The sequence below is a fragment of the Hemiscyllium ocellatum genome, chromosome 36 (genome assembly GCF_020745735.1).
Source record: "Hemiscyllium ocellatum isolate sHemOce1 chromosome 36, sHemOce1.pat.X.cur, whole genome shotgun sequence".
Taxonomy (NCBI): domain Eukaryota; kingdom Metazoa; phylum Chordata; class Chondrichthyes; order Orectolobiformes; family Hemiscylliidae; genus Hemiscyllium; species Hemiscyllium ocellatum.
The window spans coordinates 47,715,385-47,825,257 of NC_083436.1; the positions used below are offsets into that span (position 1 = coordinate 47,715,385).

General features: G+C 42.7%; 2 protein-coding genes across 2 annotated transcripts; one reads left to right on the top strand and one right to left on the bottom strand.

Moving 5' to 3' along the window:
- Positions 1 to 12,483: 12,483 nt before the first annotated feature.
- LOC132833308 (basic proline-rich protein-like) lies at positions 12,484 to 14,502 on the bottom strand. The gene has a single exon (XM_060851473.1). The coding sequence runs from the start codon at positions 14,500 to 14,502 to the stop codon at positions 12,484 to 12,486; it is 2,019 nt and encodes a 672-aa protein (XP_060707456.1).
- Positions 14,503 to 14,616: 114 nt separating this feature from the next.
- Positions 14,617 to 102,411, top strand: srp72 (signal recognition particle 72). Its single transcript, XM_060851524.1, has 19 exons — positions 14,617 to 14,790; positions 15,040 to 15,160; positions 16,589 to 16,712; positions 22,234 to 22,377; positions 29,921 to 30,032; positions 40,967 to 40,998; positions 45,461 to 45,585; positions 45,679 to 45,736; positions 47,350 to 47,481; positions 51,763 to 51,891; positions 54,679 to 54,751; positions 54,933 to 54,997; positions 64,548 to 64,643; positions 64,929 to 65,032; positions 74,319 to 74,396; positions 75,116 to 75,253; positions 93,226 to 93,263; positions 95,476 to 95,635; positions 102,135 to 102,411. The coding sequence occupies exons 1-19, from the start codon at positions 14,694 to 14,696 to the stop codon at positions 102,301 to 102,303; spliced, it is 1,995 nt and encodes a 664-aa protein (XP_060707507.1). The 5' UTR covers positions 14,617 to 14,693; the 3' UTR covers positions 102,304 to 102,411.
- Positions 102,412 to 109,873: the final 7,462 nt, after the last annotated feature.

Below are 109,873 nucleotides of genomic sequence, written 5' to 3' on the forward strand. Positions count from 1 at the left end.
CCTCTATAATCTGCAGTGACTTTGGATCAGTGTAAGGGGTTAAAGGTTGCAGTTTAGAATCAAGGAATCCCAAAGGCTGTCCCCGTCCGACGCCAATTCAAAAATAGCAGCCCACAAAACGCTTCCCATACACTGTCATCTCTATCTTTAAATCTTTACTAAGGAGTTGGGACCCATTTTTATGGGGAAATGAGTCTTCAGAGGAAGCATTTTTAATGGTGAGATATATATAGGATGACACTTCCTGTCAAAACAGTTTAGGGCTGGGCTAAAGGGTGTTCTATGGATAGTGATGCTAGGCGGTGGCTTTTGCGGTTCAGTAGGGTGTGAAGAAATATCTTGGAGGAAAGATATTCCCTTTGAAACTCTACATCTGGGCATTCTACTTTGGCTGCAAGCATCAATTTTTATAACTTGTGGAAATTCCGAAACAGAAATCATTAACACAACATCTGAAAAAGATATATGAGCAAAACTCAGAAGTAACAGGAATAGCAGCATAATTCTGACTAGTGCTAAGAACTTAAACAATATATCAAAGCACAAAACAAGATTAACATACAATTCTGAAGAAACAGTCCCCGCACTCACGTCGCCATAGTATAGTCAGTTAATCAAAGTCTGTTCAGTCTGAGTTATAGTGGGTCATGTGTTGATTCGGCTGTCCAGACTTCTTTCTTAACTGGAGAGGTGACTGGCCATTTGCCAGCTTTTCTCCACCGTTCAATGGTGAGGAGTACTAGGAACGGGCCGTCCCACACAAGTTCGAGAGTTAACTGTTGTCAGTGTTTGATCAAAACCCCTTCACCGGGTTCAATAGTGTGCACAGCGAAATGCAGAGGTGGTGTCTGAGTCAGGAGTCCCTGGTGAAGTAAACGAGAAACAGCGAAGCCCAGGGTCTTAACATATTTACAGATACACATATCTCGTGACTCAAGCTCTAGGTGATAAACACTCAAACATTCGTGCACTAACGAACAGATGACTTTCAGCCAGAAACACAACAAAATGTAATAGATTCCGTTCTCTCTCTGTAGGTCCTCACACACAGCCAGTCTCTCTCTCTCTCTCTCTCTCATACGGTGTTGGTCTCTCTGTCTATGTCTGCCTGTCACTGTCTCCTGTGTCTGCGCATCGGAGCTCATAGCGACCTCCCCTCGACCACCAGATCTTCAAGTGCTAATTCTTTTCCCCAACTATCTCCACTCGCAGTCTCCAGTACTGCTGGGCAGTCCCCATGTGGCAGATCTTCCCCCCCTTTTTCCCGGAGGTCACTGCTCTACATATGGAACTGTTCAGGGTTGGTTGTCAGTAACATTTTAATTCTTTCAAGCACATCGCAGTTGTCAAATGTAATGTTTTTCCTGTGTCTGGGCGCATCCGCCCCCGGAGCTCCCGCTCCCAACCTACCGTTTTTCAATGCAGCCCTACGCGCCGTATAGCCCCCACGAACAATCTCAGCGCAATACAGTCTACTTACTGTCTCAACGTCCTGAAACTCACTCTCAAGTTACCCATATTAATTCGCATCTACCCTCAGAGTTTCTGTTCCCCCCTGCCTTATCAGCAGCCTATTTCTTTGTACATCTGTTCCGGAGCCACTGCTCCCCTGCCTCACTGGCAGCCTATTTTTCCTTCTGGGTCCCACTTAACCCTGTCCGGAGCCTCCTCTGTTAGCTGCAGGTATAGTCTTTTTGTAAGAGTAGCATAATTATATATCCAGAATCTGCAATAACCTAGCAAACCCAGGAACTTTCGGAGTTCCCTCTTAATTCGGGGTAGTCCTAATTCTACAATTCCCTTTACTCTTTCAGGGCTTATTCTCTTCTGCCCTTGACTGATCAAATGCTCTAAATATCTTACTTCCCGTTCCACATACTGTAGTTTGTTCTGACTAACTCGCAATCCCTTCACTGCAAGGTAGTTTAATAAATCATTGGTTCCCTGCTGTGTGTCAGTTTGGGTGGGACCGGATAACAGGAGGTCGTCCACATACTGAATTAACTTTAAAGTTGGTCTTAAAGTCAAGTCCTCAAGAACTTGTTCTAGGATCTGTCCAAACAAGTTTGGTGACTCGGTAAAACCTTCAGCTAAGACAGTCCACCTATACTGCTGTTTTCTCCCAGTATCAGGGTCCTCCTTAAGTTCTAATAAAATCATATCATGAGAAAAAAAATAACGTTGAGCATTCATAAAATTACAATCAAAAATAGCGCACTGAATCAAATGACAAACAACAAGTTTCACACATAAAACCATTAACAAACAGATGAATTCAAGCCAGAGCACAAAGTGTTAAACTGCTTGTTAGCTGAGAAGCCTTTTTTTAAAAAAAAATCCATACACAAACACAAATTCTCACATCCACAGAGACTTTTTTACAATCAAATTTACACACACAAAGACACACATAAATCTTCACCAACACAAAATTCCTATCGGGGGCCGGCCCACAAAGACATAAATATTCAGATTTAGATAACCACCTTATTTATCCGACTCCTTTTGTCTTTCATACAGTCCTCCCTTACTACTGCTACCATTATCTTAGCCTTCCGTTCCTCCGCCATTATGTCTCTCTATACAAATACTTTCTGAACCTTCTGTAACAACTCCGACTCATTTCTACTGTTCCCGTCCTCTATCTTCTGTAACTTCTTCTGGATATCAGGCCATGCCTTTGTCACGAAGTGAACCTTTACCATCCGTCATCCTATTTCCCCATCTGGGTCTATACCCGAACATTTCCTAACCGACTCCCTTAATCTGTGTAAGAATGCACAGGGAGACTTGTCCTTTCCCTGCCTCAGGTCGAAAACCTTGGCTAAATTTTGTTGTTTGGGGATGCAAGTTTGTATCCCTTGGATTATCAAATTTTGCATGTCTAACATATTATTCCACCCTTCTATATTGTGGTGGTCCCAGTTAGGGTTCTGAAGGGGATATTTGTCTTCACCCCTAACCATCCCCCTCTCATGCCAAATTGTCCGGCAAGCTTAATACCGGCACTGCTACTAGTTTTTTTTTAATCTCAATTAACACTTTCCCTATCCAGTATCCCCATATAAGTCTCCTTTCGCCCCCAGTAAATAGTATATTCAAAAATAGACATTAACTCAGCCCACATATACAGACTGGGCCTCAAAAATTAATTTGTTCTGACAATCCTATCGGATTCTCATCCAGGACCGTCATTTCCTTTTAAATGTTCCAACCTCCCCACTGGTGAGGGGGTCACACACAAACCCAATCTCCTTGTCCCCTATCAGCACTTTAGTCGATACGTTCTTCCTTTTTTTTAAGAAATATTGCAATGTTCCTAGGTTCTCATATCCTCAAACACCAATTTATTAATTCATGCTTGACTAACTTTAAAGCCTGTTCCTAACTTGTAAACATATTTATATATTTACGTCCATTTATTCAGTATTTAATATTTAAAATGTAAAATGCATACAGTTCCCAATTTTGAAATCCACTGTAATCACCCAGATTTAGTACTCTAATTTAGATCCAAAATTAGTTTTCTTATGTACTCCTGACCAATTATTTCTCAATTACAATACTTTAGGTCGTAAAATAATCAGAGCTGTCTTACAATAATTTGTCAATTCAAGTTTAAAAAAAATTCTAATGGCCGAATCCAAGGTCTCAGATAATAACCATGGAAGTTATCGTCTTTTTTTTCCCGACAGTCTACTGTTGAACTGAAACTACAACTGTCCTTCACATATTGAAAATAAATCATGTTAAGTTTACATAAAGATCACATTTAAAACAATCCTGGAACTCAAGCTCCAGTGAATAAAACTTCCTCATTCAATCACCAACAAACCAATGTGCATTCAAACCGAATCACAGAGGGTTAAATGTTTTGCGAGCAGTTCTCGCACTCTCTCTCTCTCTGTCGGTCTTACTGCAAGCTGCTGGTAAAAAATAAACTTCAGTTGTCTTATATAATTTGAGTTTAATGGGGCTACAACAAATCCTGTGGTCCGTTCCCCAAACGGGACCTCCCGTAGGGGACACAGTCTCACTACTTCTTTATCACCTTTTCCCCTCATCTCTCTCTCCTTTAGTCGTGCAGATCTCCTTACCCCCTCAGCCCCTGCTGCTGTGGCTTCCACGTCCCCTTCGCCAGATCCCCTGGATCCCGCTCCCGATTCTCCAACGGCCGCTGCCATTGTTCCTCCTGAAGAGCATATGGCGGGGGTGCCACAGGCGGGGGTAAGTTCTCTAACACTTCCCACTTACTCTCATTCAGTGGGGTTAAAGGATATAAGGGTACTGGGGTTGGAGCAGTTGCTGTCAGGTTCCCTACCCAACATGCAGCATACTCGCTCTCCTTTAAACCTGGATACTGTTTATTCTTTACATAATCATTTAAAATTTGACAAACCCAATCCTCGTCCGATCCAAATTTTGGCCAGATCACTGATGGCGGACGGATGGGTTCTTTTACCCAAACAAAACAACAGTATTTTATCATTTCCTTTTTCTTTAAGCCCCGACTTTCGTAGGGACTCCAATTCCCCAATTTTCGTCCCAGCGGACTATTAAGGGGAATCTGTGGGGTTTCGTTTTCCCGTTCCTTTTTAGACCTGGAACCTCGGCCACCCATGGTTGGTCTTCAGGCTAACCTACACTCTGGTTACTCAATTAACCCTTGTATCCCGGTTACCTGTCACAACCACCGAGTCGACAAGGCAGTGTACCCTTCTCAATTCCGCGAAAACCCCAAAATACCAGAGAAGGTTCTTACCTTGATCCTGTGCACGGAGTTGTCCGACTCAAAGTAAAAAATCACCTTTTTACTTTTTCGAAGCTTCAACCTTTTTACTTTATTGCGAGCGCCACCTATTCACATCGTTTGCTCAAACATCTGTGTGTGTCACAGTGTCCCAGAATCATTCAGAGCCTCCCGTGGGAGTTCTGTTTAGGATCCCGGACACGAGCCCCCAAATTTGTTATAAGTGAATTCTGTCTAGGCTTTCTGAATCTCCGGAGAATAGTTCCTGACACTTGGCTAACTATTCTAACTCTAGGGATCTGATTCAGAACAACCGGGTCCTGCCTCCGAACTCTGCCAACCGCGGACTGTCCTTTAACCCTTGTATCAAGGGAGATTGTCCGCAAGGTTAAGTTCAAAAAGGCGAACTCCAAGTTGACTGGTATCAGCCCTTATCCCCACCGGCTATCACTTCTCCCGTGGCAAATCGAAATACTGCGAGACACACACAAACGGAGCAACAGATGTTTATTCAATCTTCGAAGATTGGGCGAGTTCCAAAAAGGACTTCGGAAGTCGCAATGGAAGATTTTACAGCACTAATACTTATACATTATTTTTCCATTCAAATACATTGGTGATAATTTCATTGGTTTAAACATCTCACGCTATGGATTTTCTTACATTAAAAATCATTAATGACAATTCCATTGGTTAAAGCATTTCACGCTTTTCTCTGCCAATTTCTTTAATTAAAATGTTATATTATTTTACAATTTCTGCTGTTTGGTATCTTCATGTTCTACTAGTTATAACATTTATTGATTTTTGTGTATGTCATGAAAAGAGCTTTCATTGTATTTTGCCCTCTGTGTCTAATTGAAGCATTCCTTGGTTTCTTGCCCAAGGTTACCATGTTCCTGGCTTTACAGAGGTAACTTCTAGTTCATGCTTCATTATGGCCTAGTCAATCATTAGTTTCATAATTTAGCTTCTATTCATTAAACCTCAGTTTTAGTACAGTGAGTGTGTGTGTAGGTGTGTGTAAGTGTGTGAGTGAGTGTGTGTGTGTGTATGTATGTGTGTGAGAGTGTGTGTGTGTGTGTAGGTGTGTGTGTAGGTGTGTGTGTGTGAGTGAGTGTATGTGTATGTGTGTGTGTGTGTGTGTAGGTGTGTGTATGTGTGTGAGTGAGTGTGTGTGTAGTGTGTGTATGTGTGTGGGTTATGTGTGAGGTGTGTGTGTGTGTGTATGTATGTGTGTGAGAGTGTGTGTGTGTGTGTAGGTGTGTGTGTAGGTGTGTGTGTGTGAGTGAGTGTATGTGTATGTGTGTGTGTGTGTGTGTAGGTGTGTGTATGTGTGTGAGTGAGTGTGTGTGTAGGTGTGTGTATGTGTGTGGGTTATGTGTGAGGTGTGTGTGTGTGTGTTGTGTGTATGCATGAAACTGCAGAAATTACATTAACCATATCAATTATAACAAGTGTTGTCACAAGTCTTGTGCAATTATGAATAAGAAAGAATGGCAAGAACTGCAGCACCAATCCAAATTATTGCAATACCGGCTCAACCTCAGTACAAAGAACAAAGAAAATTTACAGCCCAAGAACAGGCCCTTTGGCCCTCCAAGCCTGAGCCAATCCAAAAGTACTATCTAAATTTGTTGGTCAATTCCTAAGCATCTGTATCCCTCTGCTCCCCACTTACTCATGCATCTGTCTAGACGCATCTTAAATGAATCTCCCGTGCCTACCTCTACCACCTCTGCTGGCAACACGTTCCAAACGCCCACCACCCTCTGTGTGAAGTACTTGCCGCATGCATCCTCATTAAACTTTCCACCTCTCACCTTGAAAGCATGACCTCTCGTTATTGAATCCTTTCTCTGGGAAAAAGCTTGTCTCTATCCACCCTGTCTATACCCTTTGTGATTTGGAGATGCCGGTGTTGGACTGGGGTGTACAAAGTTAAAAATCACACACAACACCAGGTTATAGTCCAACACGTTTAATTGGAAGCACTAGCTTTTGGTGCGCCTGATGAAGGAGGGGCACTCCAAAAGCTAGTGCTTCCAATTAAACCTGTTGGACTATAACCTGGCGTTGTGTGATTTTTAACTTTATACCCTTTGTGATTTTGTAAACCTCAATCAGGTCCCCCCTCGATCTCCATTTTTCGAGTGAAAAGAAACCTAATCTACTCAACCTCTCTTCATAGCTAGCACCTTCCATACCAGGCAACATCCTCGTAAACCTTCTCTGCACCCTCTCCCAAGTGTCCACATCCTTTTGGTAATGTCACGACCAGAACGGTACACAGTATTCTAAATGCGGCCGCACCAATGTATTGTACAATTTTAACATGACTTGCCAGCTCTTATACTCAATAACCCGTCCAATGAAGGTAAGCATACTCTATACCTTCTTGACCACTCTATCGACCTGTGCAGCAACCTTCAGGGTACAATGGACCTGCACTCCCAGATCTCTCTGCCCATCAACTTTTCCCAAGGCTCTTCTGTTGTAAAAATCTCTCTAGAATTAGTCTTGCCTAAATGCATCACCTCACATTTGTTTGGATTGAAATCTATCTACTCAATCCCCCTTGTTATGAAGGCCAGCATGCTATTAGCCTTCTTCACTACCTGCTGTACCTGCATGCTTACCTTCATTGACTGGTGTACAAGAACACACAGATCTCTTTGTACTACCCCTTTACCTAAATTGATTCCATTTAGGTAGTAATCTGCCTTCTTGTTCTTGCCACCTAAGTGGATAACCATACATTTATCCACATTAAACTGCATCTGCCATGCATCTGACCACTCACCTAACCTGTCCAGGTCACCCTGTAATCTCCTAACATCCTCCTCACATTTCACCCTGCCACCCAGCTTAGTATCATCAGCAAATTTGCTAATGTTATTACTAATACCATCTTCTATATCATTAATATATATTGTAAAAAGCTGTGGTCCCAGCACTGATCCCTGCGCTACCCCACTGGTCACTGCCTGCCATTCCTAAATGGAGCCATTTATTGCTACTCTTTGTTTCCTGTCAGCCAACCAACTTTCAATCCAAGTTAGTACTTTGCCCCCAATACCATGCACCCTAATTTTGCTCACTAATGTAATATACATGAACTTTACTAAGGCATTTGATAAGGTTCCCCATGGTGGACTAATGGAGAAAGTGAAGTCACAAGGTGTGCAGGATGTTATAGCTAGGTGGATAAAGAACTGGTTGAGCAACAGGAGACAGAGAGTAGTAGTTGAAGGGAGTTTCTCGAAATGGAGAAAGGTGACCAGTTGAGTTCCACAGGGGTCAGTGTTGGGGCCACTGTTGTTTGTAATATACATAAATGATCTGGAAGAGGGCACTGTTGGTATGATCAGCAAGTTTGCAGATGACACTAAGATTGGTGGAGTAACAGAAAGCATAAGAGACTGTCAGAGAATACAGGAGAATATAGATAGACTGGAGAGTTGGGTGGAAAGATTAGATTACTTACAGTGTGGAAACAGGCCCTTCGGCCCAACAAGTCCACACCGACCCGCCGAAGCGCAACCCACCCATACCCCTACATTTACCCCTTACCTAACACTACGGGCAATTTAACATGGCCAATTCACCTGACCCGCACATCTTTGGAATGTGAGAGGAAACCGGAGCACCCGGAGGAAACCCACGCAGACACAGGGAGAATGTGCAAACTCCACACAGAGTTGCCTGAGGCAGGAATTGAACCCAGGTCTCTGGCGCTGTGAGGCAGCAGTGCTAACCACTGTGCCACCATGCCGCTCTAGTTACCCGCTTGCTTCTTTTTTAAGAATAAAATGCTTTGGGATTTTCCTTAATTCTGCTCGCTAAAGCTATTTCATGACCCCTTTTAGCCCACTTGATTCTTTGTTTAAGACTTGTCCTACTCTTCCGATATTCCTCCAGGGCCCATTCTGTTCTTAGCTGCCTAGACCTTATGTACGCTTCCCTTTTCCTCTTGGCTGGTCGTACAATTTCTCCTGTCATCCATGGTTCACAAATCTTGACCTTCCTATCCTTTGCCTTCAACGGGACATGCCTATCCTGCACTGCCATTAACCTATCTTTGAAAGCCTCCCACATCTCAAATGTGGACTTCCCTTCAAATAGCTGTGTCCAATCCACATTTCCCAGCTCCTGTCTAATTTTGATATAATTGGCCTTGGCCCAGTTTAATATTCTTCCCTGAGGGCCACTCTCTTCTTTATTTATGAGTATTCTAAAACTTACAGAATTGTGGTCACTGTTCCCAAAGAAATCCCCTACCGCAACTTCTACCACCTGGCCTGGCTCGTTCCCCAGTACCTGGTCCAATATGGCCCCTTCACTCGTTGGACTATTGATACACTGCTGTAGAAAACTCTCCTGGACGCTTCTTACAAATTCTTTTCCATCCAGACCGCTGACACTAAGTGTATCCCAGTCAATGTTGGGAAAATTAAAATCTCCCATCACCACTACATATTGCCTCTACATCTATTCATAATCTGTTTACCTATTTGTTCTTCTACCTCAAGCTCACTGTTGGGAGGTCTGTAATATAGCCCCAATAATGTAACTGCACCCTTCTTATTTCTCTGCTCCACCCATAATGCCTCACTACCCACGACCTCCACAGTGTCCTCCTTTAGCACAGCCGTGATATCGTCTCTGACCAGCAATGCAACTCCACCCCCTCTTTTACTTCTCTCCCTGTCCTGTCTGAAGCATCTCTATCCTGGAACATTTAGTTGCCAATCATCATACCCTTCCTTCAACCAAGTCTCTCTGATAGCAATAATGCCTTACTTCTAGGCACCAATCCCTAGAAGTTCATCCCTAGAATCCAAGCCCTAAGTTCATCTGCCTTGCACAATATACTCCTTGCATTAAAGCAGATGCATTTCAGGCCACCAATTCTTTTGCACTCACCTGCTGTCTGCCTATTCTTCCCTTTATTAATGCTATCTTCATGATTCTTACAGTCTCCAGTTTCCACCTCGCTGCTTACTTGTTTTCTCTTCTGGTTCCCAGCCCCCTGCCACATTAGTTTAAAACCTCCCCAACAGCAGGAGCAAAATCTCCCCCAGGGACATTGGTTTGGTCTGGTTCAGATGTAGACCATCCATTTTGTAATAGTCCCACCTTCCCCAGAACCAGTCCCAATGTCCAACAAATCTGAACCCCTCCATCTTACACCATCTCTCAAGCCACATGTTCATCCTGCCTATTTTTTCATTTCTACACTGGCTAGCACATGGCACTGGTCGTAATCCTGAGATCACTACTTTTGAGGTCCTCCCCTTTAACTTCTTTCCCAGCTCCCTGAATCCTTCTTTCAGGACCCCATCTCATTTTCTACTTATATCATTGGTGCCTATATGCCTGTTTTGGAGGGAGATGACCGCAGGGGACACCTGCACTGCCTTCCTACTCTTTTTCTGTCTTTTTGTCACCCATTCACTGTCTCCCTCAGCAATCAGTACTTTATTAGTTTCCTAATATGGAAAACTCAGTAATTTTGAATGTGATTTCTGATCCTGTATTTCCCTGTTCAGTAATCTCCATACAGGATGTCCAGTGTCCAGTCAACGATTTGGATAAAAGCAGCAATTACTGTTTCAGGTTTCCAGCATCCGCAGAATCCTGATTGCTCCCCACTCTTGGAGAAAGTGAGGACCGCAAATGCTGGGGATCAGAGTCAAGAGTGTGGTGCTGGAAAAGCACAGAATATTAAGCAGCATCCAGGAGCAGGACAATCGACGTTTCGGGCAAGTGCGTGAATGTCCTGATGAAGGGGCTTATGACTGAAATGTCGATTCTCCTGCTCCTCGGATGCTGCCTGACCGGCTGTGCTTTTCCAGCACCACACTCTTGATTTCACTGTCTTCCAGATTTTCCTTTACTTTTGGGTTCAGAATAGAATACCATAGAAATGCCGACCTCTCCCACCACTGGATGTGGAGCCATGAAGACACCACCTGTTGTTTGGAGATATCATTCCATGACATCAAATTGAAGCAAGTCATAGAGATAGAGAGATATACAGCACAGAAACAGATCCTTTGCTCTAACTCGTCCATGCCAACCAGATATCCTAATCTAGTTCCATTTTGCCAGCACTTGGCCCAAATTCCTCTAAACCCTTCCTATTCATATACCCATCCAGATGCCTTTTAAGTGTTGCAATTGTACCAGCCTCCACCACTTCCTCTGGCAGCTCATTCCATTTACACACCACCCTCTGCGTGAAAATTTTCCCCTTAGGCCCCTTATATATCTTTCCTCTCTCACCCTAAACCTATGCCCTCTAGTTCTGGACTCCCCCAGGGAAAAGACTTTGTCTATTTACCCTATTCATGTTTCTAATGATTTTATAAACCTCAGCCTCCGAAGCTCCAGGGAAAACAGCCCCAGCCGGTTCAGCCTCTCCCTGTAGCTCAAATCCTCCAACCCTGGCAACATCCTTGTAAATCTTTTCTGAACCCTTTCAAGTTTCACAACATCTTTCTGAAAGGAAGGAGACCAGAATTGCATGCAATGTTCGTGAAATAGACATTTTATAATAACTAAGATCTTTATAGCTAATAGTAAAAAAAATCAGTTTTTTAAATGCCTAATTTTTCTTCGAATTTTCATTATAAATTTGAAAAGATGAAATTCAACTTTTACAGCTCTCCGAAAGGTACTGCTTCCAACTAAACCTGTTGGAGTATAACCTGGTGTGTGTGACTTTTAACTTTTACACCCCAGTCCAACACCAACATCTCCGAGTCTTTACAACTCAGGTCATTGAAACAGGAAGGTTGCAAGTTTAAAACCAGTCGATAGGCGGCGGCTCGAGATTCCATGGGACGGGCGGTGGATCCGGGTCCTGCCGGTAGATGGCGCTGGCGGCGGCGGCTCGATATTCCATGGGAGGGAGCGGCGGATCCGGGTCCTGCCGGTAGGTGGCGCTGGCGGCGGCGGCTCGAGATTCCATGGGACGGGCCGCGGATCCGGGTCCTGCCGGTAGATGGCGCTGGCGGCGGCGGCGGCTCGAGATTCCATGGGAGGGAGCGGCGGATCCGGGTCCTGCCGGTAGGTGGCGCTGGCGGCGGCGGCTCGAGATTCCATGGGAGGGAGCGGCGGATCCGGGTCCTGCCGGTAGGTGGCGCTGGCGGCGGCGGCTCGAGATTCCATGGGACGGGCCGCGGATCCGGGTCCTGCCGGTAGATGGCGCTGGCGGCGGCGGCTCGAGATTCCATGGGAGGGAGCGGCGGATCCGGGTCCTGCCGGTAGATGGCGCTGGCGGCGGCGGCTCGAGATTCCATGGGAGGGAGCGGCGGATCCGGGTCCTGCCGGTAGGTGGCGCTGGCGGCGGCGGCCCGAGATTCCATGGGACGGGCGGCGGATCCGGGTCCTGCCGGTAGATGGCGCTGGCGGCGGCGGCGGCTCGAGATTCCATGGGAGGGAGCGGCGGATCCGGGTCCTGCCGGTAGAAGGCGCTGGCGGCGGCGGCCCGAGATTCCATGGGACGGGCGGCGGATCCGGGTCCTGCCGGTAGATGGCGCTGGCGGCGGCGGCTCGAGATTCCATGGGAGGGAGCGGCGGATCCGGGTCCTGCCGGTAGATGGCGCTGGCGGCGGCGGCCCGAGATTCCATGGGAGGGAGCGGCGGATCCGGGTCCTGCCGGTAGGTGGCGCTGGCGGCGGCGGCTCGAGATTCCATGGGACGGGCGGCGGATCCGGGTCCTGCCGTTAGATGGCGCTGGCGGCGGCGGCTCGAGATTCCATGGGAGGGAGCGGCGGATCCGGGTCCTGCCGGTAGGTGGCGCTGGCGGCGGCGGCCCGAGATTCCATGGGACGGGCGGCGGATCCGGGTCCTGCCGGTAGATGGCGCTGGCGGCGGCGGCTCGAGATTCCATGGGAGGGAGCGGCGGATCCGGGTCCTGCCGGTAGATGGCGCTGGCGGCGGCGGCCCGAGATTCCATGGGAGGGAGCGGCGGATCCGGGTCCTGCCGGTAGATGGCGCTGGCGGCGGCGGCGGCTCGAGATTCCATGGGAGGGAGCGGCGGATCCGGGTCCTGCCGGTAGAAGGCGCTGGCGGCGGCGGCCCGAGATTCCATGGGACGGGCGGCGGATCCGGGTCCTGCCGTTAGATGGCGCTGGCGGCGGCGGCTCGAGATTCCATGGGAGGGAGCGGCGGATCCGGGTCCTGCCGGTAGATGGCGCTGGCGGCGGCGGCTCGAGATTCCATGGGAGGGAGCGGCGGATCCGGGTCCTGCCGGTAGGTGGCGCTGGCGGCGGCGGCCCGAGATTCCATGGGACGGGCGGCGGATCCGGGTCCTGCCGGTAGATGGCGCTGGCGGCGGCGGCTCGAGATTCCATGGGAGGGAGCGGCGGATCCGGGTCCTGCCGGTAGATGGCGCTGGCGGCGGCGGCCCGAGATTCCATGGGAGGGAGCGGCGGATCCGGGTCCTGCCGGTAGATGGCGCTGGCGGCGGCGGCTCGAGATTCCATGGGAGGGAGCGGCGGATCCGGGTCCTGCCGGTAGAAGGCGCTGGCGGCGGCGGCCCGAGATTCCATGGGACGGGCGGCGGATCCGGGTCCTGCCGTTAGATGGCGCTGGCGGCGGCGGCTCGAGATTCCATGGGAGGGAGCGGCGGATCCGGGTCCTGCCGGTAGATGGCGCTGGCGGCGGCGGCTCGAGATTCCATGGGAGGGAGCGGCGGATCCGGGTCCTGCCGGTAGATGGCGCTGGCGGCGGCGGCTCGAGATTCCATGGGAGGGAGCGGCGGATCCGGGTCCTGCCGGTAGGTGGCGCTGGCGGCGGCGGCCCGAGATTCCATGGGACGGGCGGCGGATCCGGGTCCTGCCGGTAGATGGCGCTGGCGGCGGCGGCGGCTCGAGATTCCATGGGAGGGAGCGGCGGATCCGGGTCCTGCCGGTAGAAGGCGCTGGCGGCGGCGGCCCGAGATTCCATGGGACGGGCGGCGGATCCGGGTCCTGCCGGTAGATGGCGCTGGCGGCGGCGGCTCGAGATTCCATGGGAGGGAGCGGCGGATCCGGGTCCTGCCGGTAGATGGCGCTGGCGGCGGCGGCCCGAGATTCCATGGGAGGGAGCGGCGGATCCGGGTCCTGCCGGTAGGTGGCGCTGGCGGCGGCGGCTCGAGATTCCATGGGACGGGCGGCGGATCCGGGTCCTGCCGTTAGATGGCGCTGGCGGCGGCGGCTCGAGATTCCATGGGAGGGAGCGGCGGATCCGGGTCCTGCCGGTAGATGGCGCTGGCGGCGGCGGCTCGAGATTCCATGGGAGGGAGCGGCGGATCCGGGTCCTGCCGGTAGGTGGCGCTGGCGGCGGCGGCCCGAGATTCCATGGGACGGGCGGCGGATCCGGGTCCTGCCGGTAGATGGCGCTGGCGGCGGCGGCGGCTCGAGATTCCATGGGAGGGAGCGGCGGATCCGGGTCCTGCCGGTAGAAGGCGCTGGCGGCGGCGGCCCGAGATTCCATGGGACGGGCGGCGGATCCGGGTCCTGCCGGTAGATGGCGCTGGCGGCGGCGGCTCGAGATTCCATGGGAGGGAGCGGCGGATCCGGGTCCTGCCGGTAGATGGCGCTGGCGGCGGCGGCCCGAGATTCCATGGGAGGGAGCGGCGGATCCGGGTCCTGCCGGTAGATGGCGCTGGCGGCGGCGGCGGCTCGAGATTCCATGGGAGGGAGCGGCGGATCCGGGTCCTGCCGGTAGAAGGCGCTGGCGGCGGCGGCCCGAGATTCCATGGGACGGGCGGCGGATCCGGGTCCTGCCGGTAGATGGCGCTGGCGGCGGCGGCCCGAGATTCCATGGGAGGGAGCGGCGGATCCGGGTCCTGCCGGTAGATGGCGCTGGCGGCGGCGGCCTCGAATCCTGGTCCCGTGAGGTGTCCTTCGGGGTTGAAACTGCGGCCTTGGTGAAACGGGCTTGTTCCGTGATGGCGAGTGGCGGCTCAATAACGGCACTGTGGACGGAAGTGAATCGTTGCGGCCAAACTGCGGATTACAGCAGGGCTCTGAAGTCACTCAATAAAAGTAAGAAGCGGGTCCGGGAGAGGCCGAGGTTTGTGGCCTTAGGCCCGAGCTCTGGCCTGGGGCCCCGGGATTGAGGGTAAAGAGGCGGATGTGAATGTGGGACAGTGAGAGCGTGGGCTCCAGGGGGAGGAACTGGATGGAGAGACACGGTTTGGGGGGTAAAGGGATTGGATGGGGAAGTGTGTTTTGTGTTCCTGAATTCATTCCGAGTGTGAATGTAAACATCGATTCCTTGGATTCTCTCCGCAGTCCTACACGATGATAAGGATGATGCCACTGCTCTACATTGTAAAGTGGTCTGTTTGGTCCATAATGGAAATTTTAAAGAAGCTCTTAATATAATCCACACTCATACGAAGGTGCTCACCAGGTAAGATTTAAATGACAAACATGAAACACGGGGTGAAAATCTGTTCAGAATGTGGATTTCATTGTTATATTTGAAAAATATACTAAACTTCCAGGCTCTGTGTTTACGTTAAATTTTTAAAGTTGTGCATTTTGATAAAACAAACCAGAGCAGCGTTTACACAGTTAATGGTAGCAATGTCACTTCTTATGACACCACCATCGATCTCTCACCCCCCGTCTCTTTCCCCCCTCCCCCCCGTCTCTTTCCCCCCTCCCCCCCGTCTCTTTCCCCCCTCCCCCCCGTCTCTTTCCCCCCTCCCCCCCCGTCTCTTTCCCCCCTCCCCCCCGTCTCTTTCCCCCCTCCCCCCCGTCTCTTTCCCCCCTCCCCCCCGTCTCTTTCCCCCCTCCCCCCCGTCTCTTTCCCCCCTCCCCCCCGTCTCTTTCCCCCCTCGCCCCCGTCTCTTTCCCCCCTCGCCCCCGTCTCTTTCCCCCCTCGCCCCCGTCTCTTTCCCCCCTCGCCCCCGTCTCTTTCCCCCCTCGCCCCCGTCTCTTTCCCCCCTCGCCCCCGTCTCTTTCCCCCCTCGCCCCCGTCTCTTTCCCCCCTCGCCCCCGTCTCTTTCCCCCCTCGCCCCCGTCTCTTTCCCCCCTCGCCCCCGTCTCTTTCCCCCCTCGCCCCCGTCTCTTTCCCCCCTCGCCCCCGTCTCTTTCCCCCCTCGCCCCCGTCTCTTTCCCCCCTCGCCCCCGTCTCTTTCCCCCCTCGCCCCCGTCTCTTTCCCCCCTCGCCCCCGTCTCTTTCCCCCCTCGCCCCCGTCTCTTTCCCCCCTCGCCCCCGTCTCTTTCCCCCCTCGCCCCCGTCTCTTTCCCCCCTCGCCCCCGTCTCTTTCCCCCCTCGCCCCCGTCTCTTTCCCCCCTCGCCCCCGTCTCTTTCCCCCCTCGCCCCCGTCTCTTTCCCCCCTCGCCCCCGTCTCTTTCCCCCCTCGCCCCCGTCTCTTTCCCCCCTCGCCCCCGTCTCTTTCCCCCCTCGCCCCCGTCTCTTTCCCCCCTCGCCCCCGTCTCTTTCCCCCCTCGCCCCCGTCTCTTTCCCCCCTCGCCCCCGTCTCTTTCCCCCCTCGCCCCCGTCTCTTTCCCCCCTCGCCCCCGTCTCTTTCCCCCCTCGCCCCCGTCTCTTTCCCCCCTCGCCCCCGTCTCTTTCCCCCCTCGCCCCCGTCTCTTTCCCCCCTCGCCCCCGTCTCTTTCCCCCCTCGCCCCCGTCTCTTTCCCCCCTCGCCCCCGTCTCTTTCCCCCCTCGCCCCCGTCTCTTTCCCCCCTCGCCCCCGTCTCTTTCCCCCCTCGCCCCCGTCTTTTTTCCCCCACTCTCTCCCTCCCCCTTTCCCATTGAGTACACCAGTTCAATAATAATTCTAAATGTGTCCTTCATAGTTAACTTCATTTTTTTCTCTTTATTCAGTGATGTGATTGCCTTTGAGAAGGCTTACTGTGAATATAGACTGAACCGAATAGAAACAGCATTGAAGACTATTGAAAATATAGACCAACAAACTGACAAGTTAAAGGAGCTTTATGGACAAGTGGTATGCAATTTTCTTTCTCACATGGTAAATGACAGCTGAAGTGAATGTATTACTTCACCTGTAGCAATTACAGTTGGCAATATTGCTAAAATCACTGAACTTCAAGTCAAATGTCAAAATAAGGTAAGCTGCATATATTGAAAATAAAGCATAAGTTTAATGAGGTAGACCAATGCACAATGATGGTCAGATCTGTTATGGTTCTGGTTGTCTGGTAATATATCTATCATCATCATGTCCAGGTGATTCAGTAAAAACCACTGCGATATAAAGGACTTGTTTTACATAGTGAGTGGTTAAGATCTGGAATGTACTGTTAGGGAATGTGGTAGATGCAAATTGTTCTGGGTAACTCACCACACGTTACTTTTAATTCAGCTACTTACTAAGAAATTTTCTCTCAATCAATTAAGTACTGAAACAATGATTTAAACTTTATTACACGTAGCAACCAAAATAAGACTTCAAGTGAGCAAGTTAAGCCACTCAATTCAATTTGGTTATTATCTGATGAATGGTGGAAGTTAGCTACAATTCCAACCAATCATGCTTGTCTTTGGATGTCCAGTGTAGGCATAAATTACCTGTCATTTCCCCCTATTCTCCATTTTCAGTTCCCCAGCTATGTTCTCCAAAGGTTTTCTGTTCACTTCAGCTAATTACTTTTTATATACTAACAGAGAAGCTTTTGTAGTTTGTTTTTATATTGCCACCGAATTTTGAAATAAATTAGCTGTCATTTACCTATTCTCCATAATCAGTTCCCTAGCTGCATTCTCCAAGGATCTCCCATTCACTGTTGCTAATTAATTTTTTTCAACTAGTAGAAGCATTTGTTTGTTTTTATATTGCCAATTTACTTACACCATCAATTTGCTCACTTCTTATTTGCTTTTTAGTCACTTGGTTCGAGTATGGGTTTTTGTATGGGTGCTCTCCTTGACCATATTTGGTAACCATGAGTGCTTCACCTTTCTCACCAAGTCCTCCTTTTTGACTGGAATGATTTTTTTTAAAACTGCGCGTTGACTTACCTGCTTAAAAGTCTGCTGCTGAGCTCATCTACTCACCTTTCCCTTGGTATATTTTATAAGTGTCTCTCGACAACACTTTCTTCATACCTCCTTAACTATTTATTTATGTTGAGAACACTGATGTAAGACCCAAGTTGCTGTCCCTCAAACTCAATTTGAAATTCTACCATGATGTAAACATTATTCCCCAGAGAATTGTTAACTACGTGACCTCTTATTTATCCTACCCCATTACACATTTACTTGGTCTAGAATTTCCTAGAATAATGTAAGGTTAGAAAGGTTCTATAATGCATTGCTCTAAGAAAACATTCACTTAAACACTTTACTAATTTGACTCCCATGTTATACTTGCCCATCTGATTTGTCCAGTGCATATGCAGATTAAAATCACCCATGACAATTATAGTGCCCTTGCATGTTTCCCTTATTTCCTGATTTATACTTCTGCTAGAGTGAAGCGACTCTTAAGGGGAGTTTCTGTAGATGTCATCTTTGTCTTGCTGGTCCTTATTTCCACTGAAACTAATTCCACCTTGCAGTCTTTTGTGCTATATTACTACTCACTCCAACATTAACGCCTTCCTTTATTAACAGCATTCCATCACCTTAATTTTCTATTTGCCTATTACCTTGCAAGTCCAATATCCTTGAATATTAAGTTCTTAGTCTTGGTCACCCTGCAACCATATCTCTAAAAGTTAGCAAGTCATATTTATTTGTGCATTGACTCATCTATCTTGTTACAAATGAGGCATGCATTCAACTTAAGAGCTTTAGGTATTGACATTTTGCCATTATTACTTACTCTGGTTCTAATTTCTCCTCCTCTCTTCTGCCCCTTCCACGCACACTTTTAATTAACATTGCTTCTTGACTACCGAGCCCCTATGCTCTATTTTTGACTTCTTATTAAAAAAATCCTTTCAATTAACCAGTCAGTATAATTAGCTTAAGGCTCTGTCTGCAACTCGAACACTGGTTCTAACATGGTTGAAATGAAATCTGACCCAGCAGAACAGCTCGCTATTTCCCCAGTACTGGTGTCCCATAAATGAGAACCTGTTTCCCTCAATCACTTTTTGTGCCATATATTTATCCCTGTAATCTTGTGTATCCATTGTCAATTTCCACACATCTTGGGTAGTATTCCTGAGATTGTTACCTTTTGTGATTCTGATTTTTTTGCTTAGGCCCAAACTGCTCGCAATAGAATATTTTTTCCAATGTTGTCTGTTATTGGAAGTTACATGGACCACAACAACTGGATCCTTGCCTTCCTCTCATATTACACTGTAGTGCAGAGGGGATGTCCTTAACCTTGGCATCAGGTAGACTTTATGATTCTGCAGCAAAGTCAGAGAAAAATGTGTTTTCCTAACTTACTGTACCATATTACAGCCACATTTCTTTAATGTCTTCCCTCCTGCAAAAACAATTAAAAAGCTCTCTGTACCACAGCAATTTTGGTCGGTTTGTTCATTCTTTCTGCTATGTGCCCTCATGAATAAGACCACTGTATATAGTGTACAAGGTTGAGACTCCTCCAGAGCTAAATTCTGGATCCCAGTAACTGCTTCATTTACAGTCACACCCTCCTGTTCCTGACCACAGACTAAATTTGATGTAATTAATCTAAGGGGTGTGACATCTCCTGATGTCCCTCTGTGATGTGTCACAGGGTCTGCTTCTGTGGTAATGGATTCCATAGGTTGACTACCCTCTGAGTGAAGAAACGTTCTCACTTGAGTTCTAAATGGCCTACTCATATCTTGAGACTTTGACCCCTAGTTCTAAACTTCCATCCAGGGAAACATAATGCACAAATGTAAATTTTCGAAATTAGTAAAAGCATGCCTGAAAATAATGTAATTCTGCAGTTCATATACCTAACTCAGGTTTGTGACAGTGACAGTTGACCTTGTCCGAAACCTGTCAAATCTAGATGCCTAAGCTATTTTTTTGCCAAAATCTTGTGCTTACTGCATGAAAAGATTAGATTTATCTATGTCTATGGTGAGATGTCTGATGTCTGTGAAGTGACCAGCAATGCAAAGCAAGGATGATGTTTGGTTCCCTGATTCTTCAATTTTTTTTTGCAATGCCAACAGAAATCACCAGAAACATACATATAGGCATCAATCTTGGATTCTGTTCAGGAACTACTGAAATTGCCCGTGATTCGGGGTAATCTTGGAATGTAACGATTCTCACAGGTCTTTCCTTACTGCAGACCGTCAACTTAAACCTTTTTGCCCTCTACCCTCACTTCAAGCAATGACTTGAGGGGTTCATGGACTTTTTGTCATTAAGTTTGAAATGATCTGATCAACTGCCTCTGCTGTGTTCTATCCTTCTGTTAATACATCTTGTTCATCTTCCTTAATGTTCCCCCTTGTTCATTACCAGAATTTGCATCTTCCTCTAGTTTCTCTTCTATCTCCCTTCATGCCCTCATTGAGTTCATTTTGACCATGTGACCCAACTGCTGCTCCCTTGATCCTATTGCTACTAATATTTCCACTGAACTTCTCCTGACCTCATGTTACTCATTACTTTGTAATTGGTTTTCTCTCTCGAGGTGTGAAACTGCCTAATTAGTGGCTATATCTATGTCACTGGCAAGAACTGAAATAAACTTGAAGGAGAGAGATCAGAGAAATGGGTGTAGCTTGGATTACTTAGTGTGGAAACAGGCCCTTCGGCCCAACAAGTCCACACCAACCCGCCGAAGCGCAACCCATCCAGACCCATTCCCCTACATTTACCCCTTCACGTAACACTATGGGCAATTTAGTGTGGCCAATCCATCTAACCTGCACATTTTTGGATTGTGGGTGGAAACCCAAGCAGTCACGGGAGAAAGTGCAAACTCCACACACAGAGCCGCCTGAGGTGGGAATTGAACCCGGGTCTCTGGCGCTGTGAGGCAGCAGTGCTAACCACTGCCACCGTGCCGTGCTGTGAACAAAAACATTTTATCAAAGCTTGTGGATTGATGCTATTGAAGTGTGATGTTTTTGTGTATATGGAGATTTTAGTGGGTTAGAGTTTCAACAGTAGTTGTATGTTAATAATTTATTGTTGTTTACTTGTAGTTATACTTATTTCTTACAAATAAATATCAGTTCTTGCTAAGTACAGAAACCTGGTTAGTGTTTTTGTTAACCAGAGTTACATGGATGAATAAATTGGGGACATTTGTGCGATTGAATTAAATAATCTTTTTGAGATGACTGGGGGAGTAGTGGGGCTCGTGTATCAGCACACTTTCCCAATAGGCTACTTGTGACATTCCACATGATTTCTACATGCCTGAAGCTTTTGACACAGTTGACCAAGCTGTCCTCCTCAATGCCTCTCCGTTAATATCCAATTGGATGTGATTGTTCTCAGATGGTTCCACTCCTATCTATATAATCCTAGACAGGAAACCATTGAGACTTCGCTTCCTGCTCGTGTATTGTCACCTCTGTTGGCCCCAAGCATCAGTCTTTGGCTGCTCCTATTTCTCATTTGCATGCTGTTCCTTTGTAATATCATACAAAGTCACACCATTAATTTTTCATAACATTGATGACATCGGTTCTCCTTTACCAATAGCTTTCTTGACCGTTTCAAAATCACCCAGAATGTTTATCCAACATTGAGAATCAAATGTATAGACATTTCCTCCAATTAAATATTGAGAAGTTGGAAGTTTTCTTTTCATGATTTCAAATTTCCTTCCATAACTACCACTTCCATTTCTGTTCTCGGCAACAGTCTGAAGTTAAGCCAGTCTATTTGCATCTTTGGTGTCACATTCGATCTGAAAATGAGCTTTTAATTTCATCTTTATGCCATCTCTATGCTTGCATTTTATTATCTTTCTAAGATTGCTCGCTTTGACCACTATCACAGTCCACTGGCTGCTGAAACCCTCATCTATGCCTTCATTACCTCTCAACCCAATGATTAGAATGCATTCCTGACTGCCCATAAGTTTGAAATTATCCAAAACTCTGCTGGCCATGTCTTAACTCACAGCCAGTCCCAATCCCTTTTTACCCACGTGCTAGCTAATGGGCAGTGGCTCAAGTAGTGTCTTGATTGTAAACTCCTCTTTTTGTTTTTAAAATCACTCCATTATTTTGCCTCTCTTTATCTGTGTGAATACCTCCATTTGCAGAATCTTATAATTTATCAACATTCCTATAATGCTGTCATTTTTGTTTATTCTCAATCATAATTCTACACCATTGGTGGCCATGCCTTCAGTTACATCAGCCCCAAACTCTGGAATTCCTACATCGCTACACCCTTCCAACTTAATTTCCTTTAAGATATATTTAAAATCTACCTCTTTTTCACCTAACCTAATATCTCCTTAAGTGGCTCAGTGTCATATTTATTTTACTGCTCCCAAGAAAAGGGTTGCAATAATTCCATTAAAGGTACTATGTATATCTAAGTTGTCAGTGAATTTACTGGTTTTATTATTTCAGTTGTATAGATTGGAACGCTATGAAGACTGTTTATCAGTTTATCGTGATTTAATTCGGAACTCTCAAGATGAATACGAAGAGGAAAGGAAGACCAACCTTTCTGCTGTTGTGGCAGCTTTAAGTATCTGGGAAAATTCATTTCCTGTAAGTGTCAATCTTCTATTGACTAAGCTATTAGACATTTTATGTTGGTATCTGCTATTGCTTTATGTGTTATTTCCTTTGAACCCAAATCTGCTTGGAGCTTTTGTCATTCAGGAGTAGTTCAGGATGGTTGTGGAATTGTTAGGGTTCACTTCCTGTCCACCTGTGCAGCAGTCCAAATGTTGCTTTATTGCAACTCCTGCTCCTCATATCCTCCCAAGCCTGCTCAGAAATCTTATCTACTAGAGTCCCTTAGGAGGCGAGAAAGAGAGGGGTCCGGGAAAGCAAGTGCATGACCATGAGCAGACACAGCCTACATCACCCAGAATGCACTAGGGCTATGCAAACAGAAATGAAACTTCTCACTTATGCATAGCATGCTGTTTCTCTAATTGCAGAGTCTTTCACTCCCGCTTTGCAGTTGCGAGGCTCAATAAGCAAATGTGGGAAAAAAGCTGCTTGTGGTTGGAGAAGCAGCTTATTTGCAGAATCTGTTGCTTCCATTTAGCTGTATTTCAATGACTTGATTTTAAGTTTGGATGGAAACCTTTCATGGGCTACATCGTGAAAGATAACCCTGCTCGATACTGAGCATTCACATGTCTCTTTGAGAGGGAATTTGAGAAAACCTTATCCTTTTAGTGATGAAATATTTCTTAATCTCAGTAACAGATGGTCAACTTCTTAATCTAAGACTAAGACTGAGTCTGTGTTTATGATACTACAGCCAGGGGGAACACTTTTTTTCGAGCATCGATTCTGGCAAGCCTTTACAAATTTTTTTATTTCAATTCAATCAGCTCTACTGTAGATTTGGTCTCACCAATGTTCTCTACAGCTAGCAATTATGTACCCTACTTAGACTAGTTGTAAAGAGTCCATAGTATTGGGAGTAATATATTAGTGTAGATAGAGGAATGACTAACGAATAGAAGTCAGAGATTTAGGATAATGGGAGCATTTTTGGGTTGGAAACCAGTAACTCGTGAAATGTCACGGGTTACTGCTGGGCAAAAGTGCATTTATTTCAATGCAAGGGGCCTAACATGGAAGGCAGATGAACTCGGGACATGGTTAAGAGCATGGGACTGGGATATCATAACAATTACAGAAACATGGCTCAGGGATGGGCAGGATTGGCAGCTTAATGTTCCAGGATACAAATGCTCCAGGAAGGATAGAAAGGGAGGTAAGAGAGGAGGGGGAGTGGCATTTCTGATAAGGGATAGCATTACAGCTGTGCTGAGGGAGGATATTCCTGGAAATACATCCAGGGAAGTTATTTGGGTGGAACTGAGAAATAAGAAAGGGATGATCACCTTATTGGGATTGTATTATAGACCACCAAATAGTCAGAGGGAAATTGAGAAACAAACTTGTAAGGAGATCTCCGCTATCTGTAAGAATAATAGGGTGGTTATGGTAGGGGATTTTAACTTTTGAAGCATAGACTGGGACTGCCATAGTGTTAAGGGTTTAGATGGAGAGGAATTTGTTAAGTGTGTACAAGACAATTTTCTGATTCAGTATGTGGATGTACCTACTAGAGAAGGTGCAAAACTTGACCTACTCTTAGGAAATAAGGCAGGGCAGGTGACTGAGGTGTCAGTGGGGGAAAACTTTGGGGCCAGTGACCATAATTTTATTAGATCTAAAAGTTGAAGTTCTAAATTGGAGAATGGCCAATTTTGACGGTATTAGGCAAGAACTTTCGAAAGCTGATTGGAGGCAGATGTTTGAAGGTAAAGGTACGGCTGGAAAATGGGAAGCCTTCAGAAATGAGATAACGAGAATCCCGACAAAGTATATTCCTGTTAGGGTGAAAGGAAAGGCTGGTAGGTATAGGGAATGCTGGATGACTAATGAAATTGAGGGTTTGGTTAAGAAAAAGAAGGAAGTATATGTAAGGTATAGACAGGATAGATCAAGTGAATCCTTAGAGTGTAAAGGAAGTCGGAGTATACTTAAGAGGGAAATCAACAGGGCAAATATGGGACATGAGATAGCTTTGGCAAATGGAATTAAGGAGAATCCGAAGGGTTTTCATAAATACATTAAGGACAAAAGGGTAATTCGGGAGAGAATAAGGCCCCTCAAAGATCAGCAAGGCGGCCTTTGTGTGGAGCTGCAGAAAATGTGGGAGATACTAAATGAGTACTTTGCATCAGTATTTGCAGTGGGAAAGGATATGGAAGATATAGACTGTAGGGAAATAGATGGTGACACCTTGCAAAATGTCCATATTACAGAGGAGGAAGTGCTGGATGTCTTGAAATGCATAAAGGTGGATAAATCCCCAGGACCTGATCAGGTGTAACCGAGAACTCTGCAGGAAGCTAGAGAAGGGATTGCTGGGCCTCTTGTTGAGATATTTGTGTCATCAATAGTTGCAGGTGAGGTGCTGGAAGACTGGAGGTTGTCTAACGTGGTACCACTGTGTAAGAACAGTGATAAGGACAGGTCAGGAACTATAGACCAATGAGCCTGACGTCAGTGGTAGGCAAGTTGTTTAAGGGAATCCTGAGGGACAGGATGTACATGTATTTAGAAAGGCAAGGACTGATTAGGGATGGTCAGCATGGCTTTGTGCGTGGGAAATCATGTCTCTCAAACTTGATTGAGTTTTTTGAGGAAGTAACAAAGAGGATTGATGAGGGCAGAGTGGTAGATGTGATCTATATGGACTTCAGTAAGGCATTCGACAAGGTTCCCCATGGGAGACTGATTAGCAAGGTTATATCTCACGGAATACAAGGAGAACTAGCCATTTGGATACAGAACTGGTTCAAAGGTAGAAGACAGAAGGTATTGGAGGGTTGTTTTTCAGAGTGGAGGCCTGTGACCAGTGGAGTGCCACAAGGATCGGTGCTGGGTCCTCCACTTTTTGTCATTTACATAAATGATTTGGATGTGAGCATAAGAGGTACAGTTGGTAAGTTTGCAGATGTCACCAAAATTGGAGGTGTAATGGACAGCGAAGAGGATTACCTCAGATTAGAACAGGATCTTGACCAGATGGGTTGAGAAGTGATAGATGGAGTATAATTCACATCAATGCGAGTGCTGCATTTTGGGAAAGCAAATCTTAGCAGGACTTATACACTTAATGGTAAGGTCCTAGGGAGTGTTGCTGAACAAAGAGACCTTGGAGTGCAGGTTCATAGCTCCTTGAAAGTGGAGTCGCAGGTAGGTAGGATAGTGAAGGAGATGTTTGGTATGCTTTCCTTTATTGGTCAGAGTATTGAGAACAGGAGTTGGGAGGTCATGTTGCAACCGTACAAGACCTTGGTTAGGCCACTGTTGGAATATTGTGTGCAATTCTGGTCTCCTTCCTATCGGAAAGATGTTCTGAAACTTGCAAGGGTTCAGAAAAGATTTACAAGGATGTTGCCAGGGTTGGAGGATTTGAGCTATAGGAAGAGGCTGAACAGGCTGGGGCTGTTTTCCCTGGAGGGTTGGAGGCTAAGGGGTGACCTTATAGTGGTTTACAAAATTGAGGGTCATGGATAGGGTAAATAGACAAAGTCTTTTCCCTGGGGTGGGGGAGTCTAGAACTCGAGGACATGGTTTAAGGTGAGAGGGGAAAGATATAAAAGAGAGCTAAGGGGCAACATTTTCACACTCAGGGTGATATGAGTATGGAATGAGCTGCCAGAGGAAGTGGTGGAGGCTGATACAATTGCAACATGTAAAAGGCATCTGGATGGGTATATGAATAGGAAGGGTTTGGAGGGAAATGGGCCAGGTGCTGGCAGGTGGGACTTAGATTGGGTTGGGATATCTGGTGGCGTGGACGGGTTGGGCTGAAGAGTCTGATTCCATAGTGATAATCTCGATGACTCTATTACTATATATTAATGACTTGGATGACAGAAGTGATTGTACTGGTGTGACGATGCTGCTTCCTTTAACAAGGTTAAATTGTTCTTGGATTTATTTTCAAAGGGGTCGTAAAGACAGAGGCTCCATTTTGTGTCTGTTTATCGATTTGAAGAAGCTATTATGTTTTAATAAAGACACATATACAGTGAAAGAGGAGTGGTTGGTTCTCTCTGGTTTGGTTTGCTTTTAGCAATCTGGCTGTTCAAAGTAAGCAGTCAGTTTTTGAGGCTGCTGGTCGAAGAAACAGCTGCATAGAAGAAGGTGCATGTGAATCTCTGCCATCCCCCTCTCCTGTAAGAGCCTGTTTGATTTTAGCTTTTTTGCCAAGGGGTATTCATGGGGATTGTTGCAGGAATTTGGAACAGCATCATTAAGTTGGGATAATATGTTGGGTTTTCAGATAAATTATTATTCTGCATTCTGTTCTCTTGTTTATGTTTCATTCAGTAATATTAGAAATAAGTTCTGTTTTGTTTAAAACTAAGTAGTTAGGCCAGCTGCATCACTCCTGAAATATCCACCCCAAACTTGCTTACAACAATTGGCAAATTTAGGGTCCAGGCTACTTTCTTCAAATGTTTTGAGGGGGTTACTGAGAATCAGGGGAAATCCCTTCAGCGGTTAGAGTTATACCTGGCATAAAGGAAGATGGGTGTGGATATTGGTGGGCAGTCATCTCAGCTCTGGGACAGCACTGCAGGACTACCTCAGGATGGTGTTTGAAACTGAACCATCTTCAGCTGCTCAATGAAGGACACCCATCATAATGTCAGAGTGGGAATGTTCACATGTTCAGTATTCATTGCATAATGATCAGCAGCATTCATGACTCCTCAGACACCGAAACCATTTACGTCCAAATGCAGCAAAACCTGGACAAAATTCTTGGGTTGACAACTGGCAGGTAACTTTTGCACCACACTTAAGGCACAATGTCTGTTTCCAATAAAGTGGAAACAAACTTTGATTCCGTGACATTAAATGGCATCACAATCACAGAATCTCCCACTATTAACATCACAAGACTACAAGAGCTCCTCAGAGGCTAGGAATTCCACAGTGAGTAACTCCCCACTTGATACCCCGAAGCCTAATGTAGTCCACAAGGCACAAGTTAGCACTATGTGAGAATACTCTACGCTTAATTGAATACATGCAGCTCCAACAACCCTCGAAGCCTAACACTGCCCAGAACAAAACGGCCCACTTGATTGACATCCTCTACTATCTACAAGATTCACTTGTAGAATTCACTAAGGTTCCTTTGATAGCACCTATCAAAGGCATTTCCACTGCCATCTGGAAGGACAAGGAGAACAGATTAATGAGTACACTGCCAGCTGCACATTTCCCTCCAGGTCACTTGCTATCCTGACTTGGAAATATTTTCCTGAGGCTTGGTGTCAATGGATCCAAACTTCTGGAATATCCTTCCTAATGGTGATGGTGTGTGTCCACCATCCTTGTAATGGTTCAAGAAGGCACTTAATTATTCACCGTCAAGGGCAATTAGAAATGGGAATAGATGCTGACCCAGTCAGCAGTCAATTTTTGGATACTTTCATTCCTGATGAGTTTTTGTTGGAATGTAAAGAATTTTGAAAAATCAAAACTGATGCATCGACTGACTCTGCAACGATCTTAGGAACCCATCAGGATCTGAGAACTTGTCAGCTATTTGTTCTAATATGTTTCTTGACTACTTTTCCTTGCTAGTTGTAATTAAGTTCAAGGTTAGATCACATGGAATAGAGGGAGAACAAGCAATTTGAAGGCAGATCTGGCTCAAAGGTAGAAGATAAGAGGTGGTGATGGAGGGTTTTTTTCAGACTGGAGGCCTGTGACCAGCAGTGTGCCTGCAGGATTAATGCTGGGTCTGCTGCTTTTCATCATTTATGTAAATTATTTGGATGTGAACCCAGGAGGTAAGGTTAGTAAGTTTGCAGATGACACCAAAATTGGAGCTGTAGTAAACAGCGAAGATTACCTCAGTACCTCATGGGTGGCACAGTGCTCAGTGGAGCACTGTTGCCTCACAGCACCAGGTTCGATTCCAACCTCAGGTGACTGTCTGTGTGGAGTTTGCACATTCTCTCCGTGTCTGCGTGGGTTTCCTCCCACAATCCAAAGATGTACAGATCAGGTGAATTGGCCATGCTAAATTGCCCATAGTGTTAGGTGCATCACTCAGAGGGAAATAGGTCTGGAAGGGTTACTCTTTGGAGGGTTGGTGTGGAGGACTGGTTGGGCTGAAGGGCCTGTTTCCACACTCTAGGAAATCTAATCTAATTCTTGGAAGCAGAGTAATTGGTGACATTTAAGCGATTGTTGGACATGCACATGGATAGCAGTGAGTTGAGGGGTGTGTAGGTTAAGTTACTATATTTTACATTAGGATTAAACCTCGGCCCAACATCGTGGGCCAAAGGGCCTGTTCTGTGCTGTACCTTTCTGTGTAGTATGGTGGAATCTTGATCAGATGTGCCAATGGGCTGAGGAGTGGCAGATGGAGTTTAATTTACATTTATGTGAGTTGCTTCATTTTGGGAAGGCAAATTAGGGCAGGACATATACAGTTAAGAGAGTGTATGAGAGACTTATACACGAGACAGTGTTGTTGAACAAAGAGACCTTGGAGTGCAGGTTCATAGTTCCTTGGAAGTGGAGTCCCAGGTAGATAGGATAGTGAAGAAGGCATTTGGTATGCTTTCCTTTATTGGTCAGAGTATTGAGTACAGGAATTGGGAGGTCATGTTGCGGCTGTACAGGACATTGGTTAGGCCATTTTTGAATACTGCATGCAAACTGGTCTCGCTGCTATAGGAAGGATGTTGTGAAACTTGAAAGGGTTCAGAAAAGATTTAAAAGGATGTCGCCAGGGTTGGAGGATTTGAGCTATAGGGAGAGGCTGAATAGGCTGGGGCTACTTTCACTGGAGCATTGGAGGCTGAGTGGTGACCTTATTAAGTTGTATAAAATCCTGAGGGCATGGATAAGGTAAATAGACAACGTCTTTTTCCTGGGGTCGGGGAATCCAAAACTAGAGGCCTGAAATGAAGGTGAGAGGGGAAAGATTTAAAAGGGATCTGAGGAGCGATTTTTTTTCCTCAGAGGGTGGTGTGTGTATGGAAGGAGCTGCTAGAGGAACTGGTGGAAGCTGTTAGAATTACAGCATTTAAAAGGCATCTGATTGGGTATATGAATAGGAAGGGTTTAGAGGGATTTGGGCCAAATGCTGACAAATGGGACTAGGTTTATCTTGGATACCTGGTCAGCATGGACAAATTGGACCGACTGGTCTGTTTGCATGCTGTATTTCTCTATGACTAAGTTCCTCTCTCTCTATCTCCTCTTATTTTACAAGTATTCAGAGAAAAGCACATCAGAATCACTGAATAAACTTAGAAATGTTAAGTGATACACTGGGCATCAACAATATGGGGCAGGTAAAAACTGATGTTTTGTGGCAGTATACCTCTGAAGTCTCAATTTTAGTTCCGCAAATATTGAAACTCTGCTAATTCTTAGTAATTGTATATGGGATTTTAAATTCTGTACTTGATTTGTCAATTTTTTAAGTGAACTCAATATTTATCTGTAATAAATGGTTATAACTTATCATTTATCAAAAAGTGTAGCATATTTTTGTTCTACTACACAGGACGATTTGGGTTTACCTGAAACTTCATATGAACTGTGTTACAATGTGGCCTGCACCTTGATTGGTGAGGGCAAGCTGCCTCAGGCCATGATTAAGCTTCAGAAAGCTGAAGGTAAGGATGTTGTTTTAATTCTTGAAGGAAGTTTTTTTAATTCTCGATGTGGGGTTCACTGGAAGACCAGAATTTGTTACCCCTCTCTCATTGGTTTGATTGTCTTAATGGGTCATTCCAGAGGGCAGTGAAGAGTTAACCACATTGCTGTAGTTCTGGAGTCAAATGAAAATGAGACCAAATAAGAATAGCAGATGTCATTCCCTAACTGACATTCGTGAATCAGATGGGATTGTATGATAATCAACAGTTGTCAAGGTAACCATTGCTAAGACAAGTCTTACATTTCAGATTTATTAACTGAATTTGAATGTGGGGAGGCAGTGCCACGTATTCCTGCTGGACTATTAATCCAGAAACTCAGCTAATTTTCTGGATGGAGGTTTGCTCACTGAGCAGGAAGGTTTTTTAGACGTTTTGTCACCATTCTAGGTAACATCTTCAGTGAGCATCCGGATGAAGCATGGATGGTGTAGCCGGCTTTCTAGTTACATATTTGGGTTTCCTTTGGGTTGGTGATACCATTTCCTGTGGTTTTACTCGGGGAATGTTGGATGGGATCCAAGTCAATCTGTTTGTTGATTGAGTTCTAGTTGGAATGCCATGCTTCTTGGAACTCTTTTGCCTATCTCGGTTTGGCTTGTCCTCTGATAGATGTGTTGTCCCAGTCAAAGTGGTGTCCTTTCTCATCCATATGTAAGGATACGAGTGAGAGTGGGTCATGTCGTTTTGTGGCTACTTGATGTTCATGTATCTTGGTGGCTAGTTTTCTGTCTTTGTTTGTCCAATGTAATGTTTGTTACAGTTCTTGTATGGTATTTTATAAATGACATTAGTTTTGCTTGTCTGTAAGGGGTCTCTCAAGTTCATTAGCTGCTGTTTTAGTGTGTTGGGTTTGTGGGCTACAGTGATGCCAAGGGGTCTGAGTAGTCTAGCAGTCATTTTCGAGATGTCTTTGATGTAGGGGAGAGTGGCTAGGGTTTCTGGATGTGTTTTGTCTGCTTGTTTGGATTTGCTCAGAAATCAGTGGACTGTCATTGGGTACCCGTTCTTTTTGAATAGCCGGTATAGGTGATTTGCCTCTGCTCTTCGTAGTTCCTCTGTGCTGCAGTGTGTGTGGTTCGTTGAAATAATGTTCCAATGCAACTTCATTTGTGGATGTTGGGATGATTGCTTCTGTAGTTCAATATTTGGTCCGTATGTGTTGCTTTTCTGTGGACGCTGATTTGAAGTTCCCCATTGGCTATTTGCTCTACTGCGACTTCTTCTAAAAATGGCAGTTTGTTGTTGTTTTCCTCCTCTTTAGTGAATTTTATGTCAATAAGGGTATTATTAATGGTCTTGAAAGTTTCTTCTAATTTGTTTCATTTCGTGATGACCAAAGTGTCATCCAAGTAGCGGACCCAAAGTATGGGTTGGATGGCTGGCAGAGCTGTTTGTTTGAATCTCTGCATTACTGTTTCTGCAAAGAACCTTATCGGAGATCCCATGGGTGTTCTGTTAGTTTGTCTGTAGGTTTTGTTGTTGAAGGTGAAGTGGGTGGTAAAGCTAAGATCCACTAGCTTGACAATATTGTCCTTGCTGATGAAGTTGGTGGTGTTTGGTGTACGTGTCGTGGGTCTTCTAGCAGTGTAGTCAGTGTTTCCTTGGTCGGGTTGATGTTGATGGATGTCAGCGCTGAAAAATGTGTTGCTGGAAAAGTGCAGCAGGTCAGGCAGCATCAAAAGAGCAGACGAATAGATGTTTCGGGCATAAGCCCTTCTTCAAGAATGAGGAAGGTGTGCCATGCAGACTAAGATAAGAGGTAGAGAGGAGCGACTTGGGGGAGGGGCGTTGGGAATGCGATACGTGGAAGGAGGTTAAGGTGAGGGTGATAGGCCGGAGAGGTAAGGAAGAAGATTGCAGGTCAAGAAGGTGGTGCTGAGTCCGAGGGTTGGGACTGAGAAAAGGTGGGGGGAGGGGAAATGAAGAAGCTGGAGAAATCTACATTCATCCCTTGTGGTTGGAGGGTTCCTAGGCGGAAGGTGAGGTGCTCTTCCTCCAGGCGTCGTGTTGCCATGGTCTGGCGATGGAGAAGGCCAAGGACCTGCATGACCTTGGCAGAGTGGGAGGGGGAGTTGGTGTTCAGCCACGGGGCATTTGGGTTGGTTGGTGCGGGTGTCCCAGAGGTGTTTTCTGAAATGTTCCGCAAGTTGGCGGCCTGTCTCCCCAATGTAGAGGAGGCCACATCGGGTGCAGCCGATGCAGTAAATGATGTGTGTGGAGGTGCAGGAGAATTTGTGTCGAATATGGAAGGATCCCTGGGACCTTGGGGGGAGGTGTGGGCGTAAGTTTTGCATTTCTTGCAGTTGCAGGGGTAGGTGCCGCGAGTGGAGGTTGAGTTGGTGGGGGGTGTGGACCTGACGAGGGAGTCGCGGAGGGAGTGGTCTTTCCAGAACGCTGATAGAGGAGGGGAGAGAAATATATCCTTGGTGGTGGGGTCTGTTTGGAGGTGGCGGAAATGACGAAGGATGATACGATGTATCTGGAAGTTAGTTGGGTGGTAGGTGAGGACCAGTGGGGTTCTGTCCTGGTGGTGATTGGAGGGGTGGGGTTCAAGAGTGGAGGAGCGGGAAGTGGAGGAGATGCGGTGGAGAGCATCATCAACCATGTCAGAGGGGAAATTGCAGTCTTTGAAGAAGGAGGCCATCTGGGTTGTATGGTATTGGAATTGATACTCGTGAGAGCAGATACGGCGGAGGTGAAGGAATTAGGAATATGGGATGGCGTTTTTACAGGGGGCAGGGTGGGAGGAGGTGTAATCTAGGTAGCTGTGGGCGTCGGTTGGTTTACAGAAAACGTCCGTGTTGAGTTCTCCTAGTTGATGGATGTCAACAAGGCTGTTTTGACAAAGGAGTCCATTATTTCACCTTCTTCTATCTTGGTTTCTTTGGTCTTGAGGAATTCTTGGGTAGAGTGGATGGAGTGGCGTGAGTCTTCTACGTGTTTTAGTCTTTGGTGTCGTTCCTTGGCCAATCTGTAAGTTGGTGTTCCAGGTAGCAAGAGTATCGATCTGAGGGGGGTTCCTGATTTGTGAACTTTGAGTAATCCGTAGAAGTGCGGTGTGTTGGATCCATCTGGTTTCATTTTTTTGGAAGCTGATCCTATTTATTTCTCCAGATTTCTGAAGTTTTTTTGAGTAGGGCTGTGATTTGATTCTCTAGTTGTGGGGTCGGGTCTATCACCACTTGTTGGTAACTGCTGATATTTGCAAGTAGTGCGTTTGCTTTCTCTTCGATTTCCAATCGCCATTCCATCAACCAATATATTGACTTGGATCCCATTTACCATCCACTGAGAAAAAGAACAGGAGATGACATTACCAGAGGAAATGGCATCGCCGACTCAAGGAAACCCAAACACGTAACTAGAAAACGGCTATACCCCTAGTACTTCATTTGGAGGCTCACTGAAGTTGCTACCTAGTGTGGTGACTAAATGTCTGAAACCGAACCTTCCAGCTTAGTGAGCAAGCCTACATCTGGAACCACAACCTGAGCTACAAGTCTTCTCAAAACTCACTAACTCAGCTAATGTTTTGGGATCCCAAGTTCAAATCCTGCCATGGCAGGTGGTGGAATTTGAAGGCAACCGACAATCTGGAATTAAGACTGTACTGATGACCACAAAACCGTTGTTACTTGGTGGAAAAATCCATCTGACTCACTAACATTCTTCAAGGAAGGAAATCTGCCGTCCTCACCTGGTCTGACCTGCATGCGATTTTAGACCCACAGCAATGCAGTTGACTCTCAACTCCCCTCTGAAGTGGCCGAGCAAACCATTCTAGTGTGTCACTTGCTGCAAAGACGCAACAAAGAAATGAAACTGGACAAACCACCTGCCATCAACTTAGGCACCAGACAAGACAAAAACAGAAACAACTCTGTTAACTCTGCAAAGTCCCCTAACGAACATTTTAGCTAGTGCTAAAGGTAAAAGAGCTGTCTCAGACACAAGTCGAACAACAGTCTGATAAAATCATATCATGGAATTATACTTTAGCGACAATGTCCCAGACACTGCCAACACCATCTCTAAATATGTCCTATCTCACTGGTTGGACAAACCTGGCAGAGGCGGTGGCATGGTAATATGCATTCAGGTGGGAATTGCCTTGAGTGCTCAACGTTGACTGCAGACCCTATGAAATCTCATGGCTTCAGGTTAAACAAGGGCAATGAATTCCTGTTGATTAGTGCATATTGGCTGATGAATTGGTATTCAACCGTGTGGAACGCACTTGGAGGCAACACTAACAGTGGCGAGGATGAGTTATGGTGGAAGATTTCAAAGTCCTTTGTCAAGAGTGGCTCGGCTGCAGTACCACTGTTCAAGCTGGTGGGTCCTGAAGGACATAACTGCTAGACAGTGTGTGTAGCAGATAGGGAGGGAACAAACGAGAGAAAAATATTCTTGACCTCAACCATAGCAATCTGTTGATGCAGATGCTCTGTCCATGCAACTATCAGTATAGTGACCGCTGTGGAGACGAAGTTCCGCTTTCACGTTGAGAATAACCTCCATTGTTTTGTGTGGCACTATCACTGTGCTAAATGGGGCAGACCTCAAACAGATCTAGTAACTCTAGACTGGGCATCCATGAAGTGCTGTGGGCCACTAAGAGCAGCAGAATTGTACTCCAGCACAATCGGTGACCACATGTCTCAGCATATACCCCACTCAGCCATTACCATCAAGCCAGAGGATCAACCCTGATTCAATGAACAGTAAGATAGTCATGTCATGAGCAGCATCAGGCATATCTATAAATGAGGTATCCATGTAATGAAGCTACCAAAAGGCATAAGCAGCAAGTGGTAGACACCATTGAGTGATTCACGACCAACAGATTAGATCCACCTCTGCAGTAATAGAGTCATAGAGATGTGCAGCATGGAAATAGACCTTTTGGTCCAACATATCCATACCAACCAGATATCCCAAACCAATCTAGTCTCACCTGCCAGCACCTGGCCCATATCCCTCCAAACCCTTCCTATTCATATACCCATCCAAATGCCTTTAAATGTTGCAATTGTACTAGCCTCCACCACTTCCTCTGGCAGTTCATTACATGGACGTATCTTACTCTGCGTGAAAATATTGCCCCTTAGGTCTCTCTTCTATCTTTCCCCTCTCACCCTCAACCTATGTCCTCTAGTCCTGGACTCTCCCACTTTGTCTATTTATCCTATCTATGCTCCTCATGATTTTATAAACCTCTATAAGGTCACCCCTCAGCCTCCGACGCTTCAGGGTCAGCCTACTCAACCACCCTCTATAGCTCATCTCCTCCAACCCTGGCGACATCCTTGTAAATCTTTTCTGAACCCTTTTAAATTCCACAGCATTCTTCTGATAGGAGGGAGACTAAAATTGCGTGCACTGTTCCAAAAGTGGCAGAACCAATTTCCTGTACAGCCACAACATGACCTCCCAACTCCTGTACTCAATATTCTGAGCAATAAAAGAAAGCATACCAAACGCCTTCTTTACTATCCTACCTACCTGCGACTCTACTTTCAAGGAGCTATGAACCTGCACTCCCAGGTCTCTTTGTTCAGCATCACTCCCTAGGACCTTATCATTAAGTGTATAAGTCCTGCTGAGATTTGCTTTCCCAAAATGCAGCACCTCATTTACCTAAATTGAACTCCACCTGCCACTTCAGTCCATTGGCCCATCTGATCAAGATCTGAGGTAACCTACATTGCTGTCACTGCACCTCCAATTTTGGTGTCATCAGCAAACTTATTAACTATATCTGTTATGCTCACATCCAAAGCATTTATATAAATGATGAAAACTAGAGGACCCAGCACCGATCCTTGTGGCACTCCACTCGTCACAGGCCTCCAGTCTGAAAAACAACCCTCCACCATCACCCTCTGTCTTCTACCTTTTGAGCCAGGTCTATATCCAAATGGTTGGTTCTCTCTGTATTTCGTGAGATCTAAGTTTGCTAATGAATGCCTTACTGAAGTCCACATAGATCACATCTACCGCTCTGCCCTCATAAATACTCTGTTACTTCTTCAAAAAACTCAATCAAGTTTGTGAGACATGATTTCCCATGCACCAAACCAAGTTGATTATCCCTACTCAGCCCTTGCCTTTCCAAATGCATATAATTCCTGTCCCTCAGGATTCCCTCCAACAACTTGCCCACCACCAATGTCAGGCTCTCTGGTCTAAAGTTCCCTGGCTTGTCCTTATCACCGTTCTTAAATAGTGGCACCATGTCAGCCAGGTTCCTGTCATCTAGCACCTCACTTATGACTATCGAAGATACAAATATCTCAGAAAGGGGCCCAGCAATCACTTCTCTAGCTTCTCACCAAGTTCTAGGGTACACCTGATCAGGAACTGGGGATTTATTCACTTTTATGGTTTCAAGATATCCAGCACCTCCCCCTCTATTATGGGCATTTTTCAAGATGTTACCATCTATCTCCCTACTTTCTATATCTCCCATATCCTTTTCCATATTAAGTACTGATGCAAAATACTTCTGCCACATCCAGTTGTGAATGGTAGTGGACAATTGAACAACTACAAGATTCCACAGATATCACCATCGTCACTGAAGACACACCCTAACACATCACTGCAAAAAATAAGACTGAATTATTTGCAACAATCTCCAGCCAGAAGTGCCAAGAGAATGATGCATCGCAGCTTCCACCGATGGTCCCTAGATTGCAACTAAATTGGAGGGGCAGTGATATCCTTTCAAGGAGGTTTGCTGAGGGTTTAACCCAGCGTGGTTGGGGGGTGGAAAACAGAACAGTGGGTGACTGAGGAGAAGGTCAATGTTAAGTCTAACAGGAAGAGCAGTCAGAGCCAGGTGAATAAACACAGCAGCCTGGTGGTCTGGTATATTTATTTTAATTCAAGGAGTATAACAGTTGAGGCAGAAGAGCATAGAATCTGGATCAGTACATGGAACAGTGTTGTAGCCATTACAGAAATTTGGTTGAGGAAACAGTAAGACTGGCAGCTCAATTTTCCAGGGTTTGGAAGTTTCAGTCAAGATAGAGAGGGATGTAAAATAGGTGGAGGACTTACTGATTAAGGAGAATGTTATAGCTGTACTAAGAGGGAATCTTGGACAGCTCATCCAGATAAGACAGAACTTAGGAAATAGAAAGGTGCAATTACTATGATGGGGTTATACTATCAGCCTCCCAATTGCTCCCCTCCTCAAGATGCACTGCAGTAATTCACCCAAGAGCCTTTGACATAGCCTTCCAAATCCAGATCAGTTTCCATCTCGGACAAAAGCAACAGATACGTGGGAATGCCACCACCTGCAAGTTCCTCTCTGAGACACTAACTGTCCTGATTTGGGATTATATCATTTTTCTTTCACTATCAGTGGATTAAAATCCTATAATTCCCACCTTAAACACAGAACATTATAGTACAGGCCCTTCGCCCCTCGATGTTGCACCAACCTGTTAAACCAATGTGAAATCCATCTAATGTATACTATTCAGTTTTTATCCATATGTTTATCCAAAGACCATTTACATACCCTTACTGTTGCAGAGAGGGCGTACCATGCCCCTACTACTCTTTGAATAAAGAACCTCTGACATCTCTCCTATATCTATCACCCCTCAATTTGTGTGACCTCGTACTTGTCATCACCATCTGAGGAAAAAGGCTCTCACTGTCCATCCTATCTAACCCTCTGATTATCTTATGTCTCAATTAAATCACCTCTCAACCACCTTCTCTGTAAAGAAAACAGCCTCAAGTCCCTCAGCCTTTCCGCAGAAGACCTTCCCTCCATACCAGGCAACATCTTAGTAAATTTCTAAACCCCTTCCAACGCTTTCACATCCTTCCTATAATGCATTAACCAGAACTGTATGCAATACCCAGGTTTCACCGCACCAGAGTTTTGTACAGCTGCAGCATGATCTCATGGCTCTGAAACGTAATCCCTGTACTAATAAAAGCTCACACACCGTATGCCTTCTTAACAACCCTATCAACCTGATGGCAACTTTCAGGCATCTATGTACCTGATCTTTCTGCTCATCTACCTTACCAAGAATCTTACCATTGTATCAATACTCTTTAATCCTGTTGCTCCGACCACACTTTTCCACATTAAACTCCATTTATCACCTTTCAGTCCAGCTCTGCAGCTTATCTATGTCCCTATGTCACCTGCAACATCCTTCTGCACTATCCATAATTCTACCTATCTTAATGCCTTTCTACCAACCTTAATGTCATCGCAAATTTACTAACCCATCCTTCTACACCCTCATCCAGGTTCATTTATTAAAATGGTAAACATCATGGCCCCAAAACAGATCCTTGCGGTACACCATGAGTAACTGAATGCCAGGATGAACATTTCCCATCAACCACCACCCTCTGTCTTCTTTCAGCTAGCCAATTTCTGATCCAACCCTCAATCCCATGCGTCCGTATTTTGTGCAATAGCCTATCGTGGGGAACCAGGGGCATTACCTAAATCCATATACACCACACCAACCGCTTTACCCTCATCCACCTGTCTGGTCACCTTCTCAAAGCACTCAATAAGGTTTGTGAGGCACAACCTACCCTTCACAAAACCTTGTTGACTATCCCTAATCAACTTATTCCTTTCTAGATGATCATAAAATCCTATCCATTATAACCTTTTCTAACACTTTACCCACAACTGAAGTAAGGCTCACCAGTCTATAATTACTAGGGTTGTCTCTACTCCCCTTCCTGAACAAGGGGTCAACATTTGCTATCCTCCAGTGTTCTGGCACAATACCTGTAAAATGATGTAAAGATTAAAGCTAAAGGCTCTGCATCTCCTCCCTGGCTTCCCAAATAATCCTATGATAAATTCTATCCAGACCAGGGGACTTATCTATTTTTCACACTAACCTGAATGGCTAAAACCTCCTCCTTGTGAACTTCAATCCCATCTAGTCTAATAGCTTGTATCTCGGTATTCTCCTTGACAACGTTGTCATTTTCCACTGTGAATGCTGACGAAAAATCTTCATGCAGCGCTTTCCCTATCCCTTCGGACTCCACATTCAACTTTCCACTAGTGTCCTTGATTGGTCCTAATCTTACTCTAGTCATTCTTTTCTGCCTGATATACCTATAGAAAGCTTTAGGGTTGTCCTTGATCCTATCTGCCAACGACTTCTCATGTCCCCTCCTGGCTCCTCTTAGTTCTCTCTTTAGGTCTTTCCTGGCTGACTCGTAACTTTCAAGTGCCCTAACTGAACCTTCACATGTCATTCTAACATAAGACTAATTATTCCGCTTGACAAGAAATTCAAATTCTTTCGTAAACCATGGCTACCTCGCTCGACCACTTCCTCCCTGCTTGACAGGGACATACTTATCAAGGTTCCCTGACGTTGAAGTAGACACACTTCAAATCACCTTCCTGCTTGCCAGTGCACTCTCACAACCTTGAAACCTTACTTCTGACCTCACTACCCTCAACCTCCTAGACACTGGAACTAAAATTTAGGTTTCCATCCCCCTGCTAAATTAGTTTAAATCCTCCCAAAGAGCATTAGCAAGTTTCCACCGCAGGATATTGGTGCCCCTCTGATTCAGGTGTAGCCCATCCTATTGTTAGAGGGCCCATCTACCCCAAAATAAGTCCCAATTATCCAGGTATCCGAAATCCTCCCTCCTGCACCATTCCTATGGCCATATGTTCCACTCCCCCCTCTTCCTATTCCTCACCTGGCTAGCACGTGACACGGTTAACAAACCAGAGATGATAACCTTGTTCTAGCTCTAAGCTTTCACCCGAGCTCCCTGAATTTCTGCCTTCAATCCCCATTCCTTTTCCAACCTATGTTACTAGTGCCTATGTGGGCCACGACTTGGAGCTACTCCCCCTCCCCCTCAAGGATCTAGAAAATAAGATCAGAGACATCATGAACCCTGGCATTTGGGAGGCAAATGCCAACCATGAGTCTGTCTTGTTCCCACAGAACCTCCAAAATTAAAGGTTTGTGAGAAGATTTGTAGCTCGGGTGCTCGTTGTGGTTCTGTTCGCCAAGCTGGGAGTTTTTGTTGCAAACGTTTCGTCCCCTTTCTAGGTGACATCTTCAGTGTTTGGGAGCCTCCTGTGAAGCGCTTCTGTGCTGATTCCTCTGGCATTTACACTGGTTTGAATCGGCCGCTTCCGGTTGTCAGTTGCTGTCCACTGCAGTGGTCGGTATATAGGGTCTAGGTCGATGTGTCTGTTGATAGAGTTCATGGATGAGTGCCATGCTTCTAGGAATTCCCTGGCTGTTCTCTGTTTGGCCTGCCCTATAATAGTGGTGTTGTCCCAAACGAATTCATGTTGTTTGTCATCTGAGTGTATGGCTACTAGGGATAGCTGGTCGTGTCGTTTCGTGGCTAGTTGGTGTTCGTGGATGCGGGTTGTTAGCTGTCTTTCTGTTTGTCCTATGTAGTGTTTTGTGCAGTCTTTGCATGGGATTTTGTACACCTACGTTGGTTTTGCTCCTGCTGGGTATTGGGTCCTTTGTCCTGGTGAGTTGCTGCTATATGGATTATAGCAGTTCAAGAAGCCAGTTCACTGTTACTTTTGTCAGGGCAACTACAGACAGGCAATAAATGTTGGCCAGCTATTGAAGCCCACATCCCTTGGGCTAATTTAAAAAGAAATTCCACCAGCTGCAGTGGTGGGATTTGAACCCAAGTTCCCAGATCATTAGCCTGGATTATTAGTCTCATGGCATTAATGCTGTCACTAATTTGTTACAAATTGATAAATGAATCATGTATGTTATAACATTTAAAAATAACAATCAAATCCAACAAAGTACTGAGTACAAGTAGTAGTCAATAAAAAAAATTGAATCTTGTATTCATCATATGCTTTTTTGTTTCAGAACTCTGTCGACAGTCTTATTCAGAGGATACTGTGAGTATTTTAAAGTAGATCTTAGACCGACTAAAATATATTGATTTTAGTGTAGATTGATTTAGGTTCTCTCCATAATTGTGGCACAGAAGGCAACTTGGGTGTCAAATTCTTTGAGCTCAGATATAAACAAGATGGTTTCGATATTTTTCCAAGAGGAATGCAGTGTTGTACTTTTGTGTCAATTTTATGAAGGTCCCTTAAGAATGAAATAACTTTCTATTCAATGTATTGCTCATGCCATGGCATTGATAGGAAGGTTCATGGTTTCATTCCTTTTCCTGGAGAATTGGTGTATCTTGATAAGGTGCAATAATTGTTCTTACCTCCCAGCCTAATCCAACAGTGCTATCTCTGAAGGATACCTGTTTTATTCTGTGGTGCTCCCAGCAAGTGGTGCCCGTTGAGGTGCTGCCGGCATTCATGAGACCACATACCAACATAGAGGATCACCCTTTAAGAAAGGATGATCAAAAAGTTACAAATTAGAAGTTTGTTTGATAGAAAACTTTAAACACAATATGCTTCAATACTTTTTTTTGTGCAGGTTTTTCAATTTAGATGCAAGGCAAATATTTTTAGATTGTAAATTATGTTTACGAAAAACAGCCTTAATTTTGACATTTTTGAGTGCTCTAAAGTGTTTCTAATTTATAATTGACAAATTGTTATTTTGTTTGCCTACAGTAGTATGAATTGTTTTCCAAATATTCCAGTATTAGTATTTCATTTAACCCTTTCCATGTTTTTTTGACTTTGACTTGTGTGCACAACTGTTTCCACACGCTGTCTTCGCAGCAGGATCTCCTGTTGCTGCTCCTTTTGTAACCTCCCTAACTGCAGGCAATCCCTTGGAATTTTTTAATTTTAGAAAGATATTGTGCTTCCATCTGGTGTCATTTGGGGTAGATTGGAAATTCCCCTTCAACTTACCCTTTGTTACTTCATTATATGATCCTTATCGCTTTCTTTTCTAATTCTAAAATATGCTAGAGATATAGACAATAGGTGCAGGAGTAGGCCATTCAGCCCTTTGAGCCTGCACCGCCATTCAATATGATCATGGCTGATCATTCCTAATCAGTATCCTCTTCCTGCCTTATCTCCATAACCCTTGATTCCACTATCTTTGAGAACTCTATCCAACTCTTTCTTAAATGAATCCAGAGACTGGGCCTCCACTGCCCTCTGGGGCAGAGCATTCCACACAGCCACCACTCTCTGGATGAAGAAGTTTCTCCTCATATCTGTCCTAAATGGTCTACCCCGTATTTTTAAGCTGTGTCCTCTGGTTCGGCACTCACCCATCAGCGGAAACATGTTTCCTGCCTCCAGAGTGTCCAATCCTTTCATAATCTTATATGTCTCAATCAGAACCCCTCTCAGTCTTCTAAACTCAAGGGTATACAAGCCCAGTCGCTTCAGTCTTTCAGTGTAAGGTAATCCCTCCATTCCAGGAATTGACTTCGTGAACCTACGCTGCACTCCCTCAATAGCCAGAATGTCTTTCCTCAAATTTGGAGACCAGAACTGCACACAATATTCAAGGTGTGGTCTCACCAGGGCCCTGTACAGCTGCAGAAGAACCTCATTGCTTTTATACTCAATCCCTCTTGTTATGAAGGCCAGCTTGCTATTAGCCTTCTTCACTACCTGCTGTACCTGCATACTTGCCTTCACTGACTGGTGTACAAGAACACCCAGATCTCTCTGTACTGCCCCTTTACCTAAATTAATTCCATTGAGGTAGTAATCTGCCTTCCTGTTCTTGCCACTAAAGTGAATAACCATTCATTTATCCACATTAAACTGCATCTGCTCAATCACCCTGTAATCTCCTAACATCCTCATCACATTTCACCCTGTCACCCAGCTTTGTATCATCAGCAAATTTGCTAATGTTATTGCTGATACCATCTTCTATATCATTAACATATATTGTAAAAAGCTGCGGTCCCAGCATGGATCCCTGCGGTACCCCACTGGCCACTGCCTGCCATTCCGAAATGGAGCCGTTTATCACTACCCTTTGTTTCCTATCAGCCAATCAATTTTCAATCCAATCTAGTACTTTGCCCCCAGTGCCATGCGCTCTAATTTTACTCACTAACCTCCTGTGTGGGACTTTATCAAAAGCTTTCTGAAAGTCCAGGTACACTACATCTACTGGATCTCCCTCATCCATCTTCACAGTTACATGCTCAAAAAATTCAAGAAGATTAGTCAAGCATGATTTCCCCTTCATAAATCCATGCTGACTCTGTCCTATCCTGTTACTACTATCCAGATGTGCTGTAATTCCATCCTTTATAATAGACTCCAGCATCTTTCCCACCACTGAGGTCAGACTAACTGGTCTATAATTTCCTGCTTTCTCTCTCCCACCTTTCTTAAAAAGTGGTATAACATTAGCCACCCTCCAATCCTCCGGAACCGACCCTGAATGTATCGAACTCTGGAAAATAATCACCAACGCATCCACGATTTCCCGAGCCTCCTCCTTCAGTAACCTGGGATGTAGACCATCAGGCCCCGGAGACTTATCAACTTTCAGACCTAACTCTCCAACACCAAATCCTGGCAAATATAGATTCCCTTCAGTTCAGGTCCTTCAGCCACTGTTATCTCAGGGAGATTGCTTGTGTCTTCCCCAGTGAACACAGATCTGAAGTACCCATTTAATTCTTCTGCCATTTCTTTGTTCCCCATAATATATTACTTTGGAACAAGGGCCATAATAATCACAGCTTGCAGGTGCACCGGTTGCATTGGAAATTGTGGGAGTGTTGGTACCAGTGACAATGTGAATAATATTTGATAGTCTACCTGAACTTTTACTGAATGTTACATGCAGGATTGGTTTACTGGTTGAAACTTTGAAAGCTTTTGTGCAACAATATGGCATATCCTGATTCATTGTGTGATGACATTTTCTTTTTGCATTAATTCTTGCACTGTGCAAGGCAGCCATCTGAATTTTGTAACATTTAGAAGTTAAGACAGATTGCTGTATTTACATATTGGTTTTGTTGTTACATTCAATATTTCTCAGTAATAACAGTGGGGCTTGTTCTCCAGCACCACTCTAATCCAGGCAAAGTTTTCAACAGGCCACTCAACAATTCCAGGATTACTGAACAGTCAGTTTTAGATATTTGGATGGAAGCAGTCAAAATATAAGGTCATTAGTATTGAGCTGTAGGTTAGGTGCTGAGGCACAGGAAGAAGAGGCTGCATCCCAATAAAGTGCTGCTCCAAGCTTGTTAGGACTCGAAAGATGTATGGGAATTTGGGAAGCATACTGGATTTTGCTGTTAGGGTTCAGGAAAAGCCCTGGCAGCTGTGGGAGCTGTAAAAGGCTATAGGTCATTAATAGCTCAGTTTGGCTGAGATCAAAAGTGAAGGGGGTCAACAAGCCATAATGGCATTGTGCAGCTGAGCAAGTTTCGAGCTCAGAGAAAAGTCAGAGGAAGTACCAGCTTAGTGAGGTTAGCTGTCTACAGATAAATTGATGTGCCTTTGAATTGGCACTGGGGTGCAGTTTCCAGAATAGAGGGAAGTGCAGCCCTGATTGGAGAGTGAACTATCAGAATGTGATCTTTGAAGGGACTTCCCAGGCTGGGTCATTGAAAGTGAAGGCACTTTCAATGAAGATCCTGAGTGTCATTAACATCTGGATGACTGATGAGAAATCTGGTGAGGATTTGTCTTGATCACAGTTGCCATTTGATGTGCTCTGTGGGTGATCAACTACAGTGTGTCTGTGAGCCATTGTTTACATTGGGTTGGTTCTAACTGGAAGTTAGAATGCAAGTTGTGTGTGTTTGTATTACTGTTATAACTTTATTACTGTTTCGTAACAGTATTGCTGGTTGTTCAAAATGATGGAATATTGTTGGTTTATTTTCTCATTAAATGCCTTGCAACACTCATTTCTCTGGATAACTGGTCCCAGGCTGGATTGTGACATAAAATCTGGTATCCTAACAGTTTTGTGATACTTGGGGTGGCATGGCGGCACAGTGGTAGCACTGCTGCCTCACAGCGCCAAAAACCCGGGTTCAGTTCCCATCTTGGGCAACTGTGTGAGGAATTTGCACATTCTCCCCGTGTCTGCGTGGGTTTCCTCCGGGTGCTCTGGTTTCCTCCCACAGTGCAAAGATGTGCAGGTTAGGTGAATTGGCCATGCTAAATTGCCCGTAGTGTTAGGTGAAGGGATAAATGTAGGGGAATGGGTCTGGGTGGGTTGCTTTTCAGAGGGTCAGTGTGGACTTGTTGGGCCGAAGGGCCTGTTTCCACACTGTAAGTAATCTAATCTAAACAGTAATCTAATCTACTCTTTGTTGAGAATGTACATTCTCAACAAAAGTTTCCAAATGTTGATTTTAATTTCAAAAGGTGAATATATTTTCCTCCTGAACACACACAATTCTAATGTACTGATAATCCATTTAATTTATAGGATATAAGCGATGAAGAGATTGATGCTGAACTGGCAATAATTCATGCTCAGATGGCTTATGTTATGCAACTCCAAGGGTGGAATGATGGCGCTTTGCAACTTTACAATCAAGTGATAAAGTTGAAGTAAGCAGTAAAAAGTTGAGATCATATATTTAGAATGTTTAAATATATGTTCCTGAGTTGGAGTCATGTCTAAGTTTCCTTCCTCTTTTGAAGGCCCTCTGATGTTGGACTGCTTGCTGTAACTGCCAATAATATCATCACCCTCAACAAGGTACTTTATCCATGAGACCATGTTCGGGCTCAACTTATTTTAAGGAATGTCTGTTGATATTTAATTATCAACATAATACCAGATCTTAACCAGGCTTTTTCCAGAATTTCAATGATTTGCCTACTATAGGGTTCAAAGTGGCATGATCGGACAATCAGCATGTATTTGCAAAGAGGGAATCGTGCTTGACAAATTACTAGAAATCTTCCAGAATTTAACTGGTAATGTTGATGAAGTGGAGCCAGTTGATGTAGTTTATTTAGACTTTCAGAATGTTTTCGACAAGATCCAACATAAGTGACTAATGTAAAAAGTGAACGTTCATGGGATTGGATTAAAAAAAACTGGTTGGCAAACAGGAAACAAAAAGTGGAATAAAAGGATCTTTTTCCAAATGGCAGGGAGTAACTATTGGAGTACAGGGATCAATCCTAACACCCCAGCTTTTCACAACATATGTTAATGATTTGGATGAGGAAACTAAATGTAATACCTCCAAATTTGGAGATGACACAAAGCTGAGTGGGCAGGTGAGCTTATGAGAAGAATGCAGAGATGTGATTTGGACAAGCTGAGCGAATGCATATCAGGTGAAGTATAATTTGATTAAATATGAGGTTTTCCATTTAGGAAATATCATCTGACTGAGAATGGAGAACACTCATATCTTCAGCGATTGGTATAAGCATGCAGGTGCAGCAGGTTGTAGAGAAGGTAAATGAAATGTTGGCCTTCATAGCAATCGGATTTGCGGACAGGAGAAGGGATGTCATGCTGCAATTATATAGGACTTTGATGATAGCACACCTGAAATATTGTGTGCAGTTTTGATCTCTCTATCTGAGGAGGGATGTTCTTTCTGTGTAGAGGAATACAGCAAAGGTGTACCAGCCTGAATCCTGGAATGGAAGGACTGATGGTTGAGAATTTGAATTGGTTAGGATCATTTTTGCTGGAGTTTCGAAGAATGAGGAAGGATCATAACAACCTTGTAAAATTCTAACAGGAGTGGACAAGGTAGGTGTAGGAAGGATGTTTCTGATAGTGGGCAAAGTGCAGAACCAGAAGTCACGCTTTGAGGATATGAGGTAAATATTTAGGACTGAGATGAAGAGCAACTTCTTCACTCAGAGTGTGACAAGCTTGTAGAACTTGCTACCACAGAAAGCAGTTAAAAACAAAAAATTATACAATTCCAATAAAGAATTGGATATAGTACATGAGCTAAAGGGACCAAAGGGTTGTGTGGTGGCGGGGGGGTGGGGAGCGGGAATAGGATATGAGTTAGATGGTCAGCCATAATAATGAATAACAGAGCAAGCGTGAAGGGCTGAGCAACTTGCCTTTTTTCTGTGTTTCTATGCTCTGGTTCAACTTCTGGAAAGCATATGGAGTGAAGTATAAAGAAAACAGTTGTTTCATAGTGAATAAAAACTATACATAATGAATTGATGTGGTTACTGTCAAGATTGAATGGGCATTGTGATATACTTTTCTATTGTTTCTAACCTTCAGTTGCATCGCATCAAAAGTGAAATTAATAGTGTTCCTGTTTGTAGCTTCATGCCTTTTAAGCTGAAAGCTTCAATCCAAACTGAAAATGTCTTTTGTAGGACCAGAATGTGTTTGATTCCAAGAAGAAAGTAAAATTGACCAACACAGAAGGTGTGGAACATAAACTCACTCAGAAACAGCTACAAATTGTTGAATTCAACAAGGCTTTGTTGGCTATGCATACAAATCAGGTAATTGAACATGTTCTGTTTCCCAAATAAGCACTCCATCACCACAACTACCTGATAACTCAACTCAAAAAGTTTCTTTTTTCCCCAAAGATTTGTCCATTTTACTAGTGACAAATTTGTGCAGACTGAATGTTTGCTAAACTGTTGACACGACTGTGATTGTTGCATAATGTTGGTAGCAAATCCAGATAAATATACAAGTTGAACATTTCAGGTCACTTTTCTTTGGTGAGAAAAGCAAAAAGTAGAAAATGTAGAAGATTTAAGCTAGTACAAGTTTTGTTTTGATCCATCCTCCTGTTATCCTGCTTTAAACCTATTGCACATCTAAACTTTCCCAAAGTTGACTGAAAAAGACATTGACCTTGGAGGTGGGAAAGCATTTAGAAATTGTAGAGTAAAAAGTGAGGTCTGCAGATGCTGCAGATCAGAGCTGAAAATGTGTTGCTGGTTAAAGCACAGCAGGTTAGGCAGCATCCAAGGAACAGGAAATTCGACGTTTCGGGCCAGAGCCCTTCATCAGGAATCCTGATGAAGGGCTCTGGCCCGAAACGTCGAATTTCCTGTTCCTTGGATGCTGCCTAACCTGCTGTGCTTTAACCAGCAACACAGTTTAGAAATTGTAGCTCAGGATAAAATTAAAAGCCCCCCATGGACAATTTGGATCAACTTTTATTATGTCTCAGATTTGTGCGGGGAAATCATGTTTAACTTTTTTTTAAATGAGGAGAGAGTTGACAATAATGTGATTGGTGTTTATTTGGACTTAAAAAGTAATTTGGTGAAGTGTTGAGGAACAAACATATAAGCAAAGTTAGAGCTCTTGGAGTAAAAGAAACTGTCAGGTTTCAGCAATGGCCAGGAGACCGAAATGTTTTAATAACAGCAGGAGCTTTATTGAAGAGGTGTTCACTATGTAGGAGCAAGTTTAGATTAATTTGTTTAGTGATCAGATCTTAAAGTGTCAGCCCACCATACTTAGCAAATCAACAACAGGAACAGAGGGAAAATGAAGGTAAAATTTGGTTGAGCACCAGGAGGCATTGGTGTGTACAGATTATAAAATGTGTTTTGTTAAAATTTCACAGGATGTGGGTATTTCTGTCTTGGCCAGCATCTGTTTTGTATCCCTAATCGCTTTAAAAGGTGACCTGCTACAGTCCTTGTGGAAAACCCTAAGTTCGGTTAAGAAGGGAATTCCAGGGTTTTGACCCAGCAACAATGAAGGAACAGTGATATAGTTCCAAGTCAGGATGGTGCATGATCTGGAGGAAAAGTTGCAGGTCATGTACTGTTCATCTTATTGCATTTCTCTTCTATGGTGTAAAGGTCATGGGTCTAAAAGATGTTAGTAAAGGTACATATGTATTTCTTATTTGAAACATTTCTTAAATTGAAGCAGGAAGAGAGCAATTTGGGATTAATTATGCACAAGTCCACAAATCATAAGTGGCAGGGTAGATTGACAAAATGTTTGAAACATTTGGGATCCAACGCTTTAAAATGTGGAGCATTGAGCCCAAATTAGGAAGTTGTGGCCTAGTAATTCTGAGATCCAAGTAATGCTGTAGGGGCAGACGTATGAATCCTACAGCGGTGAAATTTGGATTGAAATACATCTGGAATAAAAAGTTACCAAATGGCAACTTTGAATCCATTGTTGTTAATTCTAAAATGGAATCATGTTCATTAGTGTCCTTACAATCAGAAACAGGGTAAGTTATAATGGGGAACAAGGAGATGGCAGACCCATTTTAAATACATTTTGGTTCTGTCTTCGTAAAGGAGGGGACAAGTAACATCCCAAAAATGTTGGCGAACACCGTCTTGAGAGGGAGGAGATAAAAATGAACTTAACCCTTTCGAGAATAAGGATAGGGAAATAGTATTGGCGAACGAGGGAATGGCAGAGGAGTTGAATAAATATTTTGTATCAGTCTGGACAGTAGAAATTCTATGTGCTGCCTTTATCAAATTCAGTTAGGCCTCTTATATTTCCCACCATCTTAATTATATGTGAAAATACATAAGACAGTAGTTTTAGCTAATTGCTAAAAGATTTGTAATATTCATTTTTGTTAAAGTTAGTTGTGGGCTGTTCAGGGCGTTAAAAAAAGTCATTTCCCTAAAGCTGGTTAACTTTGCATCTAGGTCTAAATGCTTTTCCTTTAATACCTTTATTAATCATTGGTTATGTGTATCTATTTTTCATCTTGAAAACTGCCCCAATGATTCTGAAGAACCTTTAACTAGAACCTATTGCTTAATAATATCGGTAATTAATTTCAAAGGAACATTTACTGCAAAATAGCTTGAGATGTTGTTCTGTTAGCTGTTTAAGGAGCTGGTAGATAATATTTTGCACCTGGTGTTTGTTTATTTACTGGGAAAATTACCCTTTCATTTAATGTTGCTGGAATTAATCATTTATCAAACCTCAGATCTTAGCAGAACTGTTTCAAATGGGGAAAGGCTGGTTCCATTTTACTGTCCTTGGGAGTATTTTGTTCAATGTTGGTTTTGTTTTACTGTGTCTGAGCAGGTTGTTTTGCTTAGTATCTGTCTGCTATTTTGTTTTAAATCCTGCTGATTGATTCTACTTTCCACCTATCAGTAATTTTGTGTTAACAGACATGGGTAAAAAGTGAGGTCTGCAGATGCTGGAGATCAGAGCTGAAAATGTGTTGCTGGTTATGGGCCAATCTATTTATCCCTGTAGTCTTAATGAGAGCACATCTGGTGTATTGTGTGTAGTTTGTCTCCTTATCTGAGAAAGGACATTGTGTCTGTGGATAGAGTGTAACAAAGGTTTACCAGAATCATGCGGGGGTAGCAAACCATAAGGAGGAATAGGGAAAGTAGGCCATTCAGCCCATCTGGTCTGCTCTGCCATTCAGTGAGATAATCACTGATCTGATAATCTTCAGCTGCACTTTCTTGCCTTTTCCCTTGATTCCTTTACTGATTAAAAATCTGTCTAACTCCACTTTGAACATAGAACAATACAGCGCACTACAGGCCCTTCGGCCCTTGATGTTGTGCCAACCTGTGAAATTGATCTGAAACCCATCTAATCTACACTATTCAATTAACATCCATATATTTATCCAATGACCATTTAAATGCCCTTAAATTTGGTGAGGCTACTCCTGTTGTAGGATATTCCACGCCCTTACTACTCTCAGTGAAGAACCTACCTATGACATCTGTCCTGTATCTATCATTCCTCAATTTAAAGCTATGTCCCCTCATGCTAGCCATCACCATTCGAGCAAAGCGGCTCTCACTGTCCACCTATCTGTACACTGTCCACCCTATCTAATCCTCTGATCATATTGTAAGTCTCTGTTAAGTCACCCCTTAATTGTCTCTTCTCCATCAAAAACAGCCTCAAGTCCCTCGGTCTTTCTTCATGAGACCTACCTACCCTCCATACCTGGCAACATCCTGGTAAATCTCTTCTGCACCCTTTCCAATGCTTCCACATCCTTTCTATAAAGCGGTGACCAGAACTGTACGCAATACTCCAAGTGCAGCCACACTAGAGGTTTGTACAACTGTGACATGAACATATTTAATGACCCTGTCTAAACAGTTCTCTACAGAATTCCACAGATTCAGTACCTTTGAGAGAAGAAAGTCCTCCTTATCTCTGTCCTTAACGGGTGATCATTTATTCTTGGATTATGACGCCTGGTCCAGACTCTCCCAAAGGGGAAACAACTTTTCTGCGTCTATCCCGAACAATTTGTATGTTTCAGTAAGATACCCTTTCATTCTTCTACATTTCAATGAGCACAGGTCCAATCTGCTCAACCTCTCCTCATTAGACAGTCTTTCTTAAAGAAAGACAGAACATTAGCCACCCTCAAGTGTCCAGCGCCTTATCCATGGCTATAAATAAAAGTATCTCTGACATTTCTTATTCATGCTATTGTTAGCACGAATGGGAAAAATTCAGAGATTACTCCATTTGAGGTTCTGCATTTCATCATCCTACCTAACTCTCTATATTCATTCTGCAAAGCCTTAACCCTTTCCCTAACAAGACATTCTTATCAATGTGTATAGCAACTTTTGGCATCTCACTCTCCTTTTTGACAATATGCAGTTGCTAATTATGACTTTCACGAAAAATGTATCACTACATTTGACGCTATTGGTTAAATAAAATGACTTGGGGGATAAAATGTCCTTAAAGTGTTGTATCTGTGTTTTTCTAATAAGTGGCAATGTGGTTTTAAATCTTGGAAATAAAAAGTGTGCATTGTTTGTGTTCAGGCTGACCAGTGTCGAAAACTAACCTTAGGTTTGCAGAAGCAGAATCCACAGACTCCACTGCCAGTATTAATTCAAGCAGCACAATATTGCCGTGAGAAACAACATACCAAAGCTATTCAGCTTCTGGAGGTAAGTCAGTTTGGAGACGTAGAACCATAGGGTATAATTAATATTGATTTAGTGTGGTTTCAATCACAATAGTGATGTTGCTTTTATGGATTGAGCTTCTTTGACTTAGTGATTATTCTTACATCCGATACATATTTTACTAGAGGATGTGACTGAAAGCAGGTTGTGCGTATTTATCTTTTTGCTGTTTGTGGATTATTAGAGTGATAGAGTCATAGATGTATAGCACGGAACCAGACCCTTCGGTCCAACTCGTCCATGCTGGCCAGATATCCCAACCCAATCTAGTCCAACTTGCCAGCACCTGGCCCATATCCCTCCAAATTCTCCTTTCTTTTACCCATTCAAATGCCTTTTAAATGTCGCAATTGTACTAGCCTCCACCACTTCCTCTGGCAGCTCATTCCATGCACGTACCACCCTCTTTGTGAAAAAGTTGCTCCTTAGGTCTATTTTGTATCTTTTCCCCTCACCCTAAACCTATGCCCTTCCCACCCCAGGGAAGAGACTTTGTCTATTTGTTCTATCTGTGCCCCTCATGATTTTTATAAACCTCTATAAGGCCACCACTCAGCCTCTGATGCTCCAGGGTAAACAGCCCTAGCCTATTCAACCTGTCCCTATAGCTCAAATCCCCACAAACCTGGCAAAATCCTTGTAAATTGTTTTCTGAACCCTTTCAAGTTTCACAACATCTTTCTGATAGAAAGGAGACCAGAATTGCATGCAATATTCCAACAGTGGCCTAACCAATGTCCTGTACAGCTGCAACATGAACCTTCTAACTCCTGTACTCAACACTCTGACCAATAAAGGAAAGCATACCAAAAGCTTTTTTCACTATCCTATCTACCTGCGACTCCACTTTCAAGGAGCTCTGAACCTGCACTACAAAGTCTCTCTGTTCAGCAACACTACCTAGGACCTTACCATTAAGTGTATAAGTCCTGCTAAGATTTGCTTTTCCAAAATACAGAATCTTGCATTTACCTAAATTAAATTCCACCTGCCACTCTTCAGCCCATTGGCCCATCTGATCAAGATCCTGTTGTAATCTGAGGTAACCTTCTTCGCTGTCCACTACACTTCCAATTTTGGTGTCATCTGCAAACTTCCTAACTGTACCTCTTATGCTCCCATCCAAATCATTTATATAAATGACAAAAAGTAGTGGACCCAGCACCGATCCTTGTGGCACTCCAGTGATCACAGGCCTCCAGTCTAAAAAAACAACCCTCCACCATCACCCTCTGTCTTCTACATTTGAGCCAGTTCTGTATCCAAATGGCTAGCTCTCTCTCTCTTCCATGAGATCTAACCTTGCTAATCAGTCTCCCATGGGGAACCTTGTCGCACGCCTTACTAAGTCCAAATAGATCACATTTACCACTCTGCCCTCATCAATCCTCTTTGTTACTTCAAAAACAGTTGTTAAAAATGCTGAATTGTATATAAAATGCCTTTAGTCTGTTTTATGAAAGGTGTAATAAGCTCTTATAAAGTGGCTTTTTCATGGGATCTGAGCTACCAAAGATATGATGAGTGAAACTATGAGAAACATTAACGGTGGTGGCATGGTGGCTCGGTGGTTAGCATTGCTGCCTCAGAGCCAGGTACCCAGCTTCAATTCCACCTCAGACACATGTCTGTGTGATATTTGCACATTTTCCCAATGTCTGTTTGGTGCACCAGTTTCCTAACAGATGTACTGGCTAGGTGGGTTGGCCACATTAAATGCAGGATTGAAGGGATACAGTAGGAAGGTGGGTCTGGGTGCGATACTTTTCGGAAGGTCAATATGGACTCGATGGACTGAATTGCCTGCTTACACACTGTAGGGATTCTATCATAAAAGCCAAATTATAAAATCTAGCAGTTCATGATTATTATTATGGAGATTTCTCAAGCTCAAGTAGAAAAAACCTTGCATGGTGATTATTGCTCAGGGACTTCAACAATGCATGCATTGCAAAGTCAAAATATGGGATTTTGACTTGATAGAGAAATCAAAGGTTTTTATTATTTCATATTGCATCACTGCATAGAACCACTAAATAGTCAGTTTCAATGGAACTCAAGCCTCTTACCGCTAATCTGGATAGTTCGCTATCACTTTAATTGTTGTATCTTCACACCAAGCCTTGGTGTCTATCTATTGTTAGTGCACATACCTAAAGATAAAAAATGTGACAGTGAACTCCAAGAATAAACAAAGGCCATGCACAAAACAAGATAAAAGTGTTTAACTGATAAGTCTTTGTGTCCTTAATTTATCCATAACATTACTTCAGGCACATTTTTCAAAGTTCAAGACCAGACCTGACTGGTGTAATGTCTCATTTTTACTTGATCCACGCTTAAAAGTTACTTGCCATCCCTATTTGCTCTTGTGCATGTGTTGATGAGCGCAAGTCTTGAACCTCGTAGCCCATGTGACAACGTTGCAACATGTTATTAGATACTGTCCCAGGTTTTGAGCCAGTCACACTGATGGAATTTTTGCATCATTGTTATGGTTGGTCATACCTTTGTCCTGTGTCCAAGTCCAGATCAATGCAGTGTGGTTGATTTTGTGTGAGCTGTTTATTGTGAAGTGTACCTGTGCGGGAGGTGGGAATAGGGAACTGTGTTTGTGTATGAGCTGAGCGCACAGATCGGTTTATACATGCAGCATATTGTTTCTAAACCTAAACTTTCCTTGTTACTAAGTTTGTTTAGTAGGTGGGTTAGTAATGAGTTGTTAGATAAATTATTAATCGGTGATTTAATTTTTATTTTAACTTTAAGGAAGTTTTGGAGCAGCATCCAGAAAGTGCAGTTGAAATTAAGATGACAATAGCACAATTATATTTGGTCCAAGGTTGGTATCCTTCCTTATAGATATTGGTACTGTGGCATATTGATATTATAAAAGTTCATTTCTTGATATTTGGTTAAGTATTTTTTTGGAGGTTGTCCTGGAATGTAAGTCTAAGTTCTGTGGTTTTCTTAATATTGAACTATTTCTTAAGTATCTTTGTGTTTTTGCTTTTTCTCTAAAGGTCACATTACAAAAGCTTGCAACATATTAAGATCAATTGATGAAAAGTTAAATAAACCAGGAATGGTAAGTTATAAAATCAGTAATTTTAAAACTATTCTCCCATGGGATATGGGCATTATTAGCAAGGCCAGCATTTGTTGTCAGTCCCAAGTTGTCTTTGAGATGAGTGGCTTGCTAGGCCAGTTCAGAAGGTAAATAAGAATCAATCACGTATCTGCAGGTCTAAAGTTACCTGTAATCCAGATCAGGTAAGGATAGCGGATTTCGTTTCTTGAATGACATGAGTGAACTAGATGTGTTTTTACAACAATTGATATTACTTTTAATCACTGCCATTGCTGAGATTAGAAATTTAGTCATTGAATTTAAATTTTAACGGCTGCCATGGTGGATTTGAATGCATGTCCTCAGAGCATTAGCCTGGGCCCCTGGATTACTTGTGCAAGTGACATCACAGTTTCTGAATGTCCGAACTGATGTGATTGAGATATGTTGTGCTTTAAGATGTATAATCAGTGTATTTAGTGATCCACAGGAGCAGAGGTAGACAATGAAATCACTTGTGCAACCTAATGCTGTATGTTCTTCTTGGCCTCATATTCTTTAATATCTTAGGTTAGCAAAAATCGAGCAACCTCAGGTTTAAATTTCTATTGGTTGAGCATTAATTGTCGTTTATGGATGTGTGTTCCAAATTTCTACCGCTCAATATATTTCTTATTCTTACTAATTTGTAAATACTGCCTCGCAATCCTCAACCAATGGAAATAGCTTTCCTCTCTACTCAGCTGGTTTCCCTTAATATCTTGAAACCATTGATCAAACCACCTTTAACTTCTAAATTTCAGGGAATGCTTGGTGTAATCTGTCTTTGGAATCCAGAAATCATTTTCAAAAATCTATATTGTACTCCCTGTAAGGCCATATATTTCCTAAGATTTGGTGCTAAAAAACATTCATCATGTTCCATGTGTCGTCTAACCAGAACTTTGTATATCTTAAGTTGTCAGTTGTTATAAAACCCGATCTGATTCATAAAGCTTTCTTTTTATCTCTCTGGGACATGGCCATCGCTGCTGGCTAGCATTTATTGCCTATCTCTAGTTACCCTTTAGACGGTGGTAGTGAGCTGACTTCTTAAACCGCTGTAGTTCCATGTTATGTATGTAGACTTAAAATACTGAGAGGAAATTTCAATACTTTGACCCAGCACCTATAAAAGAACGGTAATTTAGTTCCAAGTCAAGATGATGAGAGGCTTGCAAGGGAACTTACAGGCAAGATTTCTGTTGTCTTTATCTAGTCTGACCCGAATACTATACCAGACCAATACCCTCTGACATCATCTTAAATGACCTCTGATATGGCTTGACAAGCCAAAAGTGAATAGATTGACCGACATTAATCTAGTTACCAGAAACTAAATTAGCACACCAAGTCGATTGAGGGAATTCTTGAAATTATTGTATAAAATATGTTGGACTGCTGAGGAAGTGAGAAGAAATAGTGCAACTTTTTCTTTTGTAGATCATAAGAAAAGGAATAGGAGCCTACTCTGCCATCCAAAGGGATCATGGCTGATCCGACATTCCTCGTATCCACTTTCCTGCATTTTCCCCATAACCCTTGATTTCATTACTGATCAAGAATTTTAGAAAGACTCTGCCCTTTCTCTGCTCTGTGGCAAGGAATTCCAAAAGTCCAAAAGCAGTCATGCTGTAAGAGGAGAATTCCTCCTCATCTCTGTCTTAAACTGACACCTCTTTATCCCTGAACTGCAGATACTTTCTAAGATCATCCTGGAGCTGCACAATTCTGACCAATAGATAGTTTAGGAGCAGGAATAGGCCATTCGGCTCCTTGAGGCTGCTCCATCATTCGATTAAAAATGATAGCTTTGATCATTCCACATTTCCCCCCCCCCACCCCACTGTAACCTTTCATCCCTGTTACTTATCATCAATCTCTTGCCTTGTCTTGCAAATATTCAAAGAATTTTCGTCTAGTAGCCTTTTCAGGAAGAATGTTCCAAACGTTTTGAGAAAATATTTGCTCCTCATAAATTGGTAACTCTTGCTGTTTAAGCAGTGACCCCTGGATTTCGGCTTTTGTATTAGATTTCCTGATTACCTGCTGTAGCTGCGTTTGAACCTTCTCTGATTCATGCACTAGGACGCTCTGATCCTTCTGCATCCCAGAGCTCTGCAACCTGTCACCATTTTGATAATATGTTGCTAGGATTGGAGAGTTTGAATTATAAGGATGGTGATAGAGTCATATAGCATGGAAACAGACCCTTACGTCTAACCAGTTTGTGCTGAACATACTAAACTAGTCCCAACTCCCTCCAAATATTTCTTTTTCATGTACTTATCTAAATGTCTTTGAATGTTGTTACTGTACCCACATTCACCACTTCCTCTGGAAGTTCATTTCACACGTGAACCACTCTGTTTAAAAAAAACTGTCACATGTCTTTTTTTAAATCTTGCTCTTCTCACTCTAACAATATATCCCTTGAACTTGAAATCCTGCACTCTAGGGGAAACGCACTTGCCATTAATCTTATTTATACCCCTTTTGACTTTTATTAACCTCTATAGGATCACCTCTCGACCCCCTACGCTCCACTGGAAAAAAAAATCCCATCTGATTCAGCCTCTTCTTATAACTCAAACCCTCCATTCCCGGACAACATCCTGGTAAATTTCTTCTGTACTGTCTTCAGGTTAATAATATCTTTCCTATAAAGGGTTACCAAAACTGGGCACAGTACTTCGGAAGAGGCCTCAGCAACATCATGTATGACCTCAACATATCGTACCAACTTTGATACTCAAAAGGTCTGAGCAATGAAGGCAAGTGTGCTAAATGCCTTTGTAATCACCTGACCTACATGTGATACACACTTCGAAGAATTATGTCCCTGAGCCCTTAGGTGTGTCTGTTCTATAACACTACATTAGAGGCTGGGACTTTATATCAATGGACCATAGAAAGTTGAAGGGTAACCTTATAAATGTTTATAAAATCATGGGGTCATAGATAAGGTGAAGAATAAATGTCTTTTCCCTATGATGGAGGAGTTCGAAACTGGGGGCCATATTTTTAAGCTAAGAGAAGGATTTAAAAGGGACTTGAGGGGCAGCTTTTCACACAGATGATGATTCTTACAAGGAACGAACATCCAGAGGAAATGATAGCTGCATGTACAGTTACAACATTCAGAAGGTATCTGAACAGGTACATGAATAAGATAGGATATGAGCAAAGTGGGCAGGCAAGTGGAACTAGTTTAGTTTGGGATATTTGATCGGCATGGATGAGTTGGACTGAAAGATCAGTTCGCATGCTGTATGACTATTCTGAGAGTAAACCTTCTATTTCAGGGCTCGCGCATGTGGAAAAACATCCTTTCAGCATTTACCCTGTCAAGCCCCTTAAGAATCCCATATCTTGCAATGGTATCATCTCTCATTCTTCTTAATTCCAATCAGTAGAATTCCAACATGTTTTGCCTTTTTTTGTAAGGCAGTCTGTCCATACCAGGGATCGTCCCAGTGAACCTTCTCTGAACTGTCTCCAGTAAAATGATATCTTTCCTTAAATGAGGGTGGCACGCTCACAGCGCCAGAGACCCAGGTTCAATTCCCACCTCAGGCAACTGTCTGTGTGGAGTTTGCACATTCTCCCCGTGTCTGCTGGGTTTCCTCTGGGTGCTCCAGTTTCCTCCCACAATCCAAAAATATGCAGCTTAGGTAAATTGGCCATGCTAAATTGCCCGTAGTGTTAGGTGAAGGGGTAAATGTAGGGGAATGGGTCTGGGTAGGTTGCTCTTCGGAGGGTCGTTGTGGACTTGTTGGGCCGAAGGGCCTGTTTCCACACTATAAGTAATCTAATAAACAGGCCATTCAGCCCATCGAGTCTGCTCCGGCATTCAGTCACAGCTGATAACTTTCTCAACCCCATTTTCCTGCCTGTAACCTGTGATCCTCCTGATGGTTTAAAAGCCTGTCTATCTCACTCTGAAACATACTTCATGACCTGGCCTCCACAGCCTTCTGTGGAATGAATTTCATAGATTCACAACTCGGTTGAAGAAGTTTCTCCTTATTTCTGTTCTAAAAGATCTTCCCTTTTACTCTAAACTGTGTCCTAAGGTCCTAGTCCCTCCTACCAATGGAAACATCTTGCCAACACCCCCTCCAGAACATTTAGTATTCTGTATATTCCATTTAGATCTTCCCCCCGCCACCTTCTAAACTCTATCAAATATAGACCCAGAGTCCTCAAATATTCCTTTTCATTTCTGGAACCGTTTCTCATTAACCTCCTCTGAACATGCTCACTACATCCTTCCTGAGAAAAGGGGCCCAAAACTGCGCGCACTACTCCAAATGTGGTCTGACCAGAGCCTAATGGAGCCTCAAAAATACATCGCTGCTTTCATGTTCCAGTCTTCTTAAAATAAATGCCATCATTGTATTTGCCTTCTTAACGACTGACTGACTCAATCTGCAAGTTTACCTTGAGAGAATCCTGGACTAGAACTTCCAAGTCTCTTTACACTTCAGACTTCTGAATTTTCTCCCCATTTAGAAAGTAGTCCATGCCTCTATTCTTCCTGCCAAAGTGCATGACCTCACACTTTCCCATGTTATATTCCATTTGCCACTTCTTTGCACACTGTCCTAACTGGTCCAAATCCTCCTGCAGCCTGTCCACTTCCTCATTGCCACCTATCCCTCAACCTGTCTTTGTATCATCTGCAAACTTAATCAGAAGGCTGTCAGTTCCTTCATCTAGATCATTAATGTATAAAGTGAAAAGTTGTTGTTCCAACACTGAGCCTTGTGGAACACCACCTAAGACTGGCTGCCATCCTGAAAAGGACCCTTTTATCCCCACGCTCCGCTTTCTGCCAGACAGCCAGGTTTCTATCCATGCTAGCACCTTGCTTCCAACGCCATGGGCCCTTATCTTAGTCGGTAGCCTCTGTGCAGCACCTTGTCAAAGGCCTTCTTGAAGTCCATTTAGATAACATCCATTGTTTCTCCTTCGTCTAAACTGCACATTAGTTCCTCAAATAATTCCAGCAGACTTGCCAGGCATGACCCCACCTTGATGAAACCATGCTGACTTTGCCCTATTTTACAATACATTTTTCAGTATTCAGCAATCTTATCCTTCCTAATGAATTGTAGGATCTTACCCAAAACCAATCTGTAATTTTCTGTCTTTTGCCTTACTCCCTTTTTAAATAGGGGTGTCATGTTAGTGATTTTCCAGCCCTCTGGGACCCTCCCTGACTTTAGCGATTCCTTAAAGATCACCACTAACACCTCCACTACTCTTCAGCTATCTCCCTTAGATCCCTCGGGTATTGTCCATGTGGTCCAGGTGATTTATCCAACTTCAAGCCATTTGTTTTTTTTTGTAGCACCCTCTTCTTGGTGATGGTAACCATACTCAGCTCTGCCTCCTCACTGTCTTGAAGTTTTGGGATATGACTCCACCATGAGGACTGATGCAAAGTAATTGTTTGGTACTTCAGCCATTTCCTTGTTCTCCACCACTACCAGCATCATTTTCAGTGGCCCCAATGTCCACTTTTGCCTCTCTTTTGTCCTTTATGTTTCGAAAGAAACTCTTAGTCTTCCTTTGTATTACTGACTAGCTTACCCTCTAACTTAATTTTCTCCCCCCTCACTTCTTTTATTGTTGTCCTCTGCTGGTCTTTGTAAGCATCCCAATCCTATGGTTCCCCCTTGCCTTTTGCCACGTTATGCGCTTTCTCTTTTGTGCTCTCCCTGACTTCGCTAGTCAACCATGGTTGCCTCATCCTCCTTGTTCCGTGCTTTTTTTCCCTTGCGATGAATCTCTGCTGTGTCTCCTGAATTACTCCCTCAAACTCCTGTATTTCCTACTGGGCTCCTCTACTTGTCAGTTCTACCTAGCTCTTCCCTCATGTCTCTGTAGCTGCCTTTATTCAGCTGTAACACCATTACCTCTGATTCTATTTTCTCTCTCTCAAATTGCAGTATAAATTCAATCATATTATAATCACTGCCTCCTAAGCGTTCTTTCACTTTAAGCTCCCTAATCAAGCCTGCCTCATTGCACCACACTAAATCCAGTATTGCCTGTTCCCTAGTGGGCTCCACACAAGCTATTCCAAAAAGCGTCTAATGGCGATTAACCAAATTCGTTTTGTTGCAATCCACTATCAACCTGATTTTCTCAGTCCATCTGCATATTGAAATCCCCCATGATCACTGTAACTTTGCCTTTCCTACATATCTTTTCTATTTCCTGGTGTGTCTTGTGCCTCAGCTCCTGACTACTGGATGCCTGTCCATAGCTCCAACTACGGTTTATTTTTTTAAACCTTTTATGGTTCCTTATTTGTACACCATTTGACCCTACTTTGTTTCTTACTATTGATTTAATTTAATTTCTTACAAATAAAGCAATCCCACCTGCCTATCTTTTCAGTAGGATGTATATCCTTGTGTATTCAGCTCCCAATTCTGATTCCCTTGAGGCCACGTCTCCGTACTGCTCACCACTTCATACCTGCCAATTTTGACCTGCGCCACAAGGTCATTTGCCTTATTCCTTCTATTGCGTGCATTCAGATATAAAACCTTTAGTCCTGTATTAACTATCCCTCTTCTCATTGTCATTCATTTGCCTAACGTGCTTGAAGTTTGATTGATAACCCTTTCCGTACACTCTGTCCTATTTGTGTCTGTGCTTGAGATTTTAATAACCAGTCCTGAGTTCTGCACTCTTATCTCCTTTAATTCTGGTTTTCTAATTTCCCCTATACCTGTCTATCTGTGTGTGTCTCTCTCTCCCCCCCCCCCCCTTCCGTCTCCCCAATGTTGTACATCCCTGTCTACAGCCCTATTTTTACAATTCGCAAGAGCCCTGGTCCCAACACACTATGGGTTAAGACTTTCCCATCAGAATAGGTCCCTTCTTCCTCAATATTGGTGCCAATGTCCAGTGAATTCAAACCCATTTCTCTCACTGTTCTTTGAGCCAAGCATATACCTCTTTAATCTTATTCACCCTGTGCCAATTAGTTTATGGCTCATGTAGTAATCTGGAGGTTATTTTTTTTTTGCTTCTTCTTAATTTAGCTCCCAGCTGTTCATACTCCCTTAGCAGCACCTCGCTCGAGGCTTTACCTATGCTGTTGTTACCTACATGGACCACGACCACTGGATCTTTACCCTCCCACTCGGAGTTCCTCTGCAGCCCAAGTGAAATATCCCTAACCAGAACACTAGACAGGTAACACAACCTTCAAGACTCTCAATCCTGCTCACAGAGAGCAGTGTCTATGCCTCTAATTGTATTATCTCCAATTACAACAGCATATTTCTTCTTTTTCACCCCCCCCCCCCCACTTGAATGGCTCCCTGCACCGGGTGCTGCAATCAGTCAGCTCACCCTCCTGGCAGTCCCCATTCCCATCCACACAAGGAGCAAAACTCTTGAACCTGTTGGACAGGGACAGGGGGTGAGACTCCTGCAAGTCTACCTTCTGGATCCCTCTACCTGCCTCATTCACAGCTTCATTCCTGTCCCTGACCACTGGCTGATTTCGAGTTGGTTAGTCTTAGGGGTGTAACAGTCTCCTGAAATACAGCGTCCACATGACTCTTCCCCCTCCCTAATGTGTCACAATGTTTGAAGCTCAGACTCCAGCTCATCGACTCTGAGCCAGAGGTATTTCAACGTTTTCTGCAGACGTGGTCACTGGGAACCACAGTGGGGTCCATCAGCTCCCACTTCATGCAGAAACAACGCATCATCTGACCCTCCATCCTTATTTAATTTGTTTTAAATTTTTTTCATTTTTAACTTTTTATATTGCTGCGTATTTTGTTGATCTGAATCCAAGTTGCAACCAATAACTTAAGATTGAAAGGGGGGGGGGGGGGGGGGGGGGGGGGGGGGGGGGCGGGGGTTGGGGTTGAGGTGTGAGGGTGGATCTTGTTGATCTCAGTTTACACCGCATCATTTTCCTCCACCTACAAACTGGCCCCACCATCAGATATATACTTCCCTCCCCACCCCTATCCAGAGAGACCATTCCTTCCACGACTCCCTCATCAATCCATGTTCTGTGTAACACTGGGCAACACCTTTAAAAAAAATTTCTGCAGTTATGCCGAGCTGCTTCTTGCCAGAGTTGTGTTTTTAGTGACCTCTGGTTCTCAGTAATGTAACAGTTCTAATGTTCTTCAAGCACCTCTGACTGTCTGAATCGAGTAAAATCCTTTTGTTGAATCATAAAATCTTAAAAGGAGGCCATCCTATGCGTCAAGTTTGTGTTGGCTCTTTGTGACAGCCACTCGACTCGTCTACTCCCCTACCTTTACCCCACAGTCTTGCATATTTGTTCTCTTCAGATAATTACCATTTTCTTTTCGAAAGCCATAATTGATTCTGCCTCTACTAAACGTCCATGTTTTTCCCATGTTATCTATAGTTTTTCTGCTAATCATATTTAATCAGTTCCTCTGTTGCTTGACCCTTTTACCAATAGGGAGGGTATCTCCACCTCTACTTGGTCCAGGTCCCACATGATGAACCAAACACTACTATCAAAATGGAATTGCTTGTGCAGGATTGTGTTTCATAAGAAAATTTGACACACCTTCCTTTGTTGGAATCTTTCTAGTTTACTGTGTTCATAAGCAGATGGAGAACAAAGAGCTCAGCAATGCCTAGGGTGTGAGATGACTTTAATTATCTAGACCAGCTTGCAAATTGTTCAATGCTTAAACTGATGTTTTCTGTACAGCCTAACAACTTAATCACCATTCATGTAGCTGCCTATTTCTAACGCTGAGAACGTTGTGTTACTTAAATCCAAATATTAAAAATAATTTGCAATTCCTACTGCATTCTGTGGCAAAATAGTCAGCCATTCTGCAAAATGCCACTGAAATTGAGCAACGTAGAAAGCTCCTTCAATCTAGCTTTTCTCAGTTCTGAATGCTGTTGGTTCAGATGCTGGTGCTGTGCCTTGTGATCTCCAACGCCTGGATCTTGCACAGATTGTATACGCTCAGTCCAGAAGTTCATTTTATATATTAGTTCCACAGAGTCAGCAGCATTGCGATAGTTGTATGAAGTAAACAATAATTTGTTTTATGGTGAGTAGGCAGGGGAAACTGATTTCAAATACTTGGTGCGTGTGTGGACATCCTAGAAAGAATATGGAACTGAAGATAAGCCTATGGTTCCTGGAAGAAACCAATTGGAGCATAAGATTCTGTCATGGATTCAGTGGTACTTCCGTGGCAGGGTTTGTTTTCATTTTTGAGAGTTTTTCATGTGTACAGTATAAATATTTGTGTTTTTGTGTAATTATGTCTAAGAAGGTTTAATTATTATGGCATTGATATAATTTACATCTTGTGAACACACTTCCATGCTGTGTGAACAGTTGTGCACCAAAATAATTATTTTGAAGATGTTCTTGGAGACTTTCCTGGTCTGAAATTAGTAGTTTCATTTAGTAGGATGAGCAGATATTCTGAAAATACAGTTAAATTCTGAGCAATGGAATTGCAATATTATGTGTTCACAGGTTTCTGCGTTGGTTACCATGTACAGCCATGAGGAAGATATTGATAGTGCAATAGAGATTTTTTGCCAGGCTATCCAGTGGTACCAAGAACACCAGGTAAATATCTTTGTGTACTTAAATGTGAATATGACAGCAAAATGTTAATTACAAGATAAAGAAATAGCTCGCATCACTACCAGAATGGTATTAATTCAAGCTAAAATATATCAGGTGTACAAAATACGATTGCTAATACACAGAAAAGAGCCAGATTATTTTAAAAAAAGTTAATGCAAATTTCCCAAAACTGCCTCGTATTTTCCTTACATTCAAAGAGTAAATACTGTATCAAAAGTAGATCTTCTAACATGGCACTTTGAATTATTTTCTTTTTAAATTTAGCCAAACACTCCAGCTCATTTGTCACTAGTCAGAGAAGCAGCCAATTTTAAGTTGAAGTACGGGCGGCAGAAGGAAGCAATCAGTGATTTGGAGCAACTTTGGAGGTATGGTTTTATTATTTTCATGTTTTAGCAATTTAGATTGCAATAAAATGAGTTATTCAGGTATGAATTTTGAGTATTGATTTCAAAGCTTTTTTGTCTTATATTCATCAGAACAAACACAAAAAAGCACTTTTCACCTGCATGAGAAAAAGCTGCTGATAGGCTTTCAAGTCAGCTCTGATTGGTTGAGGCATTACCCCAGCAATCTGTTGTCCCAGGGGCAATAGATGTGAAGCTGGAAAAGCATAGCAAATCATACAGCTCCTATGTCTTATGGCCATTTAGCCTAACGAGTCTGCTTTGCCATTCGTAGATGATCTTATCTTGCTCAGCTCCACTTTCATGCCTTATCTTCATAATCCTTGATGCTCTTGCCAATTTAAAAATCTGTCTTGAAAATTCACTACACTGAGATAAAAATCCTCCTCGTCTCAGTCTTAAATAGGCAACACTTTGCTCTGAGGTTGTACTGAAACAATCAGTCTGCATCTGTGAAGTCCTGTAAGAATCTTGTATGTTTCAATAAGGTCTCTTCTCAACTCCAGTGAATACAAAGTCGAAAAGTAAGGTGCTGGAAAAGTGCAGCAAGTCGGGCAGTATCTGAGGAGCAGGAGAATCAATGTTTTGGGTATAAGCTCATCACAGGAAATGTCTGAAACATCAATTCTCTTGCTTGGATGCTGCCTGACCTGCTGCGTTTTTCCAGCGCCACATTTTTCGACTCTGATCTCCAGCATCTGCAGTCCTCACTTTCTCAATGAGTACAAACCCAACTTAGTCGGCATGTCATTGAGAAAAACCCTCCATATCGGGAATCAATGTAATGAATTTCTCTTAACTGCCTCCAATGCCAGTATATCTTTTCTCTGATGGGGGGGTGGTACTAAAACTGTTCACAGTTCTGATTTGTATGTTGTATAGTTTTAGCAAAACCGTCCGTTTTTATACTCTATCCACTTTGAAATAAAGGCCAACAGTCCATTTGCCTTCCCTATTATCAGTTAAACTTGAGGGGGGGGGGGGGGGGGGGGGGGGGATGCAGAGGAGGTTCACTGGGTAATTCCTGAGTTGAGAAGGTTGGCTTATGAGGAGACACCGAATACACTGAGACTATACTCATTGGAAATGAGAAGGATGGAGGGGTAGGGGTGGAGAAATCTTATAGAAATGTAATATTATGAAGGGAATAGACAAGATACAAGCAGATAGGCTGTTTCCACTGCTGGGTGAAAGTAGAACCAGGGGGCATTGTCTCAAAATAAGGGGGAGCAGATTTAGGATTGATTTGAGGAGGAAATTCTTCACCCAAAGGGCTATGAATCTGAGGAATTCCCTGCCCAGGGAAGCAGTTGAGGCTACCTCGTTGAATGTTCTGTTTTTCGAACAGTAAAGGAATTAAAGGTGAACAGGCAGGTCAGTGGAGCTGAGTCCATGAAATGATCAGCCAAATGATCAGGGAGGTAGTTGTCGAGAGAGGGATCCATGGTTTACTAAGGAAGTTGAGCTCTTGTCAAGAGAAAGAAGAAGGCTTAAGTGAGGATGAGGCGTGAAGGCTCAGTTAGGGGTTTGAGAGTTAAGTTAGCCAGAAAAGATCTAAAGGGTTTGATCCTTGAATGTTGGATTCTTATACAATTTTCTCTCTTTCAAGTTTGTGGTGTGACATTATCGATAACCTGAAGATTGTTTCCTCCCAATATTGATTACATTTTTGTGGACCTCAAGTCTGTGGCATGATTTCATATCAGAAATAACTCTCCTTTTCCATGTTGCATTCAGTATTAGTTGTCTGTTTAAAACAGTCCGTCCTGCAAATAACCCCTTTGTTTCAGTATATTCCTTCTGCAGGCAGTCTTAATTACCCATTTTTCATGAGGCAGCAAATTATAAAGCCATGTTATCTCTTTCCTCCCATGAAACAGCTTGTTTATGTTCTTTTGATTCCTTCTTTCCAGAGATAGTTAATCAGCATGTTACTTTTAATTCCTTTTTCACAACTTCTTATTGTCCCTTTCATTTTCAGGAAAACTATTTATTCAAGGAAGAGTTATTACTGATTCATTCAATCCATGAAGTTATTGAAGTTCTAAAGTCTGTAGTTTCACAGTATCAGTGTGAAATGGCAAGCCTTACCTGTTGCTCAAATATTTGTTGACGCTTTGCACTCCAGGGTAATTTTAGATAGATTAAACACCACTTAAGGTTGATCTTATTTGGTTCTGCAGCTTCAGAATCTTTATGAATACTGACCTGGACCGAGAGTGGAACTAGTTCTGAGCATATGTTCCACATTCACAGTAAGTGGAGCAGACTAATGATCTCCCTTTCCTTGACATGCCAGTTGAGAACTTATTTTTATTCTGAGTCACTGGGGTAGTGGGCTGACAATTACACCTGCAATTCCCAGAATCATCAGAAAAGTTAAAAGATTTTATGAAGTATGCAAAGTTTCCAATTTCAGACCCAGATGGAAAGCATGGACCAAGTTTTTGTACTTGGAGGGGAATTACAATTAATTACAAGGAATTAGACGCTAGCTATGTAGAACAAAGAGAACAAGGAAAAGAACAAAGAAAATTTACAGCTCAGGAATTATAGAATTATAAATTATCAATGTGTAACACTACTAACTAAAACTGTAATCTAATATGTGAGAGAGTTGTTTTGAATGCAGAGTTTGAAAGGGTGGGTGCTTTTTAACAAGCAAGTTATCGGACTGCCAACCAGTTTGAGATGATCTGAGAATCTTCTGCCAGGACTTTGCTTCAACTGTCTCTCTCCAGATGCTTTCACCAGTTGATTAGAGACACAAGGTGGCTGGTTCATTGATAACAGGGCTGAGTTATCACCGCTGCAGGGAAAAAAATGTTGAATGTGATTTATCAGTTGCCCAGGGTATGAGGCTAGATGCATAAGGATGTATTCCAATAACTGGAAGACTGTGTCAAACAGCATGCCCATTCACCTCTTCACAGTCACAGAATGCTGACCTTGTTCAAGTAGCCCATGCTTCCAACCATGAGGTCCAAAGTTAAATATCATTCTGTGCTTCAGTAGCAATTACTGAATAATTACGAATGTTGCTAAGAATAACTCTGAAAACCCAATTCAATATTAGAAAGTTGACACGCGCTTTCTAGAAGCTGCAAATGTTCACACACAGGAACACTAATATCTGTGGAAAACAGGAATCCATTTAGCATGACACGTGTTAAAAATATAAAAAACATTGAAAGCAGTAACTCCCTGATGCATATCATTTGGCAACATGACAGCCAATCAGATGACTTGACAACCAGTTGATGCCTTTTCTCATGTGGTGTAAATTGTAGCTAACTTTGAAATTCTGAAGTTCTTATGTTTGTTATTAATGACAGCAAGGCAAAAAGGTTCAGCGTCATGTTCTGTTTAAGCAATATTTGACTATGAATTTGTGACTTGATGTTCTTATTTTCAAATAGATGGCAAAGATCACTTTGCTGTTTTTAAATTACTGGTTGGGCTATCTTCTGAAAGTACACAAAGTAATGTGCTAACATTAAGATTCCACATAAAACAGAATATGATTTTAGAAAATGTTAAATGCTGAATTACACATGTAACAATTAGTCTACTGCACCCATTCAATTAGATCATGGACTCACCTCCATTTACTCGACTGTCCCCATAACCTTTAATTCCTTTACTGTTCAAAATCTATCTTTGCCTTAAAACATGCAACGAGGTAGATTCAGCTGTTTCACTGGGCATGGGATTCCACAGTTTCACAATCCTTTGGGAGAAGTTCCCCCTCAACTCAGTCCTGAATCTTCTCTGCCTTACAGCCATACTTTAGAATTACTGGCTTCTAGTCAATTGGGCAATGCTGCTGGAGCATATTGTCCCTTCCAGATGTAGGTTTGCTCGCTGAGCTAGAAGGTTCATTTCCAGATGTTTCATCTCCCTACTAGGTAACATCTTCAGTGGGCCTCAGGCGAAGCAGTGTACATGATTCCTGCTTTCTTTTTATATGTTTGGATTTCTTTCGGTTGGTGATGTTATTTCCTATAGTGATGTAATTTTCCTGCCCTTTTTCTCAGGGGGTGGTAGATGGGGTCTAACTCAATGTGTTTGTTGCTAGAGTTCCGGCTGGAATGCCATGCTTCTAGGAATTGTTGTGCATGTCTCTGTTTGGCTTGTCCTAAGGTGGATGTGTTGTCCCAGTCGAAGTGGTGTTCTTCCTTATCTGTATGTAAGCACACTAGTGAGAGAGGGTCATGTCGTTTTGTGGCTAGTTGATGTTCATGTATCCTGGTGGCTAGTTTTCTGCCTGTTTGTCCAATGTAGTGTTTGTTACAGTTCTTGCGTGGTAATTTGTAAATGACATTAGTTTTGCTTGTTTGTATAGCGTCTTTCAAGTTCATTAGCTGCTGTTTTAGTGTGTTGGTGGGTTTGTGGGCTAACTTGATGCCAAGGGGTCTGAGTAGTCTGGCAGTCATTTCCAAGGCGTATTTGTTGTAGGAGAGAGTGGCTTCTGGATGTGTTTTGTCTGTTTGTTTGGATTTGTTGCTCAGAAATCAGCGGACTGTGTTCATTGGGTATCCATTCTTTTTGAATAGCCGGTATAGGTGATTTTCCTCTGCTCTGCGTAGTTCCTCTGAGCTGCAGTGTGTGATGGTTTGTTGAAATAATGGTTCAATGCAGCTTCGTTTGTGGATGTTAGGATGATTGCTTCTGTAGTTCAATATTTGGTCTGTATGTGTTGTTTTCCTGTGGACGCTGGTTTGAAGTTCCCCATTGGCTATTCGCTTTACTGTGACGTCTAGGAATGGCAGTTTGTTGTTGTTTTCCCCATCTTTAGTGAATCTTAAGCCAATAAGGGTATTATTGATGGTCTTGAAGGTTTCCTCGAATTTGTTTCGTTTAGTGATGACAAAAGTATTGCCCTTTTTCGCGGACCCAAAGCTTGCATTGGATGGTTTGCAGAGCTGTTTGTTTGAGTCTCTGCATTACTGTCTCTGCTAAGAACCCTGATATCGGAGATCCCATGGGTGTTCTGTTGGTTTGTCTGTAGGTTTTGTTGTTGAAGGTGAAGTGGGTGGTAAAGCATAGGTCCAATAGCTTGATTGGACAACTGGGACAACTCATCCATCTTAAGACAAGCACGAGAATTCCTAGAAGCATGGCATTCCAACCGGAACTCTATCAACAAACACATTGAGTTAGACCCCATCTACCACTCTCTGAGAGAAAGACCAGGAAATGGCATCACAGTAGGAAATGGCATCACCAACCCAAAGAAACCTAAACATATAAATAGAAAGCAGGAATCGTGTACACTGTTTCACCTGAGGTCCATTGAAGATGTTACCTAGTAGGGTACAACATCTGGAAATGAACCTTCCAGCTCAATGAGCAAACCTACATCCTGAACCTCAACCTGAGCTACAAATCTTCTCAAAGCTCGCCATATTGTCCCTTTTTAAAGACTAGAATGACTTCTGAACAGAAACTTCATGCTTGGCCCAGAGGAGTACTTTATAAACTTGATTGAAGCTGTTGGTTTTAAAGGGATCTTCAGTTCACTGTTCATACTGTGCTGGTAGGAGGTGCATTAACTGTGAACCTTCGTTGGAAATAATGCTCAAAAATGTGTTTAATTTAAAGTATACAGTACCTTAATAGGATGCACTGCTTTCTTATATACTTCTGAACAATTTGAACACTTTTTTGCAATCCAAGTAGTTCTGCTATAACACTGTAGTTATGTTTCAGCGAAACCTTGCTTAATAGAAATAATAGGACCCATGGGGAAAATGAGGTTGGGGCAGAGCAGCAGAAAATAACACTCAGAATCGCTCAAAACTCACCCTAAAAACCTAACACAATGTATAGCACAGCCTGAATGTAGGTTTAAATTCTTTTTATCAACAAACAAAGGTAAATTTAGCACATTACATTGAAAAGATATTGTTAATGCAGGGTCAGAGGGCCATCGTCATCATCACCGTCAGGAGCAGTTGTGGTTGCAGAAGTGAATGGCTGTGGTTGGTTGGTTTAGATTGTGAGATACGCAGGTACAAAAACTAATTAGAAAGGCAAATGGTACTTTTAAGAGTTGTGTAGTCCCGCAGGAATTATGCAGGACTTATTCAGGAACTTTGCAAGAATATTCTCGACTGAGGGAGAGCAATGAGCATTCATTGACAAGGAAGTGGTCTTTCCGGAACGCTGATAGGGGAGGGGAGGGGAGGGAAATATATCCTTGGTGGTGGGATGCGCCCACACCTCGTCCCTCCAAGGCCCCAAGGGATCCTTCCATATCCGTCACAAATTCACCTGCACCTCCACACATATCATTTACTGCATCCGCTGCACTCGGTCTGGCCTCATTTATATTGGGGAGACAGACTTGCGGAATGTTTCAGGGAACACCTCTGGGACACCTGCACCAACTGCCCTGTGGCTGAACACTTTCACTCCCCCTCCCACCCCACCATGGATGTGCAGGACCTTGGCCGCTTCCATCGCCAGACCATGACAGAACACCTCATCTTCTGCCTAGGAGCCCTCCAATCACAAGGGATGAATACAGATTTGTCCAGCTTCCTCATTTCCCTCTCTTCTCCCCCCCCCCCCCCCAATCTTATCTCAGTCCCAACCCTCGGACTCAGCATCGCCTTTTTAACCTGCAATCATCTTCCTGACCTCTCTGCCCCCCCCACCCCCTCTTTGGCCTATTGCCCTCACCTTAACCTCCTTCCACCTATCGCATTCCCAACGCCCCTCCCCCAAGTCCCTCCTCGCTACCTTTTATCTTAGCCTGCTTGGCACACCCTCCTCATTCCTGAAGAAGGGCTTATGCCCAAAACGTGTCATAAATGATCTCTCATGCAAAGAGAACAAGAACATTTCAGGATTCTATGCTAATTAGAAATAAATCAGAAAAACCTCCAGAATCAATTGAGACTGAAGAGTTTGCATTAATTTGTCTAACAGGAAGTGCAGGAAATAGTAAGTTGGGTGCATTCTTGGAGAGGGGCAAAAGTTGATATTTCAGGTCTTTGAGCATTTTGTTAGACATGAAAATTCTCAGGTGTAAATGATTTTTTTGTATAGAATCAGGGGAAGAGGGGAGAACACAGAAGATATGAGATAGATGGGAGGATGGATTCAGTGAATAGCAGCATGTTTATCACTGGAAAATGGATTGTTACTGTTATTTGTGAATATATATATATATAGTTATTTGTGGTATGTATATATGTAATACAGTTATGTGAAATGTGGTAAGCTGCTTGTGTGGATACCGATTTTCTCCCGTGAAAAGCAGTCCCATTTTCCCAGGGTGAAGGATTCAATAACGAGGGGTCACGCTTTCAAGGTGAGAGGTGGAAAGTTTAAGGGGAATACATGCAACAAGTACTTCACACAGAAGGTGGTGGGTGTCTGTATCACGTTGCCAGCAGAGGTGGTAGAGGCAGGCACGGTAGATTCATTTAAGATGCATGAGTAGGTGGGGAGCAGAGGGACACAGATGCTTAGGAATTGGGCAACAGGTTTAGATAGTAGATTTGGATCGGCTCAGGTTTGGAGGGCTGAAGGACCTGTTCCTGGGCTGTAAATTTTCTTTGTTATTTAATTTCTGTGAGGAGCTGGAAAGAAGTTTTTCATATTTGGACAGTCACTCCTGAACCATGTTACATGTGAGAAAAGATTTTTGTTATTCTGTTAACTTGGTATAAAACTGCAGAGTCTGAGCCACCCACAAAGTAGCAGGCTGACATTTAAGTTCACTGGTGCCAAATGTGTTGTGCAGCAGCGACTATTTATTGATCTCTATGATACTGACCGAATAAAAAATAAACTCTTCTTTAATGGAAAGACAGGGAAAATCAGTAGGTCGATAACCAAAGACATTATTGCGTTGTTTGTAAGGGCTCCATCATTTTGTGTTCAGCCATTCATTTTTGAATATTGACTATTTAAAGTGTATAGAATTGGGGGTAATATATTGACATGAATGGAAAACTTGCTGGCAACCAAGAAATCAAGATTAGGAATAAATGGGACTTTTGAGTGGTGGGCAGTGGCGAGTTGGATACTGCAGATATCTGTGCTTAGAAACCAGTGATACATAATGCAAATTGATGATTTAGACAAGGGAACTTTACGTAAAAGCTCAAAGTTTGCAAACAGTACAAAGCTGGGTGGTAGGTTGTGCTGTGAGGACGACGCAGTGATGCTTAAATGTGATTTGGATATGTTGCAGTGTGTACAAATGTATGTTGCAGTGTTTGGCAGATAAAGTATATTGTGGGTAATTGAGAGGTTTTTCACTTTGGTAGCAAAAACAGGAAAGCAAATTATTATCTCAATGGCAATTAGGAAAGGGTGACGTGCAGTGAGACCTGGGATACCTTGTATACCAGTCACTGAAAGTAAGCAGTTGGGTGCAACAAGTGGTGAAGAAGGCAAATAGTATGTTGGTACTCATAGCTAGAAGTTTTGAGTACTTGAGCTTAGATAGATGCTGTAATAGTAGAGGGCCTTAGTGAGACCACACCTGGGACATTGTGCGGATTTGGCCTCCTTAACTGAGGAACAATGTACTGGCTATGGAGAGAGTGCAACAAAGAATTACCAGATAGAGTCCTGGGATGGTAGGACTGAGATATGAAGTGATACTGGATCGGTTAGGACAATATTCACTGGGGTTTGGAAGAATGAGAGAGGATCTCATGGAAATCTATAAAATTCTAACAGGAGTAGACAGAGTGAATGTTTCCAATATTTGGGGAATCCAGAACCACAGTCTAAGGGGTAGGCCATTTAGCTCAGATGAGAAATTTCTTCACCCAGAGAAAGTTGAGCCTGTAGAATTGTCTGCCACAGAAAATGGTTGAGGCCAAAATATTGAGTGGTTTCAAGAAGGGGTAGTTATGTTTGTTGGCGCAAAGGAATCCAAGTGTGTGGGGAGAAAAGCAGGATCAGGGTGTTGAGTTGGATGATGAGCCATGATTATACTGAATGGCAGAGCAAATTTGAAGGACTGAATGGCCTACTTATGCTCATATTTTTGATGTTTCTATTTCTGCTATTTGCAAACATACTGTGAATTATACTGTTGTGAATATTTGCATATTCATTTACAATGTGTAGAAAATGGTCCTGTGCCCTTGTTTGCAAAGTCCATTTTAAGAGATGAAGTCAAAATGTTTGGTGTTTGCATTCATGAAAATAAAAAAGTGAAGTAAAAGTGAAATGCTTTGGGATAATCACGAGAACACTGCCAATTTTGTCTTTGCAGGCAAAATCCTGAGGATGTTCGGACTTTGGCACAGCTCATCTCTGCTTATTCATTGGTGAACCCAGAAAAAGCCAAGAAGTATCCTTTTTTATGAAACAAGCATTCGCGCTTGTAGGTAGCACATGTGTGGCAGATGGCGGAATTAAGAGTCTTATTATGACCATGAAGCCATTGTCAATTGTTGGGAAAATTGTTGAACTTTGACAAAGGGTCAGTTTGACTTGACACATCAGCTCTTTTCTCTCCTTAGAGATGCTGCCAAACATGCTGAGATTTTCCAGCATTTTCTCTTTGTTGGGAAAACTCACCTGGTTCACTAATGTCCTTTAGAGAAGGAAACTGCCTACCTTATGTGTTCTGGACTACATGTAACTCTCGACTCATAGGCGATAGTAAAGACTGCAGATGCAAGAGAGCCGACATTTTGGGATAAAGGGTTTATGTCTGCAACATCAACACGCCTGCTCCTCAGATGCTGCCTGACCTGCTATGCTTTTTCCAGCGCCACACTTTATTGATTCCAGACTCGTAACAACGGGTTGACTTTTAACTGTTCTTTAGACAATTGGGGAAGGGCAGTAAATATTGGCCTAGATGGCCTCATTTTGTGAATGAATTAATCAAAAACATAGCATTCAGAGTGAGGGAAACAAGTGCCAACACAAATGAGAGTTTAGACTGAGTGATTGAGGGTGAAAAGCCATTTAAAAGGATTCCCAAATGAATAGAGACAGAGGGTCGCTGTTGATAGATGAAATAACTTAATGAACAACCTAAATCCTAAACAGTGTGTCCAGATTGAGCAAGCACTTGCCATCACCTGATACTATGTCTTTCAAAGTTGATATCGATGCCTTAGAAAATTCACATGGTGCCACATACATAAGGAAAAAGGCTGCAAAGGTGGCAGGTGAAAACCAACTCAAAGAACGCGGGTATGTAGAAAAGAATTGAAATGACACTTTTATTTAATATAAACATTTTGATTTTGAGCGAGAGCCATCTTGAAATCTATACAAAATGCTGGTGCAGCCTCACTTGGAATATTACAGTTCTGCTTGCCATATTTCGGGAAGGATGTGGAAGCATTGGAAAAGGTGCAGAGGAGATTTACCAGAATGTTGCCTGGTCTGGAGGGAAGGTCTTATGAGGAAAGGCTGAGAAACTTAAACCTGTTCTCGTTGGCAAGAGGAAGGCTAAGGGAATTTGATAGAGACATACAAGATCAGAGGATTAGATAGGGTAGACAATGGAAGTCTTTTTCCTCGAATGATGACGTCAGCCTTGTATGAGGGGGGCATAACTACAAATTGAGGAGTGATAGATTTCTGACTGATGTCAGAGGCAGGTTCTTTAGGCCGAGGGTGGTAAGGGCATGGAATGCCCTACCTGCTAATGTAGTCGACTCAGCCGCATTAGGGAGAGTTAAACAATCCTTAGTTAAGTACATGAATGATTTTGGGATAGTGTAGGGGGATGAGCTGAGAATAGTTCACAGGCCGGTGCAACATTGAGGGCCGAAGGGTCTGTTCTGCGCTGTATTTTTCTATGTTCTATGAAATCAAAAGCAGCAGAAGATGGGTACTGGGCTAATGGTCGGATACTTGGTAGTATGGATGAGCAGAGGGATCTTGATGAAGGGCTTTTGCCCGAAACGTTGATTTCGCTGCTCGTTGGATGCTGCCTGAACTGCTGTGCTCTTCCAGCACCACTGATCCAGAATCTGATTTCCAGCATCTGCGGTCATTGTTTTTACCTAGAGGGATCTTGGTATCCATGTACACAGATTTCTGAAAGTTGCCACCCAGGTAAATAGTGCTGTGAAGAAGGCATATGGCGTACTGACTTTTATTGGTAGAGGAATTGAGTTCCGGAATCCTGAGGTCATGTTGCAGTTGTATAAGACTCTGGTGCGGCCGCATCTGGAGTATTGTGTGCAGTTTTGGTCGCCATACTATAGGAAGGATGTGGAGGCACTGGAACGGGTGCAGAGGAGGTTTACCAGGATGTTGCCTGGTCTGGTAGGAAGATCGTATGAGGAAAGGCTGAGGCACTTGGGGCTGTTTTCATTGGAGAAAAGGAGATTTAGGGGTGACTTGATAGAGGTGTACAAGATGATTAGGGGTTTAGATAGGGTTGACCATGAAAACCTTTTTCCACATATGGAGTCAGCTATTACGAGGGGCCATAGCTTTAAATTAAGGGGTGGTAGGCATAGGACCGATGTTAGGGGTAGATTCTTTACTCAGCAAGTCGTGAGTTCATGGAATGCCCTGCCAGTAACAGTGGTGGATTCTCCCTCTTTATGGGCATTTAAACGGGCATTGGATAGACACATGGAGGATAGTGGGCTAGTGTAGGTTAGGTGGGCTTTGATCGGTGCAACATCGAGGGCCAAAATACTGTGCTGTATTTTTCTGTTTTATGTTTCTATGTTCAGCAGGTCTGATTCTGTATTAGAGTGCCATTCATAGCAACCTCTGATGAACTTATCTAATCATTTTAGTGTTGGATTATTATATGCAATAAGCCCAGTTTCCCCAAGGACTTTGTTGTTGATATTACAAACGAGTAATGCACAGAGAGCTTTCCTTGCCAATCTTTTACCTCACTCGTCTGTACTGGATTTCTAGACTCTGCGGACATATCATTTGTCATTGATCCTCTATGCATCTAACCCTAATCTCCAGAATATACTTTCATTTGTGAATAAAATCTTTACCAATTAGCTTATTGTGGATGATTATGTCAACATCAAGCTTTACTGACTCCTGGTTCAGGTGTGATAAGATCTTCCCCTGATTGAAACCTGTATTCCCTTATTTCCCCTCCAAGGCGATCATGGTGGCAGTGTGGTACTTTTCACTAGATCACACCTTATAGCGTGAACCCTTACCGCTGCATCTGAATCCACTCCTCACCTCTTTCAAAATCTTTTTTTTAAACCATCCTCCCAACTAAAAGGTGATGTTGTAGCTATTACAGGAACTTGGCTGAGAGATGGACAGGACTGGCAGCTCGGTGTTCTGGGTTTTAGATGGTATAAGAAGGATAGGAAATGAGGCATGAGAGGAGAGGGAGTGGTGTTTTTGATTAAATTATATATTACTGCTGTAATTAGAGGAGATACTCTACCTGTGATAATATACAGGTAGAATTTAGAAATAAGAAAGAAGATCAACTTGATGGGATTGTACTGTAGATGCCCTCAATAGTCAGAGAAATTGAGAAACAAATATGTAGGGAGATCTCGGACATACGTAATCATAATAAGGTTGGAAAATAGGGAATTTTAATTTTCCAAACATTGATTCTGGTTACCATAATATTAAAGGTTGGATGGTGAAGAATATGTTAAATGTATTCAAGAAAGTTTTCTTTATCAATATGTGGATGCTCCTACTAGAGAAGGAGCAAACCTTAATTTCATTTTGGGCAATAAAGCAAGGCAGGTGACTGAAGTAAGAGTAGGGGAACACTTTGGATCTAGTGATCATAATTTTATGAGTTTCAAAGTATTTATGGAAAAGGATAAGCCTTCCATAAAAGCTAGTTTTTAATTGGAGTAAGGTAAATTTTAGTGGGATGAGACAAGGACTTTCAAAAGATGATTGGAGTAGACTGGTAGGTAAAACGATGTCTGACAAGTGGGAGGCTTTGAAGAGTGTGATGAGAGCTCAGAGGTATTATGTTCCTGTTAGAAGGAAGAGTAAGATAGGTAAGAATAAGGAACATTGGAGGAATAAAGATATTGAGGTTTTGGTCAAGAATAAAAGAGAATCTTATTAGCGAGTTTTGAGAAGATTTATAGCTCAGGTTGAGGTTCTGGATATAGGTTTGCTTGCTGAGCTGGAAGGCTTGTTTTCAGATGTTTCATCACCATATTTAGTAACATCTTCAGCGAGCCTCTGAATGAAGCACTGGTGGTGTAGCCCACTTTCTATTTACGGAGGAACCTCCTTTCCCACCTCAGGCGACTGACTGTGGAGTTTGCACGTTTTCTCCATGTCTGTGTGGATTTCCTCTGGCTGCTCCGGTTTCCTCCCACAGTCCAAAGATGTGTGGGTCAGGTGAATTGGCCATGCTAAATTGCCCGTAGTGTTAGGTAGGGGGTAAATGTAGGGATATGGGTGGGTTGCGCTTCAACGGGTCGGTGTGGACTTGTTGGGTCGAAGGCCTGTTTCCACACTAAGTAATCTAATCCAGTCTTTATCTGAACAAGATGGGTGGGCACTATTTCACTCAGACAATTGATTTGCTCTGGGGCTCGGAGTTTTCTGTGAAGTCTGCTCCTCATTCAGGAGACTAAGCAGCACACCGCACATGAGGCCCCATCCTCTGCCCGCCCCCAAACCCGTCCACCTTCACATTGCCCTGAACCTAATGGTGTCATGTCCTGTGGTGAAGACATTTCCTATGGTGATGTCATTTCCTTCCTTTTTTCTTAGGGGGTGATAAATAGGACCCAAGTCAATGTTTTGTCGATAGAATTCTAGTTGGAATGTCATGCTTCTAGGAATTTTCATGCGTGTATCTGTTTGTCTTGTCCGTGGATGCATATGTTGTCCCAGTTGAAGTGGTATCCTTCCACCTGTATGTAAGGATACTAGTGAGAGTGGATCGTGTCATTTTGTGGCTAGTTGATGTTCATGTATCCTGGTGGCTAGTGTTCTGCCTGTGTGTTCAATGTAGCGTTTGTTACAATTCTTGCAAGATATTTTGTAAATGACATTAGTTTTGTTTGTTGTCTGTATAGAATCTTTCAAGTTCATTAACTGCTGTTTGTGGGCTGCCATGATGCCAAGAGGTCTAAGTAGTTCAAAGTTTGGGAGAAGATTTGTAACTCGGGTGCTCGTTGTTGTGGTTCTGTTCGCTGAGCTGGGAATTAGTCCTGGACCCAATATACCGACCACTGCAGTGGACAGCTGAAACTGACAACCGGAAGCGGCAGATTCAAACCACAACAAATGCCAGAGGAAAGATCACAGAAGCGCTTCACAGGCGGATCCCAAGCATTGAGGATGTCACCTAGACAGGGGACGAAACGTCTGCAACACAAATTCCCAGCTTGGCGAACAGAGCTACAACAGGTCTAAGTAGTCTGGCAGTCATTTCTGAGATGTCTTTGATGTGGGGAGAGTGGCTAGGGTTTCAGGATGTGTTTTGTCTGTTTGTTTGGGTTTGTTGCTGAGAATTCGGCGGACTCTGTTTGTTGGGTACCTGTTCCTTTTGAATGCACTATATAAGTGATTTTCTCTGCTATGTGTAGTTCCTCTGTGCTGCACCGTGTGGTGACTCTTTAAAATAATGTTCTGATGTAGCTTCGTTTGTGGATGCTGGGATGATTGCTTCTGTAGTTCAATATTTGGTCCGTATATGTTGATTTCAAACATTGGTTTGAAGTTCCCCATTGGCTATTGGTTCTACTGCGACATCTAGGAATGGCAATTTGTTGTTTTCCTCCTCTTAGTTTTCCTGTTTTCTACAGGAAAACAACACACATGGACCAAATATTTAACCACCGAAGCAGTCATCCCAACAACCGCAAACAAAGCTGCATTAGGATGTTATTTCAATGAACCACCACGTACTGCAGCACCGAGGAATTACAAAGAGCAGAAGAGAAATACCTAAACACTGCATTAAAGAAGAACAGATACTCAATATTTAACACAGTTTGGCGATTTCTCAGCAACAAACCCAAACACGCAGACACAACGCCCCCATAAACCCTAGCAACTTTACCTTACATCAAAGGCAGAAAACTAGCCACCAGGATACATGAATATCAGCGAGTCACAAAAAGGCATGACCCACCTTAATTAGTATCCTTACATACAGACGAAGAAGGACACCACTGTGACTGGGACAGCACATCCATGCTAGGACAAGCCAAATAGAGACACGCACAAGAATTCCTTGAAGCATGGCATTCCAACTGAAATTCTATCAATAAACACATCAATTTGGACCCTATCTACCATCATCTAAGAAAAAGAACTAAAAATGATATCACCCACCCAAAGAAACCTAAACACATAAATAGAAAGTGGGATATACCACCAGTGCTACACCAGAGGCTCATTGATGATGTTACTTAGTATGGTGGTGAAACGTGTGAAAACAAACCTTCCAGCTCAGCGAGCAAGCTTACATGCAGAACCTCATCCTGAGCTATAAGTCTTCTCAAAAATCGCTAGCTGTCTAAAATTGTTCGTCTGTTTTGGAATTCTAAAGTTGAATCCTTCCAGTTAGATTTCCTCCCTGCCAAAGATTCGTAAAAACTCTCATCAAAGTCACACATCTTATGTGACTGTATCAAATGTAAACTTTACCTCCTTGTCTGTTAGATTTCAAGAATGACTAGGGACCCCAGCATTCAGAAGAATAAGAGCTTTTATTAAGGAGTTGTTCACTGTAGAAGGCAGTGAGCTTAACTAAAGTGTTTCTCTTCATTATGATCCATGGCATCATGTGATTTGACTCTTAAAATCAAATGCATTTTTATGTTCCAGGGGTTTGGTTAGCTCAGTTTGCTGGATGGCTGGTTTCCAATACAGCATGAAGTTCAATTCCCACACAGGCTGAGGTTACCATGAAAGACTTTGCTTCTCAACCTCTCTGCACTCATGAGGTGTGGTGGAATTGCCACCAAATATCTCTCTCAAGTAAGAGAGCACCCCATATTCTGGCAGGGCTGTGGTGAATTTTACGTACATGTATACACAGTATCTATTTCCCATCACACCGGAGGTTCCTGTGATGAAAACCTTTATGATAATTACAATTATATTATACATTTCACAGAAATGGAAAGAATTCATCATTTCATAAACATTTTGGATTTGGTGTTTCCTTACCAATATTTCTTGATGTGCAGTGGCTTGATGCATCTAGGTATAGCAGGTCAGCATCGCTACTTCCCTTCTTTAATCCATATTTTAATCATTCTGTATGAAGGCAAAGACATATTGCACAATGATTCGAGCAAATGGGACAGACACTGAGTGACATTGCCTGCAAGTATGGCAGGGTTGAAATGATTGTTGTAGTATAAGTTTTACAAAACAAAATTGTAGAATTGAAAACTTGAGTTGTTTTGCCTTAGACCAATTTTGTTTACAAAATTGAAAGATAGGAACACTCATAACGAGGTTTAAGCACTTTTAGTTATGTAGTAAGTAATTAAGCTGTGACACATGTACAGTTTAATCACCATCATGATAATTTGTCATTGTCATGATACAACCGCTTGTTAAGGGGTTTCTTTGCGCTGTTACTTCGCCTTCAGCGCAATGACCAGCAGCATCCCTATCATATATCTCCTTCAATTGAAAAGCTTTGCTAATTCACTTCATGGATTCCATAGTTCACCAATCGATAAGCCAAGACACTCCGTTTTGATTAATGGTCAATATTCTTAGCAAAAAAAAGGAGAATCCAGAAGGAGGCCTTTTTGGCATTTTGGGATCCTCCCCCTCTTCCTATCTTTTGGTTAGCACGTAACTTTTCATTTTTTGGTCATAACGCATATTATCTAGCTTACGTATTTGTGTAAAAGTCGAATTTTTTAGACTTTTTTTTAAGGTTAAATTTATAGGGTGAACTATTACATGGATACGACTTCTGATGGGCTAAAACTCAAACTAGAGTCCAAAATACTGTATTGTTAGCAGAAGCCCAATTTATCTCTAAATGAATAAAAAAAAGAGTTACGGTAATTACTGGATAAAGATAACAAACAAAAATGAATTAGCTTTTATTTATACATACAAAAGGTGAAGTAGAAATATAATATGCCTTTAAGTTACAGTTACATGGTACATCTTAAATATGTCAAATGCAAAAGTTCATCGTTCTCCAGTTTTAGAAGTTTCTACTAGTTCTGCAGAGAAACTGAGCTCATCTGGGCTGCGCACAAAAGGAAGTTGCCATCTGACTCTGACCTAAATTGTCTTAAACTTTCACGCCAAGTTGGTGTGAATTATTTATCAAAGCACATAGCACAAAAAAGGAATTAAATTCCTTATCGTAACATGTATGTATAGGATAATACCTTGACTCTCAAATGTTGATCTCTTATCTGTGAAGACCTAGGATTGACTTTTACACAAGATAAAATGAAAATTCCAGACATTTTGACCCAAAACAGTGGGTTGACTTTTACATCAGATCAACTTTTACGCAAGTACAACCAGTTCTTCAAATTTAGCCTTCTGGTTGCTAGACATTGTCTTCCGACTTTCACAGTAACTTTTAGAGAATTCTGAGAAATTAATAGGAGTATCAGGGTTTTTCTTGTCTTATTCATGGCAGCTCTGAACAAATAATCATCAGAAGACTTTGATAAAGGTTCACTCGATCCAAATGTTAATTCTGATTTCTGTCCACAGATGCTGCTGAGGCTTCCAGCAATTTGTTTCTGTTTGGGTTCATAAATAGCACCTTGCCTCTTGGCTTCTTAGAATCATTTTTTTTGTTGGTGCTGTTGCTGGTTTCCTCAGTTATGGCTTTTACTTTTGAAAGTGACTTGTGTAGTGCCTTCGCATCAATGACATAACCTAAATGATGGAGAATATTAAAAAATTCACATTTGTCATTCCTCATTCTTAGGCTATAATCTTCACATCTCTGCAGAGTAACATCTAAATTGTGGAGATGGTATTTTTCATTTCGCTTTGCTACCTACATGATATTTTAATCACACTGGAGTACCAACTAGCAGATTAATAATGATCTTACAGTTGTTGCAGGTGCATACAATTAATCTTTCATCATCACTGGTACGATAGGTGTGGCCTTCAGGTTCAAGGATTCCTGTCTTGACCAACCATTAAGTTAAATACATTATATTGTGAGGAAAGATGTGTAATACATATTTGTATCATCTTTTAAGAGGTCTGAAATTCATTTTGAAATAGTGACCTAAATATGTCCATTTCAAGAAGTCTGACAACTACAGTTGGAGTGTTAATAGAAATTATGGTTCATACATTGGGATGTATGATGGACAGCATCATCACGAAAAACTATATAGTTTTGTATTGACTTCATTGCAAAAGAAAATAAGAGTGTACTTCAATAAGGAAAAGGTTTTCTCTTATCAGGAGCCAGTTAAGTTCAAGGAGGTGAGTCATTTCAAGAGTGATTTCTACTTTGTGAAGCTTCAAAGCCAAGAGAGTTTGGAAAAGAAATTTTAATAGTCCTACAGCACCTTTTGGCCCAAACTGATCAGTGCTGACCAAAATGTCTGATTATGCTAATCTCATTTCCCTGCACTTGGCTCATATCCTTCTAAACATTTCCTATCCATGTATTTGTTCAAATGCCTTTTAAAATGTTGTTAATGTACCCACCTCAACAACTTCCGCCAGCCACTCATTCCACATGTGTACCACCCTCTGTAAAAAAAAAGTAGCTCCTCAGATTCCCTTTTATCCTTTCCCCTCTAACCTTTAAACTGGTGTCATCGAGTCCTTGATTCACCAACCCTGGGAAAAAGACTGAGTGCATTCACCCTGTCCATGCCTGTCTTGATCTTACATAATTGTATAAAGTTTCTTTCTCCGCCCCCCCCCCCCCCCCCCCCCCCCCCAAACGTAAGACATAGGAGTGGAAGTAAGGCCATTCGGCCCATCAAGTGCACTCCGCCATTCAATCATGGCTGATGGGCATTTCAACTCCACTTACCAGCATTCTCCCCGTAGCCCTTAATTCCTTGTGACATCAAGAATTTATCAATATCTGCCTTGAAGACATTGTGTCCCGGCCTCCACTGCACTCTGCGGCAATGAATTCCACAAGCCCACCACCCTCTGGCTGAAGAAATGTCTCCACATCTCTGTTCTGAATTTACCCCCTCTAATTCTAAGGCTGTGTCCACGGGTCCTAGTCTCCTCGCCTAACGGAAACAATTTCCTAGCGTCCACCCTTTCCAGGCCATGTATTATCTTGTAAGTTTCTATTAATCTCCCCTTAATCTTCTGAACTCCAGTGAATACAATCCCAGGATCCGTGGCCTTTCCTCGTATGTTAGACCAATCATTCCAGGGATCATCTGTGTGAATCTCCGCTGGACATGCTCCAGTGCCAGTATGTCCTTCCTGAGGTGTGGGAACCAAAATTGGACAAAGTACTCCAAATGGGGCCTAACCAGAGCTTTATAAAGTCCTACTCTTCTTTATAAAGTCTCCTACACTCTAAAGAAAGAAGTCTCAGATTTTCCCACCTCTCCCTATAACTCAGACCTTTGAGTCCTCACAATATCCTTGTAGATTTCTTCTGCACTTTTTGCAGATGCATACTAATTCATCTTTCATCGTCACTGGCCATCATCACCTTCCTATAACAAGGTGACCAAAACTGAAGAGCATCTGCACCAGCATTACTCCAAGTGTGGCCTCACCAACATTTTGTATAACTGCAGCATAACTTTCCAACTTCGGTACTCAGTGCCCCAACTGATGAAGGTCAGTGTGCTAACAGCCTTCTCCACTGCCCTCTCTTCCTGTGACTCCACTTTCAGAGAACTGTGAATTTGAGCACCAAGTTCCTCTACACCCCATAACGCTTTATCATTCACCATGAAACACCTACCTTGATTTAACTTTGCAAAATGGAAGACCTCTCACTTGTCTGTATTAAACTCCATTTATCACTTCTTGGCCCACTTCCCCAGCTGATCAAGTCGCTGTCTGTGATTGCGCCTATTTTAGTATTACCTGCAAACTTATTAATCATGCCTTGTACATTCTCATTCACATCATTTGATATAAATAAAGGACAGCAATGGGTCCTGCACCAATCCCTGAGACACTTCACTAGTCACAGGCCTCCAGTCCAACACGCATCCTTCCACTATTACCCTCTGCTTATTACCATCAAGCCAGCTGTTTATCCAATCTGCGAGATCCCCCTGGATTCCAAGCGATCTAACCTTCCAGAGCAGCCTATCATGTGGAACCTTATCAAAGGCCTTACCGAAATCTATATAGACTACATCTGCCAACCTACCCTTGTCAACATTCCTGGTCACTTCATCAAAGAACTCTTTAAAAAAACATTTGAAGCATGATCTCCCATGCACAAAGCCATGCCGACTGCTTCTAATCAAACCCTGTCTTTCCAAATGCATGTATATCTTCTAAAGTTGTTAGAATTGAGAAAGCTTAGGCCATCAGACTCAGAAAGGAATTGTAATATTGTCTCCATTGTTTAAGCACGTAACCTGAAGTTGAGATAGCAGTGTAATTTTCTGTCTCCAATGGATGGTGTTGGGCAACAGGTTGAAACTTCCATTTGATGTTTGAGTTAGCTTTGTTTACTTTGGTATAATTTGTGTTCTGCTATTTTTTAAAAAAGGCATTTACAGTCTTGTACAAATATTTTAATGACTAACCACCAAAAGTAATTTTTACTTAAAGTTAGTTACTTATAATCTAGCAAGCCAGGTTTCATTCTAGGATCTGACTTGACGAATGTTAATATCAGCTGAAGTGATAACAATATAAAGTGAAGTTTTTGTTTTGGAGGCAGCATGCCAGTAGTTTTATAATTAAGTTGCATTCACACTAAAATTGGACACTGGTGTGAAAAGATTTTCATCCTCTGATGATTGTATCACTCTGATGAGAATATAATGTATATGCAATCCAAATCCAAAGTCAAAGCCAGATCATACAATACCCAGAATGAAGTAGAATGGATCTCTGTGAAAACAGGAGTCGACTGTTGCATCAGTTTGGAGTTAGCTTGGACCTTAGTAAATGTTTCATGTTCCTATGTTTAGCATAGTACGACAAAAACACTATATATATAATATTGCTTGGCGAGCTTAAGTTTTGTAGGTTTGTGGAAGAAAGAATTTACATTAGTAAGTTTTGTGTATATACCTGGAGTGTTTTGTTTAAAATATATCATTGAAAGTTCATGTGGATATGAGATTTTCTTTAAACAAGACTTCCCTAGAAATTACAGGACTGATAATAAGCTGCTTACTCTGCTTTAGATCCTGCTTGGTCTGTTCTGAACAGTGACTTGGAAGGCTTTTATTTTAGTTAGTGAGAAGCCTGCTTTGAACGAACTGAGTTGAAGGGAACAAATCCAGAATGCTGAAGAAGTTCAGCATGTCTGGCAGCATCTGTGGGGAGATAAGCAGAGTTAATGTTTTGAGTCTAGTGTGACTTAGAATCAGAACAAGAAAGGTTCGAGAGACCCCACAAAAGTGCACACTTGGCTGCACCTTTGACCTGGGCGGCACGGTGGCTCAGTGCTTAGCACTGCTGCCTCACAGCGCCAGAGACCTGGGATCAGTTCCTACCTCTGGCAACTATCTGTGTGGAGTTTGCACGTTCTCCCCATGTCTGCATGGGTTTCCTCCGGGTGCTCCGGTTTCCTCCCACAGTCCAAAGATGTGCAGGTTAGGTGAATTGACCATGCTAAATTGCCTGTAGTGTTAGTGTCAGGGGTTAATGTAGTGGAATTAGTCAGGGATTAATGTAGTGGAATGGGTCTGGGTGGTTTGCTCTTCAGAGGGTCGGTGTGGACTTGTTGGGCCGAAGGGCCTGTTTCCACACTGTAAGTAATCTAATCTAATCTAAAGGGGAATCTGTTCAAAGTGAGAACAAGCTCAGCCAGGTGGAGGAGCTTGATGGGGGGTGGCCTGTTTTCAAGGATGAAGCAAAGAGCCCTCAGGCTGCCTTTTTGGGGAATGAATGTATCAAGGGATTGTGGCCAGGACCAGAAAAATTGAAATTATACAAGTTACCTAAAACATCAAAGAATCATGAATGTATGTGGAAGAGCTCGAACAAGGTGGGGAAAGCACAGAGTGAAAATAGGCAGAGATAAGTTCAGTGGGGAAAGAACAGACTGAAAAATTGGGTTGGCCAGGGTAATCCTATTTGTGGATTTTGGGAAGGAGATAGAAGTGGGCTGTGCAGGGTTGGGAGACTATGATGTGGGAAACTATGGGAGGTGAGATCTCCAAACGAGATGAGGTTCAACTGAGTCATGGAAACTACAGCCAACTAAACCCAGTGGGGTCAGGATCCAGGATGAGATGTGAACAAGCGTCTGAGAGTAGGTGCTCAGCCTTTGCTAGGTAGAGGTTAGCATGGCAGATGACAACAGCACTAGCCTTATTGGCAGGTTTGACAAGCTAGTGAGGGCAGGAATAGGAGGATAGAGCAGATGAATGCATGGCTGAGGAGCTGGTGTATGGGAGAAGGATTCACATTTTTGGATCATTGGAATCTCTTTTGGGGTAGAAATGACCTGTACAAGAAGGACGGATTGCACCTGAATTGGAAGGGGACTAATATACTGGCAGGGGAATTTGCTAGAACTGCTTGGGAGGATTTAAACTAGTACGGTTGGGGGGTTGGGACCCAGGGAGATAGTGAGGAAAGAGATCAATCTGAGACTGGAACAGTTGAGAACAGAAATGAATCAAACAGTCAGGGCAGGAAGGGACAAGGTAGGACTAATAAATTACACTGCATATATTTCAATGCAAGGGGCCTAACAGGGAAGGCAGATGAACTCAGGGTATGATTAGGAGCATGGCACTGGGATATCATAGCAATTACAGAAACATGGCTCAGGGATGAGCAGGACTGGCAGCTTAATGTTCCAGGATACAAATGCTACAGGAAGGATAGAAAGGGAGGCAAGAGAGGAGGGGGAGTGGTGTTTTTGATAAGGGATAGCATTACTGCTGTGCTGAGGGAGGATATTCCCGGAAATACATCCAAAGAAGTTATTTGGGTGGAACTGAGAAATAAGAAAGGGATGATCATCTTGTTGGAATTGTATTATACACCCCCTAATAGTCAGAGGGAAATTGAGAAACAAACTTGTAAGGAGATCTCTGCTATCTGCAAGAATAATAGGGTGGTTATGGTAGGGGATTTTAACTTTTGAAGCATAGACTGGAACTGCCATGGTGTTAAAGGTTTAGATGGAGAGCAATTTGTTAATTGTGTACAAGACAATTTTCTGATTCAGTATGTGGATGTACCTACTAGAGAAGGTGCAAAGTTTGTCCTACTCTTGGGAAATAAGGCAGGGCAGGTGACTGAGGTGTCAGTAGGGGAGCACTTTGGGGACAGCGACCATAATTCTATTTGTTTTAAAATTTGTGATGGAAAAGGATAGACCAGATCTAGAAGTTGAAGTTTTAAATTGAAGAAAGGCCAATTTTGATGGTATTTGGGGCAAGAACTTTCGAAAGCTGATTGGAGGCAGATGTTCGCAGGTAAAGGTACGGCTGGAAAATGGGAAGCCTTCAGAAATGAGATAACAAGAATCCAGAAAAAGTATATTCCTTTCAAGGTGAACGGGAAGGCTGGTAGGTATCGGGAATGCTGGATGACTAAAGAAATTGAGGGTTTGGTTAAGAAAAAGAAGGAAACATATGTCAGGTATAGAGAGGATAGATGGAGTGAATTCTTAGAGTATAAAGGAAGTAGGAGTATTCTTAAGAGGGAAATCAGGAGGGCAAAAAGGGGACATGAGATAGCTTTGGCAAATAGAATTAAGGAGAATCCAAAGGGTTTTTACAAATTATATTAAGGATAAAAGGGTAACTAGGGAGAGAATAGGGCCCCTCAAAGATCAGCAAGGCGAACTTTGTGTAGAGCTGCAGAAAATGTGGGAGATACTAAATGAATATTTTGCATCAGTATTTACTGTGGAAAAGGATATGGAAGATATAGACTGAAGGGAAATAGATGGTGACATCTTGCAAAATGTCCAGATTACAGAGAGGAAGTGCTGAATGTCTTGAAACACATCAAAGTGGATAACTCCCCAAGACCTGATCAGGTGTACTCTGTATGAAGCTAGAGAAGTGATTGCTGGGCCTCTTGCTGAGATATTTGTATCATTTGATAGTCACAGGTGAAGTGCCTGAAGACTGGAGGTTGGCAAAAGTGGTGCCAATGTTTATGAAGGGTGGTAAAGACCAGCCAGGGAACTATAGACCAGTGAGCCTGACCTCAGTGATGGGCAAGTTGTTGGAGGGAATCCTGGGGGACAGGATGTACTTGTATTTGAAAGGCAAGGACTGATTAGGGATAGTCAGCATGGCTTTGTATGGGAAATCATGTCTCACAAACTTGATTGAGTTTTTTGAAGTAGTAACAAAGAAGATTGATGAGGGCAGAGCAGTAGATGTGATCTATATGGACTTCAGTAAGGCGTTTGACAAGGTTCCCCTTGGGAGACTGATTGATTAACAAGGTTAGATCTCACAGAATACAGGGAGAACTAGCCATTTGGATACAGAACTGGCTCAAAGGTAGAAGACAGAGGGTGGTGGTGGAGGGTTGTTTTTCAGACTGGAGGCCTGTGATCAGTGGAGTGCCACAAGGATCAGTGCTGGGTCCTCTACATTTTGTCATTTACATAAATGATTTGGATGCGAACACAAGAGATACAGTTAGTAAGTTTGCAGATGACACCAAAATTGGAGTGGACAGCAAAGAGGGTTGCCTCAGATTACAACAGGATCTGGACCAGATGGGCCAATGGGCTGAGAAGTGACAGAAGTGTGTTGGGAGTTTAATTCAGATAAATGCGAGGTGCTGCATTTTGGGAAAGCAAATCTTAGCAGGTCATATACACTTAATGGTAGGTCCTAGGGAGTGTTGCTGAATAAAGAGACCTTGGAGAGCATGTTCATAGCTCCTTGAAAGTGGAGTCGCAGGTAGATAGGGTAGTGAAGATGATGTTTGGTATGCTTTCCTTTATTGGTCAGAGTATTGAGTTCAGGAGTTGGGAGATCATGTTGCGGCTGTACAGGACATTGGTTAGGCCACTGTTGGAATATTGTGTGCAGTTCTGGTCTCCTTCCTATCGGAAGGATGTTGTGAAATTTGAAAGGGTTCAGAAAAGATTTACAAGGATTGTTGCCAGGGTTGGAGGATTTGAGCTATAGGGAGAGGCTGTACAGGCTGGGGCTGTCTTCCCTGGAGCATCGGAGGCTGAGGGGTGACCTTATCAAGATTTATAAAATCATGAAGGACATGGATAGGATAAATAGGCAAAGTCTTTTCCCTGGGGTCGGGGAGTCCAGAACTCGAGGGCATAGGTTTAGGGTGAGAGGGGAATGATATAAAAGAGACCTACAGGGCAACGTTTTCACGCAGAGGGTGGTACGTGTATGGAATGGGCTGCCAGAGGATGCGATGGAGGCTGGTACAATTGCAACATTTAAGAGGCATTTGGATGTGTATATGAATCGGAAGAGTTTGGAGGGATATGGGCCAGGTGTTGGCAGATGGGACTTGATTTGGTTCGAATATCTGGTCGTCGTGGACAGGTTGGACCAAAGGGTCTGTTTCCATGCTGCCCACCTCTGACTCTATAACTCTAAGATCGGTATGGCCCTGAGTAAATGGAGTTTTGCAAGTTCAGAGGGAGACAGATTAGAGTGGGCGAGGGGAGAGGAGAAATTAAGGTGGCCACTGTCACATCGGCAGTTCTCAATGAAGAAGTCAAATACCAGTGAAGGGCCAGAGAGAAGGGTCCAGGTGGAGGAGAGGTATTGGAGTTGCGTGAATGGGTCAGCGTCGTGGGAAAAGGGTTCCTGTTCAAAGAAGTGCATACAGAGGTGAAGATGACAGAAGAAGAGCTTAATGTCAGGTCATTGGGAGTTGGAGGGAACCCTGCTAAGGACAAGCTGAACTGGAATGAAACTTGCTATGAATGAGCTTCCAGCTGACCTCTCCCAGTTTTGAAAAGATAACCCTCTAAATCAGTTCAATGGGAAACCACTCTGTTTTTTGAAAGTGTGATTGAAAGCACGCCTCAAGATTTTATTGCCTAAGGGAGCTGTGACCACAAAGATTTGGAGGGCATTGTGCATGATGGGTGACTTGATCATATATAAAAGAACATCAGAACAACAAACTCTAGAACATTCTACACTTATCCTTTTACCATCAAGAATTATCCATTGGCTAAAGTCTTTGTTCAGAAAGCCCACTTCCACAGAGAAATTTGTCGTCTTCTATTTCCCTGGAAAGTGTTTTTACATGTATGTTTGAAATTTTGGAGAGGATTTGTAGCTCAGGTTGTGGATCTGGTTGTAAGTTAGCTCGCTGAGCTGGTGGGTGTGTTCTCAGATATTCTGTCACCATGCTAGGTTAAGTCATCAGTGAGCCTTCAGTGAAGTATTGGTGCTCTGTTCTACTTAATATTTGTGTGCCCTGGTTTGTTGTGGTAGGTGATATCATTTCTGCTTCTGTTTCTGAGGGGATGATAAATTGAGTCTAAAACTGTATGTTCCAGTTTGAATGTCAGGTGTTTAGGAATTCCTGCATGTGTCTTTGTTTGGCCCGTCCTAAGGTGGATGTATTGTTCCAGTCAAACTGGTGTCCCTCTTCGTCCGTGAGCCATTATGGTCACGAAATGTCTGAGGAAAAAACCCACCAGCTCAGCGAGCAAACATACAACCTTACTTATATATTTTGGGAATATTTACAGGGATAGCCATTTATACTTGAAAATACTGAATCTGTATGTTACTCAATTATTGCATCTTGATTGAATATATTTTGCTATGATAATAAGCCCATAATTGTGTTTATTTAAAAAAATGTTGATTGGTGTTTGTTTAAAATGTGATACAGATAAGGTATTTAATCGGGGTCATCTTGGTAACAGAAAAGTATTTTGATTTTTGTATTGTGACTGGTGGAGTCAAGAGACTTGAAAGAATGTGCATACCTCTAACCTGGATCATAACAATTGGTGCCAAAGCAGGAATTTGAATGCAGGGTTAAAGGCAGGATTCTTTGGGTCTGTGTCCATAGATCCCTCAAAGTTGCTACCCAGGTTGATAGGGTTGTTAAGAAAGCATATGGTGTATTGGCTTTCATTAGCAAGAGGAATGAGTTTAAGAGCTGCAAGGTTATGTTGCAGCTGTGTAGTGTCCTAGTTAGACCACATTTGGAGTATAGCAAAGATGTGGAAGCTTTAGAGAGGGTGCAGAGGAGATTTACCAGGTCGCTGCCTGGATTGAAGGGCATGTTTTATGAAGAAAGGTTGAGGGAACTAGAGGTTTTCTCAGAGCAAAGAAAGTTGAAAGGTGACTTGATCGAGGTGTACAAGATGATGAGAGACACAAATAGCGTGGATAGCCAGAGACTTTTTCCCAGGGCAGAAATGTCCATCATGAGGGGGCATAATTTTAAGGTAATTGGAGGAAAATTTAGGAGAGATGTCAGAGGTAGTTTCTTTATTCAAAGTGGTGGTGCGTGGAATGCACTGCCAGCAGTGGTCGTAGAGTCAGTTGTATTAGGGACGTTTAAGCGACTCTTGGATAGGCACATGGAAATTAGTACAATGAATAGTATGTAGGTTAGTCTGATCGAAGAGTAGGATAAAAGGCCAGCACAATATCGAGGGCCGAAGGGTCTGTACTGTGCTGTACTGTTCTATGAATGTTGAATTTGTGGCAGTGCTGAAAAATGCAAACATATTATTAGTTATATGCAAAAAGTGTTTGTTTTGACAGGTATTTTATAGATGATTTCATTTGCGAAATGTATTTGCATGGCATGCGTATCAATGTTTTATTGTGACCTGTTTTTTAACCATTAATTTTAATTCATGAGCAGAAAGTCCTTCAGTTTCCTGAGCTGCATTTCTTGCGAATGCTGTGCTCTGTTGGTAACATTTGTGACTGCTAAGTAATGGTTGGACTTCTGTTATATCTGAATTTGATTTGACGTCGCATGGTTTTGAGAATGATGGATATAGAAACTTCATTTCTTTGAAATTTCCATAGTAATGCATTTTTATGCTGCTCCTTTAATGCAAACATGGAAAGCCAAGAAACTTAATCCATTCTGTTTGGCATGCTGTATTCTCAGTATCACTATTTTCCTTTCTTTTCCAGACAAGGAGACATAAAGAAAAAAAAGAAGAAAAAGAAAGGTTTTAATTTTATTATGCCTGCTACTCTCTCCCAGTAATCATCTTGAAATAGCCTCTCTGTGTGCTTTATGACAAACCATGTTAAACACTTTATTCATTCCCTGACTAATTCCAGACTTGGTCATTTTCAATGCACACCTGGCTGGTCTCCCAGTTCTACTCCTTGAATTTGTGAGGTGATCTTAAATTTAACTTATCATGTCTTAACTAATAACTCTCATTCAGGCAACATTTTGACTTAAACATTCTCAGCTTTGATTTTAAATGCATGTATGGCTTTGCCCCTTCTCAACTACAAGTTGCAGCAACCTAAACAATTTCCAAGGCATCCACTTTATAATTCTCCCCTTTTGTGTGTCACAAATTATATTTGCTTCATCATCGATGGTCATGCCCTAAGTTGCTGATGTCACAAATTGTGAAGTTCTCTCCCCCTCTACTTCAGTTTCCTCCTTTAAAACGGTGTTTAATACCTGCCTCTTTGGCCAGGATTTTCTGACCTAATTTTTCCTTTTGTGTCTCAGTATCATACTTGGTTTTAAAATAGTCCTCGTGACATTTTATCAGTTGAAAGCACTATCCGTTTCTTCTTGTAGGAACACAGGAATTAGTAGTAGGAGTAGGCAATTCAGTCCTTCAAGCCTGTTCCGCCATTTAACATGATCGTAGCTGATCTTATCCTGGTCTCAACTCCGTTTGCTGCCTCTTCCCCCATAGTCCTTTATCCTGCATTTCATCAGAATCCTATCTATTTCTTTCTTGAATCTGTTCATTGATTTTGTCACCACTGAACTCCGGGGCAGAGTTCCACAGATGCACAACCCTCTAGGAGAGGTAGTTTCTCCTTATCTCAGTTTTGAACTGACCCCCTCTCACTATATAGCTATGACCTTTCAAGTACCTGTTCCGCAAAGGACAGCACCTGTTTGACATCCACCTTATCAATCCCTTTTAGCATTTTAATACCTCAATCAAATGCCTCTTAATCCTTCTGAACTTCAGCAAGTACTAACCTAAGTTTTTCAACCACTCCTTGGATGATAGCCCTTTCATCCCTGGAATAAACCTGGTGAATTTCATCTGAACTGCCTCCAGTGCTACCATAACCTTCCTCAAATAAGGAGACCAAAACTGGACACACTATTATAACTGTAACAAAACTTCTTTACTTTTATCATCCAGTCCTTTTGCAATAAATATGAGAATTCCATTTGCCTTTCTTAGTATATGCTGTACCTACATACCCACTTACTGTGATTCATGCACAAATACCCAGATCCTTTTTTAGATAATTTGAGAACTATCAAACCAGCAGTGATTTAATTGAATGGCGAAGCAGACTTAGTGGACGGAATGGCTGACTTCTGACCCCATTTCTTATGGTCTACAATTTAGGATATGTTACTTTGGATAGAGTAGCTCTCGCATCAACCACAAAATGCTCTTACTCTATCTATCAGCACTGCTCAGACAGCACTTTTGCAAAATCATTTGATGCTGAAAATAATGAAAACAGTTTATTTAACTCCTGTTGTTCTCTTTCACCTCTGTTATCCTTATTGGTCCCCAACATCCAATGTTCTGTTACACACCTAGTGTCCCTCTGCGGTTTTGCACCCCTAGCCAGCCAACCTTCCCTTTCCTCCAATCATCTGCCCTTTTCTTCATGTCCATTTGTCCCTCAATCCTCAATCATGCCTATCCATTCTCCACATCTCTTCCATTTGCAGCAGTTGGTTTCAGCTCAGCCACTTTGTAAGACAGTGCGATCTAAAGACAGCACAATAGTTAACCACAATTATGCTGTTAATTGACACTGTTTCATCTTTCCCTCTTGCAAACCCCTTCCAAAAAAAAGTTTAAAAAATGCATGCTTCTGCTTTAAAACTATTCTTTAATCAAATCTCACCTTTACCCCTGAACAAGTAGGATATGGATGAAACTTGTGTGAAGAATTATGGCCATAGCAATTGTCTTGCCACACTTCAGAGGAAAAAACTGCTCCAATATTAGCAGGTTGGGCTGATGTGATTAGCCATTCAGGTTATTTCTGTTTTAGAGCTATAAAATTAAATAATTTTGGTAGACGTGCAACTGTATGGAGAAGCCTGTTGATTAGGCGTGAAAATATCTGAAAATGTTCACATCGGTTCCTCTTTTATGAACTAAATCAAAGCCCATCATGTCTCCTTCTTTATCTTTTATTGTACAGGTAAGCTTCCCAAAAATTATGATCCTAAAGTGCCTCCAGATCCAGAACGATGGCTTCCCATGCGGGAACGTTCATACTATCGTGGAAGAAAGAAGGGGAAGAAGAAGGAACCAATAGGGAAAGGTACTCAAGGAGCAACATTGTCTACAGCAGCAGAACTGTGAGTGTTACTCATGATAGGCCTTCTGCTCACAAAATAACAACTGTATACAAAAAAAAACTGCAGAGTGTTTGGCAAAGAATAGGAAAGAAGTCTGTTTGTATCAGATGCAGAGTGTAAAACGTTCTCCTGTGTTTTAAGATCCTGGGATTCTCATAGCATGCATTTTGACATGTTTCTATGATATTTTGCTGTTTAGGCATTGCTACTTGTACTTAAACAACTTATGGCAAAAGAACTTTTTTTGCCTGGTCACAGTCCCAGAAACTTTAGATCCATGTTTCCATAAATTTCCAAAAATTTCGAAATATCTCCAAGCTTACACCATTTTAAATAAATCCAAAGTCAGACCAAATCTCTTTCCAAACCTCCTAGCTGAGAAAATCTAAGCAAATCAAACCAGCAATTAATTGAGAGATATCGATCCATAATTTGCATTTCTAAATCTGGTTGGCTACTGTCTCACTTTCGTGTAGTTCTCAGAAAGTCAGCTGATGCTGAAGTCACCACCCACCCATTTCGAAAAAAATTTCCAAATACCTGTAACTGAGTTTGCTAACAATCCAATTGATCTGAATATCATGCTGCAGGTTAGAAAGAGTGGGAGTCCATTTTTTTTTATCTGCACTGAAGAAGTAGCAAGGAAGTGGGTGCATCATTCAGCAATGCTTGTGCACTCTGGGGACTCCATTCATTTGTGCATCTCCACTTATCTTCCAAATCCTACCCTTATCGTCCCTCTTGCTCCACTCCTTAGACTGCCAGATTCTTCCCTGACAAAAAAAATTGTGGGCTTGTTTGTGGACTTGCTTATTGTCCCACCATGGGCAGCATGGTGGCACAGTGGTTAGCACTGCTGCCTCACAGCGCCAGAGACCTGGGTTTAATTCCCGCCTCAGGCGACTGACTGTGTGGAGTTTGCACATTCTCCACGTGTCTGCGTGGTTTTCCTCCGGGTGCTCCGGTTTCCTCCCACAGTCCAAAGATGTGCAGTTTAGGTGAATTGGCCATGCTAAATTGCTTCTAGTGTTAGGTGCATTAGTCAGGGTTAATGTGGTGGAATGGGTCTGGGTGGGTTGCTCTTCAGAGGTCGGTGTGGACTTGGGCCGAAGGGCCTGTTTCCAACTGTAAGTAATCTAATCTAAAACTCACTGCTAAATATTGGCACTGTTGCAACTATTAGAACTGCCAACAAATCAGATTGGCCAGCAGCTTTTGGGAGCAAAACTTTTGTTGCATTTAAGAGCAAAAGTCCCACTCTCTGCTTGTTAAGGCCACTGGCGACATGTTTGTATAGGAGTGGAGGGGGAGCAATATAGCCAGATGCCCCTTATCTCACATAACATTCACTCCATGAGTTCAAATGAGACAAGACTAAGTTCTGTATTTGGGTGACTTGGGCCACATATTACCTTTAGGTCGCAATCTATAATCCAACAAAATGATTGATCTTACCTGCCCTCTGAAATTATCCAGCTAGCCATCTAGTTTTACCAAACGAGTCCAGAAACGTTGATCAAGAAAACCAGGTGAAGCACTTGTCTCGGACACCAGCAAGTGACAAAGGTACTACTGCTCAATCAACCTTAAAAGTCTTCCTGAGTAACATCTGAGGAACTGTGTAAAATTGGAGATAGCTGACTCTATTAGTGAAATAACTGCCTAACACAATCATAATTTGGGAGAGCCCAGCACCTTAAAGCAGAGAGTGGGAAAGTGAACCCAGAGCCTTAAAACGGCACAAGAGGAGACCATACTCCGAGCTCTTGAACGGTGTGAGTGTGTGTGACCCCCCCCCCAGAGCTTTTAAACAACCCAAAATGGAGAACAGACCCAGAGACAGCACCCACAGCCTCAAAATTGCATGAGGGGGAGTGAGCACAGAGCTTTTAAAACAGCGAGAAAGAGGACAAAAAGCCTGAAAACAAAGATCGAGCAAGTAGACCCAGATCATTAAAGTGATGAGAGAGTGGACCCAGAGCTGAAAACACTGAGAGAGCTGAGTTTGAAAAACAATCACGCCACAGGAAAGCTGTAAGTTGATTAGTTGGTGAGTCACTGCTTTTAGTGAGTGTGAAATGCTGAAATTTAGAAATGTAAAGTAAAAGTTTATATCCTTTCTTAATAATTAAGAGACTGACAGAAGGGAAGTAAAAAAATAAATAAATATTTAATTTTGTTTATCTTGACAGAATCACAGTTTTACTGTGAAAAAGGAAGCGATCAGTACTTGCACTGGCTATAAACATTAACTTTGTGACTTTGTGCCATGCTCCTGCCTTTTTCCCCCGCAACCCTGCACATTATTTCTCTTTAAATTATTCTTGAATACCTCAACTGTACCTGCCTCTATTTGGTCCATGTTCCTAGTACATTTGGCTTGGTGTTCTGGATTACTAGTCCAATGAAGTTACCAGTATGCAACCACCTCCACTACATCTAGAAACAATAATTCAGGTTAGCATTAGTAGCCACATGAACAAATGTTGACTAATTTGGAAGAGCCAGCATTGATTTCTTCATGGAAAATCACATTTAATTAACTTGATTTGAAGATGTAAAAGTGAGACTTGATAAGAGTATTGCTACTGATGTGGTGGACCTGGGCTTCCAAAAGGCATTTGTTAGAGGTTATGGCAGAGAGGTACAATTAGGAAGGAGTCTGCAAATTTGTGACATTTTAATTGTATGAAGTCATAGGGCATGGAATCAAATATGGGCTGATTACCACTTAGCAGCCTCCAGCTGATAAATCAGTTGTCCTCACTATTGAATACCACTTGCAAAAAGTAGAGGAAGCAAGGACTCTCTCTCTTCCACACTCTCTCATTCCTGATGAAGGGCTTATGCTCGAAACGTCGAATTCCCTATTCCTGAGATGCTGCCTAACCTGCTGTGCTTTAACCAGCAACACATTTTCAGCTGATCTCCAGCATCTGCTGACCTCATTTTTTACTCAAAGCAAGGACATAGAATGTACTCTGACTGGGGGACTTCAATATCCATCACTAAAAGTAGCTTTGGAAAATTACGACTGACCGAGATGCCTGGATCTATAAGAATACATTTACTAGGTTGGGCCTGTAGTAAGAGGGACTGAACCAACTTGCGGCAAAATCAACTTCACTTTTACCAACCTACCTTTTGAAACTACATCTGTCCATTGTTTGTTTGGTGCAAATAACCACAGTATAACCTTTATGGGAATGAGATCCTGTCCTCACAATAAATATAATCCATTGCATTGTATGGCATTGCTTGTGTACTAACTTGGGTGAGTTCTGAGCGGTTTTAGCAGTTCAGAACTGGCTATTCACGGTGACAGTGAGTCAGCAGTATCAGCAGAATAGTTTTCTCGCTCACTCACTCACATCTATGCTGTAAGAACCTTTGTTTGAATTTACCTTTTTGCCATGAGGTGTGTTTATGGGATGTTGCAGGAAATCAGAACACTTCTTTCAGTTTCATGGTATACCGTGTCAGTTGGGTTTTCAATAGATTAACTTATTCTATATTTGGTTCTCTTTTGTTCCTGTTTCATTTTTTGGTCTGCAAATAAATTCTGCTTTGTTTAAAATTAAGTGATGACCAGCTGCATTACTCCGAGAGTATTAACCTTACCTCTGCTTAAAACAACTAGAAAAGTTAGGGTCTGGGCTACCTCCTTGAAATGATTTGATGGGGGTCCGGTCTGTCCATAACAGAAATAGGGGTAAATGTTAACCTACGTCGCAACACTATATGCATGAGAGAAGGACAATAGCAACAGATGCATGGGAATACCAGCACTGGCAAGTTTTCCTTCAAGTCATCCATCATCATGGTTCAAAACTATCATTGTTTCAAAACTAGCTTCATCTGTTGCTCAAATATTTGAGGTAGCTAACCCTTTAGCAAATCTTAAAGCATGTGCAACTTTAAGAATTTTAAAGGGCGTACTGACCAGATAATGTAGGTTTGCAGTAGCCAGTGGTAGAGAATCTTCTGGCCAATTTCCCAACCAAAACCTTGAGGGAAGAGAATTTGTTAGACTATTCCATTCCAAATATAAATTTGAATGCAGGATAGAACCCATTAAGACACACATGAAGTTCTCCCATGCACCTGCAGATTCAAACATTTACATATTGGAAATATGTGACAAGTAGGAAGTTAGGTGTTATTCCATTGAGGACCTGATAGTTTGGAATTTCTACAAAAATTTTTGCGAGAGCAAGATCTAGAGGGGATGGCATGGTAATATCCATTTAGACATGTGTGGTGTTGTTCATCACAATGTTCAGTGCATTAGTAAATAGGCTAGCTATGTCAGTTAAACACATGGGCACTTTATTTCCATCAATATACAAATCAGTATGTTCTTTAAGAAAGGTGAAAAGCTTGCATAAAATTGGTTGTAGAAATTCACTCAACACTTGGCCAATTCATGTCACTATGGACCAGACCAAACCCCCTAAAAATCTATTTAGAAGATAGTCTAGTCCCTAACTTTCTCTTAGTTTAAAGGCAAGTGTAAGGTTTGGTGTTCCAGATACAATTTGAAGCTCAAACTACCAGATTTGAAGCAAAACGCACTTTATTCATATAGAGTAAAGATACAACAAAAGAAATACGAAATTGGAATAATTTAACTCTGTTGGAAAGCTTAGCAGAAAAATATACCTTTTTACTATTCATTTTTGATTTGATTTATTGTCACATTACCTAAGTGCATGTTCATGAAAGGCAGGTCATGTTTTACTAATTTATTGGAATTAACTGAGGGGGATCTTATAGAAACATAAAAGTATGAAAGAAGTAGATGAGATAGAAACAGTGAGGTGGTTTCCACTGGCTGGTAAAACCAGAGCAAGAGGGCATTGCCTCAAAATTAGGGGGAACAGATTTAGGACTGAATTGAGGAGGAACTTGTTTACCCAAAGGGCTATGAATCTGTAGAATTCCCTGCCCTATGAAATAGTTGAGGCTTCCTCAGTGAATGTATTTAAAGCTAAGATAGATAATTATTTGAACAGTAAAGGAATTAAGAGTTAAACGAGAGAGTGAGTAAATGGAGATAAGGTCACAAAAAGATCCGCCTTGATGTTGTTGAGTGGAGGAGCGTGCTCGATTGGCCAGATGGCCTACTCCTGTTTGTTATGTTCTTCCAGCGAAAAGTATTGTTTTGTGAGCAGTGCAGGCAGATCATGTCAAACCAGGGCATACGGATCATGGGGCGCTTAGACAGAGAGAGGCATACAAGGTTATGGCTGCACAGGAGGTGCACTAAGCAAGATCAACATTATTTGGTTAGAGAGGTCCTTTCAGCAGTTTAATAACAGCAGGGAAAAAGCTCTTTTTGAACTTGTCGGTGCGTGTTCGAGCTTCAGTATCTTCTGCCAGTTGGAAGAGAGCATTATCAGAGTTGGAGGGGCCTTTAACAATGTTGGCAGCCTTTTCATGACAACTAGAAGTGTAAATGGAGTCCATGGATTGGAGGTTGAATTCCATGACGGACTGGGCTGTGCACACAATTTTCTGTAAAACTGTTCCAATATAGTAACATCCCATAAATACTCCCTTAGCAAAAGGCAAGTTAAAAAAAAACATTCTCTCATGTAGCTCCGGCAGCAGGAAAATGCCAACAGAAAATTCAGTGTATAGCAGGAAGTGATGTACTGTAGCTACCAAATCCTACTGAGACCTCAGCAGCAGCTTCTACTAAAAACTAAAATTAAAAGTCCTGGTTTTGAGTGCTTGACCACACCCATTCAGGCTGCTTCTATTGTTTCAACAAAAAAGCCTCAGAAACTGTTTATTGTATCCAGATAGACAGCTTGGCATTTCTGTCTTGAAACCTCTCTCCAAAAAAAATACACCTCTTAAAGCCATCGAGTCATCACAATCCTAGATAATAACTTGTAAAAAGGGTAATCATTTTTGTATGCCTTAGGCAGTCTGTACATACATGGATAACCCCTCTTGTATATATCACCCAGCACTTCATTGCTCTTATCAAAAGTCAGCAAGCTGAAAGAACTTGTGCATATGCTGCACTTGTTTCAACTCAATGAAACAGGTGACGACTGTTCACTGGTTCATTTCCCAGAGCAATCTGTCAACCTGGCAAAAGTGAGGACTGCAGATGCTGGAGATTAGAGTCAAGATTAGAATGGTGCTGGAAAAGCACAGCAGGTCAGGCAGCATCCAAGGAGCAGGAAAATCGACGTTCTGGCAGGAGCCCTTCATCAGGAATAATAATTATTAACTGTGGCATGGTAACGCCTCTATCAGTCAGAGTTCTCATGACAACCAATTGGCAGTCATCTCTGATACAGTATACAGTCGTAAATGTTTCCCCTATATTGGTATACTTGCAAATTGAAATTTCCCTAGATTATTGCAACTCTTAAAACAGTTTAGTAAATTTAACAAGTTTATAATATACAACTAAGATGATTGAATGTATTCAGTTATTGTACTTTAAAATTTATGTTAATTATTCTGCTTTCTACTTTAGTGATGCTAGCAAGACTGTGAATAGCCCACCCACATCCCCACGACCTGGGATAGCAGCAACAGTTGCATCTTCAAGCAACATTGTTCCACCTCGGCAACAGAAGCCTTCTGCTGCCTCCAAGAAAAAACAGCAACAAAAAAAGAAAAAGGGTGGGAAAGGGGGCTGGTGACACTCAGATTATGGATTACCTATTCTATATGCACATAAGACTGTTAAATCCTAATCAATGTATTACACATTGGATGCTTTAAAAATAAAGGATTCGATGTGAAGGTCATTTAAGTGTTTGAAGAGTTAATTTCTACCAAAAAGTGTCTATTTGGTCCCTGCACCAATAATTATTTATAGTTTGAGAACTAAGCAAGCAATTCATGTCAGTATATATTTTTATCTTAGTTCAATTTATGGTCGTACAATGAAATGTCTGTCAGAATTGTTGGCAGAATCTAAAATAAAATTAACATGAAATAGTTGTTATGCTTGTTTATACATATTGTTGAGCTCAATTTTGTTACTATTCTAAATTGGTTAAAACTTAATGTTCATTGTTGAAGAACAGGTACACCTCTTCAAGCCATCGAGTCATCACAGTGCTAAGTAGAACCAATCATAGGTTAAAAATTTGTAGAAAGGGTCATCATTTTTGTGTGCCTTCGGCAGTCTGTACAGACATGGATGATCCCTCTTGTACATATTGCTGAGCACTTCATTGCTCTTATCAAAAAGTCAGCAAATGCTATTTGCGAGCTGAAAGAACTTGTGTATATACTGAGAGGTATTACGACCATCATTGTTTCTTTGTTACTTCTCTCATTTTTGGTTTGGAACTGGGAGCTGAAATTAAGAATCAAACTTTGACCAGCATTTTTATAAGATGGAACAAATAAACTGATGTTTGCATATAGGAACTGGCCTAGTAAAATAATTTCACATTAATTATCCTTCTCAGAACACTGCAGATATGTCGAACTGGCAGCTGGTTGAATATTGCATTGGTCAATCAAGGGAAGACCAGTGCTAACCAGCCAACCACAATGTTAGTTTGGAGGAGCAGGTGTTGGACAGGGGTGGAGAAAGTTTAAAAAAAATCACGCAACACCAGGTTATAGGCCAACAGGTTTATATGGAGGCACTAGCTTTTGAAGCACTGCTGTTTCTGCAGATAGTTGTGAAGCAGGACCATAAGACACAGAATTTAAAGCAAAAGATTACACTGTCATGCAGTTGAAATTATAAACCTAGATTATTAAGTCTTTCACCTTTTAGAATGTGTTTCCTCATTTCGATTGTTTTGTATGTAAATCCCAGAACTTTTTAAAATATAATTTTACTAAAAAAGATTTTTTACTATTACAACAAATATAAAGCAATACAATTCAAAACAATACAAAGAAAGAACTATTTTAAAAAGCACAAATCGCCCTCATGTATAAATATATATATAACAATGGATATAGATTTTCTCGCTGAGCTGGAAGGTTCATTTTCAGACATTTTGTCACCATACTGGGTAACACCTTCAGTGAGCTTCTGCTCACAGAAGATGTTATCTAGTATGGTGACGAAACATCTGAGAATGAACCTTCTAACTCAGTGAGCAAACCTACGTCTAGAACCTCAATCTGAACTACAAATCTTAAAACTTGCTAATACATTAAAAAAATCCCCCAACTAAACTAAATAAATAACTAATATAATAATACAACTCAGCAAAACAAAACGCTAACTCTCAATTATCGAGAGCATTAATTTTCACATTCCCCCTCGCTGGATATTGGACTTGTACAGTTGTTACGACTATATAAAAACCCTTGTTAGTGTGGCAGACAAATTGATGTCCAGGTAGTCCAAAAAGGGCTGCCATGTCATAGAAATTTTCAGTTTTGTGATGCATCATACTTGAGAAAATCCAAGGGGATATGCTCCATAACAATCTTACAACAACCCGCCAGGCTCGGGGGACTTTTGGACACCCAACCTAACCAAATATTCTTTTGTGCACAGAAACTGAAGATATTGAAAGGTTTATTTTCTTATGCGCATCTACAGGGAATACACTAGGCAAGCCAAGAAGAGGAGAGATGAGGTCCTTCTCCATCTTTACACCCAAAATCCCCTCCATCGCACCTACTACAGCACTCCAGTATGTTTGAAGCCTGCCACAGGACCAGAGACCATGGGTAAGAGTGTCCATACTAACTTTACACTTGGGGCATGTTGAAGTTACTCCTGGTTTAAATTTTGACAAACGATCTGGAGCCAAGTGGACCTGTGGAGAATTTTCAACTGTAAAGCATGGGTCTTACTGCAAGTTGATATATTCCATTTTCCCAAATATCTTCCCATGCCTCTGAGGAGACCTCAATGCATAGCTCGCTCTCCCACAGCCTGCAATGCCAATCAAAATCATATGAGGGCTCGCAAAATTAATCTCATACCCTGAAAAGGTGCGAAACAAGCTGATGCATTGTGTTAGGCAAAGCACTGAAACTGTTGGATTTGAGAAAAGAGTGAGGACGTCATCCACATACAACAAAATCTCATGTAATTTTGACCCCACTTCTGGAGCTGATATATTGGGATCCCTACAAATGGCCTCCGCCAACAGTTCAGTCACCAATGTAAAAGCAATGGCAAAAGGGGACAGCCCTGTCGGCTGCCCCTAAAAATACTAAAATTGCTTGATCGTACCTCATTGGTGATGACTGCAGTGAGATGGTCACTGTAGAGAACCTTTATCCATCTTAGAAAGGTTTCTCCCAAGTCAAACCGCTCTAAATATAAAAAAGGTATGGTCACTCAATGCCTTCTTTGCATCTAGAGAAATCATCAATTCCTGTATTGACTGTTGTTGACATACTTGAATTACATTAAGCAGCCTCCTAACATTGGACGATTTGTGACCCTTGAAGCCCGTTTGGTCCTCTTTAACAATAGAGGGTATCACAGTTTCTAGCCTTAACGCAAGAGTCTTAGAGAAGATTTTTAAAGTCAACATTTAAGAGTAAAATGGACCTGTAGGAACACAGTCCTCCAGGACCTTCCTTTTTTAAGAATAAGCGAAATATTGGCCTTTCTTAAAGATGGTGGGAGATGATCATGACTGTATGATTCATTGAACATGTTGAGCATCGGGCCTGGCAATATGTTTATAAATTCCTTATTTGTTGAGGAATAAATTCCTTATTCCGGATTGCCATCAGGACCAGGCGTGTTTCCACTCTGAAGTTGCTTCACAGCCTCCTGCATCTCTTGCTCTGATAAGGGGCATTGAGAAAAGACTTTTGCTCAAGGGTCACACCCAAAAGCTCCAGATCCCTGAAAAAGGACTCCATCTTGGCCTGCCCCTCCTCAACCCTTAGATTGATATAATTCAGAGTAAAATCTCTGAAATGCCGCATTAATCTTTTTGGAATCAGATGTTAGGTTCCCAGCCCCTTCCCTAATCGATGTAATAGCTTGAGGGGTACACTTTCCTGGCGAGATACACCAGGTTCTTGCCCGGTTTGTCACCATGCTTATACAACCTTTGTTTTGCGCAAATTAAGCTCTCTCTTTGCTGTCTGTGTGAGCACACAATTTAATGCAGTCCTCCGTGCCATAATCCTCTGTAGCTTGGCCAACGAGGGCCTGTCAAAGTAAGCCTTGTTGGCTGCCTTCAACTGTGCTTTGAGGAGACATTGCTATTCACCCTTCTGCCGCTTCCAACTGGCAGATGAAGAGATAACTAACTTCCTGGTGTAGGCTTTGGCAGTTTCCTAAAGAACAGACGGGCTACTAACCAAGCATAAATTGATGTCTAGATACATCAAGTACACCACAAACTTATCCTTAAAGATAAAGGGATCCATTCACCAGTACTTCGACCCCCCACTATTGCGTTCTTAACCAACAGGTACACTGGAGGGTGATCAGAGATGGTAATATTACCAATCGTACAAGATTGCCATGGGGGTTAGAAAAAAAATCAGTCCTGGTGTGACATCTGTGTGGATTGGTAAAAAACACACAATCCCTGCCTGTAAGGTGGAGATGCCTCCAGACGTCCACCAAACCTAACTCCACATACAGATCCACTAATTTTATACAAAGGGTATTGGGGACACCTTTTGGCAACCTGTCTACTGTGGGATCCATAAGACAATTAAAATCTTCCCCTATGATGATACGCTGAGACTTGAGACTTTTAAAATAATGATGGAAAAGGATAGACCAGATCTAAAAATTGAAGTTCTAAATTGGAGAAAGGCCAATTTTGACGGTATTAGGCAAGAACTTTCGAAAGCTGATTGGAGGCAGGTGTTCACAGGTAAAGGGATGGCTGGAAAATGGGAAGCCTTCAGAAATGAGATAACAAGAATCCAGAGAAAGTATATTCCTGTCAGGGTGAAAGGGAAGGCTGGTAGGTATCGGGAATGCTGGATGACTAAAGAAATTGAGGGTTTGGTTAAGAAAAAGTAGGAAGCACATGTCAGCTATATTGAGGATAGATCGAGTGATTCCTTAGAAGTGTATAAAGGAAATAGGAGTATACTTAAGGGGGAAATCAGGAGGGCAAAAAGGGGACATGAGATAGCTTTGGCAAATAGAATTAAGGAGAATCCAAAGGGTTTTTACAAATATATTAAGGACAAAAGGTAACTAGGGAGGGAATAGGGCCCCACAAAGATCAGGAATGTGGCCTTTGTGTGGAGCCACAGAAAATGGGGGAGATACTAAATGAATATTTTGCATCAGTATTTACTGTGGAAAAGGATATAAAAGATATAGACTGAAGGGAAATAGAGGTGACATCTTGTAAAATGTCCAGATTACAGAGAGGAAGTGCTGAATGTCTTGAAACACATCAAAGTGGATAACTCCCCAAGACCTGATCAGTTGTACTTTGTGTGAAGCTAGAGAAGTGATTGCTGGGCCTCTTGCTGAGATATTTGTATCATCGATAGTCACAGGTGAGGTGCCAGACTGGAGGTTGGCAAACATGGTGCCATTGTTTAAGAAGGGTGGTAAAGACAAGCCAGGGGAACTATAGACCGGTGAGCCTGACCTCAGTGGTGGGCAAGTTGTTGGAGGGAATCCTGAGAGACAGGATGTACATGTGTTTGGAAAGGCAAGGGCTGTTTAGGGATAGTCAATATGGCTTGTGCGTGGGAAATCATGTCTCACAAACCTGATTGAGTTCTTTGAAGTAGTAACAAAGAAGATTGATGAGGGCAGAGCAGTAGATGGGATCTATATGGACCTAAGGGGCAACTTTTTCACGCAGAGGGTGGTACATGTATGGAATGAGCTGTCAGAGGATGTGGTGGTGGCTGGGACAATTGCAACATTTAAGATGCATTTGGATGGGCATATGAATAGGAAGGGTTTGGAGGGATATGGGCCAGGTGCTGACAGGTGGAACTAGATTGGGTTGGGATATCTGATCAGCGTGGACAGGTTGGACCGAAGGGTCTGTTTCAATGCTGTACATCTCTATGACTCTAATCAATTTAGAGAACGTATCTACCAGAAACTTGAAGGGGTGGGCCGGAGGGCGGTAAACATTTAAAACAGCATATTCTTCTCTGTTTATCAGGGCATTGAGGATTACAAACCTCCTGTGTGTGTCTTTAACACACTCTACTAATTTAAATGGGAGATTCCTCCTAACCAATAGAGCCACTTCCCTCCTTCTGGAATTTAACGATGAAAAGTAAACCTGATCAAAACCATTCTGCCAGTTTCAATTGCTGCCTATCATCCAAGTGTGTCTGCTGTAATAAAACAATATCCAGCTTTTCCTTTCTAAGACTCTAGAGTACCTTTTCCCTCTTAATTGGTGCGTGACTCCCCTTAATGTTCCAGGTGCACCATTTAATCAAGTCATTAGCCATAACCTTCTGCAGTAACATTTAGATTCCAGAGAGGAGGAATTCAAATTACAAACCGCTGAGCCTTAGTGGTGCAAGATCCATCGAACATAAAAACATCATAAACTAAAACTACTACAGTTAACCAACCTCCAAAGCTATCAAAGGCTATATAGAATAAAACCAAAAAACAAACCAAAACTTAAAGTACCAATAATGCTGAACAGGGGAACTCACTCCCCACGCAAAGGGGCATCTACACATCCCAAAACCCAACTTCCCATCCTGCTGCCAATACAGCAGCCAGGGTATTTAAATACCTGAACTGGGCATAAACTGCCTGTAGGTAGGCATCTAGCCATCCCAACCATTTTCTTTCCTCCTAGCTAGAGCCGCACCACAAACACAAGCAGTGAAGAAAGAAAATACACCATGGAATAACAATGTGAACAAAGAAATTTTGAATAAAAGTACCCCAGCCATCCTTTGATATAACTTTACTTAGAAAGTTAAGTCAGGTGAGATTTTCCACCAGGTGTACTCCAAGATATTTGGTGCTGTTCATGATCTCCACAGGGGAGCTGACGATGTCCAGTGGAGGGTGGTCGCTCCATGCCCTCTTGCTCTCAAAATGCCCTACCATTTTAGCATGTTCGATACTAATCTCACTATCTTTCATATCCTCCTGGATCAATACCAATGCACAGTACACATTTAGGATCTTCCCCACATCCTCTGCTTCCTAGCACAAATTCCATCCTTTGTCCTTGAGTGGACGTGCCTTCTCCCTAGTTATCCTCTTTTCTTTAATGTATTGAAAATGTGGTGCTGGAAAAGCACAGTAGGTCAGGCAGTATCTGAGGAGCAGGAGAATCGATGTTTCGTGCATAAGCCATTCATCAGGAAAGGCTTATGCCCGAAATGTCGATTCTCCTGCTCCTCGGATGCTGCCTGACCTGCTGCGCTTTTCCAGCGCCACACTCTTAACTCTGATCTCCAGAATCTACAGTCTGCACTTCCTTTTTTTAATCTGTGTATGGAATTTTCTTTAAACCTACTTCCAAGGTCATTTCATGTTACCTTCTTGTTGTCCTGATTCCTTGCTGGAGTTCTTTCCTGTATATGATCCTTTATATCCACCTAATGAAGGCACATGAGCTTGAAAATGGTGGTAAGTACTGGCCAGTCTGCATATTTTAAAATGGAACTCCAACTTGGACTGGTACCATCATTTCTCAAGAGTACTGTTTGAATTCCTTCCAGAGCAGATTGGTCTCAGCTTTGGCATCTCATGTGAAAGAGGGTGCTGTTGTCTCAGTTCTTCGCTGGAGAGTTAGTCTAGACTTTATTCTTTCACAGGGTGTGGGCACGGCTGGCCAGGCTGAGTCACATGGAGGTTAGACAAGGTAAGGGTGACAATTTCCTTCCCTAAAGAACATTGTTGATTCACTATGGACAATGGATTTACGATCATCATCTGACTCAATTTCAGATTTCATTAAATTAATCTCCAATGTCTGCCAGTTTGAACTCAGGTCCCAGAATGTTGCTTGAGTCTCTGGCGATGTCATCACTAGGCCATAGTCTCCCCCTAGATTCTGTACTCCATCCCTAATCTGGAATGTGAATACAAAAGTATACAAAAATGAGGTAGACAGGGAAGTTTTGGTATAGTACCAGGTGTAGGGGAGTACATCAGAGGAACAAGTTGGAGCTCCTGAGAGAATGCAATTTGATGAAAATTAAAAATCACACAACAAGGTTTATTTGGAAGCACTGGTTTTTTGAGCTCTCATCCTTCATCAGGTGGATGTTAAAGTTCACTTGAGAATGTAACTTTAAAAAAGTTCTGAAATTTACACATGAAATAGCTGACCTCAGGCAACT

What these genes read in the sequence shown, in the direction of transcription:
- LOC132833308 (XM_060851473.1), bottom strand. Translation starts at nt 14,502, where the DNA reads ATGGAATCTCGGGCCGCCGCCGCCAGCGCCTTCTACCGGCAGGACCCG.
- srp72 (XM_060851524.1), top strand. Translation starts at nt 14,694, where the DNA reads ATGGCGAGTGGCGGCTCAATAACGGCACTGTGGACGGAAGTGAATCGT. An exon ending in AGGAGCTTTATGGACAAGTG is followed by an intron (nt 16,713 to 22,233) that starts GTATGCAATTTT and finishes TTATTATTTCAG; the next exon opens with TTGTATAGATTGGAACGCTA. An exon ending in AATCAAGTGATAAAGTTGAA is followed by an intron (nt 45,586 to 45,678) that starts GTAAGCAGTAAA and finishes CCTCTTTTGAAG; the next exon opens with GCCCTCTGATGTTGGACTGC.